This window comes from Phoca vitulina, unplaced genomic scaffold, assembly GCF_004348235.1.
Source record: "Phoca vitulina isolate PV1807 unplaced genomic scaffold, GSC_HSeal_1.0 scaffold9, whole genome shotgun sequence".
Taxonomy (NCBI): domain Eukaryota; kingdom Metazoa; phylum Chordata; class Mammalia; order Carnivora; family Phocidae; genus Phoca; species Phoca vitulina.
In genome coordinates, this window is record NW_022589712.1 from 13026358 (window position 1) to 13157716 (window position 131359).

Genomic DNA, 131359 nt, shown 5'->3' on the forward strand with positions numbered 1-131359 from the left:
GAGTTATGCACCATTATTATCATACTGCAAAATCTAACTATGACTATAAATGTACAATTGCCAGTGAAATTTATAATACCTTTTTGTATTTTTATGCTGTTAATTAGCGTTTTTTTACTTCCACTCAAAGAAGTCCCTTTAGCATTTCTTGTAAGGGAGGTTGGTTTTAATGAACTCCCTCACTTTTTGTTTGTTTAGAAGTCTTTATCCCTCTTCATTCTGAAGGACAAGTTCACAAGGTATAGAATTCTTGATTGATAGTTTCTTTCAATATTTTGAATATGTCATCCCATTCCATGGGGGTTCCCTTGTATATAACTTCTCTCTTTTCTCTTGCTGCTCTTAAAATTCTTTGTCTTTGACTTCTGACAATTTAATTATAATGTGTCTTGGTGTAGTGCTATTTGGGTCCAACCTATTTGGGATCCTTTGGGACTCATGCATCTAGATGTCTGTTTTTTTCACCAGGTTCAGAAAGGTTTTTTCACCATTATTTCTTTAAATATACTTTCTGTCCCTTTCTCTTTCTCTTCTCCTTCTGGAATTCTATAATGCAAATATTTTTTTTTTTATTGTGTTCTATGATTCCCATAGATTTTCTTCATTCCTTTTCATTCTTTTTTATTTTTGCTCTTCTGACTGGATAATTTATAATGTCCTATCATGCAGGTCACTGATTCTTTCTTCTGCATTGTTGTGTCTACTTTTGAAACTCTATCAAATTCTTCAGTTCAGTTATTGAGAATTTCTTTCTTTTTTTATGGTTGCTATTTCCTTCAAACTTCTCATTTTGTTCATGCATTGTTTTCTTAATTTAGTTTACTTGTCTGTGTTTTCTTATAGTTCCCTAAACTTTCCAAAGAGGGTTATTCTGAATTCTTTGTCTCACAGTTCATAGAAATCCATTACTTTTTTTCCTTCAAGTTTTTATTTAAATTCTAGTTAGTTAACATACAGTGTAATATTAGTTTCAGGTGTAAAATTTAGTGATATCCATTTCTTTAGGGCCAGTTATTAGAGTTTTGTCAGTTTCTTTTGGTGGTGTCATATTTACCTGGGTTTTTTTTTTTTTTTTTTTTTGGTGCTTCTTATTTCCTTATGTCAGTATCTGTACATTTGAGTAATGGGGCTCCTTTTCCAGACTTTATAGGTTTGCTTTGGCAGAGGCAGTTTTTTACCAGTTAGCTCAGTTTGGGTCTCTAGGTGTGTCTGCTGGTAATGTCTTTGGGCAGGTGAGACCTGCTATTGTCTATTTTTGGGCAAGGCAACTGTTTGAACTCTGATGATGGAGATGGGGGTGTGCCACTGGTTGGGAACAGTTGCATAGGAGTATAGGCTTGGTTCCTTACCCAAGTGAGGCTATAGGCTATGTCCCCCAGTTGCTTGAATTCTTTGGTCAGGCTTACTAGATGGTTGGGGCTGGGTACTATATTTAATAGTAGCTGAGGCTATAAATTAGCTTTCCAACCCAGGGAGGACAGTAGGCCAGGGCCCAGGCCTATACGGCTTGTTGTTTGGGGAGCTGAACCAGGCCTGAGGGTGCACTGAATTCCCTGGTCAGATGAATCCACCAGTTTTGCTCTGCAGATGAGGGAAGCCACCGGCTGTGCTCTCTGTTCCAGTGCCACTGTATGGAGGGCTGTTAAATGTACTATGCAGCTTTGTGTGTGCTTTTGTCACACAGGCTGAAGGCTGTCTTCAGTGACGAGTAGGGCTATGAATTAGATTCCCTGCCCAAGTGTACTGGAAGCAGCTCTAAAGCCTCTTTGTTTGTTGTCTTAACTCAAGCCAACCTGCACCCTAAGTTCCCTGGCCAAACAGGGCCACTGGCTTTGCTCTGCAAACTGTTGGCTCTGTCTGCCCTACTCTTGACTCAAGCACCCCTGGGCTGCACAGCTTCCAGTTGTTTTTACCAGCTCTTCTGGTTTGATGGGGCCAGGAGACTCTCTCCACAGCTGGTCTCAGCCCCCTTGCCTGGGTGGGAGGGGAGGAGACATTCCAGGCTATCCTCAACTTCCCAAATAGGCTGTCTGGTTGGGAGGGACCAGAAGCTACCGTCAGCCTTGACTATGAATGAATCCCTCTGCTTGCATATAGCACGGAACGCCTCCACATTTTGTACTGGCATGTTGCTCTGGAGATTGGCTCTCTCCACCTGCCCCTTGGCTCCAGTGCCACTGGGCTGCACAGCTTCCAGCACTCGTCATCAGCCCTTTTGTCACATGGGCCTGGAAGGCACTCTCCACAGCAGGTGGGGCTCTGACTCAGTATCTTGCCTGGGTGTGGGCAAAACAGCTCTGGGGCTGCCGAAACTTGTTTTAGGATCCCAAACAGACAGACCTGCACCCCTCAGAGTTCCCTGTCAGAGTGCAGTCCCAACTTGGTTCTATAGGTGAACAAAACCACTGGTTGGGATTACTACTTGGGCACTGCAGGTGTGAACTTGGTCTGCCAAGATCTGTGTGCTGGTTGTTGAAAGCCCCTCCCCATTTCTCCATCACAGTCAGATTTTTGGTGGCTGGGCCCTGCAGATTCCTCTGCAATCCTTATGGTGCTCTTTTAGAGTAGACGCTCCTGCAAAGTGACTCACAATGCTGGGGGAGGCCGGTCATCCCCTTGGGTTCTCTTTTGCCACTGAAGGCACTAGAGGCTCAGAGGGACCCTGCACGTGGTGCAGCCCTGTCCTGGGGGAAGGGCAACATAGTCAACATGTACCTCTTCTCTGATCCTTCTAAGGCATTGTCTTGGTCTTTGAGGTGCAGGGGGCTGCTTTGGCCTCACCCTTATGCTCCAGGATTCTCTCAGTGGTGTCTTGTTCTTGAAAAGATATTACTTGTTCCTCTTGTGAGGGAGAGCAAAGTAAGAAACAACTTATGTCACCATCCTGGTAATATCATTCCAGTCACCCTATTCTTAATAAAGGAAGCCTTCTCATTATTATGCACAGCAGTTTAGCTCTTAATGGTCTCCACCTCTCCTCTCTGACAAGGCTTGGGACACTACCTTTGCAAAATCATAAGGCCTATTAAAGTGGTATTTCCCAGTGAAAGAGCTAGCCAGACAAAAAAGGAATTTTGGCTCAACTCCACAGCAACAGGTACAAACAGCAGGCAGCTTACGTGATAGTTTTTCTTTTTCTGGCTTTCTTCCAGCCAGCAATGGTCCTGTAGTAGAGACCACTGCGCTATGTAGGGTATACTTTATCAACTTTGATGGGAAGTGTTCAGTGGAAGGTCATTTGGGAAAGCTGAATTAGAGTGATTGGCTGCCTCAGAGCAGTGCCCATATAGTCTGGATTTTACAAGCAGAAAAAGTACTATCTTTCATAGAGAGAAAATATGAATATTATTCTTGTCGAATAAAGAATAACAGAGTAGAGAAATTTGGGGGTGCAAATTGCAGAAAAGTAGAGGCCATCCCTTGCCATTCTTGTCTGATCTATCTTAGAGCACTGCATCTGCTCTTACCCCCGCAAACTGGAGTGAAGGCATCAGGTGTCGTTACTTAGGGGCTGCCATTGTAGAGAACTAGGGTGTGCTCCTAGGTCAGACTGTAGTGGGCCTAATAACTGATACTTCGTCTAGGGGCTCCCAGTGTTTCCTGTGGCCTGGCCTCATCATAGGCCTCGTGGTCCTTTCCCTACTTGATGTAGCATCCTGGTGCTAGTACAAATCTTTGAAGAGCTTCCTCGGGTTTCAATCACAAATCTCTTAGATTGGACCTAGATGCACATCTAGATTGAATCTTAGAATGATTGGCTCCTAGAAGTTCCTGAGATCTGTCACTGGCCTAGGAGAGGAGGCAATTATCCTGCAGGTTTTATCTGCATTGTTGTACAAGGCTGCTGCTAGTGTGTATGTGTGTGTGTGTTTAGGGGTGTGTGCAAATATGTTTTGCAGGGCCCCTGCCTATAGAAATAATTTGAATAGCCCAAAGTCAACGTGCTAGCCTAATTCTGGAAGACCTGTGGGCGCAATCACTTACGGGGCTGGCATTATGGAATTTAAGACAATCATGGGAACACAATTAGCCCCACAGAGATGTGTCTCTTCTGGCATCCAGTTGACTCTATGAGCTGGGGAAGGGAAAGTGCCTCAGTTGGGGCCATGGGCACGGGTGACCTGTCATGGTCCCACTGGGAGATCAGCAGGGTCCTGCCCATTTGCCTGAGCCCTAAGGGCATGCTGGGGTGCAGACCATAATCTCTGATGTTTTGGGTTCTGGAAGCTCACAGAAGGGCCAGAGACCTCTGCAGTCCAGGGACACAAAGGAGTTTCATGCCTCCCTAAGGGGCATGGTCAACAGCCACTTGTATTTGGTGCAGGTTCTTCCAGGAGGTAAAAGAGGCAGATTGTTCAGGATGTCTTACAGTTTGCCACTTGCTTGTTACCATGGTAAAATGGTCCCTTGGGAGCAGAGATCGACACGATTGGCTGAAAGAGAAGCTTTCCTTGCTTAGATTTGTAGATGTGTCTGTCTAAGTCTTGATTGTCGGGACTGACAGCTTCTGTGGGGATGCAAGAAGGACAAGTGAGAGAGAGGTCTGCCAGTCTCTTCAGATGATATATCACAGTATTTTAGTGGTGTTGAAAATAAAGTAATTTTAATCATCATAGTTTCTGTTTAAAAAAAGCTGTGCTCTGAAAACCATCTGTCAGTTCATCCTCAAAGTGGAGCGAGAAGAGAAATGTAGCAAAATGAGTGGAAAAGTTAACAATAAAAAAGAGAAAATAAATGAAAGAGAAAGAAAGAATAAGATGTTTAAAAGCTTGCAGGAAAGAGATTAGAATCAGGATGACAATAGAGCTTAAATTTAAAAGAAAAATGGGGGCACCTGAGTGGTGCACTAGGTTAAGCGTGTGACTCTTGGTCTCAACTCAGGTTGTGATCTCAGTGTCGTGATCTCAGGGTCGTGAGATCGAGTCCCTCGTGGAGCCCCAGGTTGGATTCTGCACTGAGCATGGAGTCTGCTTGAGTTTCTCTCTCCCATTCCTTCTGCCCCTCCCCAACCAGAAAAAAAAAATCTTAAATAAAAAATAAAAGAAAAAATGAGATAATTTGGTTAAGCCATTTTTCCTTTCATGAATTTCCTGGACCAAGCAACAACTCCAGACCATCCCCCACATACATCACTGTGTATGTGCTCACAGGGAGGTTATCTTGTGTTTTGCTTCTTTCTCTCCTCCTCTGCCTTAACAAGAGATCTCCTGCTAATTGGCAAAGCTAATGGATTATTTCATGTCCTTTGCTTTTATATATGAGCAAAGATGGATTTTTCTCTCTTGCTTCCCCTGGCATTGCTTTGATGGACTACCATGTAACAGAAGATGCTTGCTTATGGTTCTCAATTGCTAATTAAGTTTGTTACCACACGTATTATGTGCTTTTTGATGTCTGAGACTTCTGCCTCTAGAGTGACCAGCATTTTCTATTTCCTCTTTAGCTCTTGTTCCTGAATTAAGAATAATGCACATTGTTTGCCTCTGTTTATGAACTTTCTATAAATTTGTTTGCTGCTCTGAGCATTTCTTGTCAAATGCCAGTGTTGTAATTTTAAAGGATAACCAGGTTATGAATTAATATGTGGGTTTTTAAAATTTTAGTTCAGAGTTGTCTTGCTCTGTAAAAAAAAAAGAATAAACCTAGGTCATAGTTTATTCCACCTGAAAAACTATCTTTAAATCACACAAAAAATTTGTCTTTTTTTAAAAAAAGTTTTTATTTAAATTCCAGGTAGTTAACATACGGTGTAATATTAGTTTCAGCTGTACAGTATAGTGAATCAGCCCTTTCATATAACACCCGATGCTCATCTAAATTGTCTTCTTTTCAAAAACCTTTAAAACTAGGCATGGTGCTTACTTTGCTACATCATCCCAAAGATTATAAGGTCTAGAGGGGAATAATCAAGGCAGTTACTTTTGGATCAGTTGAACCAATAACTGCCTTTAGTGAATATCTTTCTTTTTTCTTTAAAAAAAAATTATACTAGCAATTGCCTTCTTTATCAATAGAGCATTGGTTGCATGCTGATATTCTTGGTTTATTTTCTGGTTTTAAAACAATATAAGACCAGAGTCCATATTTCTAAATTAACTCGTTTGCTAAACAGTTTTTGAAATATGTTGCTAGAATAAACTTGGATTTTGTTTGACCTAAAACAAAATAGAATGATTCTTCACCGGCATCCTAGTCAGCTTGGGCTTCTATACCAAAATACCATAACTGGGGGCCTTGTCAGCAACACAAATTTATTTTTCATAGTTCTGGAGCCTGGGAGTTCAAGATCATGGGGCCATCATGGCCGGGTTCTGGTAAGAGATCTCTTCTGGGTTGCAGACTGCCCACTCTTCTTGTCTCTTCACATGGTAGAAAGAGAGGGAGCTAATTAGCTCTCTGGTCTTTTAAAGGGCCTTACTCCCATTTATGAGGACTCCACTGTCATGGCCTAATCAGCTCCCACAGGCCCCACCACCAAACACATCACAGGGGGATTAAATTTCAACCTATGAATTTTGGGATGGGGTGGAGAACACAAACATTCAGTCCCTAACAACCAGTATATATTAAGGGATTTATCTTGTTTGAAATTAGCTTTATTATCCATTTGGTAATGAAATGGGTTTTCCACTTTTCAGTTACAGAGCTTATCAGGAATATATTTGATTTCATTTCACAAACTTAAAAAAAGTATTTGTGGCCTCATTGTTTTGGCTGAGTCTCATGCGGTGGCGTGTTAAGGAGTTATTTTTAAAAGAAGATAACCGTCTCAAATGTGACTGAGAAAATTATTCCCTTAAACCCTTAAACTCTGAAACAAGGCACCAGAAATTTCTCTAGGAGAGTAGGTTAGGGAGTTTAATCAACCTTGAAGCATAAAAGCTATTTTATTTGATGAAACCTGTTATCACACTTGCTCACATCCTTTAGTTGTGTGCTAATTCCATCAGGAAGAATAGTTTTCTATAACAAAGCCATTTCCAGGTAATTTCTCCCATTCAAGATGATTGCTACCGCTTGGTGAACATACATTGGGTCTTGCAGGTTTCTCATATATTTCATTTAATTCTCACAAAATCCCTGAGCTGGTTATTACTTCTGTTTAACATTATGTGGTGTCTACCATGCAGGCAAATTAAGCTATTTTAATAAGTTTCCACGTTTAAATAGTGGCAGAATGAAATGTTTGACCCTAATCCCTGCGTGGGTAGTAGTTTTGAAACATGTTATTTTGGTTGTCTACCCAGAAAGTAATTTGGAAACCCTATGTACTCCCTGACACCTTACATTGTCACCTAGAATTTTTATTGTAAGTTTGTTTAAATAGTTGTGAAAGATGTCATTTCTGACATATGATAAATCTTGACAGTAAAGGTTCTATTTCTCTTTAAATATAACCTATGTGTTAGAAATAACACAGAGATTTGGTATGTCACATATACATTTTTTAAAAAGTCATCTTTGGAGTTTTAATTTTACATTGCTCTGTTTTCTTCCCCTGTGGAACTCATATTTTCATTCTACTACTCCATGGGTTTTTATCCAATTATTTAATATGTATATATTTTTTGCTTCAAAAACTTTCATTGATGATTTTATACATTTCAGCAAAAAATACATACTTAAACTGAAATTGATTTAATTTTTTGTGTGACATAATTCTTTAAGCCATATAAGATTTCATTTGGAGTGGGTTATCATTATAATTATTATTAGTACACAATTTAGCAAACAACATGAATATGCTATTTTGACAAATAATGATTAATACAAGAGGTACATACTTTTATTAAGAATGCATCATTTAATGAGATAGATGAGGTTTTTTCCCCTAATTACGGAACTACTTATAGGTGAATAATATTGCTAGAATGACAGAGAGTTCAGAACGAGTTTTAATCCTTTTGTTGGTTTCTATGTATGTGAGCACTTAAAACTGTTTTTCACATAAATGGAAATAAAGCACTTTTGAACCCCTTTCAAGTATATGCCAAATACCTCATGTGATCTATCACAACTACTTTTAATAATTAACAATCAAAATAGATTTTTCTTTAATTTTGTTGAAAGCAAAGAATTAGAAACCTCTTGATTTATGAAAGTTATTTGTTGCCTTGTCATTAAGTTCTTATACATATTTAATTCCTGGGAATTATATAAAAATCCTTTATAAAAAAAATCCTTTATCAAGACATATCAAATAACTACTCCTTCTTCCTTTAACTCTTTACTTATGGGCACCTTGCTTAAACTGATATTCTCAGGGTTAGGAATAAGGCAAAATTATTACTTTCAAAATACTTTTGTCAGCGTCATTATTATTTTTCATTAACTGCTTTCATTGTGTGCTTATAAATATTTTTTATCAAAATCTTGGAGCTACATATTTAGCTTATCAATATATAGATAACAAGTATGCTGTATCATGGTTAGCTCAGCTGGTTCTCATTATCTAAACAATAAGCAAATGTATTTACATTAGTCTCCATGACCACTGTTTCACTTCTTAATTCTTTTGGATTATGGCTATGTGATTTTTATGGAAGAGGAGAGGCAACAGTTGAGCTTAAATTGTTTTGATGATTCTTCTGCCCCAAATTATCTTTGAATCATTTTGGTGAAATTTTCAATTTCATGTATGCTCACTACTTCAAGAAATAAAGTACTGAAAGTCTAAAATTATTAAGTAAACACTCACATAATAGCCTCTACAATGGCACATCCATGCCTACATACCCCCCTTCCCCTTCTTCTTCCCCATCAATACCACTGATTGCATATTGTTTCTACACATTTGCTCTTTGACTCAGAGAAGTCTGACATTGACTATCTCATTTCCATATCCTGCAGATTGGGAAGGAGAATTCTAGAGGGATATTCCTGACAGCACTATTCCCCTAAACAAAAAATTTGGAATTCATAGGTTTTGTTTATGGAAACTCATCTAGAGTTCAGTGTTTTTACTGGTTTGTATTTTTAATTCATTTACTCAACAAATGTCTACTGAATCACCCTGTGTACAAAGACTGGGGATACAGCAGTAAACAAGTGAACAAAGTATGACACAGTACCTGCCCTCAGGTAAGTTATACTATAGTGGGGAGTCAGACATGAAAGAACTAATTGTAACATTAATAATTCAGTACAATTATGAGAACTTCTATGAATAAAAGACAACGTGCTATCAGAGCATACAAAAGGGGATTGATCTCTCATAAGATCTGTGGGAAGAGATGAGTAGTTAAATGTGCATTGAAAAACAATGCTCTGGGCAAGAAAGCAAAGCAGGATCTCAGCTGGGATGTTTCTACAATGGTCCAAGAGAAAGGTGCCTTTGACCACAGTGGTTGCAATGGGTGTAGACAGAGTGAACACACCTAAGAGATTGTTAGGAGGTTAAGGGATACAATATGTACAAGGGAAATATTCCACATGATCAAAGGAAAACTTAATATCTGTGACTAGAGCAGTGTATTGTCAACAAACCCCAATGCTTAGTGGAAAATTAGAGATGAATTTTTTTCTTTTTGTCTTCCATCATCTTCTGTCAGTTCTACTTGTTTTACTATTAGAAAGCTGGCTGAGCAAAGGGATTCAGAATTTCACTGAAATAATAGTTTTCTGATGGAGTGATCTATTCTTTAAAAAAAAAAATCATTTTGACAACTCTTGCCAAAGCTGTGTGCTTCACTTGGATAGCCCTGGGGCATGAAGAAGACTGGGTCATGGCCTCTACCTTTGATATTCTCATTGTCCAACGAGGGAGACCTGTCCACAGCATCATGGTACATAAAATACCAAATGACCATTGAGGGGTTAATTATGAACAATGTCCTGTCGGAGACTTTGGGGGAGTGAGGGGTACCCTGCCATTAAGAGAGAAGGCTGTGGAGTCTGGGCTTGGATTTGGAAACATCGATTTACTGACTTCCTCCTCTAAGTTTCCTACATTGTCTCATCTAAGACATGGGAGTTATAATAGGGGATTATTCATAGGTGGTTCTAATAATCATATGGCATGATACATGAAAATCATCAATTGGCAGAGGATGTAGTAGTGGCTTAATAAATATAACAAATTTAGCTGTTCTATTGTTCTAGGGGAGGGGATTATTAGCCCTCTGAGTCAGGAAAAGTTACACAGCAATGCTTTATATCATATTTAAAGGGTGTATATAGCTGACCTTTATTTTAGTAAGTTTGGGCTAAAGGAATAAATATGTTTTATGACAATAAAATAATTTATTGAATATTTATTACATGTTAGGTACTGCTCTGAGTATTATAGAGATATTTTCTAACTTCATTTTTGTCTGGCCTTAAGAAGGAAATACTATTACTATGCCCATTTCACAGATGAGAGTCCTGAGGTCCCAAAATATCTGTTACTTGCCCACTATTACATAGTAAATTGCTAACCTGAGATTTAAATCCAGTTCAGACCAACCCAGAGCTTTGCTCTTAAGTTTTACAAGTTTACAAGCTTCTTTACTTAAAAGCGCTGCTGAATTCAAACCAGCTTTTACTTAGTATGTATTTGCTCAATCAATAGAAATTAAAAATACATGGGGCGCCTGGGTGGCTCAGTCGTTAAGCGTCTGCCTTCAGCTCAGGTCATGATCCCAGGGTCCTGGGATCGAGCCCCGCATCGGGCTCCCTGCTTGGCGGGAAGCCTGCTTCTCCCTCTCCCACTCCCCCTGCTTGTGTTCCTTCTCTCACTATGTCTCTCTCTGTCAAATAAATAAATAAAATCTTTAAAAAAAAAATTAAAAATACATTGCTATAATGAGTCAATAGAAATATTTATTTTATTTTATAAATAAATACTTATTGTAGGAAATAAATACATAAGGGAATAAACAATACATTATTGGTTATTCCGATTCTCATAGATGATTACTGTACACATTTTGCTGTAAATATCTTCAGACATTTCCCCCCAATGCACTGATGTATGAGATGTATGTATATAAACCTATACTTTTATGATAAAAAATGAATGGGATCACCCTGCACGTTTTTACCTACTTTTTCACTAAGGATATGTTATAAAACTCTGCACGTTTAGTATGGTAGTGTGTAGTATAGTTGATAGAGGATAGTAAAGACTCAGCAAATGTTGGTGGTCACTGATTGTCATCATCATCATCTTGAAAAATCACCCTCCAGCTAGGCTGTAATAATTTGACATTTCAAAAACAGCGCATTCTTTTCAGCACACCTCCACCAAATGTGACTTCTATCACATAATTTTTGTGTGTGTGCTAATCTTGAAGATTAAAAATGGAATCATGTTATTTTATTTTGCACTTATTTTATTGCTAATGAGGTTAAACTTTAGTCATATGTATTTTTATTTTTTGAATTTTTTTCACCTGTTTTTCTATTAGTTTGCTTATTATTTTCTTATTGGTGTGTAAGAACTCTTTATATTATGATTTTTTAAAAAAGTTTTTATTTTAATTCTAGGTAGTTAACATGCAGTGTTATATTAGTTTCAGTTGTAAAATATGTTAATTTAACACTTCCATACATCACCTGGTGCTCATCACCACAAGTGCCCTACTTAATCCCCATCACCTATTTCACCCATCTCCATACTCACTTCCCCTCTGGTGACCACCAGTTTGGTTTCTATAGTTAAGAGTCTGTTGCTTGGTATGCCTCCCTGTCTGTTTTTTTTTCCCCTTTGCTTGTTTGTTTTGTTTATTAAATTCCACATATGAGTGGAATTAGATGGTATTTATCTTTCTCTGACTTATTATTTTGCTTATCATAATACACTCTAGTTCCATCCATGTTGTTGCAAATGGCAAGATGTCATTCTTTTTGATGGCTGGGTGATATTCTGTTGTGTAAACCACATCTTCCTGATTCATTCATGGGCACTTGGGCTGTTTCCATAATTTGGCTATTGTAGATAATGCTGTATAACATTGGGGTGCATGTGTCCCTTTGAATTAGAATTTTTGTATTCTTTGGGTAAATACCTAGTAGTGCAATCGTTGGATCATAGGGTAATTCTATTTTTAACTTTCTGAGGAAATTCCAAACTGTTTTCCAGAGTGGCTACACCACTTTGCATTCCCACCAACAGTGCAAGGGTTCCCCTTTCTCCACATCCTCGCCAACACCTGTTGTTTCTTGTGTTGTTGATTTTAGCCATTCTGACAGGTGTGAGGTGAAGTCTCATTGTAGTTTTGATTTGTATTTCCCTGACGATCAGTGATGTTCAGCAACTTTTCATGCCATCTGTATGTCTACTTTGGAAAAACGTCTATTCATGTCTTCTGCCCATTTTTTAATTGATTCTTATGTATTAAGTATATATTGCAGGTATTTTCACCAACTTGTGATTTGATTTTTACTTAGGCTTTAGTCTATTATTTTATTTATTTATTTATTTATTTATTTTTAAAAAGATTTTATTTATTTATTTGAGAGAGAGTGAGTGAGAGAGAGCGAGAGTGGGGTGAAGGGCAGAGGGAGAAGCAGAGTCCCTGCTGAGCTGGGAGCCCGATGTGGCACTCGATCCCGGGACTTTGGGATTCATGACCTGAGCTGAAGGCTGACATAACTGACTGAGCCACCCAGGCGCCCCTCGTCTATTCTTTTAAATAAATAAAAATAAGCAATTAAATTTATGAGTCATTTTTTTACTGTGGTTTTTCTCTTTGGTATTTTATAAATAAGTGTTTTACTCATACCTACATAATGTGGATATGACATTTTTGACATTAAAAAGGGGGATCCATTCTTTGAGATTTGGGAACCATTGGTATAAGGAATAAAGTCACACAGACCATGGGTCTGTATCTCTGGTGTCACTGAAAGAGATTGAAAGTCTCTCTGTGTTGGGAAGAGTTTCAGTGGCTGGTGGATGTTTAACAAGTTTCTTTGCTTGTCAAATTCTGAAAATTTGAGCTTTTGTTTTCACCTGCTTTTCTTGAAACCACAGAACATCTCGTCTATCAGGTAATCCACTACAAAGTGCAATACATCAAAAGGGGCTCATCTTCATACTAAAGTTGGGACTTCTGAGGCAAAGGGATTAGTTACATTTTTGAAATTGTTTCGTTAATACAATCAGAATAATAGTAATGGATCAAAATATTTCCACATCTTACACTGTGTTGTTCATCATGGAGAGGAAAACAGTTTTGTTTTTCAAAGATATTTGTTTATATGTAACACAATATTAAGTATGTAAATAATGTGCATGTCTTGCTGTGGACTTGAAAGGATACGAACCAATGTGCAGATGAAATTCTGGCTTATTTTATGAACTCAGTTTTAAATGTTGGCTTATTGAATTCTGTGTTAAAAAGCCATTTAATGAATTGCTTTCATTGTGAAATTCATCAATCAAAATAGAAATGCCTTTCCTCCTGTCAAAGAGCTATATGCTTTTATGAACACTTTAATCCCACATTTAACTTAGAATCTTTTTTTCTTTTCTAGCTTTTGTTTCTACCAATTTGACAGTATACATGGCGACTGATGGCAGTGCTCTTGTAAGTACCCTTCGACTTAAATATTCATCGTCAGTTTGATGAATGAGTAAAAAATTTAAAAAGTTGATCTTAAGTTCGGCTAGCTATTTATTGTCCTCCATTTCCTTAGCCACGTTGGAATTAAATGATCCTTTGGTTAGGTTTCGGGGTTTTTTATGCTAGCTATTTGCTTTTAAAGATCAAAAACATAACCATGATTTTAATGTATGGTACGTAATGTATCTCTGTGTTTGAGGTCAACTATGGTATTAGTGCAACCTCTCATGCCACCTCTATGGGAAACATTCTGCCAATTATTATGCTGACGTTGTAGGTTTTTCTAAAAATAATTTTATAGCTATAAATTTGCCTATTTAAGTAAGTCAATTGAGCAAGTGTATTACCTCTATTAGACAAGGACACTTATGATGAAGGGAAAAATAAAAAGTTGATGTAGATAACATGGTATTTCTAATAGGAGGGGCTGTGGGGTAGTGTGGGATTGTATGGTGTGAATCTTTTGGCAAATCTAATGACCTCATGATAGATGAATAGGATAGAGTTTTTAGAGTAGAGCCAAAAGCAGAATCAGAAGTGGGGTGTTGAGAGAATATAGTAGGGGCTTCCTGCCAAATAGGGGACATGGCCAATGGTTTCCTGATGCAAATTAGGAAATGGATGTCAAGGCAGGTTGTAGGAATAGTGATGGAGAAATTGAACTAGATAGCTCCTGGAAGGGACATCTTACTAAAAAGCAGGGCAGCTGATTAATTCTCTGCTTCATTAACAATTTCATTTCCCAGAAATAGAGAAAACAATGAGAGCACTTTGATTCTGATGCTAATTCTAAATGAGGAGGAAAAGCTTGTTAGTGATGAAAATGGTAGAAACTTTGGGAGACAGGACTGCAGAAAACTAAAAATGAAAACACAAATTATAGTCAGTTATGTACCCTGGGAAATTTGCCATCTAAAAATTGCAGAAAAGGAAAATGTGATCCCTTGGACACAAATGGGTAGGTGTTGTTTGAACATGGAAATGTGAATAATCATGATGAAGATAAAGAAGAGGAACAACGAAGAGCATACATGCAGCTGCAATGGGATTCTTGGCCAGGGTTAGACATGAAGGCATATGCATGGGGTGTTAAATGAGGGTCCTGTGGTCAAGGGCAAAAAGAGGTGGCCATCACAGATTTGTAAAAGAGGAACACTAAAGTTTACAGTACCCAACGTTTATAAAATTTTTTTAAAAGATGCGTATGATTATAAGGACATGTGTATGTGTTATATGGAGCAAAGAAATGGAAAGGGAGAATTAGAATGGTTGGATCCTTGAGAAAAGTAATGGAGGGTTTAATTTTTACTCTGTTTTCCTATCCTACTGAAAGAATGTAGTGTTCCAGCTGGAAAGAGTTCATCACATATGTTTAAGAAGAAATGGAAACTAAGATAATAAGAGTGCACCTAAACACTTTAATGAATTCATTCATTCATTCATTCATTCATTCATTCATTCAAACATTCATTTAATGTTCACTGATTACCTCTCCTGACTCTATCATGTATCAGCTATTGTACTACATAGGTCCTGGAAATGGAAATATGATCTGAAACAAGTTCAAATCTCCACATCTTAAGGCAAGTAAAACCATGGCTATTAGAACAGACTGCAGATGCGATCACCAGAGGGCTAACATACCACCCATATAATTTCCAATCAAGTATTGCTGTAATATGTAACCTGCTTCCCCTTGGACAGGGAGCAAGTGGATTCTGTCCTTACTGGTGGGAACTCTGGCTATTTATGGGTTTTTCTCATTTCCTGAGCCATCCTTCACACCTAGACTCAATCAGCTCAGTTCTCCTTGTGTGCCTATTTACCTGTTATTTTTATCTCATAGTCATCAGTGTCTAGATGGTATAGCTAAACATCTCTCTTAAGCATTTCTTCCAGCTGCTTTTCAATGGTTACCCTACTTTATATTTCCATTCAGAAAATTAGTTCAATTTTCTGCTGTCATTTGTTCTCTAAATAAAATGTAGCACAGGAGACCTATTTTTATGCTAGGTAGTTTCAGTAGGCTTGACACATTTGACCTAATCACATCCCGAAATACAATTCATTTCCACTAACCTAACATTTATTGAGCTCTGTGTGCTGAGCACTCTGCTTGCTGCTTATGATGAGGAGCTTACCATCTTCAGGGGGAGGGCAATACTTTAAGGCACTTTTGTTGATCCTGACCTGATAGTTATTGAGGTTGGTACAGTAAATGGTACTAGTAAAACTGCTCAAGAAACTAGATTCTAAGCATTTGAAATTTTATTATGTGTGTGGTAGATGAACATTTTTTTTTTTCCGTTAAGCTGAGTTGTTTGTTATCTGATAGTAGTCTTTTCTCTCCTCTGAAAGAAACAGCAGAATTTTCAGAGCTAAAGCTTCACAGAGCACCAAAGGTATTAACTCACCAAGTTCTGTTGGTTTTACCTTCTTAATATTTCCCCACCTTCCCAGACACGACACTTGCCCTTCCCTCTGCCCGTTGGGCTTCTTGCTTCTGCACCTGCCCCCTCCAACCCACTGGCCATGTGACAGCCAGAGTGAACTTTCTTACATGCAGATCTGATGGTGCTACTTGCCTGCTAACATCTGTTCAGTGGCTTCCCACTGGCTTTTGGATAAACCTTATAGTTTCAAACATAATTTACAAGGCCCGGCACGATGTGACTTCACTACTCTGAATGTGGTTATGTCCCAACGCTCTGGGGTCTGTGCCTTCTGGCTCACACCTGCATCTCTGTATTAGACCCTCCTATGCTCAGATCTTCATCTTTCAGGCTTTTGTTTTTATCAATTCATGGGGTACTTCCCCTGACTCCCCAGTTCTGGGTAATAGCACTTCCATGTGGACTTCCTTGTTCAATTCCCTCTTTTCTGCCTTTGACTGGAAGCTGTGTGAGAGCTTGCTTGCCACTGAATCTCTAGTCCCTGGCAGCAAGTAATTGTGCAATAACTGGTGGTTGAATAAACAAAAGCCATGATTTACCCAACTGCGGCCTGAAAGAAAGAATTAGCATAATCATCTTTAGGATCTAGGTCATAGCCTGTTGGGAAATCTTCAACATAATGATTAGATTTAGTACAATCCCTAAACATCTCTAAGAATCCACTTGTGTAGTCCTTGATATTTATAAGGCTTTCCACATATCACGCTGTGGTGATAACAAAGTATTGTATGCTAAATCAGTATTGCTTAGTTTTTTTTTATGATTAGTTTCTCACTAAAATAAAGAAATAGATGAATAAACACATAAACAAATAACAACTAGCATATATGAATCCTAAAGGCTTAATTAAGAAAGTTATCTGTTCTCAGATTTTAGTAACAACGTTACAACTAAGAAAGGAAAACAGCCTTAACTTAAAGATGACAAGGCTCCGAGGGAATGTGACACACTGTCTCTTTAACCGTCATATGTCATTCTTTTACCTAAAGCTTCTGAGAATTCTTACTTTCAGGGATGGCTCTCGTGGGGAAGCAATGATCAGATTTATCTTTGATAAAAACTTTATGACAGTGATTTCTCAAGAATTATTTTAAATAAAATTAATTTATTAAGTATTAACACATAATAATTATAATAAATGTATATGAATATAAATTAATATTAAATAAAATGTTAAGGGAAAACTTTCCTGAAACAAAAGTCTCTGCATATAAATCATGGTAACTGTGCTCAGTTTTCGTGCTCGATGAGGACAAGCTCATTGAATGTGAAGGGACATTCACTCCTGGCGCTGTGGCTGTATTATCTGCTGTTGCCTGGACTGCCATCTGTGGGATGGCTGGCCTAACAGCAAACTGGTATTTGTTGTGTTTCCTTCACCAGAAAGCTCTGCATCCATTACTTACACATCATGTATTGCCTGGTCGTTGTGTACTGTGTGCGGTGGGCTACCTGGACATGATTGCAGCCCCCATGGGAAGCTGCCTGCTCCTCTAACTCTATGCCCATGGTGTGTGTCTCAGGGATGTGGGGATAATTCAGGGTTGAAGAGAGGAATTTATTTTTCACATTTTTGATCAACTAAAAAGAGCTCACATTTTAGCAGCTTGTTTTTTAGGCTACATGAACATAATGCTATGTTAAAATGGCTTTGCCAACGCTGTTGTGCACAAGCCTGACGTAGAGATCAAAACTGGGAGGCTGTTTAACACATTTGCTGTTCCAAGTAGGACTTCCAGCAGAGCAGTACCCAGCAGCTGTCTGGGGAATAGATTCCTGGGTAGGGTCTTGTTAGCTGCCTCTGGAAAATTTCTGCCCCTCCTACTAGTCCCCCTCTTCTACCCCATGCATTCTTATTTCTTTGGTTTTAGATTCTTAGTATTTGGAGGATATGGTTAAAACAGGATGCTGGAGAAAGCTGCGATAGTTTTTGAGGAAATGGTATTTTAGATAAAAGCAGAGATTTGGTCAACATAAGTTTATTTTACCTACAAGGAAATAGCAAGGGTCAACACTTCAGGTGAATTCAAATTGAGTGTCAATCAATACCAGAAGCTTTTCTCTATGCATGTGCTGCTTTGGGCGAGAAAGGTATTGGAGCAATCTTATGTTGCTTAACTCTGTTGATGTTATTTAGTGGAGGCATTTTTCAGCTCTGAGTAATCAAGCAGTAGATGGCTTTCTGGATATTTGTTAAATCTCCACTTGTGCCAAGGCTACTAGTAAGGCATCATATGAAGTAAAAATTGACATAAGACATGGTTAATGTTTTGGTAAATATTTATTGAGTGCTCCCTATGTGTCAGATATTGGACTAGGTGCTAGATTTTGAAGTCAGGACTTGTTCAAAAACATCAATTCTATCTTAAAGTCTTGGCCAGTCATTGAATCTAAATACAGTTGTAGTCATTCAACTACAGAGCTGATAAAATCCTTGAAAACTTTAAAAAGCAACATGAACAGGGTTAGTGACTGAGTAAACGTTTGAACTAAGGGAAAGGGCCTGTCTGGGATTACTCACAGGTTCTGCGTTGGACCATTGGGTGGGTAGGGTTACCACCATGTATGTACCACACAGATATGTGAACAAATTAATTATAATCCACTTCAGATCATCAGCAAAGTGTTGTGGAATATAGGAGACAGAATAAGCAAAGTAACATAGAATTAAACAATAGAGTTGACTGGCCTGGGTCCCAGTCTTGGCTCTGCTACTTGTTAAGTGTGATCTAAGGAGATGTTACTTAACTATACCAAGATGAAGTTTCTCATTTGTGGAAAGGAAAATAGAACAGTACTTAACATGAAGATTTTTGGGAGATAATATGAATCAAGTATTATAGTGACTACAAATAAATATCACTGCATGAATATAAGATTCTTATAAGAGCTAACTTCTTCTAAAGTCAGAGAAGGCTTCATGGTGGAGGTGGCATTTGACTGGGGTCAGAAAGGATGAGTAAGCCTTAACCAGATGAAAAATGGGGTAGGGAATAAAGTATTCAAAAGTAGGGAGTTGTCAAAGTACTTGACATTTCTGCATAATAGAATAAAGTTTAAGGTACCAGAAAAGGAAATGAATGGATGTCTTGTTGGTATATTAAGGCTACTATGGAAAGGGAATTGCTTGTCATTTGAACTGTGATTTCAAGATAGACTCTTATTAATGAATGACTGGCTTCCATTCAATAATGGTCCTGTGCGTTCACACTTTGATATTCCACTCTGCTGGAAACAGAGGAATGCTAGACAAAGAGAAACATGGAAAACCAAAAAAGCACAGGTAGGTTCAACAATACAGTAATCATCTCTGTGGATCAGAAATGAAAAGCAGCAAGCAAGACTGAAGCTATGGGCCTAATGGGTACCTTGTCTGGAAGCAGGAAGTAGTTTGCCTCCTGGCCCAGGTTAAAGGGGTAAAAAAAATGCTCCACTAAATATGAGGCGAGTCATATTTACTTCCTGATGACAAGTAAATGGGGGCTCTCCCACTTGTGAAAGGGGCTAAAGATGAAAACATTTGTCAAACCACTGCCTGGGGTTATGCAATTAGCTCCCTAAAGGTTAGGGAGGGAGGACACAGGGACATAGCTTCAAAATCAGGAGCAGAACCTAGTCATCAGCTAGATCAGTGACTGGATATGCGATTCTTTATGTTCACCTCAGGACATGATTTAGGGCTGATTCTGCACCCTGTAGAGGCAACCTCCAAACTGATAAAGAGGGAGCCATGGGCACAGTGGAGAGAAGGGGGGGGGTGGGACTACAGCATATCAAGGATGATAAGTATGTCTTAAAAGAGTAAAAAGATAGGTCACATACGAAGACTGACAGACTTACAGCAGCAATTTCATGAACATAATAAATGATAGAAGACAGATGATCAGAATCTTCAAAGTGCCAGGTGAAAATAATTTTATACTCAGCTAAAGTATCATTCTATTTTGCGGGCAAAATGAAGACATTACTATTTACATAAAGATTAAGAATTTGCTACCTACAAACCCCCATTAAAAGGACTATTAAAGGAGGTACCTTAGTAAAAAGAAAAGTGAATCCAACAGACAGACATTTGCTAAAGGAAACACAGGTGATCACAGAAATTGATAACATGTCACTAAATTTAATTGTCCATTGATGAGTAATGATGATAATAATAACATTTTAACAGAAAAGTAAAAGTCTCGACTATCATACCGAGAGAGGGCACTGAAGCAGGAGTTAAAAATGTGCTGAATTACATGTTCTATTCACGATGAATTTAGAAATACTAAATTGAGCAGCAGAGGAATAGCACGTAAAGAAATGGAAGAAAGGGAAAAAATAAAATAAATGTAAACTAAAAATGCAAAATGAAATTACAGTAAATGTTAGTAGATTAAACACCTATCAAGAGGCACATATAATCATATTTTAAAAAATAAAAATCTAGTTATAGGCTGCTTATAAAAGAAACAGCAAAAGTAAAAAAGAAAAGAAACAACAAAAATGAACAAACAAAAAAACATACACACAAAAATGCCACACAGAAAGATTGAAAATAGAAGAACTGAAATACTAACAAAGTTATAGCTCTGGCAACAAAAATAGGAAATATTTGGGAAACAAAATTAGCAACTTTGAGGTTTACATAGAATGCTTACAAAACTTGACTATGTAGTAAGTCACAAATAAATGCTAACACATTTCAAGAAATTGATGTCATAAAGATCATGTTTTCTGAACAAAAGGCAATGAGGTTCAAACTCAAAAAGAAAAAAATTAGTAAAAAGTTCTCATATGTTAGGAAACCTACAAGTGCATTCTAGAGTATCTCACTGGATGGAAAAAAAAATGACTTAGAATTAAAAAACAAGGAGGTATAGGTAGAACTTAGATGTAAATTTATAGCTCTAAATGTATTATTAAAAACAAAGAGTAATAAATGAGGCAAATATTATCTGCAGGAATCAGAAAAACAGAGTAAATATAAAGAAATTTGAAGAAATAGGGATAATAATTCAAGAGCAGAAATTAATGGAATAGTTAAAAAAATAAGTAGAAAGATTTCTGAAATTCTGAAATAAGTCACCAAAATACACTTGAGGTTGCAGAGACCTGAACATTTTATATATTGGAGGAGATTGTAAGTAGGCCCCTTGAAAACAATTTGGGAATATCCAAAAAGTTAAAGAAGCCTCAACTGTATTCATATTCTAACTCATTGAGTATATATTTCTTCCTTCTTTTCTTACTTTTTGATGATTTATTTATTTTTTATTATTTATTATTATTATTATTATTATTATTAATGTTAGCCAACATATGGTACATCATTAGTTTTTGATGTAGTGTTCAATAATTCATTAGTTGCGTATAACACCCAGTGCTCATTACAACACGTGCCCTCCTTAATACCCATCACCCAGTTACCCCATCTCCTCACCCCCCTCCTGTAACCCTCAGTTTGTTTCCTGGAGTCCAGAGTCTCTCATGGTTTATCTCCTTCTCTGATTTCTTCCCATTTAGTTTTCCCTCTCTCTTCCCCTATGGTGCTCTGCGCTATTCCTTATATTCCACATATGAGTGAAACCATATGACAATTGTCTTTCTCTGCTTGACTTATTTCACTCAGCATAATCCCCTCCAGTTCTGTCCATGTTGATGCAAATGGTAGGTATTCATCCTTTCTGATGGCTGAGTAATATTCTATTATATATATGAACCACATCTTCTTTACCCATTCATCTGTTGAAGGACATCTCGGCTCCTTCCATAGTTTGGCTCTTGTGAACATTGCTGCTATGAACTATTTTTTTATTTTTTTAAGATTCATTTGTTTATTTGAGAGAGAGAGAGAGAGCGCAAGCAGGGGCAAGGTCAGAGTGAGAGGGAGAGAGAGAATCTCAAGCAGACTCCCCACTGAGCATGGACCCCATTGTGGGCTTGAACTCATGACCCTGAGATCATGACCTGAGCTGAAATCAAGAGTCAGACACTTAACCCACTGAGACACCCAGGCGCCCCTTAATATTATTTTTAAAGTAATAAAACATAAGTACACTTGCGTTTTCCTACTGATGCCTTCCTTTTACTATTTCCCTGTTATTCACCCCAGGTTACATTGTGATGGTTATCATTCCCACGCAATTTTAGTATTTATAAGCAATATTTAACAATACTGTAAACAATAGCATTAATATAGACATTTAATTTTCAATATAGTGTTTCTGAGATTTTTTTCCATGCAGCTCTAGTTCTGATAGAGCACAGCAATGAATGAGAGTGACAGTATTTATCCACTCACATACCCACACACATTCAGCTTCCCACAGTTGTGCTCTCCCCCCACCGTGTTGCAATTCACAACTGTGTGTGACTTGCGTTGTGCACACAGGCAGGTGTTTCGTTGGGCTGAGAGTGGATCTTTCTTTTCTATATTGGCAGGACTCGATGGTTTAAACCCCCCTTTCTTTTGACTCTCTTCCTCACTTCCACAACAACCCCTCTCCTGATTTTCTTTATCTTTTCATTGGCTATTCTGCTCAGTCTCCTTGATTGTCTGCTCCGTTGCTTCTGTGTAACAAATTGGGCCTCCTTCAGATTCTGACTTCAATTCTTTGTTATTCTACACACATGGGTGATCTTATCCCAGCTCAAGGTTTCTACTCTCTGTGCATGGATGATTCCCAATTTTATATCCTTATTCCAGAATTTCTCCAAATCCCAGACCCTTAAGTGTAATACGTACAGAGCATTTCCACTTGGATGCCTCGGATGTACTACTGAATGTGTATATTTAAAACTATGCTGTCTATATTGCTGTCATTTATTCAATTGTTTAAGCTAGAAACTCCAGGATTTTCCCTGGCATCCCATTCTCCCTCACTTTCTACATTCTCACTTTTTCTCCTCCTCCCCCTCAGGCCCCTCGTCCTTTCTCTGGCTCCTCTCCCTGGCTCCTTCTCTCCCCTCCCTCTTCCCCCCTCACCTTCTCTGCCTTCTTCCTAGGCATCCCTCTTTCATTCCTTCCCCTCATACTCTAGTCCTTGCTTCCCTGTCCTACTCCTTTTTATAACATCAACAACAAACACACAAATATTGTAAGAGGCTACCACTTTGCGAGTTTTATTCTTGAAATAAACATCTGCATGTTACCATTTACTTTTGTGACTTTGGGCAAAATCCTGAATCCATTTGCTTCAATTTGCTTCTTCTTTGAGATGGGGATAAGAATAGCACCTAAGCCACAATAATTGTGAGGATTCAATCCTGGTATTTGGGAAAAGATTCAGGGCAGTGCCTGGCACATGGCAAACGTTATATGTATCTTCTAGCTGTCATTGTTTTCTACTACTGTCTATTATTATTAGAATGTCTATTATCTGTCTCCATTTTTCACTATTGGAGATTTTCTTTTCATATGAATTATTAAGTAATATTTAGGGTGCTTAGTCTTCTGAAAAAAAATAAGCGAGATTTTCATGTATTTTCTCAGGTAAAATTTTAATAATTGAAAGCTTTAGAATTCCCTTTATAAAGTTGAGTTTAATTTTCCAGGAAGGAGAAAAGATCTTTGTGGGGGAAAGTTGTTTGTGGAGAAACGTTCTTAACAGCTCTGTCAGCTGGAATTGACTGTAAAATATTTAGGAATTTTGTGGCTTGGTTAAAGTATCGGTAGTTTGAAATTGACAATGATGTGAGGCTTCACGCCATGGAAACTGGTAAATGCTACAAATCAGGGCCCATTTACTATCATATCACTGTATAATTTTGCTAAAGACCAGAATCATTATGAAGTTTCATGCAATGACAAACCATCTTACTGTGAGTTTTAATATATCATGGGGGTAAATTGTGCCTGCAAGGTTTACCAATTACTATATAGATTAGAAGTCACTGTACTAATTACCCTGTAACTTGGGTGTTAGCATCATCATTCAACATCAAAGGAGGTCCCTTTGTATATTTTGTACTGGTTCCTTTGCTTGTTTATCTGTGTTTTTAAATGATTAGTAACCAAATGAATTTTTGTAACCATTTTGTAAAATAAAAGTGCTGTTTCCCAGTAAAAAGGAAATATATATTTAAAAGAAAAATTTCCCCCATATTTTAGAATCAAGTTAGTGTAAATTCAGAATTTAGAGTAATTCTTCCCTTTTACCCACAACATCCCAATGGGAAGATCTTACTAGGCTCTGGATACTTGTTATGATAATGGGTTGTAATTTCTCTATCGAAAAACTATCTTATAAATTGCTCAACTGGTTGCTTGGCTTTTTTTTTCCTTACCTAGTGAAAAAAACCACATGTAAGATCTTTTTGAAACTGACTAGTTCGTGGGTTCCACTTCCTGTTGTGAGGAGTAAAATGTATCTTAAACTCACTGAAGTTCTCAAGATTGTTTTCATTCTCTCATGTAAACCAATGTAGGTTTCAAATTCATATACATCAAGTGAAACTGAAACTCCCCATAATTTGTTATTTCTATATTATGCACTCTGTTTCTGGTTGCGGGAAACAGTTTGAACAGTTAATGTAGATTTTGTAATAATTTGTCTTAGGAGAAGTATTGTCAGAGGAGGGTGTACTCAATGACTATAAACTCTTTTGCCCTCCTTAAAAAAAGTCTGAATAAAATCCTTTCTCGGTGTTGGGTGCTCACCCTGTTTGAGGTATTGTCCTTCTGCTTGGAGCTCCCACTCTCACCCAGCGAGGCAAACTAGCAAACACCGAGGGCTGGTCTTGGCAAAATTGAGACAAAACCTACAGTTTCATTTGGGCTTTCTCTGGAGCCAGCCCTAAGCTTGGATGGAGAAGCTGGAGAGCTCCCAGTCCCACTGGAGCTCAGAAGGGGGTGAATGGAAGAGATTCACTGGTTCGCAGTGAGGAAAGATGGTCTGAGCGCTGCCTCCCTTCACAGGTTCTACAGTTGTCCTCTTGAGACTTTCCTTTCTTTTGTTCTTAGAGTTGCTCTTTTTGTATGAACTAGTGTGATTCACCTTGTTCATCTGGGGCCAGAATCCTTTGGGAATGCCTCTGTTCCCACGTCTAAATTTATTTACTTTCTTCTTTGCCTTTAGTCCTGGATCTTACCTAAGTTTTAACTGTCCAAATGATAGATGTATTTGGGCTAAAATTTTTGAGTAGGTACTAACCGATTTCCCTGATCTCAGGTAATTGCATAGTAAAAAGACCCCAGGAGACCATTTGAAGAAATGGTGGGAATTTCAGACCAAGATGCAGGCCAGGGTGGGAGAGACTTGGGGAAGTGGAGCTGAGACTAGGACCCTGGCGTCATCATATGCCTAAATTTTAGTCACATGTCATGACTGTAATAACTCTATTCTTACCTAAAATTTAGGGCAGTTACTGCCTTTGTTCTGTCCGTGTCTCACAAGGATGATTGATTCCTTCAGGGATAAAATTTCTTTCTAAAATATGTAAAAAAAAAGTCAGTATGAGATTTCCCAGGAAATATAATTTAAGCCCATTGACTTCATCATCATTGCTGAAGGAAATACAAGCCCTACTTATCCTAAAAATGCTGAAACTTTATTAGTGTGAAGTATTTGCTTATATCTGTAATAATATAATATTATATGACATATAGTCATATAATGTTTTTTAGTTTTTGGAGCATTTTCACATACAATCTTGTTGAATATCTATGAGACCCATAGGATTGGAATTATTAGAAATATCTTGCTTTTACAAATGAGGAAGTGGGTTCTGAGTGGTAAATCAACTTTTCCCTGTGTAATAACAGCTACTAATTATGACAGCAAGGAGTTTATTTCAGGCCTCCGGATTTACAAATCCCATCCTATTACCCCTGTGTCATATTCCCTCTTCACACATATAGGACCATATACAATAGCTGTGTTAGATCAATAGTTAGATATGTAGACTAGTAGCCAAGTGCCTCTACAATAACATTTTTAAATGTTGTAGTATGATTGCATGCCAACTTATGAGACCTGCTCTGCAATTATCACAGTGTTTTCAAATTCTCTACTTGTTAACATATAAGATTAAGTCTTTTAAATCTGAGTAAATTCATCTTAGATATTGTGGAGAAAAAGTGAAACTCCTTTAATCTAAAATGTCTCTCTTTATGCACACACACACACACACACACACACACACAGGGTCATTTGAAAGCATTTTTTTTTTATTATCTATTTTTGCTGATAGTCTGATCTGACACAAATTGTTTAAAATGTATTGTGAAAGATGTGTACTTCAGATATGTTATCTTATGTCTGATTTGAATATTTGAAGAGCTAGTATAAAATAGAAGTTGAAATTAATTTATCTTCTGTAAAACACGTGAGAAATATTCAGAGATGCTTAAAGACAGAATGAGTAATTCAAATCTGGCTGTAGATAAGAATTTCCTGATAAGGAGCGTTGATATTTACTTCGATGTCACCAAAAGAGGTTGTGGAATTTGTTTTTCTGGGATATTTAATTCATGTGGTTTAGGTATCACCCTATGTGGGGGCAGGGCCATGGATTTAATAATCTGATGTGAACCTGTAATATTGTGAGATCACAATTATCTTCCTGGTTTATTGAAATAATTGGTGTTATTTAGAAATTGCAGGAGAAGAAGCAGGATCTGGTTTTTTCCTTCTCTCTCTCTCTCTCATACACACACACACACACACACACACAGAATCAAAGGGGAAATATATCATTTTTAAGAACTTAAGTGCACATCATCCTGTCCTAACTGAAGTGATAGCACGAAAGCTGTCTGTGGTGGAAACAGGAAACATTAGTGATACATGCCGAGTTACGCATCTTTGTATCTTTCTTCAGGTTCAGCTCAATGTATGCCGATTCTAATTAGCACATTTTGTGCCTCAGCGAGTAGCTCCCCTTTAGCTCTGCTTGGGGAGTTTTTTTTTAGCTTCCATCCTGCTCATAAACACTGCCACCCCCTCCCTCCTTCTCTCTTTACAAATGTTACAACACAATCAGAAATTTCCTCTTTTCTTTCCTTCCTGCATTATCAGCAGGTTCCCTTGCGTCAGAAGCAGAGAAAGAAAACTCAAGGTAATTAGATCTCTTTTGTTTCTTTATCCCCTTTTTGTGTGCGTGAGTGAGGGTTTTCTGTCCGATGCCTTCTTTGGGATCAGATTTTTGTCCGTCTTAATGCTAATATCAGAAGGTGGATGGCAGATTAAATTTTTGGTTATTTTTGGATCGATTTTAAGAAATGACGGCATGCTGTTCATTTGGATTAATCCCTCGGGGTATGTCAATAAAGCTCAGAAAAGCCGGCACTGAGTGGGGAAGTGGCTGTGTTTCGGTGGACATTAACCCTTCTCCATCTGTTGCATAAGGACTGCTATTATTTTGGAAGGAGCTGTGTTAGTGCAATGATGTGCCTGTCAGCCTCACCATTTTCATTTATTTCAACTTACTCTTGCTGAATAATATTCTTAGACTAACACTTGCATTCTAGTCTCACTGTTTCTTTGGTCCTATCTTGTACCTCCTAAGCACCAAATGAATGCTTAAAAATAAAATAAAGAAACAAGCCTTTTTTTTTTCTTTTTTTTTTTTTTTTTGCATTTACTGTGCATAAATCTTGGTAAAAAAATCCAACTCCCAAGAGGTAAACAATTAACAGTTACCTTTCACTCTGTCACATACACCAGGGTAATATGTTACCTACCTCTTCATATAATTGTTGCAGGGTTTTTCACGATGAGTCGGAGGAGGATATCCTGTAAAGACCTGGGACATGCTGACTGCCAAGGGTGGCTGTATAAGAAAAAAGAAAAAGGAACTTTCCTGAGCAACAAATGGAAAAAGTTCTGGGTAGTGCTGAAGGGAACGTCGCTATACTGGTACAACAATCAAATGGTGAGTCTACTGTCTTCCTCTCCTTTTCAGCCGCTTGGACAAGGGTGGATTAAAGAGCACTGAGGAGCAGGTGGGCCCTATGGGAAAGTTCATTTTTATTTCTGGGACTTGGAATAGAGCTAATAAACAAATAAGTTCTAGAAACCATTCCTGATCCAAGAGATATGTAGGTTATTCTACTATTATTTTATACAAGAGAAAAATCATCCTGCTTGACTCATCTTTGGTTGGAGAAGCGTGTCCCAATTTATATCCTCGCTGAAGGAGGGTTTCCGTGTCTATTAATGTTACTAGTCCATGACAAATTGTACTCATTTCAGGATTTACATGGACAGCACTTTATCTGGAAACTTTGTGTTATTAAGATTTCTACGAAAAAAGGGCATCAGCTTTAAGACCTGTCGGGGGTGTAAATTGATTCAGTCCACAGAACGTATTTTCCTTTCTCCTTCTTTACTGTGTTCTCCTCTGCCCTTCTTTATCGGGTGGGTTGGTTTTGGACTCACTAACCTGCACTGTGTTGCCGACTGTTGGCTCTTGCACCTTGGCACGCTAAGTGATGGCATTAAAGAGGGATGGATGATCAGACAACATTTGAAAAGAAAGTTGCCTAATTTATCTTTAATCAGCAGTACACTTCTGTGGTCTGCTTCACAGGCTAGTTTTCTGTTGGGAAGGGCTGGAAATAAAGTTATTGTTAGAAGGTTTGCTGATCTTTCCTGGCTGGAAACATTTTGAGGACAACGATGTTGTTGAATAGTGAATGAATAGAGACTTTTCATATAGTAATTCTTTCTACTAACCCCCGGTAGCCAATTGCTGATCTCAGGAGAGCTGGAGTTTCTTTTGGGGTCTAGTGAAGATCAGCAATGGATGTCCTTTAATCAATTAAGGGGAAATTACTTAGGGATTGCCCATAAGCAAGATTTTTTTTTCCACGTGACACCATTCTTCTAAAATGGCTTGTGGATGCCCATCATTCAAGCAGCAGAGCTTTAGAGCATGTAACTTCATAAATGTAATGTAAGTGCTGGGTGTAGTTTGTAGGTAAGATTTTTAGTAGATAAATTTACATTCATTGGCAATTAATAAGAAATTTATGTTACCCATGTGCCCCAAGCCACCTGTCCTATAAAGGTTTGGTAAGACTGGACCCAAATCCAACTCCAGTGCTCTGGAATAAGCATTCTCCCTCCCACCCTCACGCTTCTCTCCCTACAACTCCTCCCCAGTCCCCTGTTCTCAAGCTTATTGCTTTGGTTTCACCCCATGCAAAACGTCGTACAAAATCTTTCACTGAGTTCCATAAAAATATATTTTTTCGAGGCTTCAGTGAGCTTTAACAACTTTATTGAAGATTTGGGAGGGTTGCAAGAAAGAATCACCTTGCAGAGTATGCAATATCCCACTATGTCCCTTCTCTCTTTTCATCTCCCCTTCTGGATACAGTCATCATCTCTTGTCTAAGGTGGAATAGTTTCACCCAATTTAAGGCAACGTGGGACTGGGGTCTCACTTTCTATCCTCAGGAATTGTTCCTAAATGAACACAGCTTTTTTCTTAAGAGGAATTAAGGTCAATATAAATTTCTTCCTCTTGTTTCATATTATTTTAGGCTCTTGCTTTTGGGTAGTTGTGGCAAGTGATAATCTGCATCTTTTATAAAATGAGAGGACTTATTGATACACCTTCTAACACCCTCTGGGAATTTCCAGAGGCTGTTGGAAGGATTGGGTGTTGACGGGGCATGGCACATCGTGGGAAGTAACAAACTCAGATATAAGTATGGCATTAATTTTCTTAAACAAATTATGTTCTGAGTGCTGTCTGTCTTCATAGAATTTAAAGGAAGCCCCCTCTGAACACATGGTTACAGATTCGGCTGATGTGTCTTCGTTGGCTCATTTGGCTAAAACTTCTCTCATAGCAGCAACTTACAGGACAGTTACCTATTTTGGGTCTTAGGAATCAACTGCTTCCATAGGGAGCAGAAGTGTCGGCTGAGATGAGATTTGAAAGAGGAAAAGGAGAGAGCATCAGACACACTCAAGCATCCAGTCCTCACTTGGCCTTCATTCAAATCTATAAAGCAGTATTCAGGTAGCAAATCACGTATTTAAATAGAGTTAGATTAGCAACATTGAAGGGAGAATGAGTTTACTGTTATCTGGCCTTGGAATTACCCTAATAAACTAGTGGTATCTAACAGAAGGACCTTCCAACTCCTCAGCCTATGACTCTGTTATAGAGGAATTCTCTCTCTTTACACACACACATACACACACCCCCACAAGAGTGGGTGTACATGCATACCCTGACATCTTAATTATATGTTTGTTACAGGGGGAAAAAAAGGCTACTCAATGAACACTTAATTAGCAGTCATATTCCTGGTATCTGTGTGAATGTCAACTGTGAAATAAGAGCCAAACACATATCCTCAAGCTAAGAACATTTATTTACTTTCTGCCACCCAAGGAATTCAGATTCAACAAAGTAGCTCCCAAGGCACCTACGCCTAATGAGCAAACTTCTCGTTATTCTCCCTTCCCTAGTCCTTATTTTTTCTTCCATGGCCTGATGCTGGGAGGTAATGGAGCCAATAGCCGCCCAGCAAGAACCACCTCTTATTGAATGCCTACTGTTATGCTAAGGGATATGCTAGGTGCCTTTCACACATGCTCTTTCTTCTCAGAAACACCCTCCGAGGTAGTAATTGTCACCATGTTTTGAAAGTTGGGAAGGCTGAGACTCAGGGAGATTGTGTGCGTAGCCCCAGGTGACACAAGTAGTAAAGTGGGTAAAACAGATCACCTTAAGCCCCTTTGACTCCGCGGCCAGGCTTGTTGCCATATGCCGGCCTGACCCCATGCAGACACCGGGATAAATGACTGTTTCCAGTAGGGTTCTGAGGGAACAGCTCTAGAGATGGAAGCTAGGGCAATTCTTATATGAAAGTAGGACAATCTCATGGGATCCCTTTGCTTGTCTCTATTGCTCTCTGACACTACCTGAGGAGAGGTGTCACCCTCACCATTCTGGACACCTCTCTGTTGAACTGCTACCCAGTGATGGAGGCATGGTGTACCTTCTTCCTTCATGACACTTTATGCTTCAGACAGTCCTACCCGGATTTCCTTGAGAAAGGTCAAGTCCAGACACTCAGCTGCCATTTTCACACCCCGTATTACGTGCTTAGACTGTGTTACAGCACGCAGGAGTGCATGCCAGGTCTTACAAAACCATATTCAAGTTTTACACCCATAAAAATCCAGGCTGGTCACAGTCCTGCATTTGCAATCCGCACAACTGTTTTCCCTTTCCCCTTGGATAAAGTATAAATTTCTTTCCTCGCTTGTGAGAGTCTCCTGACCTGCATCTCTCTTACTGTGCCCCCCTCCCCTTCGCCACTCAACCTTCAACCACAGAATTTTTTTTTTAATTCCTTGTTAGCATCACATATACTGACACTCTCTTTAAACCTTTTCGCACATGCTGTTGCTCTGCTCAGAAAATTGTTTGTCTCCATGCCCAAGTCTTTCTCCCACACAATCCCACTGACCTCCTCAGAAGTCAAATTTTAGCTTAAGTAGCTTTTCTTCTACATGGTCTTACTTTATCCTCTGACCTAATTCAGAGTGCTTCTGCCTATTCCCATAGGCAGCTTATACTTTTCTCAGTTTTATACTCCTCTTTCTCTTTTGCACGTGTTTGTTAGGCTTTCTGTTTTGCATAACTGATAATCTCTGTAGGACAGGACCACAAGTATATTAGTGCGGTGTCTGACGCTTACTAGGCACTCAATTAATATTTGTTGATTTCATATACTATATAAGGTTTAGGAGTCATCAGCATTTACATTACCCCTGGGAATTTGGAGAAATGGGATGGTTAAAGACTGCTTTTGATGGAAAGTAATTTTCCAGTGAAGAGATTTCCACTTGTATTCTTATAAATAGATACAGGAAAAGCACAATTTGAGATTTGCTAGAAGGCCTCCATGATCCTAAGCAGGTCCTGCACATTTGCTCCCATTTGGTGACATTTTAGTAGGGGCTATTTTTCTTAAAGATTATTTCTAACCATGTCTCCCGGCTGTAAACAAGGGTCTGTTGATCAAGATCACCATACTGGGGGCAGAAATGTAGAAAGGGAGGTGGCAGGTTTCCCAGGGAAATCCCCTGCGCTCCAGCACTTCACCTGGATTTCAGGCACAGCTGGAGAAGTTTGGGACCAACTTCTCTCTGGTGAAGGAGGAGCAAAGTTCTGAGTGACTGTTTTCCTTCAGGCGTGCCACTGTAAATTAGTGACAAGATAAGTCCTTAAGATGTTGTTACTTAGTTATTAAAACTATCTTACATTTTTAAGGTTTTAGATTTTCCCAGTTTTGCTATAACTTATTTTTCTTTTATAAGAATTCTTAATTAAAATCTTGCTTCATCTCCTGGGAAATATATTTTGGATTTTATTTATACCCCAGATTATAAAGTAAATGTATATTATGTAACTCATTTAAAATTAGTGAAGTTCTGAAATGTTTCTATTCAGAGAACATTTACTCATCTCAGCGGTGTATTTTCTTACGTTATCCAGTAGCGTGTGTGGACTATTAAAATACATCAAGGGGATGTATACATTATGCTGGTATACAACTTGGAGGCATTGCCTAAACAATTTAGGCTTTAATTAACAAAGCACAGTTTAATATTAGTTACAGAGAATTGATTTAAAATTTTTTCTTTTTTTTGAAGATTTTATTTATTTATTTGACAGAGAGAGACACAGCAAGAGAGGGAACACAGCAGGGGGAGTGGGAGAGGGAGAAGCAGGCTTCCCACCGAGCAGGGAGCCCAATGTGACACGGGGCTTGATCCCAGGACCCTGGGATCATGACCTGAGCCGAAGGCAGGTGCTTAATGACTGAGCCACCCAGGCTCCCTAAAAAATTTTCTTTTTAAGTGAACCCAACATGAAAAGTTTATCATCCATCCACCTACTCATCCACCTATCCACCCACTTACTTATCCTTCTACCAGTATTACTGAGATCTTAAAAATAATTTGGACTAACAGTTGTAGATGCTATTATAGGAATAAAAAATAAGAGACTACATTTCTTCTCTCTGTTAAGAGCTTCTAGACTGGTAGAGGAGAAAGAGCTGTGTAAATGACATAATCAAAGAAAGATTGATGAAAAAAATGGCTCTGAGATTGAGCAGTACAGATGAATTCTGTAAATTCTAGGGTAAGGGGAAATAGTTTGGGCCAAATGTGAGGGAGTTCTGCCACAGTGATTTTTTTTTTTTTTTTAATCTCTGGAAGTTTTTCACTCTCTCTCTTTTTTCCTATCTAGAAGGTATATTTTTCCTTTTTTTTTTTTAAAGAAAATAAAATCATTTTCCAAAGCTGTATGATTTCCTTGGTCAAAGATTTCCTTTCTGAGGTAAACACAGTTTTCACCAATCAGAAAACATTATTTCTATGCATTGCAGTGAATATAGAAAATTTTCAGGGAGAAGGTTCTCTTAAGACCTGCCTTGGAAGACAGATTTTTTTTTTTTCCCCAGGGAAGTAGGGTGGGGGGTTGGGCATTCCAATTAGGGGACTATGTGAACAAAGGAATGAAAATATAAATGAGCTGTGCCAACCCACTGTGTTGGGCATTATATTGAATTCCCATAACCTAGCAAGAGAGAGATTATTATTCCCATTTTTCAAGGGAGTTTACTGAAGCTTAGGGAATTGAAGTAACTTGCTCGAAGTCGAGTAAAGAGTAAATGGCAGAGCTGGGATTAAAAAACAAGATCTGCCAATACCAAGGCCAGGCTCTTTTCCCTGGGCTGCTTGGTGTCCCCACTGAGAGGTGAGCCAGGGCCGGTACATGGGGGCATCAAAGGCACTGTTCAGGAATGCGGATTTGGTCCAGTGGGTAGTGGGGAGCCACTGTCGGTTCTTGAGTCTGAAAATGATCTAATGAAATTAGCAAGTGAAAATATTAACCTAGCAGTGATAAGTGGGATGTATGGAGAATAAAGGAGCTTCCAGAAGGTCAGTTAGTAGATATGACAAAATGCAGACACTGAGACAGGAACTCCTGGCCTGTAGTAGACACAGTGAGAATGTGGGACATGTTTAACAGTAAGAAATGGCAAAGTCTATCGAGTGCTTGGGTATAAGACACAAAACATTTGAGGCTAAAATAAGAATGATTCCAAGTTTTGGAGCCTGGGAGATTGAGAAAATAATATGAAAACTGAGGGAGGAAGAATATGGTTAAAAATGTGAATTTCCTTTAGACTCATTGTCTTTTACTGTTTTGGTCTTTTACTGTTTCTTTTAGTTTTGTACATTCTATCTTTGTATAAAATTACTAGAAACCTGCATCGTTGCCTAGTTAAGTAACTGTTCATTGATTTCATTTGTTCTATTGCATCAACAATTCAAGGGAGGCTCGGGGCCCCTGGGCCTCACATAAAAAAGGTGAATCGACCAACTCTTTATTTCATTTGAACTGATGAGGTTTGAGGTTAATATCTGGTTTAATGCATATTATGCAGACTTTTCCGTTTTTGAGAATCCTGTCTGCCTGCCCAGCTGTGACCTGTTTCCTCCCTCACTGTCTGAGTTCAAGCAATTGGGTCTGTATCATGTTTTGGTCTTTAGCTGCATTTGTGTTTCATGTGAATTTCAGAGGAAGGGATTTTTTTCTTGGAATCAGTTTTATGAGAATCTCTACAGCAACGATCTAATTGGTTTTTAGATTAGGCAGAATTTACTTTTGCAGAAAATGATACTTGAAAGCCAGAATTTCTCTTTTTGTGAGGCAACTCCTCTGAAAGTTTCAGTGAATATAAAGTGTCTTTCTTTCAGATAAGAAAAATAAAGAATGAATTCATTTTTCCTTGGAAAAAGACACTTAAGTCTTCTGCACCTTTCATTAGCAGTCACCTATTAGCATAGATTTTGGAAAAATGTCTGCATGGGTTTACCGTAGATTGGAAAAAATTTCTGAGGAATTTATGAATACTTCAATCAGAGCTGCTTATATTCTTTTTTTCATCTTTTACCCACTACAGTGTAAACACCTGAGGGTATATTCTTTACATGTCTGGTTTAAACTGTGTCACTAGAGCTTAGAGCTAGTAGGTACAGAGTGGGCACCAATATTGTTTGAATGAATTACTTATTATATTGCTTAATCATCAATTAGTTATATAAATCAATTAATCAAAGCATTATTGAACACCTTATGTGTTCCCCCAATTATACCCAAATGAGATGCTTTATTAATAATGGGCGTCTAATTTATTTGAACTTCATTTATTGTGTTAATCAACAACCAACTTCTGAGTGTATCCTGAACAAAATTCCAATATTTAAAAATGTTTCTTCAGAGAAGGCAATTCAGTCTAATTGTGTAAAATTGATAAACTCTCTGCCAACCTATGTTCCTAGAGTTTGTACTGGAAAGGGGAAATTGGAAGGTGTAATACTGACAGTCTACACAGGGCAAAATAGGATGTTTTAGCAGCTGTAAGTGAGCAGTTTACCCCAAGGTGACGACTCATGGCTGAAAAGGATTGTCTAGGGTACGACTCGAAAATCTGAACGTAAGAATAATTGAGGACTTTTTGAATTCTGTTACTTCCCTTGTTAAAATTTCAGGTATGTGGGACTTTGGTTTAATTTACTTATTGTCTCTGATGCTATCTGTCGCTGTGTCCTAACATTTATTTTCCTTGGTAGGTCCCAGAATGGATTTCTAGAATAATGGTCTCCCACTAAAGCTTTATGATCAGCTCAGTCTCTACTTGGGGCAGGCTGTTTTTAATAACTTATTGTTGCTCAACTCATATGATGTGGGAACAATGGCTTGTGTTGCCAGTATGATTCTCCTTTAAAATCTTTCCAAACTTTACCTAATCAATTGTGAAACACCAAGACTATGAAATCCTTTGTTTCTTTTGTCTTGTTCTCAGGAGGCAGTGATATGCTTGGGCACTGCCGATTTGGAAGAGGATACCAGAGTTAATGATGTAGGTTGGGTAGTAAGAGAGGACCATCCTTTAAGCTCACAGCACTGACTGATGTGCTCATGCAGGGGATGCGGCACTGTCCTTCCTCACATGCTTTTGCGGGTGTCTCCACGACTTCTCTCTGTTTTACTTTATCTGTTTTTGGTACAATCCATCTTCTTGCTTGTTGGAAATTTAAGTTAATTTTGAAAATGCTTAAAAATTTTATAAAATAATATGTGTTCATTTAGAAAAATTAGAAAATAAAATTAAGCAAAATAAAAAAAAGAAGACAGCTAAGGAGGCAAACAGAAAGAAATGAATGAAGACCATTTACTTATTTATTTATTTATTTATTTAAATTTATTCTTTTTTTTTTTAAAGATTTTATTTATTTATTTGACAGAGAGATAGCGAGAGCAGGAACACAAGCAGGGGGAGTGGGAGAGGGAGAAGCAGGCTTCCCGCTGAGCAGGGAGCCCTACGTGGGGCTCAATCCCAGGACCCTGGGATCATGACTTGAGCCGAAGGCAGACACTTAACGACTGAGCCACCCAGGAGCCCAGATCATTTATTTATTTAAATGAATCACAATCTTACCACCTTGAGGTGTTCACTGTAAGCATTTTGGTGTATATGTTTCCAATTTTTTTCTATGTTTTCCAAAAATAAAATGATATTATGTGTAATATTGTAACTTGATTTTCTCCCTAAGCAATATATTATCAGTATATTTTCCTGTCAACACATATACATCTACATCATTTCTAGTAGCTGTAATACATATAGTTATAACATAGTTTATCAATCCATAGAATTTAAAATCAGAAATGCCTTTTATTCTAAAACTTCTTAAAATAACCAACAAGTGATAGAATACAGAGGCACACATATACTAACTTAAAAATAAAGTGATACATATTTTTAACTTATATGTATAAATATATGTATGTTTATATAGCCATTAGTATGTGTATAAATATTAATATCTGTATAAATATATTGATATGTGTGTATACATACATGTATGTATGTGTCTGTGTATATAACTTATAAATTCTTTTAAGCAAGCAGCAGGAAGTTGGATTTCACCAGCATGGTATAAGGGAGAAACATCACCTGGATTTTAGTCTTGCAGTTTCTTACAAAGTGGGGTACCCCGAGGTCAGTGATGTAACTCTCTATGGATCCATTTTCTTACAAGTACACTTAGAACAAGAACGATCTTTACGTAATTCAGAGCAACTTTGAGAAGATCAAATGCACCTGAAAACAACAACAACAAAAAAATCAAAGGAATACACAAAGAAAGACAATTTTATATATGCTTAGGTGAAATGTGCTTGCATAATACCGTGATTTGGGGTTGTAAAAGAATTGGACTAAAGGTTTTTAGACACCGGAAATGGTTTCTTTTGGCAAGAATGGCCTATCCTGTGCTGGAGATTCTAAAAAATGCCCCTACTAACCCTGTGCAAAAGTTGATTTAAGCTATAAAACAGAGGAGTGAACTAGAAGGCCCTGGAGGATTCTTCAGCTCGGTAGCTCCTAACCTGGAGGAAGAATTCAGGTAATACATGATTGTGTGGTGAGGCTTGTGTGCACATTTCCCAAGCAATAGAATGACACGAGGCCCATGGGATGAGCTGAACTTTTGGTTACAGCTGAGGATTTTCCTGAGAAGTCATTATTTGCAGATTGATCATCCCTCTGGAGCAAGCTCTTTGAAGGGCCAAGAACCCAGCTGCTTCTACAGAAAAGCTCACTGATGAACTCATCAGTCATTGTGCTGCTGTGTTTGGCCCCCCTTAGAGCGCGTTTCAGGAACATTTCAAAAGGAAACTATGCAGTGGAAATTAAAACAAAAAATGAATATATTTTTTAAAGATTTTATTTATTTATTTGAGAGAGAGAGCGCACACCCGAGAGAGAGAGAGAGAGAGAGAGAGAGAGAGAGCGCGTGCACGCAGGAGTAGGGGGGAGGGGCAGAGGGAGAGGGAGAAGCAGACCCCCGCTGAGCGGGGAGCCCGATGCGGGGCTTGATCCCAGGACCCTGGGATCATGACCTGAGCCGAAGGCAGACACTTAACCGACTGAGCCACCCAGGCGCCCCTAAAACATTGAATATTTTTTAAAGGAGTCAGAATTTAGGAGAACATGTTTGAAACAATGTCTTCAAAAAAGACACACGGAAATAACATGCTATTGTCGAAGATGTCCCTGGATGTGGAATCAGGAAGACAGGTTCTACCCTGATGCTGCAGCTAGTTAACACTTGAAGCAAACCACCTGCTCTCTCTGCGCCTTCTTCCTTTTTTGTTTCACACATATGTGAATAGATGGCTCTCACTTGTGAAAGAGATGGTGCTCATTAACAACACATTAACCAGGATTTTCATACTTTGTCTTTTGAAAATTATTGTGGTAAATTCATTTTCGTTTACTGACAAATAATGAGTTTTGCAGTAGTATCTTTAAAAAATGTTTTAAATTTATTTTTTTTGTTTTTGAAGACTTGTAGTGAAATACACATAACAGGAAATTTCCCATTAATCGTTTTTGAGGATATAATTCAGTGGCAAGAAGTATATTCACATTATTATATGACTGTCTCCAGAACTCTCTTCATTTTACAAAACTAAAACTCTGTACTCAGTAAAGAGTAACTCCCCTTCTCTCCTTTCCTCCATTTCTGACAACCACCATTCTACCTGCTCCGTGAATTTGACTACTCCAGTAGCTTCTATGAGTGGAGTCACACAGGGTTTGCTCTCCTGTGACTGGTTTGTTTCACTCAGCGTAATGTCTGCAAGGTTCATGCATTTGTGGCATGGCTCAGATTTTCCTTTCTTTTTAAGGCTGGAATTCCATTGTATGTGCATACCACGTTTTGTTTATCCATTCATGTCTGTTGATAGACACTTTGGGTTGTGTCCACCTTTCGGCTGTCATGGACATTAGTGTACAAATATCTCTTTGAAATCTTGCTTTCAATTTTTTTTGTTATGTTCCCAGGAGTGGGATTGCTGGGTCATATGATAGTTCTATTTTTAATTTTTTGAGGAACTGACGTACTGTTTGACATAGAGGCTGCACTGTTTTTACATACCCCTCCAATAGTGTACAAGGGTTCCAATTTCTCCACATCCTCAACAACAATTGTTATTTTCTGTTATTTAAATTTTAAAAAATTTTAATTTTATTTATTTTTTAAAGATTTATTTATTTATTTGAGAGAGAGCATGTGAGGGGGAAGGGCAAAGGGAGAGGGAGAGAATCTCAAGCAGACTGCACTGAGCGCGGAGTCTGATCTCACAATCCTGAGATTATGACCTGAACCGAAATCAAGAGTTGGATGCTTAACTGACTGAGTCACTCAGGTGCCCTCTGTTTTTTAAAAAATTTTTTTGATAGTAGCCATTCTAATGATGTTAAGTATTATCTCACTGTAGTTTTGATTTGCATTTCCCTAATGATTCTTAACCTTGACCATGTTTTCATGTGCTTTTTGGCCATTTGTACTTCCTCTTTGGAGAAATATCTTTTCCCATTTTTGTTGGGGTTGAGTCATAGCTTAATGGCCCTTATGAAACTCACGAAAACAGTTTGAAGATATTTGAAAGTTCGTGAAGTATTGGAAGATTTAATATACATTGTATGAAGACAAGATTATGTATTATACTGACTGTGATTTTAAAAGAACCAACCTTATTTTTTTATTTCTCCTAAATTTCTAATTTTGAAAAAAATTGAACCAGATTTTTAATTTTCCTGAATGGTATTCCTTTATTTACTCTTCCCTCACTCTTGCTCTAACCATGGATGGTAGATAACGTTTATTAGATAGCAGGATATGCAGTTATTCTGTAATAATGAGATTTCATCAAATTTTTTCATATTCATTTAAAAACTTTTCTTCCTATGTGGTGCTTTCTCTTCTTTCCTTCCTTCCTTCCTCTTTCTTTCTTCTTTCCTTCCTCCCTTCCTCTCTCTCTCTTTATTTCTTTCCTGCTGAAGACACCAATCCTATGTAGGTGAAAATTATTTCTAGGGTTTTAAAGCTTCTGAAAGGTGAGAGAGGATGTGGACAGAGCCAGATCATGAAGGGCCTTGTGTGCTCAGGATTTTATATTACAGAGAACAGTAACACAAGACTCTTTTATATGGTGAGGTTTCCGTCTTAATTGTTTTTAAAATGATATTTCAGAAGGCAATAACTATTTTCATATGTCAGACTACCAGAAAGTTCACTAGTAACTTAATTTCATTTAAAATGTCATTCCATAAAAAGAGAATGGAAGAATACAGTAAGAATGCTAACTAGGCGACCTGATTTACAAATCATTGAATAGGATGCCAGTCACTTCTTGTTCACCACTGAAATGTGACCTAATATGATAGTGAGGTAGTCATAGCCTTGGGTGGTACTTAGGAGGAAATAATGAAGAGGGATTATGATGCCAAGCAGACGGAACCATGAGTAGAAACATTTCTGCGAGAGAAATGGCATCCTGTTATAGATTTCCCAGAAGCAGACCCTGGGATGAGGATTTGGGTACAAGCAGTGTATTTGGGAAGTGATACCAGAAATACTTGGAAAGGGAATAGGGAAGTGGGACAGGGTGGAAAGTTAGCTGGTAAAACTCTCCTTTGGGGGCAAATTAGGACTGGGGAACGGAAGCCCAGTTCTGCTGGGGAACTCTGAAAGCCTTTAGAAAACACGCACCTCCGAGTTTTCTCCCCAAGGGGCCAGGAGATGGGGCTATTTAAACACCGAGTCCCATCAGTCATGGCTGGAGGGCTCATCCTGAGAGGTGGAATCTGGCAGCCGGAGAAGCCCTCCCACAGAGAGGTGCAGGTGCTGTTGGTGGGGAGTCTGGCCAGCCTGGCCTGGCGGTGAGGAGGGGGGCACGTGGCTGGCTCACCCGCAGCATCTGCTACAAGTGCTCTGTGGTTTGCTTCCTTCAGATGGTTTTCTCTCCTCCTTAGAGCATCCTCCGAACCATCACGATGATCACCTGCAAAGTTACAGTCCATTTTTTATAATTCAGCCTGGGAATGTGTAGGTTTTGTAGGAAATTGAGTCTCAGTGTTTCTTAAACACATCTACCTAATATTTTCTATGTGGAATATCTATTTCTAGGCATTTATAAGAAGAGTCTCTTTACATTAAAATCTCATTATATTCATAAGGTAATGTTACATAAACTCAAATGCAATGAGATTTTAACAAAAACATAACCTAGGTAATATATGAACGATATAGGGAGCTTGCTAGCATTATGGTTATCCAAAGAATTTAAAATATTTTTTAAAAGATTTTATTTATTTATTTATTTATTTATTTATTTATTTATTTATTTATAGCATGAGTGGGGCCAGGAGCAGAGGGAGAGAGAGAATCCCAAGCAGATCTGTGCTATGGAGTCTGTAGCAGGCCTCAATCCCAGGACCCTGAGATCATGACCTGAGCTGAAATCAAGAGTCAGATGCTTAATTGACTGAGCCACCCAGATGCCCCTAAAATATTTTTTACAACGATTAATCTGATGCAAAGAAGACAAGGGAGAACTAAGACATAGAGACAGTTACTCAGAGGGCTCAGCTGACAATGGACAGAATAAAAACTTATTTTACTTCATCTTTCTCTTTCCGGATCATTCTTTGTCTTTTCTATTCCTTTTCCCCATTCTTATCATTGATGCCTGGGAATTAATGTCAATAAAATCTTAATTTTTAAAATAACTTGAACAGTTTTACAGCATGACCTGCCTCCGTGTTAACTCTAGTTAGCCTCGATCTGGTTTTATCTGCCTTTTCATTGTGTGGACCCTGACCCGAGAGGTTACATGCTCTGCTTGAGATCACACAGTCAGGGGCTTGCATTGAAATATTCCGATTCCAAATCTGGGATTCTTCTTCTGTGCATCCATCGAGTGTAGATTCTCTTCTATTTTAGCTCCTGGTTGAGACCGTTCCATCTCATATTTAGAATTAGTTAACCGGTTCCGGATTAGTTAACCGGTTCTGGTCTGAGTTCTGTTTCTTTAACAGTAACCCCATAACATTCCCATTTTATGTTGCCTACCTAGTTTGGTGACGAGATTAAAAACCGATCAGTTTCATGAATTCTGACACTCAGATGTGATTAATTTCCCTCCACTGGCTAAGAAGGTAGTACCTCGATGGCCTATGGTTAGCACTCAGTAAGTGTTAGCTATTATTAGATGTTTCTCAAGTTTGTCATGTTCCTTAACAGGATTTCAGGCTTCGTCACTGCCAGCCCTACTTGCCATATCTAGAAGAGAGGAAGACAATACAAAGGCAAACATCATTTTTTCTTGCTTCCCTTGCAGTGCTTGTCACAGCCCAGTGCTAATAAGCTCAGCTCTCTGCCTGCAGGTCCAGGTAATACTTGCAGAATGTGCATGCGTTTCCTTTTCTGAAAGGAAGAGGAAGATGAGCTGCTTATCGGAACAGAGCAGCGTGGTGGCCTCTAGCGCAAGCAGAGAATGAGGGAGCTTTGGGGTTCCATGCAATTCTTTTATGTGTGTGGGGGGAATGTCAGAAGAAACTACTTAAAACTATCTTAAAAAATACCAATGTTGCTACTAAAAGTCCCTAGCCTATGTTCCAACCACTATGTATAGTCAAAATTCTGGGCTCTAAGGTCTCTTGGAGTAGTCGTTATAATTTGTGTGGGGTGACATCACCATGTTTAGATTCAGTTAGGTTCATTTGTTTCTGTTTGTTTTTAATTTTGGGAATTCCTTCATTTTTTTAGTTTTTTTTTTAAATAAAAATCATCTACCTAATTCCAAAGTCAAAACTGTAACAAATGACGACCAGATAAGTCTTGCTCTCATTTCTATTTCTCTACCCTCTCTTTTCCCTCCTTTTATGTTTGCATTTCCTGCATGGTTTCCTTCTACAGATACAGGCAAGTATGTTTGCGGAGGCATATACTATCTCTTTTTGTACATAAAATTTGCATACTATATCTACCATCCTGTATCTTACTTTTTCTCTTACTCTGTCTGGGAGGTTACTCTATATGTATATTATGTTATTCATTGCATGTGGATGCTGCAGTGTAATCAACAGTCTCCTGATGATACACATTTGATTCTTTTGTTCTTGCAAATAATGTTGCCATGCACATGTTACTACACATATTTATATTTAGGACAGATCCTAGAAGTTGAATTTCTGGGTCAGAGGGTAAATGCAGTTTTGCCAGTTACTGCCCAGTTTTCTTCCATTGGGTTCCATTCTGCACCACCACCAACCATGTATGAAAATGTCTGTTTCTCTTTAGAACTGGAGCTTTCACGATTGTAGGTTCTCTTTTCTTTTCTTCCATATTGGTTTGTATTTTAGAGACTGTAATTCAGATTTTATTAGTGGTCACAAGTCTGTGTGTACTGTGAGGACTTAGTAACAACTGTTCAAGATGACATGAGAAAGGATGGCTCTGCTTAGAGCTTAGATTTTGCCTGTTTCCAGCATGCTGGGGGTTTGAGGGCAGAACTGAGCAACCCATGGGTTTATTTGGAGAAAATGGAGTTTTGCAGCTTCTCCTGATTCTGATATTCACTGGATAACCTCACTTACGTTTATTTCAAGTCATTGCAAGAATGTTAAATCCATATTCACATGTAAACACAAAAACATCTTACAAAGAAACATACATTTTGTTTTCTAAACTATTTTTTTTCCTCCAATTTAAGATTCTATTCATTTAAAGACCTACAGTTTATTTAATATCAGGTTTTGGGGGGAAGTGAAGCACTAAAAATACTTATAGATTCTAAGGTGCCTCCTGATTTCAGAATTATTGAAGTGTAAAAAAATCAGGTTTCTTAGAATCAGAGAACTATGATTCTATTGAGAATAGAGAGATAATTATACTTTTTATTTTTAGCCATGAAATGTATAACAGTTTCCTATATCACACTTCCTTTGTTTCTGGTTTGGTCTTCTTTAACCTACTTACTCTGGAATATATATATCACTCTTATTTTTCTAGGTCTGTCCTTCTACCTTTCTGATATATGTAGATACTTATGAAGTAATTTTGTCTATTTTGAAAGGTATTTGTAGTATGAAAGAGCCAAACATTATCGATGGCAATGGATACTGATGTTTGCATTTAAATATTAAAATTTGGTGTCCCATTTTAATTAATTTTCAAAAATATGCCCGAAGTGTAGCAAATTCTATATAAAATATCTTTGTCTCTAAAATTCCTATAGTCCAAAACTGAAGCCATAATTTAGCTTAAGCCATAGAATATGGGAAATATTAAAACAATTTGTCTAAAGTTTGAACAAATCACATTGAGTCACCAATAGGAGCATCTGAGTCCTCATATTTTACCTTCTTTCAAGTCTTACTGATAGCCAAAGAGGAGGGAGTTCATTATGGATTTCTAGTCCCCAAACTTTCCTTGCATCTTATATTTTTATTTATTTATTTATTTTTAAAAAAGATTTTATTTATTTGACAGAGAGAGAGACAGTGAGAGAGGGAACACAAGCAGGGGGAGTGGGAGAGGGAGAAGCAGGCTTCCCGCGGAGCAGGGAGCCCTATGCAGGGCTCGATCCCAGGACCCTGGGTTCATGACCTGAGGCAAAGGCAGACGCTTAATGACTGAGCCACCCAGGCACTCCTGCATCTTATATTTTTAAAAACAATTTTATTGAAATATATTTGACGTATGGTAAGATTCACCCTATTAAAATTTACAGTTCAATAGTTTTGGGTAAATTTACTGAGTGATGAAGCCATTATAATGAATCAGGTTTAAATAATTTTCATGACATCAATAAAATCCTTCATGCTTATTTACAGTTAATCTTCGTTTCCAAACCTGACTCTAGTCAACCCCACTATTTTACTTTCTGTCTTTAGAGACTTGCCTTTTCTTTACATTTCACATAAAGGAATCGTACAGTAATATGTGGTTTCTTATTTCTGGCTTTCACTCAGCATCACGTTTTCAAGGTTCATCCATCTTTTAGCATGTGTCGATAGTTCACTAGACAATATTCCATTGTATGAGTAGACCACACTATTTATTTACCCATTGATGGATATTTAAATTGTTTCCAGTTTTGGGTTATTATGAATAATGCTGCTGCAAATATTTGCATGCACATCTTTGCATGGGCATAAGCTTTCATTTTTCTCGTGTAGATACCTGGGAGTGGAATTGCAGGGTTGTATGGTAATAATATGTTAATGTGTTTTAAAAATTGCCAAACAGTTTTCCAAAGTGGCTTCTGCATCTCATTTTAGCACTTTCTTTATTGTCAGAGGAAAAGGACAATGTTCCTGTCATTCATTCATTCATTCATAAAACTCCTTTCTTTATTTCACATGTATTGACTGCCTACATTGTCCCAAGTATTAATGATATAACAATAAATGACAAAATCATTTCCTTCAAAGTGCTCAGAGGCTTTTGGAGAAACAGAGAAATAGTCAGATAACTAAATACAGGAAGAGAAGTATAGAAGGAAAGCCTGCCTCTGGGCACAAAGAGGAGGAGACTTATTCTAGGCTTAGAGGAGCAGGGGAAAAGTTTTGGAGAAGGTCACACCTAAGTTGATTTGTGGAGCTACATCTAGGGGAGTGAAATTGGAAGGGCATTATAAATCTCAGAGCAGAAGGGCAACCTGCCCTGTTTATAGTCAGAACCCCTTTACTCTGATCAACTTTATTTTTTTCCATAGCAATTATTGCCTGCAATGGGCTATGTAATTTATGTTGATAAATGTGTTAATATGTTGAGCTATTGTCTGTTTTCCCTCAAGGGTAGAGATCTCTGTCTGTTTGTCCACTAATACACCCCAGATGTCTGACACAGTGCATGACACAAAGAAGGTACATATTAAATATTTGTTGAATAAATGAATGGGTAACACTAAGAGTTTTGATAAAAGTGTGTATTTAATGCTGTTTAATACAGCAACTGAAGATTAGATCCCACTGAGATGAACAAAATCAAAGTTGCTGGGGAAAGTGGATGGATTCATATGTGAGGAAGGAACTTTAAGATTGTTGAACATCATACCAGAAATGGAATAGCATTGTCTCACTTCGGAATTTAAGATAGACTTGGTAAGGCAAGACTTGGTAAGACAAACCAAAGGATGGTTTGATACCTCTGGCAAGAGAACAAGATTTTTTTTTTAAGATTTATTTATTTGAGAGAGAGAGGAGAGAGAGAGAAGCACAAGACTGAGGGGGGGAGGGACAGAGGGAGAGGGAGAGAGAGAATCCCAAGCAGACTCCCAGCTGAGTGTGGAGCCCAATGTGATAACCCTTAGATCATGACCTGAGCTGAAATCAAGAGTTGGACACTTAACTGATTGAGTCACCCAGGCGCCCCAAGAGAACAAGATTTTTTTACATTAGGATACAGAGGAAAAATTGCAGGTACTGATGCAGAACTTTCAAGTAACTTTTCAGAAAGTTAGGAACTATTGAGGAGGAAGGATACATTTGAGAAAAGTTATTTTGGTTAATATAACAAGGAACAAGGGATGTGAGGGGGTAGGAGGAGAAGAAGGAGGAAGAGGAGAAAACTGTCATTCCTTTAGGATTTTCTCAATGTGATTGTCATTTTTAAGGCATTTTTGCAAGTCAAATAGGCAAAGGCAATTTTTGACACAGTGATCTGTGAATTTGAATGCAGCTTCAATGTCTTCAGTACAGTAAAAAATGCCTTTGCTAACGAAGGAAGGATTTACTGAGGAAAAACTAAGGTATCTTTTACTCAAATTCATTTTGGTTCTTAGTTGAAGGACTCTCAGCCGTTTCAGTCGTGCAGAAAAAAATTCCACCGAATGAAGATTTATAATTGATTTATATTTCAGTTTTTGTTGATTGACTTTATATTGTTATCATCTAAGATGGGCTTTTTGTTCTGAAAATAAATTGTCTGCAGAATAATAATGCCATAAATTTGGTGTCAATTCTAATTCAGCTCAAATGGAAGCATAGTTTTTTCTTTGTTTGAATTTTTTGTTTATTTTTGGTTGAGTGAGGGGCCAGGGGGATTGGAGGAAATGAAATTGTGTAATGAAGCAGGCCTTGATCATGAAGGGCCTTACTGCTCTGCTGAGGCACTCAGACTTGGCCCAAGGGCCATTGGGAACTGTGCAGGATTTTAATGAGAGAAATGACATGAAGTGTGTTCAAGGAGTCACGATTTGCTGTGACTGTGATTTGGACACCAAATTGGAAGAAAGGACAAAATTAGAGGAAGATTGAGAGCAGTTTGCCAGACTTCACAGTAAGTGAGGTGAGAATCAGTGGTGAGCTGAAGGAGGTGCGAGGTGGTGCACGGAAGGAATCCCGGGACAGAGGCAGTGCCGATACATCTCCGTGATGACTTACATGCATGCTGAGAAGGGGATGGAAGAATCAAAGATGTCTGCCACATTTCCTTTCTTGACAACAGGATTGAAAGTGGTATCATTCAATGAAGTAGAGAACACAGGAGAAAGAGGAGCAGGCATTTTGTTGAATAAGATAATAAGTTTGGTGTTGATTTGTCACTCTTTGGGAGTGTCTAGTTTGTACAGCTATGACAAAATATCTCCAACTGGTAGCTTAAACAACAGTCATTGATTCCTCATGGTTCTGGAGACTGGGAAGTCTAAGATCAAGGTGCTGACAAACTCTGTCTGGTGAGGGCTTTCTTTCTGGAATGCAGATGGCTGCTTTTTTGCCATAACCTTACTTAGAGGAGAGAGAGAGTTGGGGGGCTCTGGTCTTTTCCTCTTTTTATAAGGGCACTGATCTGATCATGGGGGATTCATCCTCATGACTTCATTTAAAACTAATTACTTCCCAAAGGTTCCCACCTCCAAATACCATTACATTGGGGCTTAGGGCTTCAGAATAGGAATTTGGGGTTCACGGAAACAAATATCAATCTGTAACAGGGAACCTATGGAATACTCATATGAACAGATATGCTAGGCAGCTGGATCTCTGGGACAGGCGCTCAGGATTAAATCCCAGTTTGAGGTATAGATTTTGAATATGTGTGTACGTGGTGATACATGCAGCCATGGTAGTGCATATGGTCCCCTACAGAGAGTATTGGAATGAGAAGAGATTAGGTTTGTGTTTGGAAGTCCGGGGAACACTGACATTTAAGAAACAGGCAAGAGAAGAGGACCTCATGAAAGCAAACAAGGAATAGTTGGAGGAGAAAGGGAGCAGTGGGAATATGTCAAAAAAGCAAGAAATGAGGTATTTCTAGAGGGAGGCCTTGAGCTTTAGTATCAGTAACTAGAGTTCAGTCGAGTGAGGACCAAAAAAGGTAGATGGGACTTAGCAACATGAAACTCATTGGGGTTCATGTAACTACAGCTTCTGTGGGACAGTGGGCATAGAAATGAATGAGGGGAGGAAATAGAAGCAAATGGTGAATATAAGTTGTTTTCTTTCTAACACAATTATGGAAATTTATACCAAAAATATTTTAGCCTGACATAGGTTATGTTTTTTAATTGAGGTGAAATTCACATAAGATTATCCACTTTTTTTTTTTTTTTTTTTTTTTTTTAAAGAGGGAGTGGAAGGAGGGGCAGAGGGAGAGGGAGAGAGAGAATCTTAAGCAGGGGCATGCTGGGCATGGAGCCTGACACAGGGCTTGATCTCACAACCCTGAGATCATGACCTGAGCCAAAATCAAGAGTTGGATGCTCAACTGACTGAGCCACCCGGGCACCCCAAGATTATTCATTTTAAAGTGAGCAATCTTGTGGCATTTGGTACACTCACAATGTTGTGCAAGCACCACCTCTGTCTAGTTCCAAACATTTTCAACATACCAAAAGGAAAACCCGTACCCATTAAACAGTTTCTCCCTAGTCCCCACTTTCTCCAACCCCTGGCAACTACTCATCTGTGTTTTGTCTCTGTGGATTTATCTATTCTGGGTAGTTCACATAAATGGAATCGTATAATGTGTAATGTTTTGTGTCTGGCTTCTCTCACTTTGCTTAATGCTATTGAGGTTTATCCACATTGTAGCATGTATCAGCACTTCATTTGGTTTTATGGCTGAATATTCCATTGTACGGATATGCTACAATTTGTTTATCTATTCCCCTGTTGATGGGACTGTTTCTACCTTTTGGCTATTGTGAGTAATATTTCTGTGGACATGCACAGTCATATATTTATTTGAGGACCTGCTTTTGCTTCTTCTGGGTATATATCTAGGAGTAGACTTGCCAGAGCTGAACAGTTTTTCAAAACTATACTTTTATAAATGCTGATAAGAATCCACGGGAAGCATTGTGCATTATAGAAAAAGTTGATTTACACCGTCTATGTTCTTTAAGTACTTTACATTCTTTTTGAGATAGATTGGTGAAATGATGAGTAAACAGTTCATCAAGAAATAGATGAGTTGAATGAAAAAAATATATATATACATCATTTTTAAAGAGGGAAGTTCCCTTTAGAATTGAGTTTTGAGCCTTATAAGAAAAAAGTATTTCAAATGAAGAGTGTGGATAGATTAACTCATATAGGAGAGGGAAGATGGGACAGGCATAGGTTTGAATGCTTCATTTTAATTTTTCTGAAGAAAGAGTAGGGGTTGCACTCTGGTTGGAGATAGGGAAAGAGTTGGCCGTCCCTAAGCTGTGTCATGTTACTTCTCATGGAAAGATTCTGGAGGACTTAGCAGGAGAATATTAATGTCTCTCATAAAATATGTATCTGGATAAGTTCTATGCTGATTCAGGGAGGTATCTTTTGATTCTCTTTCATTTCATTATATGATCTCTATTCAATGTATATGATCTCTATAAACTTACTGCTAGGATTGACTCATTTATTCATATCTATTGTATGTATTTTTCTCAGGCAGAGAAGGCTGATGGATTTGTCAACCTGCCCGATTTCACTGTGGAGAGAGCATCTGAATGCAAGAAAAAGCAGTAAGTTGTTTTCCACAAAACCCTGAGCCAGAATCACATCCCTTCATAATTTTAGTTTCTCGAGTGATATGGTAACTTGGAAGTTAGTGAAGGTAACACCCAAATGTCTGAGAATTTTGAACTTTATGGGTTGGCATCCTAAACAACAGCGTAAGCTTTTAACCTCTTGTTTTCTGGAATTTCATTTTGTGGAACAGATGGATTATAAAACCCTGTGGAGCCTTGGCATGGCATATTTTTGACAACCGTGTCTGAGATGGAACGAAAAACAAGCTCCCATCCACGAGTGGCTGGGAGATCAGATGTCAAGATATTTTCTTGGTGAAGAGGATGACTAGTTCAATAGGACTCCCCAGAGCTGCAGATGTGATAGCAAAACCAGTTTCTTTTTCTTAGTTTATAACATTATTATCCTTGAAATAGAATTCCCCGAGAGATGTTGGACTTTGGGATTATACCCTGATATAATTTAAATCCAAAAGATTTGAGAACAGACAGGAACCAAAAAAAGTCATCAGCGTATGGTGTCCATTTTACTGAGAAGGGAGTAGCCCAGAGAGTCTGAGCTTGCCTAGAACTCGCAGGAGAGCCTCGCTGGTCAGCCAGCCGTATTCCCATTCACCTGCTCTTGCCGTGATAGCATCCAGCCACAGTTGGAAGATGTGCCCTCTTCACCTTTTTCTTGTTGTTGTTGTTCTTCTACCTCTGACATCCTTTTCTGTTTTATCAGAAAGACATTTATTTCCCTACTGACCTATGTTACCAATAGTGGCAATTGACTAGGTTTTTCTAAGAAAATGAATAAATGGTATTAGTTTTAAGTCTCTGCCACTCTAGTGTTGCTGCATGTATCCAGTGATACATAAGCTTGTGTTGATTTTCGTGGTTTTGACCAAACTGGTTATTTACCAAAATGCTGGCCTGTGCTGCAGGACTTTTGGTCTAATGATAAAGGGGAAACATTTCAGTGTTTGCTAATTTTCAGTGTTTTCTACTTTTCTATTAAACTGAGAATAAATATATTTTTCCTCTACTCATAGGGGGAGGCTTGGATATAATTTTTGATGTGTTGTCACACTGTGGAAGTTCTATGCTTGATTATTTTCCTACACATAGCATTCTTGTATGTATTTGACTGAATTTGAATAAATATTTTGCTTTATTGATCTGAGTATTTAACGGACACCTCTAAGACCGTAAACTTTAATTTATTGTCTCTTTCTAGCAAAGCAGTGAGCAAATGAAAATACAAGAATATGCCCATATGTTTTAAATAGAAACTATCCACTAGCCAAGACTCAGTCCTTTTCTGGATGTCTCAACATGATAAATTAATTCTCTGCTCTCTACATGAAGTAGAGATTAGGCAATGGGTATTTAATGTAACTAAATTATTTTTTGTAAATTTACAAAGAAAGCAGATGAATTTACCACACATATATTTGATTTACTTTCAAACCCATTGACAACAACACTAATTTCTAATTTTTAATGTGTCTGTGTTTTTTCCCCTTCAAGTGCTTTTAAGATCAGCCATCCACAGATCAAGATCTTTTATTTTGCAGCTGAGAATGCACAGGAAATGAGTGTGTAAGTAGAGAAAATTGCTAAATCTAATCTTTTTGGGAATAGATTACTTTGGTCAGGTGTTTGAATTTTAAGCATATGTTCATATCAATTCTTGTTAAAGCATTCTTGCTTTCTTCTTCACTATTTGGAAGCATTTTGGAGAACTACATATATCAAAATGGCTATTTTAGGAAGAAGTAATAAGATTCCTCCGAGGGAACCACTAAGTTGAGAAAGGAAAGAATAGAAGTCATTATAAGAAAATGTTACAGCGAGAATCAGCATCACAGGGAGAAAGGCCTGAAAGTACTGTGACCAATCTCACAGCTTTTAGACTTCTACATGAAAAATATCTGTAGGATTTCTTATGTGCTGTGTAATTATCATGATGATCCCTGTGTTTATCATTAATCCATGTTCTATCCTGAAAATTTTGCAAAACGTCCTTGCTGAGAGTACATCTCACATAAAATTTTATATCCCTAACTCCACTTCCTGTTTTTTTTTTTTTTTTCTGTTTAAATAAATGGAATAAATGCATAGAACACTACCTGTCCCACTCCATCCCCTGCTGGTTTAGATTATAGTGTGATCACAATGGCTCTTAATTGAATGAGGCTATATATATATATATTTCAGGCGCTTGAGACATCAGAGGACCTTCTATTTAACTTAAGCCCTATTCCCAGATTTCTCAGTGTTCCTCATTACCTTCACATAACTAATAAAAATGTGTCAGTGGAATACCTACTAGGTGCCCCACTGTGGCAGATCCTGGGCAATAGAAATAAAAGACTTTTATTTACTTAAATGAAGAGAGGAGTTGTTTCTACCCTCTTTCTGATTTTAGCTTTCTCCCCTTGGCTTTCTCAAGTGCCTGAGAAAAAGAAGAGCAGATGCCCCCAGAGAAGATAAAAGCCTTCACAAAACTCTTTTATTTCTCTTTTTATTTGTGTTGGTAACTAAATCCTATTGATTAGCAAGCCGTTGGTATGTCGGTGGTGTGTGAAAGGCTTTTTTACACACCAGTTTTACCCAGCAGTACTTGGAGCCCCGCCATAGTGAGGGTCAGGCTGGAGCTGAGCCACCGATTAATCCCTGGTGGTTCTTTCTGGCATTCTCTGGTGGTGTTAATAAACACCAAAGTGGAATTTCTTTGGGCCTCCAAGTTAACTTCTCTCTTCTCCCACAAGATGATGCAGATGACATTTAAAGATTTGTTCTGAGTGGCACCTGAAGACCTCCCTTTCTTACTGAGGTGGCCAGTTTAAGCCAGTAAATAATGTGTCTGGGTATTTCTTTATGAGATGCAGAGAATCTGGGAAGGAGGGACTGGCGTGTCGAGAGATGTGTCCTGTTTTAGAAGTTCACTTCCTTGGGAAACTGCATTTTTGGGTAGTGACATTTCTCTCAAGGACGATGAAGGGAAAGGTAATTACGTTTAATAGAAACGCTGTGTGTTCTGCAGGGACCCTCAATTTACAAGTACAGGGGTAAGTAATTAAGGGTAATGGAAGAGTTGCTGTCTAAACAAAGACTGGTTGGTAGCTGCCTTTCTCAGACCGCGTTTGTGGGAAGAACCTTCTTGTTTTGTATATCAATTTCTTAACACTTGTGCTCCTCCAACACATCGAGTTAATATACAACAAACTCCCAAGAAACATCTGTCATCTTCTTTTATGTAAATATAAGTCTTTTTGTGCATCCATCTATTTAGCCACAAATAGAAATTTTTCTACTGCCTTAATGTTTTTTAAAAAAAGTTCTTAGCAAAAGGGGTACTCTAAGCCAGTGGATTCCAGGAAGGAAATAGTCAAACAAGATTCTAAACAATCACGTTTTCCACAGCAAGTAACTAATGGTGGCAATTAAAAGGATATGAGTTTTAGGTAAGAGCTGGGAGGAATGATTTCTTTATTGTCAATACTGTTTTGTTTTGCTATATTTCTGTATTTCCGTGTTCTGGAAAGGAACTTAGAAATGCCTTTTCTTGTTTCAAGCATTCTCAGTTCAAAAATATTTTTTGTCTTGATATGTTAAAAAATTTGTCTATTTTACTTTTAGATTTTTTTTGGGGGGAAGGGTCAGTATACAGTTAGGAAATCAGGTATAAACTAAGAATAGCTTATTTTGGTATTTTAAAAGTGAACCGTTAAATTCACTGTGCTTTGATCAGTTTTTAAAACTGTACATTAAAATGTTTCTTTTAGTTTTTTTTTTTTTTTAAAGATTTTATTTATTTTTTTGACAGAGAGAGACATAGCGAGAGCAGGAACACAAGCAGGGGGAGTGGGAGAGGGAGAAGCAGGCTTCCCGCCGAGCAGGGAGCCCGATGTGGGACTCGATCCCAGGACCCTGGGATCATGACCTGAGCCGAAGGCAGACGCTTAACGACTGAGCCACCCAGGCGCCCAAAATGTTTCTTTTAGTTTAATGATACACAAAACATATTCTTGTAGAAGATTCTATAATACAGAAGTAGGTAAAGTAAAAACCTTTCCATCCACCCAACTTCACCCTCCAATTCAGCTTCTCTCTTTAGGATTAACTACTTTTTTTTAAAGTTTTTATTTATTTATTTGAGAAAGAGAGAGAGAGAACACACAGGGGCAGAAGGAGGGGCAGAGGGAGAGGGAGGAGCAGACCCCCCTACTGAGCAGGGAGCCAGACATGGGGCTCGATCCCAGGACCCCGGGATCATGACCTGGGCCGAAGGCAGACATTTAACCGACTGAGCCACCCAGGCGTCCCAAGATTAACTACTTTTAACAGTATGACTGACATTCATCCTTTTTGATGGTTTTCATTGCATATTGATTCATGCACATACACAAATACATAGTTTTGAAAGTACATTGAATCAGGCCAATCATATTGTTCTGTACTTGCTTTTTTCACTTAACAGTATGTTAGGATTTTCCCAGGCCATCAGAAGGCTTCCTATCCCAGTCTTTTTATTATAAGCTTCGTAATAACATTGATTGTACTGATGAAATTAGTGGTATACTTTATCCATTTTCCTGCTAATGGATGATTATATCGTATCAGTGTTTTTATCTTTTTGCCATTGCAAATCTTATTGAATTAACATTCTTCCACATTTATTTGTGGTTTGTAGGATAGACATTTATAATTAGGGGTGGATATTTAAATTTAGACTAGTATCATCAAATTGCCTTTTTTAAAATTGGCTGTATCAATTTTGATGTTCAACTGAGCAGAGGATGAGAATGTTTCCTCCTAAATCCTAGAAATCAGTGGTATTTTAGGTTTTGCCAATCTAGTGGTGAATATTTTCCTGTGTTTGTATATGCATTTCCCAAAACACTATGGAGGCTGATAAATTTTTTCTATTTTTTTATAAGCCATTTATATATATATTTTTGTGATTTCCTGTTTTGTTTGTTTGTTTGTTTTTGGGTTGTTTATTATTCTATCGGGTCTTGATGAACGCTTTCTGGTTCCTATGGTGGGATCTGGGCCCATGTATTGGTCTGGTTTTAAGTGGCTATTAAGGAGCTCATACTTGTCATGATGCTAAAGGGGCTTCTTAAAATGCCTTTTTTTAAAAAAAGATTTTATTTATTGTTTATTATTTATTATTTATTTATGATGCAATTGTCATAATTCTATAGTTGGTCTAAACATTTCCAGAAACAGCATAAGTTTGTGGTGTTGAAACCTAAAACCACTTATTTATTTATTTAGAGAGAGTGTGCAAGTGGGGGAAGGGGCAGAGGGCCAGGGAGGGGGAGAGAGAGAGAGAGAGAGAGAGAGAGGAGCAGACTCCCTGCTGAGCATGGAGCCCCTGAGATCATGACCTGAGCTGAAATCAAGAGTTGGACGCTCAACGGACTGAGCCACACAGGCACCCCTGAGGGGATTCTTAAATGAGGCTGAAGCTCATCTTTCTTCTTATAGAGAGCCCTATTTGTTTTTAAAAATGAAATTTATATATTTCCTGTTAATAAAAAATAAATATGGCAAGACCATGGCAGGTTGAGGGTTGGGTAAGGATTCCTAATTTGTTGACAGTTGAAGACTCGGGAATACGCGATAATTATGTGGTAGGGGAGCAGTGTGCTGGATAGTTCACGAGGCAATACAGGACTAGAAGAAATGGAGAGCATAAGTGAGTTAATAAGTGCATAGCATTCTTATTTTATTGGTATTGGTTGACTTAGGCCACTATTGAATGCACTGGTTTCTCAAAAAAAATAAAAGTGAGCATATAATATGGAATACTTTTTAAAAATATAGAAAATTGGAAAGAAGTGGGAAATAAATCAGATTATTACCACCCCAAAATAATATTTTCCCTTTAAATAAAAGGTTATATAGCTAGGAACATATGAAATAGATGCATTTTGTGTCTTTTACGAATTTGTGTGATGAAATATGTTCCTGACTAACCCCTTGAGAAGGAACTCCAATGGCCTTAGGTCATGAGCCAAGTTTGAGTTCCTTAAGGTGTGTCTAGTTCTATTTTTATCATTGATGTTTAGTTGAAAATCATTGCCAATAAGATAGTAAATTGATAAGAAGATAGGACACTGTCATTTTTTACCTAACATAAAATTCTTCAAGGAATTAAACATTTCCCCTGTCAAACTCTGAGATCTTCTATTGATTAATATAAAAATCCTGTCTTAAAAATGGATCATGTTCTCTTCATTTTTTTTGTGAAATAAAATTACATTTTAAGAATTATAGAGATGGGATGTTAATGTTAAGTAAGATGACTAAATTCAATGATAGAGGTTTGATTGCTAAAAATTTGCTAAAAATTTGAAATGCACAACTACAAAAATATATTTGTTCATATATTTAGAATATTTAATGTAGTTGCCCACCTTAGCAAGCTGGATAATGGACCACCTTGTTTCTTGTCTTACAAAGAATATCCCAAGGAAGGAAAGTATTGTGAAACAAGTGGTTTTAGGTTTCAATACCACAAACTCACACTGTTTCTGGAAAAGTTTAGACCAACTATGGAATTATGACAATTGCATTATAAAGTCTGGCACAAGACCTTACTTCAGGGTCTAGGGGAAGTTGGATAGGAGATGACCAATCTCTTTAGCTAAGCATTTATCTTCTATTTGAATTTTAGGTGGTTAAACAAGCTTGGGATAGCTGTAATCCATCATGATTCTGCTACGAAGGATGAAGGTATGTTCTATTTTAAATTTATGAAAATTTAGCAAGAATATTAGGATGAGATAGGATGGAAATACGATGTCAAGTTCTATGCATAGTCTTGTCTAATGAAACATACTTTGGCATTTAAGATTATCTGGAAATATGTAGAAGCAGACATATTCACACAGACTCACCAACATGGAATAGAGCTTCCCATGCTGGCTAAGAATGCTTTTTACACTTCACCCACACACTAGCAGCTGTAGGCTTCACTGACATCTCAAACAACTGCCAGTGTAAATGTTTTATTGTCCCACTCACTGAATCTTACTCAGAGACATGATCTCGTTATGATCTAGACAGATAACTTTCATCCCACCGTTTCCTCTCTGATATTTTAATATCTCCACCGGGTGTATGCTGAGGCTAATTACTCTAAGTTTGTGCTCGGAAACTGAATGTCAAATTGGGACACAGGCCATATTTTTAGCTCAGTCTGTAGTTCTCTGGGTTCAAAAGCTACAGGAGTCAAAATCTTCTTAAAGATGCAATTACTCCTGAATACGGAGAAGAAGAAGGCTTTAGGTTCGGGGTCACAGAGTTGATACTATTTCTGAAGTACTCAGGCCATATAAAACTTGGGAATTGGAAGGTGGGGAGTTACATCTTTTGATAGCAAAAATTGTAAAAGCTGAAATTGAGAAATAGAAAAGTGAAATCAGTGTCCTGACCATCTCCTCGGTCCTCTTTGCCGCAACATCAATACCCATTGTATATTTGAAGTGCATTTATAGATTGTGAGGAAAAAAATCACTATACAAAAATCTTCTCCCTATCCTGGTATTTAAAGCCTTCCATGATATGGCCTTAAGCAAACTTTCAGCTTCATTTTTTTTTTTTTAACCACATCCCTTAGGGGACTCTGTATAATTGGCTCAGCCTGCACCCTCGACTTGTTCCTCTCATTACTCTGTGCACGCTGTTGATGGTTTACTTATCCTGCCATTTCCAGCTCCTCATGGCTCCTATGATCAAAATTAATCACTACTGATTTTATGATCCCTTAGTATATGATTCACACCTCTTTTGAGGAATGATTTTATTTTCCCTGAGCTATGGTTAGTCCTCTTCCTAAGTATTAGACACTCAGGAGGGCGGAAACCCTAATATCGCTATCATTTTTTTTCTGCTCTTATGTAATGCCCTTGCACCAGGTAGCTCAGTAGATGAGTCCTTTCTGAATCGGATTGGAATTGCAATAGCCAGATGGAGCAAAACCTCTGCTCATGCATTATGGAATGAGTGATGACAGTGTTGAAACATTAAGCATTTTCGTTTTTGTATAGAATGCTACAGTGAGAGTGAACAGGAGGACCCCGAAATAGCTGTGGAGACACCACCCCCTCCTTACTCTGCAGAGACTTTCTCTCCTTTGGTACGTACTGACCTCAGTAGTCTATTGGTCATGATCAAGTGCGTGGACATCGTTCCTTCCAGTGGCATAGAATCTACTTTGGCCAATAAATTTTTTAGAACGGGCTAAATTAAGGTACCTGCCAAGGAGCAAGTGCAGTTCTCAGATTTTGAGTCTTCTCCATGGCAACCCCCTGGTATGACAAACTTGGTGTATTTGTGTGTGACCCACAGATGTATCATGCTGTCAGGACTTACGGTAATGCAGAGGGCTTCTAGGTGGTAGGCCAGGGCTTGCAGAGATTTGTTTTATAATGTTTATTTATACCCTACTGGTCTTCAGAAAGAATTGAAAGTGCTTGTCCTGGGCGCAGGCATTATAATGATGCAAAATGAACATAAAGGGGCTGAAGACAATAGATGAAGAGAAAATTAGAGTCTGAAAGGTATCAGGAAGCCAGGAGTGGGGTTACAGCATTCAATCTGCACGTGGAATAATTCTTCTGTATATTCACTAGAGAGAAGTCCAAGTTTAATATCAGCTTTGGAAGCATCCAACGTAAGTTCAGGTTATCAATGGATGTTAAGACTGTGGCATGTTGCTTTGTATTTAGATGCTTGTTGGCATTATGGTGATGTCCCCTAGAAGGATTCAAGCAAGAATTTTCGGGAAAGCTTATTTATGGTTCTTCTACCTACCATGTGCCAGGACTTATGTAGGTGCTTTAAATATATAACCATTTACTGCCCCCGCCCCCAAATAACCCTGAAAACTAGTATTATTTAATCTGCATTTCACTGATTACTAATGAGCATCTCTTCGTATTTATTGGCCGTTTGGATTTTGTTTTGTCTAATGTCTGTTAAGTCTTTAGCACATTTTTAGCTGTCTTACTATGATTATTTTGTATTTATAAAGTTTCTTTATTCTATCCGTTAGCTCTTTGTCAGGTAAAAGTGAGGCGCATTTCCTTTTCTGTTTCATGGCTTTTACTTTTTTAGACAGTTTCATGGTTTCTTTTTGTAGACAGTTGTTCTTGGTTTCAATGTGGCAGATTCATCCATCACTTCTGTTGTGGTTAGTGCCTTTGTTTCTGATTTTAAAAATTGTTTCCTATAGCTAGGTCATGGGAAGGTAGATATGGCTGTCCTCATTTCATGATTTAGGAAACTGAAGTTCAGAGGTAGAATGGGCTGGCTACATGTGCAGTGAACGGAGCACCTCAGAAGGTAACCCAGTGTGTCTCACTCTATTGTACGTGTTCTTTCCACCCCACTACAGTACTTGTCCATCCACGGACCCAAGTGATGAGAGGTTCTGATAGGTTACAGCAGCTCCTTCACCTACTGAACCTCCTGTGCCAGAATTTTCTATTTGTGTGATGAAGTTTGCACCTTTATTTCTGTTTTGCCAGTTTCTGGATTTAGGGTATTAAATAGCATTTAAGTGATGACCTCTACTATTGTCACCTGTCAGTGGAGAATCGTGGTCCCTTTTCTAGTTTACTTAGCTAGCAACCAAGACCAGAAATAAGTATTTGTTGACTGAGTATTTTTATCAAAATCTCTATGCAATAGGACTAGTCTATTAAATTAAGCAACATATAAATAAAATTAAACTTTGAATATAGTAAAATTTAGACTGTTTTTTGAACTAGACTTACAATATATCCTATCTGAATGTATTCATAACTTGCCCTTAATGTAGACTTAATTCTCTTTTAAAATCAGTTTCTGAATTTAGAAAAGACTAAACAGACATGCATTGGTTTAATAGAGAAGCATATATTTTTGTTTAATTTCTCTGTTTCTGTCTCTCTTTGTCTCTGTCTCTCTTCCCTCTCTCTTTCTGTTTCTGTCTCTCTGTCTCCATCTCTGTCTATCTCTGTCTTTTCTTCTTTTCTGTTTCTCCTATTTTAACCTGTGACACATAATGATTTGGTCAGTCCTCCATCCTTCTCTTCCTGAAATTCTCTCTCCCTCCTACTGTTCCCCGCCCCCCCGCCATGACTCTTAGATGATTTATTTTAGTTCTAAAATACTGTGATTTTTAGTTTTCTAGGGGCAACTAGTATCACAGGTTACTAAGAGCATTGTCAGGTATCTAGAACTCTACTTGAAAGTAACAGCAACCAAATTGTCTTTTTAGATGAGGGATCATGGCTCAATTGCATTATACCATGACAGTGTTTCCTGATGTTACAGTAGAAGCTCATGGAATGCTTGTTTCAAAACAAACAAACAAAGGGATGCATATGAGACCAGTAAGTTAGGTCATTGAAGTAGGAGGATTCTTTAAAAATTTCTGAGTCATTAATCAAATGTTATTTTTTTAAAGTTCTAAGTTGAGCATTTTTCTGGAAGGCCACTAAGGCTAACTTTTTTTTTTTTCTGAAGAAATACATTGGAAATAGATACATGTTGAACAGTTAGATTTTATTTTCCTTAGAAACAGAATATGTTCCTCCTGCTCACATATTGTCCAGGCAGATTTTGTTTTTGTTTCCTCTTGTTTCTTAAAAACAGACATGCAAGACACTTGGTTAAAATAACATTTGAGCTTGTTATTGAAACAGATGATAATTGAAGAACTCATGGTGACTTTTATCCAGAGAATGAATCAACTTATTGTTTTGGCTCAATCTGGCATAGGCTAGCTGTGACTGAGCTATATAAGCCTAGGTGAAAAATTTTTTCTCTAAGTTCTTGCTTTAAAAAAATATTTGGGGGAGCCTTCTCCCTCTCCATCTGCCCCTGCTTGTGTTCCCTCTCTCACTGTGTCTCTCTCTGTCAAATAAATAAATAAAACCTTTAAAAAATTTTTTTTGGGTAATGAACTTTCATTTTGGAATGATGACTCAAAAATATAAAACAATGCTATTCTAGAAAATTATCTCCCCAAAATTAGAATCTGGAATTAAAAATGTAATTCAATGTCCAGTCATTCTAATGGCTGCAAACTGTAAGACTTCAGCAGCAGACCAGTTTGGACCTCTGCTTCTAGTGAGTGGCACCACCTTCCATGAGAGAATAAAGAACACTTCAGGGTCTTCTCTGAGGGAACAAGAGGTTTCTGTTTATGTTGCTTCTTCTTGAGAAGACTTCACAGGCTGGAGAGTGGAAAGGACATCCATTGATTCACAGAGAAATTAGAAATGGGGACCTTTCGACAGGCTTACTAAAAAGGCTTAAAATAGAGGGGACCCTGTAGATTTCACTTGGGAAGTTTCTCCGTAGAAATCAGTATCTATGATTCCTTGAAATCCATTATTCCTTGAAACCCACAAAAGAGCAAAAAAGGATCTGACTTCATTCACATTTCAAACTCAGTAAGTTCCAAAGTGATTTAAGAGCTTAACCATCATTAAAAATTGGTTACACATGTTTGTTCTCTAAGTTTAATTATGAACAAGCATTGTCTGGTACCTCGATCTATGTTTATATATTTATTCATTCATTTAACTAATTTTGTTGAGAGCCACTGTTCTAAATATTTGGGACACATGAGTAAATAAAGACAATGATTTATTTCTTCATGGAGTCAAACTTTTAGTTGAGAGAGACTATAATATAGTCTCTATAATATAATATATAATTATATTTATATAATTATATATTATTATAACATATAATTATAATTATAATATATAATATAATATAGTCTCTGTAATATAATAAATAATCAACATACTAGGTAAATTATCTGCTATGTAGTAGAAATAGAATACGGTGAATATGGGGAGATGGAGTGCTGGAGGTGGGATTGTGACTGTGAACAGAGTAGCCAGGAGAGGCCTGAGTGAGAGGTCTGAGCAAAACTTTTGAAAGGTGGTGTGAGAGACAGTCAGGTGGATGTTGGGGAAGGAGTTTTCTAAGCAAAGGGAACAGTTAGAGACAAGATCTCCTTGGTGTGTAGGTTGCAGTGCAAGGAGGTCAGTGTGGCTGAAGCAGGGTGAGTTAAGATGAGAATAGCAGGAAATGAGCTTGGAGGGTAGTGGTGGCCATACCATGTAGAGCCCCAGGGCCCCACAGGGACTTTGATATTTTGAGTTACTTAAGGAGGCTTTGGGAGTTTTGAGCAGAGGAGTGATGTGATCAGTTTCCCTCTTAAAAAGACCACTCAGGCTACTGTGTGGGAGAGACCCTCGGAGGTGGAGGGGGGTAGGATAGAAGCAAAGAAATCAAAGGGAGGGTTGCAGTGATCTGGTGTGGGAGGTGGTGGTGATGCAGGTCAGAGCATAACTAAAAAATGGAATGGGCAGATTTTTGAACTTGGTTGGAAGGTAGACCACCCAGTGTGTGGATCAGATAGGAGAGAAACTGAGAAGGTAAGTACTTATAAGCTGCAGCTTCAGACATTATCTTAACATGGTCGTCCCCATATTTTGATGCTTTTTAAAAGTACAATTCCTTTTATATCTAAATGATGAAAAATATCCTCTAAAGCCAACCAAAGGAGCCGTAAATAAAAATAAACACTGTAGACCATGGCCCCTTGGCCAGTGGCAGAGGAGGAAGTAAAAAATGAAACACAGAAAGGGGTAAAATCAGTTTTAGAAATTCAAATTAATTTTGGTAGGACGAATCTCACACAGCTGTTTACTAAAGTCACTTGATCTTTTGATACGTGTACATATAACAGAAATGCTCACAAGTGAGATAATTGTATGAAAAATTATCAGTCACTACAAATACAAGCTAGGTAAAGGTAGAAGGAAAATTCATCCTTGCGGGAATTGTCACAAGCTCTATGGTTGAACATTTAACTGATTTCAAGACCACTTCTTTTTTTTTTTTTAAGATTTATTTTTTTGAGAGAGAGAGAGAGAGAGAGAGGGAGAATGAGTTCCCTAGTGGGGGGAGGAGCAGAGGGAGAGGGAGAGAAGCAGAGTCCCTGCTGAGCATGGAGCCCGATGCAGGGCTCGATCTCACAACCCTGAGATCACAGTCTGAGCCGAAATCAGGAGTTGGCTGCTTATCTGACTGAGCCACTCAGGTGCGCCTCATTTCAAGACTTCTAAAATTAGCATTTACGTCTTTGTCCTTTGCTTCAGCAGTTTATTTCAGACTCCTCCTCAGGCAGTCCATCACAAGGCATGGGGCTGTCCCCAACCCCTCATGCCTTCCATTCCCGTTCCCACTGCCGCCGTCCCAGTTGGGGCCTACAATCGCTCTTGCCCAAGTCATAGAAACAGCAGGTATTTTTCTTTCTCTGTCTCTAATATCTCTCTCCTCTTAAAAAACCACATTCAGATTTGTCATCCCAAAGCTCAGTTCTGATGGTATTGATTCACCTGCACAAAACCTTCCAGTGACTCCTCGTTGCTTATCAAGTTACTTCTCGACTTATTAGTGTGGTATTTAAGGCCCTTGGGTTTACTTCCAGCTGTCATTACGGTCTTGTTGCTGATTTCTCCTTTCTCAGCAGCCCAGTAAACTGCCTGCTGTCTCCCCAAAGCTTTCCAGACTTTTCTGCTCTTGCACTTGCATTGATAAAGTTTCTCCACTGGTAGGAGCCGCATGCTCCCACCCTAGTTCCGCCATCTCCGGGTTAAATGTGACTTCCCTCACTAAAGCTTCCCTGGTCCTCTAAATCAGGATAATCCTGCCCTCTTCTGAACTCTTCTGAACTCTTTATGTTCCTATTTTTGTGGGGCGGGGTGGGAGGAACATTTTTCATATTATCATTTGCCTTGAATTACAGATTTTGTGTTTCTGGCTTATTTCTCTAGTTATGCAATTCTTTTTTTTTTTAAGATTTATTTATTTATTTTGGAGAGAGAGCACACATGCAAGCAAGGAGAGAGGCAGAGGGAGAGGGAGAGAGAGAATCTCAAACAGATTGCCCTCTGAGTGTGGAGCCCGATGAGGGCCTCGATCCCAGGACCCTGAGATCATGACCTGAGCTGAAACCAAGAGTCGGCCACCCAGGCGCCCCTCTAATTATTAAATTCTTAAAGTCAGAGGCAGTGTCCAATATCTTTTTTCTTATCCACAACATTTATGACTGTGCCTACCACAATTTGAAATGAAATAAATCTTTATTTAATGGACTGGTAAATGGGCAAGTGGGTAATTGTAACTTCATCCACGTTTTCTGCTGATTTCTTGCTCTACTGTTATTTCCCCATGTAAATTAGAACATAACTACTTTACATTTGTCTAGTACTTTCACGTGGCTTTGAGGAACATGATTTCATTTTATTTTGACAAAAGTTCTGCATTTTACAAACGAGGAAGTCAAAGAGAAATAAATATAACTATCACAAATATCCTTTGCAAGCTTAACTTCACCTTTTACTAAGAATATTCTTTCATGTTATCCCATTTGCTCCTCTTGATAAATATGAGTCAGTCAGGCAGGCAGCTAATACCTTTTTTGTGTATCGACCATGTGTCAGGTCCTGTTGCAGATAAGAGAGAGCTGAATTGAAATAGACACTATCTTTTCCCCAGAGCAGGCTAAGTTCTAAGTTGAGGAAGAGGCACAATAAATTTGTAATTCAAACAAATAGTCTCAAGTGCTGATAAATGCTGTGAAGAAGATAAACAGGGGTAATGTGCTAGGGAGTGGCTGGGGTTGAGGGTGGGGAGGATATTCTTTGTGACGGTCAGGGAAGAGGCTGCTGATACTTGAATTGACACCAAAATGGCGAGAAGGAAGTGCCACCCAGAAATCCACAGAGAGAACGTTTCTGGCAGAAAGAACCTGTGCTCAAGGGATGGAAAGAAGGCCGCTGTGACTGGAAAGGAGAGGGAGGGGGAGGTGGAGGGAGATGTAGCTGGCGGGGCAGATAGGGGTCCACGTAGGCCTTCTCAGCTATAATGAGGACTGTGGCTATTTTTCTACTTGTGATGGGCAGTTATTAGAGGATTTTCAGCAGGGGAATATTGTAATCTATTTTATGTTTTAGAAATACTCTAGGGGCGCCTGGGTGGCTCAGTCTGTTAAGGGTGTGCCTTCGGCTCAGGTCATGATCCCAGGGTCCTGAGATCGAGTCCCACATCGGGCTCCCTGCTCAGAGGGGAATCTGCTTCTCCCTCTCTCTTTGCCCCTCCCCCTTGCTCGTGCTTGCCCCCGCTCCCTCTCTCTCTCTCTCAAATAAATAAATAAAATCTTAAAAAAGGAAGAAGACCTGTAGTTATTGTTTGGAAGATGGACTAGGGTAGGGAGGGGATGGGTAATGGTGGCAGGAAGAAGTCAAAGGAATAGGACTTAGAGCTAAAGTGACTTCTTCAAGGTCACTTGGATACAAGGGATTGGAGGGAGGAGCAGGTCCTCTGCCACTTCATTGCCCAGGGTCATGCAGAAGGCCGGGTCAGATGGGGGTGTGTGCTCTACAAGGTATCTGGGTTTTTAGAGGAATGCATCTACTAGCATATGGTAGAAATATAGACATTACTTCCTAGGGTTTAGCAGCAATTGACTGGTTTGAATGTGGTCAATAAAAGAGAAGAAAAGCCATATGGGTACGTTCCTTTTTTTTTTTTTCTCGTTTGGTTTTGTTATGTTTAGTCTTAAGTTATTCCTGTATTTTCTTTTTCTTTTTTTTAAAATATGCCTTGACCAATGTTGCTTAACATTTATATGCTGATTCACTTCTTCCTAATTCCAGAATGTTGGTGGCTATCTTAAACTGTTTTTCTCTATGTCAAATTTGTGTTTTTGAACAATTCAAAGAAAAAGATTTTAGAGCTAATCAGCATTTGAACTAAGCTTCTTTGATAAATACAATATCTTATGTAAGTGTTGAATCACTAAATTCTACACCTGAAACTAATGTTACACTGTATGTTAATTAACTGGAATTCAAATAAAAAAATATACATTAAATGGGAAAAGTATATTCACTTTGGCAGCACATATATGAAAATTGGAATGATACAGAGAAGATTAGCATGGCCCCTGCACAAGGATGACACCCAAATCCGTGAAGAAAATGGGAAAAATCAATATTGATTTTTTAACTTAATCATATAGTCTCTTCATTAAAACTTAGATCTTTAAAATGTCTTTAAATTTTCTCACTAAAAAGTAAAATCTTTAAAACCCAAATGTTCTGAAATGAATGAACCACCATGCAATTATTAACCTCTAATAGATAAAATAATAATTTTGTTTGCAATCATGAGAACATTTTGTGGGAGTATTTGCATTATAATCAGTGACAGTCACTCCTAGATCCTGGGGTTAGGATAAATCATTTGTAGCAATTCTACAAAGAATTTTGGGGCGTTCCTCCATAAAAGACTGAACTACTCTGGGCTGTTTTTCTTCTAGACCATTTGGTATTGGCATTAATTTATTACCAACTGTATGTCAGGTACAGATGTAAAAAAATAGACAGGCAAAAATAATAGTTAAAAACAGCCTGTTCTCAAGTAGCTCACCAAAAAAAAATGAACAAGTCTGTCAGCAATTATAGTATTAGTTGACAAATAAAGTGATATTCCACCTGCTATGATAGAAGGAAGCCTGGGAACACCACGCGGAGGTACCCACCTGGCCTTGAGCCCACTGCCGGCTTCCTGGAGGAGGCGGTCCTTGAACTGATGCTGAGGGATGGGCTTGTGTTAGTCCAGGAGAGACCGTCACTTCTTTCTACCTTCATTAGATTTGCAGCGAGAAGTTTTGTGAGTGTATTACATGGATGGTCATAGAAGGCACTGAGCTAAATGTTCTCTGTTTGTGGCTGTTGGTAGCTACACAGTGGTAGAAATAATGACCTGTGATTTAGCACCACAGTATCTATAAAGAGTGTTTCCATATTCAGCCCTCTGAGATGGCACTCCAAGATCACTTTGATTCCTGTTTTGCTAATCTCTCTTCTAATAAAAGCTCCCTCTGGCCTGATACACATCATCTTTTTTCTCATTTTCTCTTTCCGTCTCTCTAGTCCTTCCTTGTTTTTTCTTGCTCACTCTTTTTCCATTTAAAAATCAAATTTCTAAATGTTACACGGCACAAGAGTAGAGACGATGGATTGAAAACATTTCAGTTGTGTTTGAGTGGTACCTCCAAAGGGAATATACTTCACAGAAATTTCTGATGCTCAATGAAAATGTCTTTCCTTGGCCCATTAAGCAGAGTTTTGAGGTCCAAAAAGGCTTATGGGAAAAGTGCTACAGCAGCTATGTGGACAGGCTTTTGCTCAAATAGCCCATTTTGCTAATCAAATTACAGAAATATCAACAGGAGCAACAGGAAAACCTTGTACTTGGTCTCTTTTCGGAAAAGGAATCTGGCCCCACCAAAGCCAAGTTTTACTAAAATAGCTAACAATGGGGGAACGTGTCAGGACTATGTCTGAACGGTATTTTTGTTGATATTTATTTCGTAGATCATTCTGATGACTGGTAAATAAGTCTTAGCATTTATTTGGACAGCTTGGGGGCTGTGCATTATCTCCTCTGGATAACTAAGGTTTCATTTAGTGAATTACAGATCCTTAATCTCTTAGTTGTTAAATGATCTGAATGATTTAAGGCAACTGATTTGTAAGCCATTGACACATTCCTGAATGGAAAGTTTTCATGTCTGTACAAATATATTATTAATAAGGTGTATGTGATGAGCTAGTATCTTAACTGGATATTTTATTTTATTTTTTAATTTTTTTTAAAGATTTTTATTTCAGAGAGAGAGAGGGAGAGAGAGAGCACAAGCAGGGGGAGCAGGAGAGAGAAAAGCAGGCTCCCCACTGAGCAGGGAGCTCGATGCGGGGCTCGATCCCAGGACCCCAGGATCATGACCTGAGCTGAAGGCAGACACTTAACCGACTGAGCCACCCAGGTGTCTCAGTCTAAGCCAGATATCCTTAACTGGATATCTTAATGTCATATTCCTAAAAAATGGATTTACTGATTATTTGACAGTGCATGTCTAGTATTCAGCAAATTGAGCATACATTGGGTAAATACTGGCTTTTCCCATCAGAACTCAGAGTTTAGAACCTGCAAAATTCTTGGGAACATACTGGATGGAAACAAAATCAACCATTCTGAGTTAGTTGCAATGATTCTGAGGTTTTGGGGAGAAAATCCTAGTTTGCTCTTTGGCTTCTTCCCACTAACAATTTCCTTACTACCACTTCTTTGGAGTTTTGAATGCTTGAAATTGATGAACCTGAACCATAAAATGCCTTTTCTGTCTCATCTGCCATTGGAGATATAAGGTGACCCAGAGAGCACTGTTGTCTCTGTTGTCTCGATTTTTGGATTTTATTGACAAATAAAATTAAAAATGAAGGAACAACATATACTTGCCAAATTTTTATTTTGCTATGTAGGACATTAAAAAATACTTTAAAAAGACAAAAACTAACATCTATCACCCTTTTCCAGAAAAAGGAATATATTTTACCATCAAAATGAAATAAGGATAAAATCTTGGAATAAATGAAGTCCTTTCTGAGAGAAGGTGATTGGTGATGTTGCATTGATGTTTTGTCCATGGGGAGATGAACATTTTGCCAAGAACTCTTATTCACTCTTGCATTGTATGTTAGGAACTGCTTTCAGAAGATCCTGTATCATCAACCTACTTCTCATAGTCTGGGTGCAATTTTTGGTTTCTCTTTAATAAATTAAGAGCTTGCAAATGGATTCTTTTTTGGTCAAAGTTTATTAAAGGTTTTATTTTTTATTTTTTTTAAAGATTTTATTTATTTATTTGGTAGAGAGAGCGAGAGAGCACAAGCAGGGGGAACAGTAGAGGGAGAGGGAGAAAGAAGCAGGCTCCCTCTGAGCAGGGAGCCCGATGCGGGGCTCGATCCCAGGACCCTGGGATCATGACCTGAGCCGAAGGCAGACGCTTAACCGTCTGAGCCACCCAGGCGCCCAAAGTTTATAAAGGTTTTAAGTTATTAAAGAGCTAATGAGCTAACATGATTTCACCTATGTAGTTATGAGCTATTGGTAGGTGTGTGCTAAGGAATATGTAAATGATAGTGGAGAACTTAAATATATGTACTTTGTGCACATCTGTAGTCTCCACTCAGTTAATATTTTGCTTCCTGTCCGGCTTCAGCTTTTGTTTTCTTTCTCTTAATTACCTTTTCTCAAGAGTTTTTGCTCAATCAGTGAGAATTCAGTAATCAATTACAATCTCTTTTTTTGCTCAAAGTATCCTTTAGTATTTCAAAGAATCCCCCAAAGGGGCATTTTACATTTCTAGGGAGCATTGAAGAATAGGGTAAAATCATGTTACGGAGATCTTTCAGATCCTAAAACAGCGAATTTAAAGTTATACAAATTGGTTTTGGACAATGGCATCATAGTTCTTGTCATGTGAATATAAATATCATACATTTTTCTTCTGATTCTTTAGACTAGTTTAGGTTTCTTTAGTATCTTCTTTAATAAGACATTACAGCACACAACTGAGTCCCCAGCATGGCAGTTAAACATGGGGACGTAGATCCATAAGAAGTAGAATGGAATTTAAATTTAAATATAATCTTAACTGCATCTCTTGTGGCAACTAATGGAAATACGGAATACAAACAGGCCAATTCTCTCTCAGTGTATTTTATCAAGTCTTCGTAACAGTTTTATAATGAACTTTCCTGTGATATGTTAAAGAATCTTCAAATTAAATAATGAGGAAGCTTAAGAATTATTACTTTCCCCTTATAGCAAATTTAACTCAAGCAGAATAAAAAGGGATTGTACTAATAATCCTCACATGAAGTGTGAGAATTAAGGTCTTACGCAAGGGCCAAGGCAGCTCTTCCCCCATCACTGAGATACAAAGTTAAATACGGTGTCTTCAGCTGTTTGGGAAAAAAAGGGTTAAATACAGGAACAAAACGCTAATTTTATTCTGAATTACAGTTGGTAAAACAAATGAAAAAAAATGAACCCAAAACTTGTGAATGGTTTAAAAAATGATTTGTTACTAATAATTTGTTTCTGAAACACACAAACAATGAATCATGGAACACTATATCTAAAACTAATGATGTAATGTATGGGGATTAACATAACAATAAAAAAATAAAAAAAAAAGAATAAAAAAAGCAAAAATGGAAAGTAGAGAATGCCAGTTTAATCATGATTTATTTTATTCTTTTTTTTGGTTTTATTTGTGAAACAGGCTGGACAGCAGGCATCTTTCTCTTCACCCAAATCCTGTTCTTCCTCTTCCTCGGAAAGTACAATAAAGACACACAGCAGTTTGGCCTCCTTATCTAGAGAGAGACAGTCCTGGATCGACATGGTGAATAGTTCCGCCGCTGCTGACGATGAGGGACAGTCTATGACATTTGCTGTGCATGTTCACTCGCCTGCACCCTCAGAGGCAAACAGTTGCAGGGCTCTGGACAACAGCTTCGCCACATCAGAAAGTGGATTTTTGAACTCTCTGTCTAGTGATGACACTTCTTCACTGAATAGCAACCTGGACCATCTTATTGTCCCAGACAAGCCCACTGGATCAAAGATGGCAGACAGAGGTAAACCAAGAAGTTATTTACTCTTTTCTAGAGAATGAATATTTGTTCATGGATATAGAACTCTTAATTTGTTAAGAGAATGTTGAAAGGCATGGATGATGATTCAATAATTAAGCAATCAGGTGGGGCTAAGCCCAAGGGCTGCTTCTGTAGGGGAGTTTGTATGTGGAAGACTCCAGCTTCAAGACCATTAATTACCCATGTAAGTGTCACTGGCCACATGCTTATAGTGATGAGACATGTAATTTTCCACCGATCTGAGGAAAAGCTTGACTCCTTTTTGGTCCCATCCTACGTCCTAGAGCTTGTGGTGATTAGATCAAGGTTTTGTAGATTGATATCTTGTGGTTCCAAACAAACGGAGAGCAACCACCTTCCCTGGGCCACAACCACAGAAAACGTCTGGCTCCTCGTTAGTTGGCTCCTGAAGGTGTCTGTGGTTAACGGGGAGACAGACAATTTGCATGCACTTTGGGAGGCAGCACTAGAACTTTTAAACACAAAGGAAGCAGTGTATGCTTTTGAAAACAACAACAACAAAATATTTTAAATCTTAGCAAAGGAAACAGTTAATGGAGTATAGAAATTAATAATGTGAACTTTCTTTTTTTTTTTTTAAAGATTTTATTTATTTATTTGACAGAGAGAGACACAGCGAGAGAGAGAGCACAAGCAGGGGGAGTGGGAGAGGGAGAAGCAGGCTTCCCGCCGAGCAGGGAGCCCGATGCGGGGCTCGATCCCAGGACCCTGGGATCATGACCTGAGCTGAAGGCAGACGCTTAACGACTGAGCCACCCAGGCGCCCCCAATAATGTGAACTTTCTTAATACTCTGTGATAATTGGTCTTTATCATTTTGTTCAGACCAACTTTTTTTTTATTATTAGTTTTCAGTCATGATGTGTCTTTTTGGATGGTCTGTACCTTATTTACTCAGCTGTAAAAACAAGCTTACCTGATATAAGATACCGAGCAACAAGAGAATGCTGAGTTTGGTTTGTATTTTTTCAGTGTACTTTTGAAAGAAAGTTGACGGGTGAAATTCTCACGATACCTTGCCAGAGTGGCCCGAGGACACAGACGACTTCTGTCCCCTCTCCCCTAGCCTAATCGGAAAGTTTATTTAAGTCCTCAAATTTTCAGATATACCTTATTAATTTAATATTTGGTATCAGGGTAATTTAAGTCAAGGATCACGACTGTAGTCCCAGTTGTGTGTGTGTATACAGTATTTTGAACTATGCAAATTTGAGTGCTCAGGCTGGGAACTCATTCTCTAAGTCACCACGATCGTCACCACTCCTTGTGGCCTTACCTGAAGATGCTTCACACAGTTGAGTTACCTGCCTGGCAACTGATGGCATTTTTGTTTAATACCTCTACTTTACATTTAAAAGAGTGGAGTGAAAAATGTCATTGGTGAAATAACCTATGTCTAGAGGTGAAGGAGGTGCAATAGGGAGGAGAGTGGGAACAGCACCAGTGAGGAATACAGGGGGCCACAGGGGGACTCTGATGGGTGGAAAACAGGAGACGTGAGCTGGCCTCAGGTTTGAGAGGTGCTGTCACGTAGAAGAACTGTTGGGCGTAATCTCTGTCTCCTTGGAAGTACAAAACTAATGCAGATGGTAAAGCTAGAAGCGCAAGCAAAAAGGAGGTAGTTTTAGATTCAGCATAAGAAACTTCTTTTAACATTGAAAATGGTTCAAAATTGAATGGGTTTCTTGGAAAATAATGCATTCCTTGTCACTGGAGGTGTTTCTTCATTCTGAGACAATTGTTTTCATGGAGTATTAATTGCATATTGCATATTGATCACAATCTTTATTCTTCTTTAAAAATATGTCGTTTATTTATTTATTTTATTTTAGAGTGAAAGAGACAGAGACAGAAACTGAGAGAGCACGAGCAGGGGGAGGGGGAGGGGCAGACGCAGAGGGAGAGGGAGGACTTGGTGCTGAGCGTGGAGCGCGACCTGGGGCTTGATGCAGGGCTCCATCTCACCACTCTGAGATCATGACCTGAGCCAACACCAAAGTGGCAGACGCTCAACCTACTGAGCCACCCAGGTGCCCCACAATCTTTGTTCTTACAGAGACACACTGAAGAGAGCACTTAAATATCTTGAGCTGGACCGCCTCTATCTTGATACTTGGAAGAGCCTTCCAGATACATGGCTGCTTGAACTAAAGAAAATCATGAAAAGTACCACATCTATAATTTTCCCGTAAAAAACTCTTACTTTAATCATTGGGCCATAAGTAGAACTAAAAAGTGTCATGTGCACGCGCGGGTGTGTGTGTGCGCGCGTGCAAACACACTACCCCAGGATGAGGATGGCTTTAAAAGCAAAACAGAGAATAAAATTCCATTTGCATTCTTTCCCGAGAGATGACCCTGCAGATGGAGTTTTTCTTTAGGACGAATAAGCTGCGAGTCATGGGAATATGTATGTACCTCTTGTCCATGTCCACATGTCATTCTGGGGATGCATGAGCTGCAGAGCTGGCTGGGGGACCAACGTCTCTTTCAATCTAAGGAAGAAGATACCTAGTATTTTAAAATTTTGAGTTAAGTGCAGGGTGACCAACAAAATCTCTATGCTTCTTTCAACAGTTTGACATGAAGGTATTCCTCTCAGTGGAAAAGAAGGAAGAGAAAATAAAAGTATTTTTCCCTCACTGATGTGTTGGCAGTTGCCATATGTTACAAAATTTTTGCTGATGATTTTCTCCTGCTGCTGGGGATTTGGTTAAATTCCCAGAAGAGTTAAACCACATAAAGTCATTGCTATGGAAACAGCAACCAGGTCTTTTCTTGTGTTTGCAATGATTTGCTGTTGAGTAATCAGACTGCGTATTATGCATTTTTTTACATGTGTATGTTTGTGTATTGGAGAACAAGGTAGCTTTTCATTTCTGTGACTGCTAAAAATTATTTTTTAGCTGCCAATTAAAAAAAGAAAAGCTCTGATATTCTTGTGTCTGAAATATTGTTCAGGGTGTTTTTATGACAGGGATTGAAGTGTCGACATGGTTCAAGACAGGAGTTAGGATTTTAGGTTAAGTCCCAGTCTCAGGATGCATTTGCTAGAGAAAGAGGCTTTTCTCCTAGAAAAGATTCTTAGAGGTTAATAACTGAGTCCTGAAACAAGTAGGCAGCATGCGTTACAGCCTTCTTTCTATTTCAACAATGAGAGAAATGTTTTGCAGTTATGCAGTTAAAATTGTGGTTGCTAGAATTTTATACTGAATTTAAATAGCCTTTTAGACATTTCTTCTCTGCCGCATAAGCTAATAATAAAAAAATGCGGCAGGGTGTTAATTGCATCCCATTGCCTTTCCACACTGGGAGTTCCAGAGTTCCATAGCTCTCTAGATTCTTCACTGAGTCTTTCCTCAAAGCACAGTGGGAAAAGAGGTGATGGGAATAGTGGAATATTCATCTCAGGTCAATTTTACCTTATACTGTTTCCTTCTTCTGTGAGAGGTTATTTGGTCTGTTACTTATGCCTAGATGATAATGACTCCCATGTATGTCTCTATTTACATTACGCTGACAATGTGGAGACAATTTCATTTTTGCTTACTCCATGAATGGAGTGACCATACCCTGGATGCTAGAAAGCTGAAAAACCACTAGTGAGACTAATACTCTATGTAAATAAGCAGTCAAGTACAAGTCCAGTCAGAATCAATCTAGGAATCATGTTGAATAAAAAGAGTTGTTAATGAGGAAATAAGCATACTGGAATATGCATGACATCTTAAGACATAAGATGTGACATAAATGAGCCAGATTTTAAGAGTTAGCAAATATTACCAAAAATTGTACATAATCTGAGTACAAACAGGATAGATGCTATATTATTTTAGCTAGCTAATTCAGATGCTGCTGTAGGAATTATGCAGCATGTCTCTTTAGGAAGCAAGAAGATAAAAAAAAAAAATGTTGAATACTGAAGTCCATTCAATTTAATCTTGTTTTTTTGAGTACCTAACATGTACTCATATACTCAGTCCTAACAAGAAGATACAGATGAACAAGATACAACTTCTGGACTAAAAAATTTTAAGATCTTAATGGGGGGAGTGGGAGGAGGACTCATTTAACAAAAGCAAGCAGAGTAAAGTAAGTGCTACAGAAAGATAGAAGGTACTCGAGGTATTTAAAGGCGAGCAGGAACTCAAAATATGGAAGATCACATCTAAGTAATCTGTGATCCAAGTGGGAGGATCTGCACACAGAGAGGGGAGCTGTGGAAAGGAGGGATGGAAAAGAAATTTGAGTGATGTTGAATGCTGGGTTAGTTGTTAGTTTATTTCAGTAGATAATGGATGACCATTTTTAATCAGGGTACTCGTATAATTGATGATATACTTTTTTTTTAAATTATTGATCATAATTTGTTTTAAAGTCATGAAAAGCCAGCAAGAGTCAGGCTGGACAAATACCTGAGATATGCTATATTTTAGAAAAATTATGTTGCTCTAGAATGTGGGGTAGAAGCATATAAGGGGACAAAGGAAATCAGAAGAGTTAGGAAACTTTTGTGGTAGCTGGGGTGGCGGTGGATAGAGGAAGCAAAAGAGAGACTGGAGGGCTTCCATAGCACGCCTATCAAGGTGAGGACTGATCTTAGTCTTTGTACCTCTATTACTTAATTTAGTCCCTAGAAGGTTTCCCAGGGTTCCTATTTTTTGAACTATAATTTGAGAAGGGATCTCAAAATAGAAGTAAATATTTACTATCGGGAAAATCCTTAATCTATAATTGTTGACCTCAGTGGCATTGCTCTGAAGCATAGATGATCCACTACCTTCTTTATCTGCTCCATACCCAGTGGCTAACGATCCCTAGAAGATGTCGTGAAATAATACTGATTAGGTTACCTGCAAATTTGTGCAATGTAACTAGTCCATTTTATTTATGATTATAAGCATCTAAGTTATTTTTTAGTGAATATTCATTACCTGATGTGATTAAAGAGATTCTTTCCCCAGTGACTTGTATTGCAACATTTACAGTATCAAAATTCATATATATAGGCTTATTTCTGCAATCTCTGTAGTCTTTTATTGACGTTTTATCATCTATTTTGTCAGTATAGTAGATTCTACGTTTATAACATGCTTTATTATTCAGTAGAACATTACTCTCTTTGGCACTATCTTCAGGTAAATTTTTGGATTTGATTTTCAAGTTTAATTTTAAAAATCACATTTGGATTTTGATTAAAATTTTCTTGAATTTGTCTAGATTAATTTGGTGAGAACTGCTATCTTTAAAGCATTGAGTCATTTCATCTATGAACATGGTATATTTCTCCTTCAGTTCTCATTTTATGATTTTAAGTACAGTTTTCTTCTTATAAGTGTAGCATATATCTTATTAAGTTTGTTCTTACACCTTTTATAATTTTTCTTGCATTTGTGAATGGAATCTTTTAATTCCATTATATTTTATGATTATTATTGCTGATGTGAAAATAGAAGGCTTTTTTTTTTCCACATTTGTCTTATACTAGTCACCCTACCTTATAGTTGGAATTTGTTTTGTTTCTAGATAAGCTATCCTAGCTTTATGTAATGGCCATTTTAGCTTGTCCTCTCTAATATTTATGCTTAATTTCTTTTTCTTACTTGTGTGATCAGAATTTGCCTGAAGTTTATTTGCTCTTTTACTCTAAAAAATAGTCTTTGGCATTATTGGTTGCACATTATTTTATTATCCAGTTAATAAAATTCTGCTTTATCTTTATGAATTCTTTCATTTTATTTAGAATTATTTTGTTGGACTTTTGCTAGCTCCTTAAATTAATTGCCTAGTTGATTCACTTTCATATCTTTTTCCTAGTAAATATGTGCAGGTTCTGCATACCTCTTTGACTAGGACTTGCAGTTTGTGTTATGTAATACTTTCACTGCTGGCCATTTGCAAACAGTAAGGTTTAAGAGTAATTTAACTTTTAATTTCTTCTGTAACCAAACCTAGTTTTAGAAGAATGCTTTTAAATTTCAAAATGAATGCTCACTTCAGCAGCACATGCTGAAAATTGAAACGATACAGAGATTAGCATGGTCCCCACACAGGGATAACATACAAATTCATGAAGCGTTCCATATTTTTGTTAACTGGAATTAAAATGAAAACTTAAACACACACACAATATTTAAAAATATTTCAAAGTGAATATGTTTTCAGCTGTCTGCATGGGATTCACAAAAGGTCAGTGACAAAAGGTCAATGACATACTTTAAGGAACCATGATCTTTATAGAAAAAGATTGTAAGTTTCTTCATTGACAACAGCTATGGCAATCTCTCTTAGCAGTATGGTTACACAAAACTGAAGGTGACTTCCCCTTGTGATCTACAAGTCTTCTCGAGAACAGACTTCTACAGTGTACACCATTTGTTCTGGGAAGATTCCTGTGTAGTTTTTTGAAATGCTTCTATCCTCATGGTCTCAGATTCATTTTTTTTGTCTTTATAATTATATTCCTGGCCCTTTTTGACTATTCTGGAGTTGTTTCTCTATTCATCAAGAGCAAGGAACTGTGAAGATACCCGCACATGTCTGAATTTGTAGCTAGAAAGGACAATTCGAAGGTCAGTTTTCCAGGGAGACCCTTCTCATCAGGATAATGTCTTAAGCCTTTGAGGTCTATTCCTGCACTATCCTTTTGTTGTTAAGTTCTAATTTCTCTCCCTACAATGTTATGCTGTCCTAAATAAAGCCAAAGCAAATAAGGTTCTATCTTCCTCAAACTACACAACTATAGTAAGCAGAAGATTGAAAAATAATTTTTTTAGTAGACTTTTGTCTTTCTTGAAGTAATTTTAGGTTCAGAGCAAAATTGAGAGAAGGTACAGAGATTTCCCATCTGTCTCCATCCCTATACATGCATAGTCTCCTCCATTAGCAACATTCCCTCCACCAGAGTAGGATATTGTTACAACTGATGAACCTACACTGACACATCATTATCAGCCAAAGTTCATAGTTTACATTAGGGTTCCCTCTTGGTTGTGTATTCTGTGGGTTTGAACAAATGCATAATGACATGTATCCATCATTATGGTATCATATCGAGTATTTTCACTGCCATAAAAATCCTCTGTACCCCACCTATTCAGCCTGCCCTCCCCCTTACCCCATTGGCAGTCACTGACCTTTTTACTATCTTCATAGTTTTGCCTTTTCAGAATGTCATATAATGTAATCTGCAAACAAAGGCAGTTTTATTTCTTCCTTCCCAATCTGTATACCTTCTTTTTCCTTTTTTTGTTGCATTAGCTAGTATTTTCAGTACAGTGTTGAAAAGGAGTGGTGAGAGGACCTCCTTGCCTTGTTACCGATCTTAGTGGGAAAGCTTCAAGTTACTCACCATTTATGAAGTTGGCTGTAGGATTTGTAGATCTTTTGCATCAAGTTGAGAAGGTTCTCTCCTATTCCTGTTTACTGAGAGTTTTTATCATAAATGGGCCATAGATTTTTCAAGTGCTTTTTCTGTATCTATTGATAGGATCATGTGATTTTTTTTTTCTTCTTTAGTCTGTTGATGTAATGGATTACATTAATTAATTTTTGGATATTGAATCAGCCTCACATGCCTGGGATAAATCCCACTTGCTTGTGGTATATAATTTTTTTATACATTGTTGGATTCAATTTGCTAATATTTTGTTGAGGACTTTTATATCTATGTTCATTGAGACATGTTGGTCTATAGTTTTCTTTTCTTGTAATGTATTTGGTTTTGGTAGTAGAGCAATTCTGGCGTCATAGAATGAGTGAGGAAGTGTTTCCTCTGCTTCTGTCTTCTGAAAGAAATTGTAGATAATTGGTATAATTTCTTTCTTAAATGTTTGATAGAATTCACCAATGAATCCATCTGGGCCTAGTGCTTTCTGTTTTGGAAGGTTATTAATGTTTCAACTTTTTAAATAGAGATAGACCTGTTCGTATTATCTATTTCTTCTCATGTTAGTTATGACAGATTGTGTCTTTCAAGGAACTGGTCCATTTCAGCTAGGTTATCTAATAATATTTCTTCATTATCCTTTTGGTGTCCAGTGGGATCTATAGTGATGTCCCCCTTTTTCATTTCTGGTGTTAGTAAATTGTGTCCTCTTTTTTTTCTTAACTAGTTAAATAATACATATTTTTACTTTTGGCCTATCTAGATACTTGGAATTTAATAAGTATAATTTACTTATTGAATTTTTAATACTCTGATTCCAAAATTAGCTCATTGTGCTTATTTGATAGAAGGATAGGTGAAGGGGATAATAATGAGATAAAGAATGAACATTTTGACCAAATAATGAATGTTTAGCAAATATTTATTGAGAATCTACTATCTTCCTGGCACAATTGGCATTTGGAGATACGTGAGTGAATAATAACAGAGGCAACAGCCCTCTTGCATAGAATTTACAATCTGGTGTATATATTATGTCAGGGTAGGGAGACAATTAGGTAAATATAAGAATAGGATGATTTCTGGTAGTGAATAAGTTCTATACAGGAAATAAGGTAGGAGTATATAATAATGGGGGGTTGGAGGAAGGATCTTGATTTAGATGACTGGTTGGGGAGGACCTCCCAGGAAAAGGTGATCTGAGAGCCAAATGGCACAAAGCAACCTACACATGAAAACATTAGTTGGCAAAGTGTCCCAGTCAGAGAGAAAATAAGATGCAAGGGCTCTAGGACTAGAATAAGTTTTGCAGTTCAGGAAACAGAAAGAAATCCAGTGTGGCTAGTATAGAGTGGGCAGGGGAAGCTCAGGAAGGGATTGGAGAAGTGGGTAGTAGCTGGCTTATGTGGCAACTAGTGGGTCCCGTAAGGTGTTTGGATTTTGTTCTAAGTGCAACGGGATGATCTTGGAAGCTGGGGAATGTTATGGTGTGCCTTATGTTTTAAAAAGATTACTTCACTATATGGAAAATGGGTGTTAGGAATCTGTAGTAGACCACGTATCTAGTTGTTGAAATATGTCAACAGTGAAATGATGGGTGCTTGGACTAAGTTGATAGCAGTGGAGTGGGTCAGGGGGCAAAAAAATATACATATGGGATATATCATACACATAAAATGTAAGCGTATAAATATTATAAAAGATTCTTGCCTATTTAGTCTATCCCTAGTCTCTAAAAACACTGCCTTAGCACACAGTGAACATTCAAAGAATATTTGATGGATGAATTGAGTAAATGAATAGATCAGATGTGCAAGGGAAAGAGAGGAATCAAGGATGAGTTATAAGTTTTCCAGCACATTCAGTCTCTTGTATTACAAAATATAATTGCAACTCTTAGGGATTGGTATCATTTCCTGGGAAAAGGTTTGCTAGTAGGGATTTAATGCCATAATTAAATACATAACTCTAAATATGTACACTGTGGATTTCCTATAAGGCAAAACGAAGGATGTTTTACAAGTAATTATAGATCCCACCAGACTATAATCATTGAGATAAGGAAAAGAGAGTGTCATCTTAAAAAGGTAAGAGCATTTATCTGCTCCAAACCTTTGTTTTCTGCTTAGTGAAATAGGTTAACTTCTTCCTTTCTCTTGCCTCCCCTTCCCGCCTTCTGCATCTTCCATTTTTATATTTTGTGCTCATTTGTCTCCATCATGGACCCACATGGTAGATGGACTCAGCAGTTTATGGAGCCAAGGTTGACATATTTATCTACAGTACACTGGATTTGGATCCTTGAATTTAGGCAATTTTCTGGCTATTTTCCCCTTTTAAATTCGCACTCAACCTCTACCTTGCAAGTATATTTTAAAAAGAAAAAAAAATCTAAGGAAATGCCTTTTTTTGTGTGTTTGCTAATGTTTTTTGTTTTCTTAGGATGTGAGCAGATACAGAAATTTTATGTCTACATTAAATATTTCACCTAATCCTAGGTGCTCATGTGATTGGACTAATACATTTTAAAAACAAATGGAATATTTGTTTTAAGAATGTAGAGCTGCTTATCAGATACTTGGACCACGGACTCAACCTAAGATTATTTCTAAAAATCACTGCCATAAGATACAATAATAATAAAAAAGAACAACATTAAAGATTGCCCAATAGACTAGGTTTGTTCTTATTAATAAAAGCAATAATATGGTAGAAGAGTATTGAGTCAGCTTCCTTAATAGAAACATCAAATACCCAGGAGAAGAAAAGTATATGATTCTGGTGGAGAAGGTAAATCTAATACAAAAAAATGAGGGAAATCAAAATGAAACTACTCTCTCTCAGACTTGAAAGAGTACAAGTACTGGCTTTGTACTTGGATGCTTTGTCTTGCTCAATCTGATTTCGAATAGAATTTATTTTACCGGCCATCTTTTTTTTTTTTTTTTTTTTTTTGGTTTTAATCCCCTCTTTCCCAGCTAGTATTCTTCGAACGTTTTATTCTCCATTTCTAAGCTCTTCTATCTTTGCTTTACACAGAGCCCAACCTACCATGACCATGACTCAGGTTCTGCTCCTGATTGGAACTAGATTATCCCCAGGTGCCCAGTACAAATGCCAAGCAGAGAATCTGATTATCCAGCCTGTCTCCTAGGTTGCTGGCCAGCTTATGAATTTCCTGGTCTGGTGCCCTACGGCCCTGTGAGAACGGAGTTTGCCATGTAAAACCTGGCTACTTCATAAACAGAGGCTCTGGGTGGGGATTTTTCCCTTGGAAGACAGAAGAGTGGGAACAGGGCTCTGAGCCTTGGTCTGTCTGGTCCACGTGGCTATCATCTCAATCACTGTCTATTGCTTGATTTGAAGTTTTTCTTCATTGGGCTTTATTCAAAAGACAGTTCATCAAATATATTTATAGTATAGCATAGTGTTTGAGGCTGTGGGTTTTGAGTCATAACCTATGTCTGTCTCCTTGTGGGTTTGGTCAAAGTTTTTAATGTTCCAACAGTCTCTCCCTTCTATCAGGGCAAATGACACTTTTTTCATAGGGTTGTTTCAAAGATAATGAGGTCATGTTGGTACAGTAGTTAATATGGTACCTTTTACATCCTAAAAGCTCAATACCTAATGGCTGTCTCTACCAGCAGCAAGAACAGACTGTCTCTCAAAATTCTGCCATGGGAATGTTCTTGATCAGTAGTATCCTTATTGTTAAAATGAATTATCCAGATTTGTCTTAGTTACATGATTCAAATTTGTCTGTCAGTATCATTCTAAGTCTTGCTTAGAATTGCTATGTTGGAGAGTCGTCAGAATCACTAATTAGAGGAAGCCTGTTAAAGTTTTTGAATCTCTTGGCATCAGGTGTTCTATTAAATAACATTTGCAAAGTCTTAATAGCTACACATAATGTCGAAATGGCTATGTAGTTATCTTTTTGCGATAAGTGCCTTCCGTGGTCTTTTCCTTTCTCAAATACTTGGAACGTCCCACATAAAGCAGGGAATACTGTTTTCTACGTAAACCTCCCCAAGTATTTCATGTTTGGGAGCTAACCTTGTCTTCCTTGGGACATTATGTAGACTTTTTCAGTCTCAAACAGGGTTCCTTTCAAATTCTGATATGAAATATGGCCTGTGAATTTCCTTCGGCACTTATGTTCTAAATAGAAAATAAAAACCACATTCTAGAAAGCACAAGGAAATACCAAAAATAAGATAGTGGGGGAGGCAAAGTTGAAAATACTGCATTTAAAGAGATAATCTGCATACAGTGTTCTCGACAGCCAAATTCTGGGCCTACGGGAGCATGCCTGCCCTGTCAGAGGCAGACAATAGGGTGGGTTACGTGGGAGGATGGCAAGGAAGCAACACATTCATCTGGCATAATCTTGGAAAAGAGTGAACTTCTAACCATTAGTTAAAATGTTGTTTTGCCTCATTTGCTAAAGTCACCAAAAAAGATCCTATTAAAAATTCAGTTTGTTTCTTGAGTCTGTCTCTGCATTACATTGACCTAAGTTTAAAGAAAGTTTACTAGTTGGACTCCTGAGACATCCTGAGCTAGCCTAACAGGTGTAAAGGGTCACAGAGAAAGTAGGTGCTGCTTTATGGATGAGTCTCTACTTTTTAATTGTAACTCCAGGCCCTTTCTCTTCCAGTGAGTTGCAGCTGGTATTGCATGACAAATCGGACAGGCTAGTCTTGCTATATGAAGCATGGTCCATGGGCCAGCGGTTCCAGTATCTCCTAAGAGCTTGTTAATAATTTAGAAGCTCAGAGCCATCCTAGACTGGCTGAGTCAGATTCTGCATTTTAATAGGAGCCCTGGGTTATTGTTCGCCTATTAAAATTTGAGAAGACTGGTCTACAAACGCATGGGCCTGCATGGTATGGAATTGAACTTCTATTCCTAATTCCATCACTGATTTACATTTTAGGAAGATCACTTACTGTTTTTCAAGAATCTCCATTTTTTCTCCTCCATAAAATAAAAATAGTTTTCATCTTCCTTGGCAAAGCCTTGGGAACTAGTTGAGGTAGTTTGTAAAGTGCGTTATGTGGTGGAGGGAGTGAAAGTCCTGTTATTTTATGCAAGAAGACTGAGACTCTTGAGAAGAAGGCTAGCAATTGCATTGGAAACACTTGACTGTCAGACAGAATTCATTTCTTCTGCTGGAGAAGACAAGGGAGGCGGAAATGATGAACTTGGCTTCTCTTTCTAGTGCGAGACAGACCAGCGGTCTTTACTGGCAATCTTTTTTTTCCTTGCTCCTTCCACAATCTGGTAAAATACAATAAATAACCTAGTGCTTCCTAATATGATATTATAATGTAGAACAATATTTACATAAAAACATGAAAAGGAGATTTTAAAACATTACTTTATGCAGAAGCCCCATAAAGGCACGGGGTTAACACACCACCACTACCCTCTCTGGAGGGTTTGGGAAGACTCTCACCTGTGCTCTGGGGTCAGGTGTAAGTTGTATTTTGCTGTGTGCTTTTGTTGTCCTATGAATTCTGTTTATCATCTGCTTTCATTGTTATTGGATGTTCATTTTATGGCCCCGTGAAGACCTAAGCACCAGCCGTTAACAGCAGTAAAAATAATACAAAGCTCCTAGTTGGGTCATGGACATGGTTGGATCACAGGTATGTCCCCTGAGTATTTAGCAGTATATTGTACATCTCTCAGATTATGACACAAAAAAACCAATAGGGATATTTTCTTGACTCCTAACATCACCATTTATTATTTTATTGTCCTTATGTTTATGGGCAATTCTGGAATCCTGTTATTAGAGGTCAGACGTATGTATAGTTTTTCAGTTTCAGGTTTCCCCTGAGAAGGGATGGATGGCTAGAGGCAAGAACACAGCAAGAACATTTTCCTTTCAGGTTTCCCTCCATTTCCCTAACAGCTTTAACCTTATCTGAGCATACTTGCTCCTTCCCATTATCTCCAGTTTCTAAATGAATTCAAATAGAAAGTGTTTTTTGAACATTATTTGGTCATATTTTAGGTGAATTCTGCATTAACGTTCAGTAATCCCAACAGGTCCACTTTACCTCTGTGTTAATTTCAAAGTTCCACTATTTCTTGGGGGACTGGAAGATCAAGTTACACATGCAACACACACACACACACACACACACATACACACACACACACAGCACACATACATACCACACACACCACACATGCATACCACATGCAAACACACCACACTACACACAACACATACCACACACACATACCTCATACTACATACACCCCACACTACACACACACTACACAACACACACACATAGACACCACACACACATAGACACACACACACACATAGACACACACATTCTCATGATTAATGCCCCGAATTTAAGTCAGGGAAAGGAATGTGTATGGGGGAGGAAGATAATTTCTGATATTTTTAACAGCTCCATTTTACATTCTTACCAGCAATGTATAAGGGTTCCAATTTCTCCATATCTTTGCCTACACTTACTACTTTAGCCATCCTGATTGGTGCAAAGTAGTATCTCATTGTGGTTTTGATTTGTATTTATCTAATGACTAATGATGTTGAGCATCTTTTCATGTTGAGAAAAACTCACTTTTGATATGTGTACACAGTCTGAGCCAAAAAGTCTAATTGTGTTCAAATGCAGTTTTGAATATCTCCTCCTTTTTGGAGTCTGCTTTGGTTGAGAGCAAAGGGGTTTACTGACCAATACTTTAAGTTAGTCATAAAGTTAGTTCAATATCTTCGCCCTCTATTTTATGAAAAAATATTGGGAACACCCGTGGTAGCTTTCTGGCAGTAGAAAAGGAAAAATTAATTATTGCTTAAAGATTTCTATTCTTACTAGAGTAAACTGTAAAGTAAGTCAAGTTTACTTGATTTTGACGCTCTTATATTAATATTGTATGCTTTTCTCTCCCCTTTAGAGAGGTCCATTTTTTTCAGTTCTTCCTAATGCCATACTTTTTAGATGGCCCTCTATCAAGCTTGTTCTCAGGATAAGAGGTGAAATACATAGACACTAAAAAGTACATGGTGGAAAAAGAAATCTCGCTATGCATCTTTATTAAAATTATTTTCAGGGAATGAAGGAAGAAAGGACCAAAGTTCTGGGTGGGATATTAAAGTGATATCGAGAGATGAAGATTTTTCTTTGGGTAACCTATATCATTTGGGGTCCTTTCAATTGTATGTGACTGAAATCTACAATGAGAGTAGTTTAACAAAGGCAACATATTGGCTCCCACTAGCTGCAAGGTCTCCAACAGAATCACCAAGATCCATGTTTCAGCTGTATCTTGTAGATTGGCTCCATTCTTATGATTCTTGGGGTGATCCCTGGAAGCTTCTAGCTCACATCATCAAATGATTAGGAAAAAAGAGAGATTGGTTCCCTGATACCCCAACCAAAGTCTCAGAACTGAGTCTTCCTGGCCCCAGTTAGCCTGACCTGAGACACATGCTCATCCCTGAATCAATGACTGTAGCCAGCATGGTGGAACTTCCATTAGCTTAGCCTAGTTCACGTGGTCCCCTCTGGATTCTGTGTGATGTCACTTCACTGGAAGCATTTGGGCTGAGGCTAGCAAGTTGTGGTTAAGAAGTGGGGGTGGAAATATATGACAGCATGAGGAATGATCATTATTTCCTCAAAGCCACAAAGACCACATGGGGATTCCTTCTCTGAAAGGGCAGTTCTAAGAAGGACATTAAAAACTCATCAGAGGCAATGGTTCTCAAGCTTTAGGTTATGTATTAGTTTGCTAGGGTTTGTTTGTCCCACCACTGTATTTTAGAAGCAGATAACTTGTTTCACAGGTTTACAGATGGAGAGGAATTTTGCCATAGGATGAATCATTCTCTGAGTCTCACCGATACCACATTTAGATGATATTTGGATTAGATTTTGGATTTAGAATTGATGTTGCAATGGGTTAAGACTCTTAGAGTTGTTGGGATGGGGTGAATGAATTTTACATGAGAGAAGGGCATGAATTTGGAGGGAGCTAGATGGTGTATTATTATGGGTTCAATTGTGTCATTCCAAAATTCGCATGTTGAAACCCTAGTTCCGAAGTACCTTAGAATGTGACCTTATTAGAAATGAGGTTGTTGCAGATGTAATTAGTTAAGAGATGTCAGGAAGGTGAGCCCCTAATCCAATACAACTGGTATCCTTATAAAAGAGGGAAATTTGGACACAGAGACATACAAGGAAAACACCCCATGAAGATTGGAGTTTTGCTGCCACAAACCAAGGAACTACCAAAATCTAGGAGAGAGGCCGGGAACAGGTTCTTCCCTAGTGCCTTCAAAGGGAACATGGCCCTGTCCTAACAAAATACCATAAACTAGTGGCTTTGACAACAAAAATTCATTGTCTCACAGTTCTGGAAGTTAGAAGCGTGAGATCAAGGTGTCAGCAGGGCTTGTGTTAGGATCACAGCGTCTAATGATCTCAACTTGATTTTAACTGGGTTTATTGTTATTGCTTTTTTTTATTTTAATAGAAGAAACAAAATTATCTGAAGATGATGAAATGGAGAAACTCTACAAATCGTTAGAACAAGCTAGTCTCTCTCCTCTTGGGGACCGTCGACCTTCAACCAAAAAGGAGTTGAGAAAATCCTTTGTTAAGCGATGTAAGAATCCATCCATAAATGAGAAACTTCACAAAATCCGAACCTTGAATAGCACATTGAAGGTAAAAAAATTTCAGATTGTGGATGAACTCTGTGAATATGGGGCAAGGCTGTTTCTGCAGAGAGATTCATGCTCACCAGTGTGTTTGTATGGGTGGAGGGAGGGCAGTAAAACCAAATATAATCATCTGTAGGGTCAGATGACCTTTGGCATCCTTAAAGCACTGGCTCATTCACACAGTAGCACCCATTGCACTTTCCTACAATAGGCCTTGATTTTTACATTCACTTTGGTATAAAAGTTCAAATGCTAAACTCCTAGACCCTTTACCTAGCACAGTAGATGATAATGAGGGCTTAAGATAGTCAGTTTGTGAGAATAAACAGTAAAATTAAATAAGATCTTGGAATTTCACCTGAGTCATTAAAGAGTGCCATTCTTCTCCTACTACATCCAGAAGAAAATCTTTAGATTTCAGATAGAGCCAAGACTTCGTGATTCTCAGCCCCAGGCTCTGGAGCCAGGAAACACCATGAGAGATGGGCAATGGGAAGTGTCCCGTAGATTGTAAGGCCAGCAGATGTTTTCACAATGGGAATGGGGGACAGGGTACAAAACGTACTGAGGCTATTTTCAGGGCCTCCTGAACTAAAATGGTTCTTCATAACAAAAGCAACTTGATTTCACATGTAGACTGTAGCATGAACAAGAGGGGCCCAGGATACTTTGTAAAATAGTCCCAAATTAGCAGAAAATTTATAGATTCTGAAAAGCCTTGATAGATTCTGCAGTTTAATTTTGATTTGTGTATGTTCTTTTGCATCAAGAATTTGAGTCTCTTTCCAGGAAGAAATACCAGCAATCAAAGGACAAGGCTACAAAGAAATGGCTGAGTGACTCTTAGTCAGATGTCCCTGTTAGTCCGTAGAATAGCTAAGCACTCTCAAAAGGCTGCAAAAATGAGGCTGAAAAAGAAAAGGCACAGGAGTATTTTAATTATACGAAGAAAACCAAAATGTAAAGAAATTCTCCAATGTTGAATGATGAAAGACATCAGTAGCACTCCTGTAAAAGCCAAATATATTATATTCCATGATATGTATGAAGTTGATAAATACGTTTAGTCATTCAATGTAATATACCATAGTATGTTGGGATTTTTCTATCTTATTTGTAATAACTGATGTAAGTGAATACATTTTTCATTAGACAAATATTTCCTGAATCTTACTATGTCCCAGACTCTATTTTTGGGCATTGGGAGCATTGAGTGCACCCCACCGGATGGTGGAAATAGAGAGGAAAACAGAATGCAGTGTGTTGAGAGGTGTAGCTGATACAAGCTTGGGTGCTTTGGTAGCCTGGAGGAGGGACATGGCTGCTTGTCTGAGGCCACTGGGGACAAAGTCATGGAAGTGCTGACAACTGGCCCATGAGTAAGAGATGAAGAATATTGGGGTGAGAAGAAAGGACTTTCATGGAGGAGGAACTGGTCTAAGATGAATGTGTCAGGGGAGGATACATTGCAGCCCACGTTGGGAGAAACAAGGAACAGGATAAGGAGAGGATGGGCAGTTCAGGCCATTTCTAGAAGGAGAAAGACTACTGTTTTAGCTTTCCACAGAATAGCAACTCAAAACTCTATAGACTGTTACAACACCATGCCCTGACCTGGCCACTGGGAGGCCAGGTTTGCACAAAGAATTTTGGTTCTCTGTGACCTCCTGTTCTCTGTGCACTATGGCCATGGAATTTATGAATTCAGCAGCCTTTTGCTTTTCTCCCCATATATTAGTTGTCTATTGTGAGGTAACAAAATACCCCCAAAATTAGCAACTACAAACAATGAACACTTGTTCACTGTGTCTGTGGATCAGGAATCTCTTGATGTGGTTTGGCTGGATGCTTCTCCAGGTCTCCCACAGGCTGCAGTCCTGGCATCAGTTGGGCCCGCATTCATTCCTCTACTGGGGAAGGTGTGCTTCCAGGCTGTGTCATTGACTGGTTGGTAGGATTCAGTTCATTGCAGGTTGTTGGACTGAGGTCCCAGTTTTTCTCCCAGTTCCTTGTCCTGTGGATATACGGTAGCTTCTCCGATGGAAGTTGGCTTTCCTCAGAGTGAGTAAGACAGCAACAGGGAGTGAACAAGATGGATCAGACCTGTCTCAGGAGCAACACCACATTACAATTACAATGTCCTATGCATTAGGAGCAAGACACTGGGTCAGCCCACGTTCAAGGAGGGGAATTACATAAAGGCGGGAATGCTGGGGAGCAGGGAGCATCAGGGGCCATTTGGGGGCTGTCGACCACACCCATCTGAAGATCTGCTGTCTCTGTGCATTCCTGGAAAGAAGCCCTCTCCACAGACCCCTTAGAACTCACAAAAGTGTGATGCTGGGCCTGGTGGAAACATAATCCATGTTATGTGGTCCTATGAACCTCATCACAAGGTAGGAAGACACACTGACGTGGAAATTGGCCTTCCTGGAAAGATAAAGCACATCAACCTATTCACTGGAGAAAGATAATTTGGTACATGTTTGTTTATTCATGTCAAAAGGCTATAAGAATTATTTTAACTATCTGTAATTGAATCAAATTTGATAATAATTATCTTTAAAATTCAGAGTAGTCAGGATAGTGGTTGCCTTTGAGGGGGAGGGAAGAGATTCCTGGGAGGGACCACAGTACAGCTTCTGAGATGCTGGGTAGGAGTTCCCTCTAACCTCAGTGGGGTTACACAGATGTGTCCATCTCGTTGTAATTCATCAAGCACAAACCTTTTTATATGTGTGTTTTTGTCTACGTATATTACGTTGCGATATGTTTATTTAAAGAAATCAAAACTGTAGTGTGAACAAGGAAAGACAACATAGTTTCATGCAGAGACAATGAAACTGTTTTAACAATAATGTTTATATTCCTGATAGGTACATTTCATAAAGAAAGAAAAATCCCTACCCTGGGATTGTATTGGAACAAATTCTCTTTATGGAAACTCTAGGAAGTCGAGCAAACCATCATGTCATACCCTAAATGTAGATCTTTAGGAATTTCTGATAATTTGACATCCATTGACTTTTGGCTAAGCCTGTCTTTTTTAAAAAATGAATAATTAGGGGCACCTGGGTGGCTCAGTTGGCTAAGCATCTGCCTTCAGCTCAGGTCATGGTCCCAGAATCCTGGGATAGAGCCCCAATCAGACTCCTTGCTCAGCAGAGAGCCTGCTTCTCCCTCTCCTGCTCCCCCTGCTTGTGCGTGCTCTATCACCTTCTCTCTCTCTGTCAAATAAATAGATAAAATCTTTAAAAAATAATAAAATGAATAATTAATGGATCCAACTGAAACTTGCTCTCAGGGTTATTGTGGTCTGTGTTAAAAGAGGAACGAACCCTCCTTTCCCCAACTTCTGTGGTAGAACACATTTTTGAGTCAAGTCATGTACTATTTGGAGTGAAAAAGGAAAGTAGAGCATTGTCTCTCTCATGGTATTTTCTGGAGGCCGTGCCAAACCTTGCCTAACAGAAGGCAAGGAGGATGTTGTAAATGTAGTTCAAAGCATCCGGTGAGGCTCCTGTACCACAAGGGAGAGGCGGGCCCGTGCGCCATGCTGCTGGCTGGGGTGCTGCTCTGGTTAGCACTACAGACCTTTTTGTTGTTTCCACTAATTTCCTTCCTCTCTAGTCTTCTCTATAGTTATTTCTTTTATCCATAAAACACAGGCTTGAGCTAAATGGTAAGAAATTTGAATTGTTTAGTTTAGAATATGTTTAACCATATGAAAAGTGTTAGCCCAAAGTTGAAGAGAACTTTTCCTAAAATCTTTGATCAGATTTAGAGGGGTGGTTAATTCATTTTGCCTTAAGAAAATCGGTTCTTTAAATTTTGTTTATCTGCAAAGATCTTATTTAATACTTCAATAAAATATTAGGATCTCTCTCTGAAGCAGATGTCAAAAATTTTTTTTGTGTGGAATCAATTATAGTTTTAATAATTAAAAAAATATTTATTTGAGAGAGAGCAGAAAGCACAAGGGGGGCGGGGGGAGAGAGGCAGAGGGGGAGGGAGAAGCAGGCTCCCCGCTGAGCAGGGAGCCCGATGCGGGGGGCTCAATCCCAGGACCCTGAGATCATGCAGGCAGACCCTTAACCGACTAAGCCACCCAGGCGCCCCTTAATAATTTTTATTAAGTTTTTTATTTTCATTCCAGTATAATTAACATACAGTGTTATATTAGTTTCAGGTGTATAATATAGTGATTCAACACTTCCATACATTACTCAGTGCTCATCATGGTAAGTGTGCTCTTTATCCCCTCACCTGGTTCATCCCAGATGTCAAAATTTCTTAAGAACAAAGTAAAACTCCTTAAACAGCTTCATATGAATAGCACTATGGTGATATCAAAGGATGAAAGCTTATTTTTGGGGGAAAAGATTGTTATTTGAAGTGCAGATGTTCAGAACTCAAAGGGAAGAAAGAAAATTCTCTTGGCCTTGCTTGATTTTCTACAAGCAATCTTTTCTAGTTACCCACTTACTTAACCTGCCTTCCCTCTGCTTCTGGTTCTTGGTCAACCTGCTTGTTATCACTCTTTGGCTACTTTCACACTGCACATTTTTTCTTTCCTTCCTGGAATCCAAATACATATTTAAACCTCCATCTATCACCATATTCTTGTTCTCTTGATTCAAAATTGTAAATCTTACCACTCAGATTACTATGTGTATGTAGTAAAAAAAAAAGTAAAATAAGTAGAAAAAAAGAAAGAAAAGAAAAAAGAAAATGTAACAAAATGCCTCAAGTAAAACATAAGTTAAAGCTAATTGTAAAGAACAAATAATACATTTCTTTGTGCCAATGTTTGTGATCATCTAAGACCAGATCCCTCATTTGGGTAGAATAAATGCTACCAATTCTAGAATCCCTAAAACTATATACAAATGTATAGATATAAATATCTATCTATATATTTATGTATAAACAAATGTGACAGATTTAATAAATAATATGTATATAAAACACACACATACATATAAACCTTTTTCTGGTTTGCGGAAAGGATTTCTTCAGGCTTTAAATAGGATTCATGATATAAAAGAGATTTAAGAACAAACATAATTGTTCATTCACATTTTATTTCATATATTCATTTTTAAAAAAGATTTTATTTATTTATTTGACACGGAGAGAGAGAGCACAAGCAGGGGAAGTAGCCGGCAGAGGGAGAGGGAGAAGCAGGCTTCTCGCTGAGCAGGGAATGCGATGCGGGGCTCCATCCTAGGACCTTGAGATCATGACCTGAGCTGAAGGCAGTTGCTTAATGACTGAGCCACCCAGGCGCCCCATCATACATTCATTTTTTTCCAACAAATATTTAGTGAATGTCTAGCATATCACGTGGGGATAATAGCAGTGGGCGTATCAGACAAAAATGCCTGCCGTTAAGAAGCTTACATTTAGGTACAAGAAGAAATTAACTAACTAACTAACTAACTAACTAACTAAATTTTATAGTATGCTAAGTGATGATAGATTTGATAGGGAATAGAAGGAGGATGAGGAATGCTGATGGATTGATTTTTAACTAGGAGAGGCATGAAAAGGCTCTTTGAAAGGTAGAATTTGAGTAAAATCTGAGAAAGGAAGGGAAGTGAGTCTTGAGGTGATCCAAGGCAGAATGTTACAGGCAGAAAGAACAAAATTGCAAGTGCCTTGGGGTGGGAATATGCCTAGTAGGCTTAAGGAAGAGCAAGGAGGTCGTGTGGCTGGAGTGTTGCAGGAGAATGGGGCATGGGGAGAATAGCAGTGGGTCAGAGGGCAATGAGAGATTATAACATAAGGTGCCTTATTGCCATTGCTAATACTTTAGCTTCTACCCAGTGAGATAGGAAGCGTTTGGAAGGTTCTGAACAGAAGTGTGCCATAGTTTGACATATTTTGAAGGTAGAACTTGGGATTTGCTGGTGCATTGGCAGTGAGAGCAGGAGTCAAGTGTGACACTCCAGTGTTTGGCCTGAGCTGCTGGAAAGGTGGAGTTGCCATTAGGTGCTTTGTAAAAGGCCATGATAGGAACAGGTTTCAGTGTGTATTGGAATTTGTAGTGGGTGAGGCATGCAGAGAATAATAGGAACTTAGTTTTGAAGATTTTTATTTATCTGAGAGGGAGAAAGAGACAGGGCCTGTGCCCGTGTGGGGGTGTGGGGCAGATGGGGAGGGAGAGTGAGAGAGAATCTGGAGCAGACAAACCCTGCACTGAGAAGGGAGCCCCATGCAGAGCTCGATCCCATGACCTGAGATCATGACCTGAGCCAAAACCAAGAGTCGATCGCTTAACTGACTGAGCCATCCAGGTGCCCCCAATAGGAGCTTAGTTTTGGGCATGTTATATTGAGATGCCTAGTATGTGTCCAGGTGGAGCTGCTAAAGAGGAAGTTTAGACAAGCAAGTATGAAGTTCAGGGGAGAGATAAGGCTTGCAATATAAATTTGTGACCCGTAGTATATAGGGAGATTGGGAGACATGAGATTACATGAAATTAGCAAGAACACAGATATACATAGAAGAGAGAAGATGCTAAAGGCTGGGTTCTGGAGATCTCCAATGTTAAGCGACTGGGCCAGAATGAGGAATCAACAGTGGAGATTAAGAATAAGTGGCCATTCTAGGATGAGAAAAATCAAGAAAATGTGCCACAGAAATGACATGATGAAAGTGTTCAAGAAGGAGTAGTCAACAGTTTTAGATGCTGTTGATAAATAAGTTGAAGACAGATAGTTATTGGATTCAGCAATATGGAGGTCATCAATGGTCTTAACAAGAGCAGTTTTGGTTGAATCTTGATGGGAGTGGGTCTGTGAGAGAATGGGCATGGTGGGGGTGTGGGGAGGAATATTGGAGACAAGGAGAAAAGTGGAGCATTCCCTGGAGCAGAGATTTGGGGTTTAGAGAGGGCTTTGAAGATGGGAGAGGTGATAGCACATATAATGATCAAATGGAGGTGGGACATTAATGAGTCACAGGAAAGAGGGGAGTATTGTGGGAGTGAATTTCTTGAGTATGAGAGAGTGGGTGCTAATGCACAAATGGAGAGATTGTCCTTTGCTGGGAGCACAGAGATTTCATCCAAAAGAACAGGAAGGAAGACTGGGATATACCTGTGTTGATGTAGGTAGTAGGCAATAAGAACTTGGGGGAAGTGTTCTCTGATTGTTTCCATTTCCTCAAAAAAAAAAAAAAAACATTAGCAAACTCATCAGCTCTAAGGGAGGTTGGGCGCGCAGGTTTGAGTAGAGATGAAAACTTTTGAAATAGTAATTTGGGAGATTGGGAGAGAAGAGAGGTGGGAAAATATGACTACTGGGTGGTAGCAAAAGCCACTTAATGGCAGTGGTCATGAATTTGAACTGCAACCAGTGAGCCTGGTTGTGAATTTTTAGCTACACACATGCTGGCCTGAGGACAGACTAAAAGATTGGTTTAGTAATAAACATGTATTGAATGTCTCCCTGGCACGCGGCCTTGTGTTAGGTGTAAGGAATACAGGGATGAATAAAATGTTTTCTGTCACCTTCCTTAAGAAGCTTTAGAATTGGGGGCATGACAGATCCATTAACATTGAAGTATAACATGGTAAGTTCTAAGCATTGGAAAGCATGAGAGCATAAAAAAAGCTTCTCAGTCCAGTTGAGGGGTTCAGAGATTTTCTGGAGAACATGATGCCTGAAATGAGTATAGATTTATGAGGTATAGTAAAATCCGGTAAAGAAAGATTGGCAAGTGTTCCATGTGAAAGTAACACTAGGAGGTAGATTTCACCAGAAAAAGATACGGAAGGTCTTCCATGTGGCACAGTATCACAGCGTGTGGACTGATGTTGTAGGGGGAAATGCACACCACCACGGTTTGAGCAGGAAGTGAGAAGGAAGTGGAGGTCAGCAGGTAGAGCTCATATCCATACAACCTCGGACATGAAGGGGAGCCATTATGAGGCCTCGGCATTTTAGGTGATGCCCTGCACTGCCTTGCGGATGGCGGATGTAAAGTGAGGATTGGGGCAGGGACACATCAAGTGTGATGAACTGCACTTCATACCCCAAGTTAGGATTGCGGTCAGAGGGATGGAGGAAACGATAGATTTGAGAGAAAATTGTCAGGACTGAATGTGGAGGCTGTTAACACCTCATTTTTAGCCCATTCCTTGACTACAGAACATTCCCCTAACCTGAGCCAGACATTTCAGAAATGTGTGTTATTGGTTACGGAGGACGCAGGGTAAAATACTACGAATAGATCTGTTTGCTCATTTAGCATCATTGGAACACATACTGTTTTGATGGAAGGTTAGTAGTCTTTGAATAAAAAGATAGCCTATATATTTATTCGGTATATGTTAATTAAATACATGTGTGTGAGTTATTAAAACAGAGGACAATTTAATAAAATAAAAATATATTTTGTATTATCTGATGTCTTAGGGAGAGTACTATGTCTCAATTTTACTTAGTGAAGTTTGGGTGGTCAATGAAATGATGATACAATTATAAGTTTTAGAAGTAATAAGGCTCACCCTGAGATAGAAATATTACTGAGGTGTGGAATAAGGATTGATCAGGGAAGAGCCACATGGAAGAACCTGGCTATATGTCTAGTTCTTCCACCAGCCTTTGTGTAGGATACTTACCTTCTATTTGGCAAATATATGCAAATGGTTGTCCTGCCATATCTCTTAGGCTTGGTTAGGGATTAGAATATTAGTGTGTAAAAACACTTTGCTAATTTTATGATGAATGTATATGTGTATTCGTAAAAGCGCCAGAGGGTTTATTGAAATTAAGGTACTCACTATATCTCACCGCCTTCCCCCGCCTTTTTTTTTTTCCTACTGGGGCAGTGTAAAGAACACGACCTGGCCATGATTAACCAGTTGCTGGATGATCCGAAGCTGACAGCCAGGAAATACAGGGAGTGGAAGGTGATGAACACCCTGCTGATCCAGGATATCTATCAGCAGCAGCGGGCCCCCACGTCTGCCCATGAAGGCACTCCCGAGGGACTCGAGAAACCACCTTCCTCTGCCTGTGTTGAAAATTCTATTTGAGAACAAGCCAGCATTCTCTCCCCTGATCTCTTACCCCAAGTGACTCTTCAAGAAGTTGCAAGAACTTTCCTTCAAAGGAAAACTGAAACCAGTTCCTTAAACATTGCCTCTCTCTCCAAAGATGCAACTGAAGTGAGGACCCACTCTGATGGCAGCAGGACTCCTCATTCTGGTTGGAGTGCTTTCATTGAGACTGGAGGAATTGAGTTCAGTTGAACAAACATCGTGTTCCTACTCGGAGCTCTCGGTTATGCTAGGCTTTAAGTGGGATGTGAGAAGTGTATGTTCCTTGCTCTCAAGAGAACCACGGTGTTCTACGGACAAAGATCACATTTTACCAGGGATAATTATTCATAGAAGTGTTCTGTTTTCCAAAAGAAGAATGTACATATTCCCCTGGGTTGGGTAGTTGAATTCTTCAAATCATTGCTTGGAGTGGAGGAACATGTTTTACAACAGAAACTGGAATGGGACAAATGTGGTTTTGTGGAACCCAAATCTCTTGCCTTTGGTCTGGAATGGTGGTGCCTTTTCCACGAGCTGAGAAATACTTCATGGTGATTGGTGTGTGGGAGAGCCTAAGGGGGAGGCGTGTTCTATTGAACACCCTCTCAAAGGACAGCTTGATGTTTCCACACTTGACCCAGGGGCAGGGCGGGGGGAGGGTGAGGGATCTGATTAAAGTTTCCTTTCCACAGAACAGCTAAAGAAATCTATCTTATTACTCGTAGAGACCTCTACTCCCTCCTAGCTTTTCTAAACCACTGCAGGAGATAGAAATAAGTCCAGCAAGGAATGTTTGCTGCTTTGTCCCTGGGAGTGGTGCCTATTCCCATACAGTGTCAACTTACATCCTGTCTCCCCGGGATCAAGATTGACAAGATAATCCTGGTGTCTGAATGGGTTTGATATCTTTACTCCAAAAAAACCCAACAAAAACAACAGAAGAGTTAAAATATGATTGTTTTATTTTTGTATGTTTGTGTCACTTTGTGTCCTATGTGAAGAGCTATCTATAATATGTTTGTTATTTAAGTATATTTATAGAAGATCAAATTACTAGTGTTTTAAAAGATGGTAAAGTAATTACATGTTTTGCTCAATATATATTCTCCAAGTATATACTTTTTTGCTTGAGAAAATAGGAGTACTGTTGATTCACTGGAGTTATTATGTTGCACTATAATGTATGAGGAATGCTCAGGATATCTTGTGGGATAAATGTGGAGGCATGCATTATTAATTGTTCACTTTCTGGCTTCTCTTTTCCTTTCTCCCTCTCTCTTTCTCTGCCTCTTTCTCAACCCAGAGTGCTCAGAATTCTGTCACTCTCTTAACCAGAAAAGGACTTTCACCTTAGGTTATTTCTTCTAGTAAATAAACTTTTTAAGCTTCCTGCCATTTATGCCCACAAACCCTAAACCAAATGAAACACAACTAATATAGTCTTTTGTCTAAGGTCTAATAGAAATTTTGGGGTCTGCTGTTAAAGAGAACTCATTTTATTAGAGACATAATATGAAAATCTTCCCTTACTAATCACCATGAATATTTTTTCATCCTACGAATAACCACAACTCACCAAAAACCCATTTTGCCCTTACCCCTAGCTAATTGTCAGCCCAATATGGTGTGTTTCAGAGAGTTAACATATGGCTTGACATTCAAATGGAAATAACCCTCCGAATTTTATTTGCAGACCAAATGGAAAGAGTCCTTGAAGGTTTCCCCAAGCTTTACTCAGAAGTGTTAATACTTTGTAAACAAAAACAACCTCAGTGTTAAGAAAGAAAAACAACAGGAAACAAGTCAGAGTACTAGAAGCTTATGTAAAATAAGAAGGCATGCCTAGCCAATCTTTAGGAGCACCTGCTCCCAATGCTGGGGGAAGGATCCAGGCTACATAGGAGCTTGGGGGGGGGGGGGCGGCGGTCCTGGCTTGCGGTGAATTTACTGTTGGCTCGGGCGGCGCTGGAGAGAAGTAACCATGTAGGACCTCAGATGAGACCCTGAAATTCCTGTTTGGAGAGGCTAGTGCTTTCATCTCTTTTCTTTGGGAGTTATTGATTATTTCTACAATTAGCAGCTGTTAGAAGGTTCATTGTTTAGGAGTCACGATGTAAAGAAAATGTTGAGGGAAGGAGAATTGCTAATGGAGGAGATAATCGTTGGGCACAGTTCTCTTCCACCTTCTTTCCCTTGGCTGGAGATACCAACCTAGAAACTTCAAAACAGTCTTTTTAAATTGAAGTGCTCAGAAGCTTTTGGCCAGGCTTGGGGACACATGTCAGTGCTTTGCTTGGGCTTCTCATTAAGGCACACATAACTGACCACTGAGTGTAAATTCCTTTAGGAGAGCTCAAACTTAAAGGCAAAATGGGTCCATGAGATTATTGAATCGAGCCTTTCAGTTACTTTTCAAAGTCGTCAGTCTAGAAGCTCTGCCTCTGTGAAAACACTTACTCCCCAGATGAAAGTCAGACCTAACTGCCCAGTCTTGCACCCCCTCTTCTAGACCAAGCTTGCCTGCTTGTCAGGGTTTTCCCCTCTGTAAACGCTTTCCCTCTGCATTACCTTGTGTTAGCAAGTAGGGGGCTGCCTCTGTGAGGTCCCAGCTTCAGCCGTGGCCACTGAGAGGAAGTGGGGGTGGGGGGCAGTAGGAAATGATAGGCAGAGTGGGTGACACTTTCCATTCTACTCAATTTAGGAATAACCCTGCCATTTTTCTGGTGCAAAGGATATTGGGAAAACTGGATTACTTCCAGTTTATTCCTGGGAATGGGGGCATCTCTGAAATGGATTTCGGGTAGTTTCATGGGGTCTAAGGGGTGATTCTTTTACCCACTCCTGTAGACATAGGGTCTGAGGGCTGTGGAATGACCCAGAACCACGGCTGCTCAGGAAGCAGAGGATCTGAGCATAATCAGGTCCAACCCTCTGGCACCGGCTGTGGATTAGGATCCGGCTGGGACTCGTCTTCGGGGTTGCAGGGAGGACCCCTTCTCTCTGGTTAGCTTGTAGACCCAGACTAGTGCCTGATGGGATACTTCCGTGGCTGGCATATTGCGGCACACACCAAAATGAATGGTCGCACACTTGATAGGCATATACTGCTTTTAATAATCCTTAGTTCTGGCACAATCTTAGCGTAGCATCAAAGACCCGGGAAGAGTCATAACGTATACCACGGCAAAGACTCCAGGAAGCCTAAGAGAGATTGTGTTTGCAGTCAGATTTCAATGTGAAACCCAAGCCTTATATTTATGTAGCACTTTGTAGTTTGCAGATCTGTGTGTTCAGGCTCCCCCGTTCCCTCCCCAGTGGTTTTTGCAGGGATGATGGTGGATTCTCATTCCTCCTTTTTCAATGGGGAGGAAATAAGCTCCTCTCGCCCCTCTCTCTCTCCCCTTTACCTTGCGCAGTCACTGTTGGGCCCCAGCCCTGTGAGGTGCGGGGTGTGTGCATTGCACTGGACCGGGCACACCTGTGGGGTTTTTTGTGAAGCCAGCCACTGGAAACCTGAGGGGGCCTCTTGTTTTCCTCAGGGCTGAAGAGTGACGGTCCCTCCTGCGGCCATTGGTTCCTGGGTTGACTGGATTGCGGTGTGACCTAGTCACTCTGCTTCCTTTCCTTCCTTCTTGAAATTTCACTGCTTGTTTTAGGTGCTGTGAAATCCTAGGAGGAAAGAGGCAGTTAAAGAAATGGAATTCATTTATTTTCTTTTAAAAGCATGTCAGGAGATGTCAGAGAGCCTAGGGACTAGGAGTTAGGCCCTCCCCCTTCCTCTCCCAATTTCTTGTCCTGTAATTATGTAGCTTCCTCAGACTTAAAATGATGAACAATATCATAGAATTGAAACAGATAAAAAGAAAATACACATTAAGTCTTTTGAGGAGAGGTACTAGACAAATTCCAGCCATATGTAAACTCATGGATACAGACCTCTTTTAAGATACTCTCCTTGAAAGATAATATTTTGATATATAGCCACATGGAAGATTTAAGTGAGGAATTTAGGTGCAGAGGATTCCTATCCCAAACAAGCCAATATAATAAAAATAACCAATAACTTCTGGTTAGTTTTAGAAGACCTCTCTTCTTCAGTCTAATAAAATATGATATTTGAGATTTCCCAGTTTATTTTCCTTCTAATTTTTTTGTGTGCTTACCTCACAAGAGAAATCGAGTCCTAGAAATGTCAGGTGACTGCCCTGCTAGGGTTTTGTAATGTGTAATTAAAAAGGAAAGCCCCTGAAACTAGATTTTAACAACCCATATGAAATGAGTGAAGGCAGAGGAATAATTTTAACCTTCACAGAAAGCCGCCTCTCTCTGTGAGCAAGATGCCAAACAGCTCCATGTTTTTCTACATTGTGAGACAGGAAGCGATTTCCTTGCTTCCTCTGCACGTTTTTCCTCTTCCCCATACTACCACAGACCACAGAAAACATGAAAAATAGTTCTACATTTCAAATGTTCTTCCATATCTCTTCCCGTGAGACTTAATGGCTCTATATTGATATTTCTTTATGTTGAGTCCAAAGGGGAAGCATGCTCCGTGGAGACATTTAGCATCCCATAATAAACACCAGGAGTTGTAATCACCATAGACTTTCATGTCCTTGCATGATGGGGATGTGACTTTTAGCACTGCATGGTGTTTGGGGCAAGATGACAATGTGGAAATTCTCTCTTCAATCTCATTGTGCTTTCATTCTCTGTCACCTATCCTCTTTGAACAGGAAAAAGAGGCATGGCTCATTTCTTCTGCTTTATGTTTTTTAGATTGACTTGTAAGATACAAATAAAAACAAGAGAAAATATATCTAGTAAAATGACATGAAAAAAATGGAAATCTACTACTGGTATTTGTTTTCTGCCCTGCTGTGTTGCCTCTTCCAAGAACAAACTCGCTGGGAAGGGTTTGATGGCTGGGCTTTTATCTTCTACAAAGGTTGTGGTGCCCTCTGGTGGCCATCATAAGAATAACTGACTCGATGATTTTATTTTTAAATGCAGCCTTTAATTATGTTGGGAAATCTATCTCAATAATAACTGATGTGCTCTTCTCCAGTGGTCCTCAGCTTACAGGCTTGTTAGGAAAAAGATATACTTTTCAAAACTGTTGGTCCACAAAACTTGACTTGCACGTTGCATACCCCTTATCATTACGAGACACCCTTTTGTTTAGAGAATTTAAAAATTTGCAGATCATAAAAATTAAGACCTGTGGCACATATGTTCCTTAAAATGCATAAGCTGTTTCTGTGTGAAAAATGAACAGAGAAAATATTGAAATAGCATAATAAATTGCTTTATTTTGGACCACTGATGGGAAGAAGTTAGACTGCATTTTTTTTTTTTTTTTTAAGAGAGAGACACAGGGAGAGAGGGAACACAAACAGGGGGAGTGGGAGAGGGAGAAGCAGGCTTCCCACTGAGCTGGGAGCCCGATGTGGGGCTCGATCCCAGGACCCTGGGGATCATGACCTGAGCCCAAGGCCTGACGACTGAGCCACCCAGGCGCCCCAGCCTGCATTTGAACTTGATTCACAAATCCTTGATTGCTGTCTACACAAACAAATAAGGGTTTTGTTTTTTTTTTCTCACTCTCTCTCAGTTATCACTTCACATGTTGAGCCCTCCCCTCTTTTTTCCCTCCATCCAGCCACGACCTATTGTGTCTGGGCTCCCACACAGAAGCAGGAAACATTATTCTAGACCAAAGGGATCAGCAAAAGGCATAGGTACACTGTGTTCCTGATTTCTAAACAACCTTGTATTAGTTTTCTATTGCTGCTGTAACAAGTTACTACAAATTTAGCAGCTTCGAAGAATGTGTTTTCTTATAGTTCTGGAGGTTGGAAGTCTGACAATGTCTTTCTTGGGCCAAAATCAAGGTGTTGGCAGGATTATGTTCCTTCTGGAGGCTCCAGGGGAGAATACATTTCCTTCCCTCTCCAGGTCACCCATATTCTTTGCTTCTTGGCTCCCTTCCTCGGTCTTCAAAATCGGCAATATTGTATCTCTGTGTACCCTTCTTTCCAGCCACACCTTCTTTCAAGGACTCTGGTCATTACATTGGGCCCATTTGATTAATCCAGGACACTCTCTCTGTTTTTATGTCAGCTAATTAGCAACCTGACTTCAACCTGCAACCTTAATTCCCCCTTGCCCTTAATGGCCCTTTGTGGCATGTACACAGTTTCCAGTGATTAGGAGATGGACGTTGTTCTGCCTAGTGCAAACCTCCATTTCGAATATCTTTTTTTTTTTTTAAGATTTTATTTATTACGTCGTCCCCCCGAACCATCAATTTCTCCGAGAAATTCTAGGATTTCCAAGTTTTAACCCCAAGCATGAAAGTTCTTTGTCTTACTCTGTGACTTGAATTTGATTTCATCAAAATATGTTCACCATAAGAAAGGTAATTCCATCTTTCTGAGAAAACGAAGTCTTAGCACATGTACACAGGTGTAACAAGTATATTATTTTAGTAATCAGATCAGGTTTTAATAATCCTGCATTTAAAGACAAAGCCTTACAAAGTCACTTTCAAGGATCAAGTATCATAAAGCAAAGGATGATTTAGGATTCATATTCTTAGGTTTGTGAGCTGCCCTGTGCTGTGTCAGACTGACCGAGGGTGTGGCCAGGTCACAGGATAAAGAGACTCTTGTGAGTGTGGGTTGATGTTCCAATGTACTGATAAGCATAGAATTTGCAGACGTGCTGGCCTTTGTAAATCTGAACATTATCTTTTCTCTTAAACAAACAAACAAACCAACAAACAAACTTGTATTTGTAGGTAATCCCATGATGCTGGTTAGTTTTTCTAGCCACATTTTTTTAGGAAGTCATAAACACTCTACCAACACTGAAGTCTATACTCAGTATGTCTTGGCAGTTCTGTCCAGAGCAGGATGTGTAGGGAAGGGACAAAATTCCCAGGCAAACAGGGTGCCTGGATGGTTAGCTAGTTATTATCCTAGTGCCCAAGGCTATTGTTGCGGACGCTGTGGATGCCTTCCCAGAACCCTTCACCTGGCCAGAGCTTTCATTCCCCAGTTGCTGTGAGGTTTTGTAGCTAACAGCATCCCTCATTTCCAGAAAACTGTCCTCAGCTAAATGAGAGAAGCCAGGAGGTTCTGTTCCCCATCCCCAACCAGGGTGCCCATGACCAGTGACTAGTTGAGGTCAGATGGCAACACTTTGCAGTTATCAGCAAGGTAGTCAGAATTACTGTAATGGGAAGCAAGTTCAGAGTGATAGCCTGGGACTGGTGCTGACAGTAAGGATCTTTGAAGATTATTAACAGAAAATGGTTTTCCTAGAGACAAGATATATGGGATGTCAACAATAGACATTACATATATTTTCAAGGGAAATTGGATACAGGGTATAACTTGTTGCTGATTCCCAGGAACCACCCCCAAATATTATGGCACTATGTTAGAGTAGGGTAGGGGCATATACAAGTCAAGGTACAAATGGCCCATACCCATTGGTTTCTGAATGTATAATTGGAATGGCAATACTTAGTGGCTGGAAGAACTCTCATGTTGGTTCTTTGACCAGTAATAGCTATTGTACTAAGAGAGGCCAAATAAAAGTCCAAGAAGCTACCTCCTTTAGGAAAAATAGTAAATAAAAACCAATATCACATCCAAGGGGAATGACATAGATTAGTGCCACCCTAAAAGACTTTAAGAATACAAGAGTAGTGGTCCCAACTCATACCAATTTTCCAGTTTGACTCCTGACAAACCAAGATGGATCATGACAAATTATAGTGGAGTCTTGCAAACTTAACCAAACTATAACCACAATTGTAGCTGCTATGTTGGACATGGTGTCTTTACTAGAGCAGATTACAACCTCAAGTACATGGGCTTTGGCTAGGTAGGTGCTTTCTTTTCAATACTCATCATGAAGGAGGATCAGAGGCATTTCACATTTATATGTGATGGATGACCATACACATTTATGGTCTTGCCCCAAGTCTATATTAATTCTGCTGCTATGTGTCACAAAATAGTCAGAAGTTGAGGCATTTTCCTCCTTTATCTGACAATGAACCATTTAAACAAGACATCACATCAGTCCACTATATTGATAATACCATGTAATAAACAATGAGAACTTGATGAACAAGAAGTGGCAAGTGCACTGGAGGCTGTGATTAGACACAAGAACACCAGAGAGTGAGAGATAAACCTACAAAGATTCAAGGGCCTGCCAAATATGTGAAAGATTTAGGGGTCCAATGGCCTGGGAAAAGCTAGGACAGCTCATTCAAAGTAGAGGACTAGTTACTGTATCTTGTACTTCTACCAGTAAGAAAGAAGCATTATGCTTGGTGGGCCTGTTCCAGTTTTTAAGGACTCAGCAGATCCCATGGTAATAGAGATATATACAATACAGAAAGAAATAAAGTGGAATCTGACAATCTCCAATCTGAGAGTCATTGGACCAAGCCCATGCCATTTACAACAGAGAAAGAGTCACTATTAAAAAAATAGCTCCTGGACATAGCTCTGGGAGATACTGACTATGGTAGAGTCCAACCATGGAGTATCAGCTAACTTTGCAGCCAGAAGTAAACATTTAGAGATGGGTACTAATAGACGTATAGGTACTAATAGACTAATAGACACCACTAATAGTGGTGCAGAAGTAATTCATTGTGAAATGGAAGTGGCACATCCAAGACTGGGCTTAAGCAGCTCCAGAGAGCGTTGAAAATACCATGAACAAGTGACACCTAAGCCACTTCCCACTATTGCATCATTACCTCTCATTCAGTTCACACATTTGACCTCATGGGGGAGTTCTCTGTCAGATAGAGGAGGAAACTTAGGTCACTACTGGGTTGGGTTGATCCGTGAATTCAAACCAGAAATGACCGTTACTGCTCCACAGCTTCACCTATGGGCGACTCTAAAAGCCACTGGTGAGTGGAAAACCTCTCAGGAGTCTGAGCTTCCAGCAATGCACCCCATGTCATCCACTTTGTGTGGAGAGAGCCGTGGCCCAAGGAACATCAAGGACAAAGACATCTAGGGGAGAGACTTGAGAATCTACCCATAAGAGCGGGCATAATATGTGAAGATCTGATCTTTGCATGGAATGTTAATACTCATCAAAGAGCATCCATTTCAGAAGAAGCACAAAGCAACCAAGTGGACAGCATGAGTCAGCCAACTGATGTCTACTAGCCTCTGTCATTGACCACTCCAGGGCTTGTGCAATGAGCTCACAAACAGAGAAACCATGGTGACAGAGATGGAGGCTAACCATGGGCCCCAGACCATGCATTTTGTCATCAAGCTGAAAGCTACTTCTGCTGAACATCTAGCCCACTAGTAACAAAAACCAATGCTGAGTCCCAAGAAGGTACCATGATTTGAGGAAACCAAGCAGATACTTGTCGGCAAGTTGATTAGATTTGACCTCCTCTACCTGGAAAAAGGCCGTGTTTCACTCTAACTAGGATTGACGAGTATCCACAAAGGGATTTGCCTTTCTATAGTTCCTCAGCCAACACTACCATTCAAGGGCTCACAGAATGTCTAATCTATGTATGGGGTCCCACATAACATCACTGTTGTGGACTGAATGTTGGTGCCCCTTCACAATATGTTGAAATCTAATCCGCAACGTTGTGATACAAGGAGGTGGCATCTTTGGGAAGTAATTAAGTCATGAAGATGGATAGCACTCATGAGTGAGATTAGTGCTCTTCTAAGAGTCCAGAGGGATAGCTCCCTCTCTTTTCACTCTGTGATGATGAAACAAGAAGTTAGGAGTCTGTAGCCAGGAAGAGGGCTCTCACCTGAACCCATGCTCAATCCCTGAGCTCTAACTTTCAGCATCCAGAACTGTGGGAAATTTCTGTTGTTTGTAAGCCTCCCAGTTTATGGCCTTTTGTTAGAAACCAATTTTGGCAGTACATATATTTACAATTTTTATATCCTCTTGATGGATTGACCCTTTATCATTATATACTGATGTTTGTCTCTTTTGACAATTTTTAACTTAAAATCGATTTTGTCTGATATAAATATAGCCACCCATGCTTTCTTTTAGTTACCATTTGTGTGGAATATCTTTTTTCATCCCTTCACTTCCAACTGTGTAGCTAAAGCTATATCCTTAGAGCCAAAGTGAATCTCTTGTAGATATCATAATTTGGACCCAATTTTTTCCCACTAGCTACTCTGTCTTTAGACTGGACAATTTAATCCATTTATATTTATAGTAATGATAAGTAAGCAAACTAGGAAATAGTCTCTTCTATTTTCTGGAAGAGATTGTGTAGAATTGTTGTTAATTATTCCTTAAAAGTTTGGTAGAATTCTTTAGTGAAACTATCTGGGCTTGGACATATCTTTTTTTGGGAATTTTTAAATAACAAATTCTATTTCCTTAATACAGGGCATACAAATTATTTCATATTGGACAAGTTGTGATAGTTTATGATTTTTAAGGAATTGGTCCATTTCATCTATGTTGCCAAATTTATTTGTTTTGAGTTGTTTATAATATTTCATTATCTTTTGATGTCTGCAAGGTCTGTACTGATAACTCCTGTTTTATTCCTGATGTTGATAATTTACATCCTCTCTTTTTTTCTTTGCTAGCCTTGCTAGACATTTGTCAATTTTATGGATCTTTTCACAGATACTTTTTAATTTTATTAACTTTTCCTACTGTTTTTCTGTTTTCAATATTAGTTGTATTTTATCGGAAAAATAGGAAAAAAGTACATTTATTCAATTTTCCTGGAAATGGAAACAGCTGATGAATGCTTACTAATAGGTCATCAGGCCCTCCCAAACTCAAGTGCAATTCATTTACCTCTTCAAAAGATGCACTGCCTTTTCCAGTGGTTTATACAAGTGAAGACAGTTTTTTTTTTTTTTTTCATTCTTATTAATCTTTACCTCCTGTCCTGGGGAAGAATAAATTCATTGACAGATGTGTATCACAGACAATAATTATAAAAAGTGCAGAAGAAGAAGAGAGAACTGTGTGCTGGAGTGGTCAAGGAGGGCTTCATAGGGGAGGTGAAGTTTGAGATGGATTTTGAGATATAGATGGAGAAAGAGGAAGAGAGGAACTAGGAATGCTAGTCTGAGACACAAAGGGGCAGCATGAAGTCAGAAAAATACAAGATGTATTAATGAAACAAGCAATTTAGCTTCCTGTAGAAAAGTAATCAAAATAAATATTAACTTCTTTTATTGAACATGTATTATACCTATGCATTTATATGCATGTGTGTATGTATATATTAAGGACCAGGTGTTCTGCTATGTTAGAAATGAGACTCTGTTACTCTGGTTGGAGGTTCTCTATTCTAGGCAGAGTAAGTTTAGGGAATCTAAAACTACTATCTAATTGAACAGAACTTAAAGAGACGTGAAAAAGAACTAGTCCACAATTGGGGTTGAGATAAGGTCACACCTAGTTAATGGATTGCGGGACCACCAGATGAGACTGGACTAAAGAGCAAGAGGAGTAACAGGGCCTGTGGAACTGTAAAAATAGAAGTTTGGCAGAGAGGGCTGAAGGTTGGAAGGGACAGATTGCTTTCTGAAACTACTATTATGCAGATACAAAAGCCAGATAAAGTCAGGAGAAAAAAACCAGACCCTCATAAATATAGATCTGAAAATTCTTAAAATAATAAAGTTCAGCAATATATAAAAAGAAATATGTGCTATGACCAAGTGGAGCTTATTTTAGGGATGCAAGGCTGATACAATATTTAAAATCAGTCAACAAATCTACCATATCAACAAGCTAAAGAAGAATCACATGATTATATTAATTGATATAGCATAACTTGATAAAGCATATCTACCAAAAACCTATAGCTAACATTATACTTAATGGTAAACGACTGAATCCTTTTCCTCCAAGATTGGGAAAAAGACAAAGATGTTCGCTCTCACCACTCTTATTCATCATAATGCTGGAAGTTCTAGCCAGTACAATAAGACAAAGGAGTGAAATAAAAAGTCATACAGATCACAAAGGGAAAGAAGAATACAGCTTCCCCTGTTTGCAGATGCTATGATTGTCTATGTAAAACGTCCCAAGAAATCTTAAAAAAGAAAAGCCAAAAAAGCAAACAGAAGCCTCCTGGAACTAATAAGGGAGTTCAGCAAAATCATGGGACTCAGAGTAAATGGACACACACACAAAATCCTTTGTATTTCCATATACTTACAATGGACACATGGATACTAAAATTAAAAATAGAATACCATCTATAATCACTCAAAAAAATGAAATATTTAGGTGTTAATCTGACAAAAATGTATGGGACTTATATGCTATAAACTACAAAACATTGAAGAAAGAAATCAAAGAAATCTAAATAACTGGAGAGACATACCTTGTTCACAAGTTAGAAGTCTCAACACAGTAAAGATGTCAATTCTCCCCAAATTAATAGACAGATTTAATGATATTCCTATCAAAGTCCAAGCAAGGGGAGAGATGTCAGCAAGACAGTGGAATAGGAGTTTCCAGCACTTGTCCCCTCAAAGAAACATCAATTTAAGCAACTATCCCCACTTGAAAATATCTTCATGAGAGATAAGGAATCCAGGTGAGAAATTATAGAACTTGGGTGTAGCACAGAAATAGACCAATACTAGATACTGTAGAAGCACGAATGAATAAATGACCTATTCATGGTCCCAGATTCCAGGTTCAGAGTGAGTGAGGGTTAGGCTATTTTCATTTTTCTCTGCAATTCAAGTGCCCAAGTGCCCTGGGAAAGAGGAATCCATGGCACTAGAGGTGCCATGGGTCTACATGGGAACTTGGTCAGGAGAGGTGCAGGACAAAGCAGCAATGGAGGCTTGCAGACTGGGAATGCTGGAATTCTAGCCTTGTCTGAAGTTCTGTGTGCCAGGGCTGCCAGAAATTCCATCATGCCCACCCCCGGCAAAACTTCTAAGGGAATAAGAGAAGGAATTAATGGAAAGGGCTGGACTTTCAGCCATGATGGACCTGCAGCAGGTAGGCTGAGGCTTAGGGGTAGGGCTGACCATTAGAATATTTATCCTTACCAGCTGGTGAAAGCTGGGACAAACTGGTAACTTCTGACACTAATGCATGTTGCCTACATATTTTGTGTAAGGCAGTGTAATTTATATACACAATCTCTTTCATGTGAGGTAGGTTTTATCCTTTTGATAAATGAGGAAACTACACTAAAGCTCAGAGTGGTAAATGCTTTGCCCAAAATTGTGCATCCAGTAAGAGCCGGAAGTGGATTAGGTTCCATTCCAGTTTGGCTTTGGCTCCATTACTGAGGCTCTGGGACTGTGCATGGGTCGTTTGTTCGTTCTTGCTTCTACAGTGTCTAGTACTGGCCTATAATTGGAATGTGGCAAATAATGATTGATTTGACTCCATTGCAAGAGCATCTGAGTTGTTGGGTGTGACAACATGGAAGCAGTCCACAGGAGGTTTGCAGGAATGGTGGCCTCTCTCAGAAGATAACTAAAGGGTGGTGAGTGTAGAGATGGCGCCCCTGTGGGTTGAGCCATTAAATCTATGTTTAATAGTCTCTCGGAGCTTTCTGGGGCTGCGTGTGATTCCTGGAAGGCACATCTGTAAGCAGGTCTTCATCAATAAATGGCTGAACTTTATATTATTTTAAGGTTGATGATGCAATAAATCATAGGTCTGGGAAGAGAGAGAGAGAGAGCTTGAAAGTTGGAGTTCTGAAAATCTTACTTCCTTCGGGGAGGATAAAAGCTGTGTTTCTTTTGTTGTGATAATGACGGACTGTTAGTGTTTGTCTGCCTGAATCCTGCTCACTGAATAAATGCTGGTAATTGCTAATTGCTTTGAGAAGAAAACTGACTCATCCAGAGAATGACTTGCATATCAATGTTTCAGGCCTCCTGTCAGCACAGAGGGAATGCAAACGGGGTATGTATCACAACTGGACTCTGCACACGTGCTTCCTCATCTTCCTGTGGGGTAGCCGATTCAAGTGTGAGATACCATCATGGGGAAATTTAAAATGTGAGTAGTGGGATATCATGCTCCTTGTTTCTGGCCATTTTGGTCTGCAGATCATGTCTTTCATATACGGTGGAGAAAATGAAGAGCATTTGATTACATTTCTAGCAAGCCAGGCGATAGGGGCTGATGTGAGTGGCCACCCACACTTGCCTGGGTCTTTAAGTGTTTTTCACCCTGATTGCTTCTGTGAAAATATATTAGCCAGCTGCAGCCATAGTGACACTCTTCCTTTCCTTAAGGACAATTTTATATTAAAAAGGGTATCCCAGTGACCCCCATGTCTGGGGCTCTTTCTGACATGCCAGTGACCAGATCGGAGGGAGTGATCACGGTCAGAGTGAACGGGAACATGGGGCCACTCAAAGGCACTGCTGTTGATTGCTGTCCCTTCCACTGCGGTTGTTAAACTATGTGTATTTTCTGGTTTGTGGTTTGCTGCAGGTTGAAAGAACATTTAAAGATAAGAGATTGTAAGGGGAGAACTCAAGGAGTCTGAGATGCACCATAAAGGGAAACCATGCTTAAGTCCCCAGAGGATTGCTTCTGCCCTCTCCAACAAATGGTACACACCTGATCCTATTCCCATCTTTTCTGCTGGATTCCTACACCTGTCAGCATAAAATAAGCAAATCTTTTAGAATCTCTAAAAGTAAGAAAGAGAGTTTTATTAGAGCCCAAATTAGGACAGCTGCCCAGAAAACATGCTCTTTACAGGGAAGAAGGTGTGCTGGAGAATGAACAGTATTTACAGGGTTATATACTTTTTACATCTTGTAAAAGCTCAAAAGATTATGGATTATAGATTAGCATATAGGCAGGAATCATGAGTTTCATCTCAAAGGAATGCAGGAGTAGGAGCATTGATTGATATCTCAAGGACAAGATAGTTTTTCTTTAGGCTACTCATTCACAAATGAATGTGTGGTGGGCTCTAAATCAGGCTTTTGGTTTGAACAAAGTTTATACACAGTCATGTTGACTTAGAAAGAAATCTACACTGGCTTCCCTTGTATATCAGGCCTTTAGAGAGTTTTTCTCTCATCATAGCTGGTTTACAGGTGAGGGATCATCATCAATTTCTTGTTTTGTTTTGTTTTACTCTGGGATCTGAGCCCCATGAAGACGAAGACTATGTCTTTCTATCTCTCTTTTTCTAGCACTTAGCATTGTTCCCAATGAAAATTTGGAAGAGGTGAATACACATGTTGTTCATGAATTCCAGGGCCCTTTGGCAGACACATGAGTCTCAGCATTGACCTCTGGGTCTTCAGTGCTAAAAAGCAAAATTCAACTGGGTAAACATCTTATTGGCTTTATTCAGCAATTATGAATCAGGCAGTGTCCAACATAGCAGATGGAAAGGTGCTTGGAAGATTTTATAGGCAGTAGGGAGCAGGAACAAGGAAGTGGTATTAGGCAAAATGGCAGGTTGTTGAATTGCAGGTGACTTTCCTTATGGGTGAGGGCAAGGGTCCATCAGGAATAAATTCTAACAGTGCTGGCCAGGAGATTCCTGATTGGTTGAAGATTCCATTTCTGGGAATGGTGAAACTGTAAGTAAGTTAAGGCTCCTTTGGTGATATGTGGCTTAGCATAAACAACTCTATTTTGGGTCTGTTACCTTGTTTTTAACAAGATCCTTCCTTTTCTTGTGTGAATCCCTCCTGTGAATCTCTTTACCTCCAATGTCCCTCATTATCCTACCCACTGATCTTCATTCTATACTTCCTTCCTTCAGCTTACATACTTCATCTCACTTACTTTTCCAGGCTAACTTGGCTGGAATAGTTTTTCTTTCTCTCACTCACATGGCACATAAAACATGTATTGTATTATTTGACTGATGACTGAATCTGTGCCATTATCTGTTTTATGTATAAAGACCATACACTTCCATTTGGATCTGTAAGATAATTGTAATAAGAGTGTCAACAGGGGCGCCTGGGTGGCTCAGTCGTTAAGCGTCTGCCTTCGGCTCAGGTCATGATCCCAGGGTCCTGGGATCGAGCCCCGCATCGGGCTCCCTGCTCAGTGGAAAGCCTGCTTCTCCCTCTCCCACTCCCCCTGCTTGTGTTCTCTCTCTCGCTGTGTCTCTCTCTGTCAGATAAAAAAAAAAAATTTAAAAAAAAAAAAAAAAAAAAAAAAAAAAAGAGTGTCAACAAACCGGAATCTTCTCTTTTGAATTTCCAATAACCTCCTCTACTCTAGGTAGAGAGCACATGCTGTTTAATTTCTGTTTAACTTCCTCTGTCCAAATTATAGAAATAAGATATTTTGCCATTAGAAAAGAAAATTCCTGGCATCAAGAACTGAGTATATAAAGGTTTATTTCTTTATTTAACCATAAAATAATTTGTTGATCTTGCATAAGTAATGCCATGGAAAATAAGCATATTCAGAGATAACAGATACATTTTTAAATAGTAAATATATTCCTGCTATCCTTTCTTTTAATTGGTGTACATAGCTATAATCTTCTCCTTACCATAAGCTCACCTCTAACTTTATTTTTCTAATTATGGACTTTTATTTATATTTCATTTGCATGTCACCTATATGCTTGGGGAATAATTTTTGAAAGAAGTAGTATAATGTGGAAGTTAAGAGCATAGTTTTGAAATAACTTACTACCTGGGTTATATGGAGAATATAATCTCTCAGTCTTGATATCTACATTTGTAAAATGGGATGCTAGTAGTACTACTCTGTAAGGATATTGTGCAGATTAAATGTGACTATAATTGTAAAGCACTTAGTAGAAAAACTGTAGATAGTTTGGGCTTGAGGAATGTTCACAATATCCTTTTACATCTTCATTGCCAGTAACAGGATTATGAAGTGAGTGTTCTTCAAAGGCACTTTACATTCCCAACTAGTGGTGGGACTAGGTATGGGCAGCTAACTATACTCTGCTTGCTTCATTCATTAGCCTTTCCATGGCAAGTGAACAGGTTGGAATCCTTCAAAGTCTAGCTCCATCCATATCATATAGGTAGATCATGGAAAACACCTGCTGGTTTCCATTGCATTCTCCATGTATTTGAACTTAAGGAGCTATAAATTTTTGTCATGCCTGCATTTCACATTGTGGCTTGGTGACTGGTTACTGGGATGTGGGGCCATTGAGGGAGGAAGGCTCAGAAAAGGGGCCGAGGGGCTAAAATTTAGGTGGGACATGAAGTCCCTTAGTCAATGCAGAGAGGGAATATAAGGTGGGCATGAGGGATATAAGTGAGCTTAGCCTGCAGAACCACTTGGCTGTATCTAGCTTTAGTTTCTACATTATTCCATGGAAATTTGATATCACTGTTTCACTAGAAGAGTCAAGGAGAGCTGAATATCATAAATTCCCATAAGGATTTCCTCTCAATTCTTCTCTCCTGTACCTTAGGCAGAGTATTGAATCTTATATTAACTATATAGCTTCAGAATGGGGCTCTGGTGCAGTCAGGAATGGGAAGAGTGAGGGAGTGGTAACAGAGGTGAAGAAGTAGCAGGCCTGGAAGACAGCACTAGTGACAGGTTGTGACACAGGTAGGATTGAGCACATGATCCTTTTTATATGGCTTCTTACTTTATGAAAGCCCCAAACCAACAAATTCTTTCAGCCATCCATGTGACCAACCAGGCCTCCCTAAGATATGTCTTAGGCTTTCTGGATGGGCAGAGCTGAATTATGTCTTTATAGGACCTAAACACTCAAAAAGTGATGGTTCACCTACTTTGCATATACAAATCAAAATAGTGAAAAATACTCAATATTGAAAAAAAGAGAAGTCCAAAGAGGTTTTGAAATTTTCTATTATGATTACATTGGTGATTCTTTAGGTAATATCCAGTATCAAATTCTTTCAACTTTCTTTCTAGCTTGGTGTTTTTAGTATATGTCTGCTTTGATTTTCCTCTAAGAAAGGGCTGATCTAGTTTCAGTGGGAGATCCTGAGCATAGCTGCCAGCATTGGGTTGTGCTGGGAAAATTGTAAAAGGAGGCCCCCTACTGCTCATCATTGGGAGCCTCTGTGTCTCCTTGATGAGGCTGAGAGGCTCTAGAGGCCTGGATGAGAGACCCAGGTATCTCAGAGAGTTTGGGCACTGTGGCTGGTTCAGCCTTTCTGTGCTTACATGGAGCCTGTCACTAGGGAGAGGATAAAATTGAAAAAAGAACTAAAGACCCCCCACACCCTCCCCCCAGATCTCGACAGAGATTAAGTCCAACAATATTCCTTAGGATGCGTACACAGACTTAGTAAGGGAAGACATCTATTGTCATAGACTTTTAGTTATTCTGGTCTAGTTTGCTTTTACAAAAGAGAGCTCCAAGTAATCCATGATACCCACAATGAACAAAGCTTTGTCAGGATGCGGACTATAGATCTGACCTACAGAAATGGTCCAAGTCTCAGTTGGCCACCAGACTGCTCTGAAAACCCCATGACTGCATAGGAAATGGGCGGGAAACAAAGAAGGACTCTGAGATCTTCTCTTCTCAACATGAAATCTAATTTAAATAGACAGTTCCTGTCATCTATTTTTGATAAGTGGGCTAACTACGATTCCCATTTCCTCTTCTCGAATAACGTTTTTCTTTGACTCTTGTCCTAAAAATGCATACGAATTTTTAAATAAGCTGCTCAGTCAGCCAGTTTCTGGAAGAGAACTGTCTGTACTTTTGTAAGACTGTCTGATTGCTCCTGCAGTCTGGATCAGAAGTTGGAATGAAAGGAGTCTGAGTCATGGATGAAGATCTTTTAACAAGTTGCTGTTTTATGTGTGTTTTATTGTACATAGTGTGGTTTCTGTATGTGTTATGTGTCCAGCACTTTTAGTGCTGAGTGTGTTCCTTGCCTCTGTCTGGGGGTTCGAGGAAGGGGGAGTGAGAATGCAGGGGGTAGGGTGGGTCATTTGGGTACAACTCCAGTACAGAGACATTGTATCTGCTCTCATCACCTTGATATCCCAGGGAACTACACGTCTTTCCTGCAGACATGAACTGGCTCAAAGAGGATGACACTCTCCTGATTCTCAAAACAAGGCTTGGACTGAATGTTGGTGCATTGGAAAAGAGCACACTGCTGGCTGTGTTTACTCTAACATGTGGGGAAGCCTCTCCCCACCCCAGGTCTAAGCATGAAACAACTTCTCTTCTTTGAGGTTCCAGGGGGAATAATCCATTACCCAGCACCTGGATATAAACATAACTCTACTTTTAAGGCAGGTATCTGGGAATTTAGGTGGTTGGAGTTGGGCATGGATGCTGCTTCCTAGTGATCTTTCAAAAATACAAATCTAATTATTTGACTTTCCTGCTTAAAGATCTCTGATGGCTCCCCACTGTCCACTGAATAAAGTATACATTCCTTAAATAACATTCAAAGTCCTTTAAAACGGTTTCAGCCAAACTTAAAGCTGCTTCCATTGTTCAGCTCTCAAACCTTATGCCCCAGGCACAGGTCGTTCTCAGCAGGCAATACTTTGTATTAATCAAAATCTCTTTGGCCTTTTCTGTAGAAATCAACAAGCTGATTCTATTTTCTATATGGAAAAGTAAAGGGCCAAGAATAGCAAAGTCAATCTTGAGGGCAAAGAACAAAGTTAGAGGCCTTATGCTATTAGACAATCAAAACTCCTTGTAAAATTTCTGTATCTAAAACAATGTCAATAGACCAATGGAGCAGATTAAAGAGAAACAGACCCAGATATATAAGGTTACCTGAATTATAGCATAGGTATACTACAAAGCAGAGGGGATCCCGTTGTTTCGATAAATGGTGGTTGGTTAGTTGAATGTCCATATGGAAAAGTCTTTGTAATTTCATACACATAAATAATTGCATATTATGAAAGGATTATGGACTGCAAAAGGTAAAAGATTCTAGAAAAAACATGGGAGAATATCGTCTTCATTTTGTAGTCAGCAAAGATGTCTCAAACAAGATGTAAAAACAACTATCATTGATAGAGTGTATTACAGTCTAGAACTTTCATTCATTTAAATATGCCTGTGAAAGAGTAAAAGGTCAAGACATAAAGTGGGAAAAGATACTTTCATGAATATATCCAATAAAAAACTTGTACTCACAGAATGTAAAGAACTACAAGTCAACAGAAAATGACATAAAACCCCTGAAGCAATAGGCAAAAAAACTTATATAGGCATTTCAAAAAAGAGAATTTGCAGATGTCAATGAGGATATGATAAGATGCTCAACATAATTATTATCAAAGAAATGCAACTTAAGCATCTAATAAGATATTATTGTATACCACCAAGATGGCTAAAATCATTTAAAAATGACAAGATGAAATATTAGCAAGGATGTGTAGCACTGAAAGTCTCTCACACACTGCTGGAGGGAGGGTAATTTAATGAAGTCAATTTAGAAAACCATTTGGTGTTATTTACTAAGCAATTCCATTTTCAGGTATGTACCCAAAAGAAATTGATATATATGTGCACCAGAAAACAGAGACATATAAGCATTGTTTATGACAGCCTAAGACTAGAAATTACCCAACTGTCCATTAATAGCAGACTGGATGAATAAATTGTGGTATGTTCATGGGAAGTATGAAGATTCTGGATGTCATGGGAAGGCATTAGACTTTAATAGTTAGGTGCTGGACCACCAGTCAGAGGTTTTGAGCAGAAGAACAAAGCTGTGCTTCAGGACGTTCATCTGATAATGCTAGGCAGAGAAAACATTCGCATGTATTGGGATTTGGACTTAGGTTTTTCTTTTCAAAGGCTCACATTTATAACTTTTTAAAATATGTAATCTGCAGTTATCCAATATTATTTTCAAAAAGCTTTTTCTTAAGAAAAATTAAAAAAAAAATAAAAAGTTTTTTCTTACCATAAAGTGTTTTCTTGTGGAGACAGCTTCCCTATTCAAAAACCATACCTAACAACTTAAAGCATGCTTTAAAATTTACCCTACTGAATTTCTGGTTTCTTGCAAAGAATTTCACTGCTTAAGATATCAAATTCATTTTTGAAAAGTAGACTACAAGTGAAGGTACCTACATTTATTTTCAACAATGGACTTTATAGCAGAGGATTTTTTTTCTTTATACAGTTGGATTGGCAATTCTAATTGAAGGAGTCATCATTGTCAAGGTTTAGGGACCTTTAGTTTTAAAAATACAAACAATTGATGAGAAAAAGCCCGCTTATTTTAATCATTTTAAAGTACTTATTCAATATAGAAAACCAGAAAGACTCCACCAAAAAACTGCTAGGACTGATAAATGAAGTCGCAGGATATAAAATCAATGTGCAGAAATCTGTTGCATTTCTATACAACAATAATGAATCAATAGAAAGAGAAATTAAGAAAACAATCCCATTCACAATTGCACCAATAATAATAATATATCTAGGAATAAACTTAGCCAAAGAGGTGAAAGACCTGTACTCTGAAAACTATAAAATCCTGATGAAAGAAATTGAAGATGACACAAAGAAATGAAAAGACATTCCATGTTCATGGATTAGAAAAACAAATATTGTTAAAGCTTATACTACCCAAGCACTGCACAGATTTAATGCAATCCCTATGAAAATACCAACAGCATTTTTCACAGAGCTAGAAAAAGCAATCCTGATATTTGTATGGGACCACAAAAAAAGCAACCTTGAAAAAGAAAAGCAAATCTGGATGCATCACGATTCTGGACTTCAAGTTATATTGCAAAACTGTAGTGATCAAGACAGTATGGTACTGGCACAAAAGTAGACACATAGATCAATAGAACAGAATAGAAAACCCAGAAATGAACCCACAAATATATGGTTAATTAATCTTTGACAAAGCAGGAAAAAATATCCAGTGGGAAAAAGGCAGTTTCTTCAATAAACTGGACAGTAACATGTAAAAAAAGGAAACTGGACCACTTTCTTACACCAAATGCAAAAATAAATTCAAAATGGATTAAAGACTTAAATGTAAGACTTAAAAACATAAAAACCCTAGGGGAGAACATAGGCAGCAACCTCTTTGACATAGGCCATAGCAATTTCTTGCTAGATATATCTCTGGAGGCAAGGGAAAAAAAGGAAAAACAAACTATTGGGAGTTCATTAAAAAAAAAAAAAAAAGCTTCTGCACAGTGAAGGAAACAATGAAACAATCAACAAAACTTTTTTTTCTTTTTTTTTGAATTTTTCTTTTTTCTTTTTCCCTTTTCAACCAACATCTTATCAATCCCTTTTAAAAAAATCTTTTTTATTTTTCATTTTTAGAGTCATATTCTTTCCCTTCATAGTAGTTAACCTTATTTTTGGTGTATATATAAGTTGTTCTCTCTTTAAAATTTTGGGATACAGTTTCTTCTAACAGACCAAAATATACCCTAAATCTCTAGTGTATGGTTTTGTTCTAGTCTCCTGCCTGATCACATTCTCCCCCCTCCTTTTTTTAAATTCCTCTTCTTTCTTTTTTCAACCAACTTCTTATCTTATCAATTCCTTTTATAAAATCTTTTATAATTTTCATCTTTACAGTCATATTCCATCCCTTCATCATATTTACCCTTATTTTTGTACATATATAAGTTTTTCTTTCTTTAAAATTTTGGGAGGCACTTTCTTCTAACAGACAAAATACACCCAAAATCTAGTGTGTGGCACTGATCTATGCACCAGCCTGATTGTATTTGATCATATTCTTTTTTTTTTATCTTTTTCTTTTTTTTTTCTTTCTTTCCCTTTGTTTCCCCCCAGTTTCAGGTCTCTTCTGATTTGTTTAGTGTACATTTTTCTAGGATCGTTGTTACCCTGTTAGCATTTTTGTTCTCTCATTCATCTATTCTCCTCTGGACAAAATGACAAGACGGAAAAAATCACCTCAAAAAAAAAGAACAAGAGGCAGTAGGAACTGCCAGAGACCTAATCAATAAAAACATTAGTAAGATGTCGGAACTAGAGTTCAGAATGACAATTATAAAGATACTAGCTGGGCTTGAAAGAAGCATGGAAGATATTACATAAACCCTTTCTGGAGAAATAGAACTAAAATCTAACCAAGTCAAAATCAAAAAGGCTATTGATGAGGTGCAATAAAAAATGGAGGCTCTAACTGCTAGGATAAATGAGGCAGAAGAGAGATAGCGATATAGAAGACCAAATGATGGAAAATAAAGAAGCTGAGAAAAAGAGAGATAAACAACTACTGGATCATGAGGGCAGAATTTGAGAGATAAGTGACAGCATAAGATGAAACAATATTAGAATAATTGGGATCCTAGAAGAAGAAGAAAGAGAGAGAGGGGCAGAAGGTATATTGGAGCAAATAATAGCAGAGAACTTCCTTAATTTGGGGAAGGAAACAGACATCAAATTCCAGGAGGCACAGAGAACGCCCCTCAAAATCAGTAAAAATTGGTCAACACCCCGACATCTAATAGTAAAACTTACGAGTCTCAGAGACAAAGAGAAAATCCTGAAAGCAGCTTGGGATAAGAGATCTGTAACCTACAATGGTAGAAACATTAGATTGGCAACAGACCTATACACAGAGACCTGGCAGGCCAGAAAGGACTGGCATGATATATTCAGAGCACTAAATGAGAAAAATATGCAGGCAAGAATACTATATCCAACTAGGCTGTCACTGAAAATAGAAGGAGAGTTAAAAAGCTTCCAGGACAAACAAAAACTAAAGGAATTTGGAAACACGAAACCAGCCCTACAAGAAATATTGAAAGGGGTCCTCTAAGCAAAGAGAGAACCTAAAAGTAACACAAACGAGAAAGGAACACAGACAATATACAGTAACAGTCACCCTCAGGCAATACAATGGCACTAAATTCATATCTTTCAATAGTTACCCTGAATGTAAATGGGCTAAATGCACCAATCAAAAGACACAGGGCATCAGACTGGATAAAAAAAGAAGACCCATTGATATGCTGTCTGCAAGAGACTCATTTTAGACCCAAAACACCTCCAGATTGAAAGTGAGGGGGTGCAAAATAATTTCCCATGCTAATGGACACCAAAAGAAAGCTGGGGTGGCAATCCTTATATCAGACAAATTAGATTTTAAACCAAAGACTATGATAAGAGATGGGGAAGGACATTATATCCTACTTAAAGGGTCTATCCAACAAGAAGATCTAACAACTGTAAATATCTATGCCCCTAACATGGGAGCAGCCAATTATATAAGCCAATTAATAGCAAAAGCAAAGAAACACATCAACAACAATACAATAATAGTAGGGGACTTTAACACCCCTCACCGAAATGGACAGATCATCTAAGCAAAAGATCAACAAGGAAATAAAGACTTTAAATGACACACTGGACCAAATGGACCTCACAGATATATTCAGAACATTCCATCCCAAAGCAACAGAATACACATCTTCTCTAGTGCCCGTGGAACATTCTCCAGAATAGATCACATCCTAGGTCACAAATCAGGTCTCAACCGGTACCAAAAGATTGGGATCATTCCCTGCCTATTTTCAGACCACAATGCTTTGAAACTAGAACTCAATCACAAGAGGAAAGTTGGAAAGAACTCAAATACATGGAGGCTAAAGAGCATCCTACTAAAGAATGAATGGGTCAACCAGGAAATTAAAGAAGAATTAAAAAAATTCATGGAAACCAATGAAAATGAAAACACAACTGTTCAAAATCTTTGGGATGCAGCAAAGGTGGTCTAAGAGGACAGTATATAGCAATACAAGCCTTTCTCAAGAAACAAGAAAGGTCTCAAATACACAACCTAAACCTACACCTAAAGGAGCTGGAGAAAGAACAGCCAATAAAGCCTAAACCCAGCAGGAGAAGAGAAATAATAAAAAATCAGAGCAGAAATCAATGAAATAGAAACCAAAAGAACAGTAGAACAGATCAACAAAACTAGAAGCTGGTTCTTTGAAAGAATTAATAAGATTGATAAACCCCTGGCCAGACTTATCAAAAAGAAAAGAGAAATGACCCAAATAAATAAAATCATGAATGAAAGAGGAGAGATCACAACCAACACCAAAGAAATACAATTATAAAAACATATTATGAGCAACTATATGCCAGCAAATTAGATAATCTGGAAGAAATGGATGCATTCCTAGAGATGTATCAACTACCAAAACTGAACCAGGAAGAAATAGAAAACCTAAACAGACCTATAACCGCTAAGGAAATTGAAGCAGTCATCAAAAATCTCCCAAAAACAAGAGCCCAGGGCCAGATGGCTTCCCAGGGGAATTCTACCAAACGTTTAAAGAAGAATTAATACCTATTCTTCTGAAACTGTTCCAGAAAATAGAAATGGAAGGAAAACTTCCAAACTCGTTTTATGAGGCCACCATTACTTTGATCCCCAAACCAGACAAAGACCCCATCAAAAAGGAGAATTACAGACCAATATCCCTGATGAACATGGATGCAAAAATTCTCACCAAAATACTAGCCAATAGGATCCAACAGTACGTTAAAAGGATTATTCACGTGGGATTTATCCCTGGGCTGCAAGGTTGGTTCAACATCTGCAAATCTATCAACATGATACACTACATTAATAAAAGAAAGAACAAGAACCATATGATCCTCTCAATAAATGCAGAAAAAGCATTTGACAAAGTACAGCATCCTTTCTTGATCAAAACTCTTCAGAGTATAGGGATAGAGGGTACATACCTCAATATCATAAAATCCATCTATGAAAAACCCACAGTGAATATCATTCTCAATGGGGAAAAACTGAGAGCTTTCCCCCTAAGGTCAGGAATGCAGCAGGGATGTCCACGATCACCACTGCTATTCAACGTAGTATTAGAAGTCCTAGCCACAGCAATCAGACAACAAAAAGAAATAAAAGGTATCCGAATAGGCAAAGAAGAAGTCAAACTCTCCCTCTCTGCAGATGATATGATACTTTATGTGGAAAACCCAAAAGACTCCACCCCAAAACTGCTAGAACTCATACAGGAATTCAGTAAAGTGGCAGGATATAAAATCAATGCACAGAAGTCAGTGGCATTCCCATACACCAACAACAAGTCAGAAGAAAGAGAAATTAAGGAGTCGATCCCATTTACAATTGCACCCAAAACCATCAGATACCTAGGAATAAATCTAACCAAAGAGGCAAAGGATCTGTACTCAGAAAACTATAAAATACTCATGAAAGAAACTGAGGAAGACACAAAGAAATGGAAAAACGTTCCATGCTCATGGATTGGAAAAACAAATATTGTGAAGATGTCAATGCCACCTAGAGCAATCTACACATTTAATGCAATCCCTATCAAAATACCATCAAATTTTTTCAAAGAAATGGAAGAAATAATCCTAAAATTTGTATGGAACCAGAAAAGACCCCGAATAGCCAGAGGAATGTTGAAAAAGAAAAGCAAAGCTGGTGGCATCACAATTCCGGACTTCCAGCTCTACTACAAAGCTGTCATCATCAAGACAGTATGGTACTGGCACAAAAACAGACACATAGATCAGTGGAACAGAATAGAGAGCCCAGAAATGGACCCTCAACTCTATGGTAAACTCATCTTCGACAAAGCAGGAAAGAATGTCCAATGGAAAAAAAGACAGTCTCTTCACCAAATGGTGTTGGGAAAATTGACAGCCACATGCAGAAGAATGAAACTGGACCATTTCCTTATACCACACACAAAAAATAGACTCCAAATGGCTGAAAGACCTAAATGTGAGACAGCAGTCCATCAAAATCCTAAAGGAGAACACAGGCAGCAACCTCTTCGACCTCAGCCACAGCAACTTCTTCATAGAAACATCACCAAAGGCAAGGGAAACAAGGGCAAAAATGAACTATTGGGACTTCATCAAGATAGAAAGCTTTTGCACAGCAAAAGAAACAGTCAACAAAACCAAAAGACAACCGACAGAATGGGAGAAGACATTTGCAAATAACATATCAGATAAAGGGCTAGTATCCAAAATCTATAAAGAACTTATCAAACTCAACACCCAAAGAACAAATGATCCAATCAAGAAATGGGCAGAAGACATGAACAGACATTTTTCCAGAGAAGACATCCAAATGGCCAACAGACACATGAAAAAGTGCTCAACATCGCTCAGCATCAGGGAAATCCAAATCAAAACCTCATTGAGATACCACCTCACACCAGTCAGAATGGCTAAAATTAACAAGTCAGGAAACGACAGATGTTGGCGGGGATGCAGAGAAAGGGGAACCCTCCTACACTGTTGGTGGGAATGCAAGCTGGTACAGCCACTCTGGAAAACAGTATGGAGGTTCCTCAAAAAGTTGAAAATAGAGCTACCATACGATCCAGCAATTGCACTACTGGGTATTTACCCCAAAGATACAAATGTAGGGACCCGAAGGGGTACGTGCACCCCGATGGTTATAGCAGCAATATCCACAATAGCCAAACTATTGGAAACTATGGAAAGAGCCAAGATGTCTATCGACAGATGAATGGATAAAGAAGATGTAAAGTGTATATACATATACATATATATGTACACACACACACACACACACACACACACACACACACACACACACTGGAATATTATGCAGCCATCAAAAGGAATGAAATCCTGCCATTTGCAACAACGTGGATGGAACTGGAGGGTTTTATGCTGAGCAAAATAAGTCAATCAGAGAAAGACATGTATCATATGATCTCACTATTATGAGGAATTCTTAATCTCAGGAAACAAACTGAGGGTTGCTGGAGCAGTGGGGGGTGGGAGGGATGGGGTGGCTGGGTGATAGAAATTGGGGAGGGTATGTGCTATGGTGAGCACTGTGAATTGTGTAAGACTGTTGAATCACAGACCTGTACCTCTGAAACAAATAATACATTATATGTTAAAAAGAAGAAGAAGATAATAGGAAGGGAAAAACAAGGGGGGGAATTGGAGGGGGAGAGGAACCATGAGAGACTATGGACTCTGAGAAACAAACTGAAGGTTCTAGAGGGGAGGGGGTTGGGGGGTAGGGTTAGCCTGGTGATGCCTTTTAAAGAGGGCACGTATTGAATGGAGCACTGGGTGTTATATGCAAACAATGAATCATGGAACACTACATCAAAAACTAATGAAGTAATGTATGGTGATTAACATAACATAATAAAATAAAATAAAAAAAACTAAAAAAAGGAAGTGGTACATACACACACACCAGAATTTTTTTTTATTTTAAAAGTTTTTTTATTGTAGTGAAACCAGGGATGTGAAAAATGAATTGTCCCTCTGTTATGTAGGCGTCTGGGTATGCAATAATTGATCAACACCCCTAAAAGTGTGACTTGAGACAACAAAGCATATAAAAAAATGCTATAGTTCTAAAAAAGTTTAAATACATATGTATATATTTATATTTATACACATATATTTCAGAATTCAAGCAACACAATGGAATATTATTCAGCCATATAAAAGAATGAATTCCTACGATTTGCAATGCCATGGATGGAGCTAGAGAGTTTTATGCTAAGTAAAATAAGTCAGAGAAAGACAAATATTGTATGATTTCACTCATATGTGGAATTTAAGAAACAAACAAACAAACAAAAACCAAGCAAAGAGAAAAAAAAAACAGAGAGGCAAACCAAGAAACAGACTCTTGACTACAGAGAACAAACTGATGGGGTGCTATATGGAAGTGCTGAATCACTATACTGTACACCTGAAACTGATATTACACTGTGTGTTAACCAACTGGAATTTAAATAAAAACTTAAAAAAATAAAGTACTTATCAAAGTCATCTGTTAGTCAATTCTTGGGCTCCTTATCTACATTAACATTCACTTGGAGAATATTCTTTTTAAACAGGTAAGTTATCATGTGCAAATGAGAAAGACAAGAGGAAAATCTATATATCACTATCAGATTTTCTTTATTAGACATATATATCATTGTACATTACATGCAAGAAAATCACAATATAGCCCCAAATGATTATGTATTCTGACACAACAAGAGTAATACAGTCAAAAGCTTATATTTTTATGTACAGCGATCTTCAACTGTTAAATAGGAATAAGGTAAAAATAATTTACTGATGTGCTCACTGTTTGATGTACAAGTCAACATTTTGACCTGCACTGAGACCACTGTGATCTGGCAGTTCATTCTTTTAAAAACTGAAGCTGACCATCCTCTCCTACCTGGAAATATGCATAAAGTGCAAAATGATAGCTTCGTCTTTACTGCAAGTGAAAATATTAATTTTTCTACAATTAAAAAGACATTACGAGGGGACCAACACATTAATTAAAACCAAAAACACACACATACAAAAAAAAAACTAAAGAAAAACTACCAGACCATCAACATGAAAACAATGTCATATAATTTTAAACATTCCTCTTTGGTGTTACCCCAGTCAACCATATACAGTTGATCCTTGAACAAGGCGGCAGTTGGGGGCACTGACTACCCTGACCACCAGCTTAAAATCTGCATAAACCTTCTGACTCCTCAAAAGCTTAACTACTAATAGCCTAATGTTGACTGGAAGCCTTTCAGCCAGCATAAACAATTAATACATATTTTGTATGTTATACATATTATGTACAGTATTCTTACAATAAAGGTAGCTAGAGAAAAGAAAATGTTATTAGAAAATCATAAGGAGGAGAAAATACATTTACAGGACACTGTATTTATCAAAAAACCCCCACTTATAAGTGGACCCGTACAGTTCAAATCCATGTTGTTCAAGGGTCAACTGAATTCATTTGTCTCTGTTTTCCTGGAAGGGCCATATGGGTGAAATACACTACCTAGGTAAGGGCAGATATGGGGAAGTTCTTAAAAATGAACAGGAAGCATTTTGTGCCCACTGTTAAACCTATGGACTTACACTGATACTGTTTTTCTGAAGATGTAGTTATGTTTTCATTTACTTCGCTAGAAAATCTGTAAAACATGAACTATTCTAGACTTTTCTTTTTATGCTACCAGTTGGCATTTGTAAAATCAGCTTTTTGGATATTTGCTGCATAGAAGCTGAATCCATATGTAGAGCAGCAGATCTGTTTCTCTCCTTTCATCCCCAACACGTTCAAGGAAAAGGATTGATTCTGCTTTTCTCTCAGACCCCTGAATGGAGCCACCAGAACAAAATCAATGCGAAGAGAGTTGATTGCTTACTTTAGGTTTGACTTCACACTATAGAAAAAGGAAGCAATAATTCTGCTGCCATTTCTATTGCTAGGGAAAAAGTAGTTTGTGAATAGTGTGGGCATGAATCTGTATAAAAATATTTGTACTAAATCAACCACAGAGAATCTCATTTCATAAAACATTTTAAAAATAATATTTTGATTTTTCCTATGGAAACATGGGTGTCTTTTTAAATTAAGTGTTTTTAGTTGCCTGAATTTCAAATATAATTAAAATCATGCAGCAAACTACTCCTTTCTAATGGAAATTATCTTTGGAAAACAAAAATGTGTCCATGTTACAAACAGTTTAATGACAAGTGACAGAGCACCTAATGCTTAGATTCACACTTTAAAAAAACTCATCTATTTGCTATATTAGATAGAACAGATTTTTGAATTTCTTTTTTTTAAAGCTCCACTTGCAATTTCTTTTTCATTTAACAGAACAAAATAAAAGCAACAAGTTCACTTGTTTTAAGTTTCCAGAATTATTATAAAGTAGATGAAAAATTCAGAAAATGTATTGCCAAGAGAAGGATGTGTTAGTGGAAACTGGCATTTCATTTTTAAATTCCCATTAAATTAATGGGAGTTTATATTTTTATATTCATATAGTAGAAATTTTTATGGTGGGAGTATTAAATTATAAATTGTAGCATTGAGTTTTATGGATTCAGGATTTATGACCATTCAAACTTTTCAGTGAAATTAATGGTTTAAGTGAGATAAAGCATAATTTGAAGTTCAAATTAAGATTTAAATAGAGAATGTATAGTTTAAAGCATTTTCTAATTTTCGTTTTATTTCTTGAGTATAAATGTAAAAAAGCTTGCAAGTAATTTATTGATTCAGGACCTTCCAAATAAGGAGCTAAGTTCTTGATAAATTTTATTCCATTGATTGCTTTCTACTTTGATTACAATTACCATATAATTTCCAAGGCTCCATTTTGCTATGTGTATGTGTCCATGATAGTTATTTTCAAATATACTATATAATGCAAAGTACCTGATTGATAACAGAAACTTCAGCCAAACCAGACATTTCAAGAATCATAGAGTCTTCTGATCTTCAAGAGGCTGCAGAGCTATTCCTAGCCAGTTTGGAAGGTCACGTGTTTGTCAGGCCATGAACTAAATATGTTTGAGAATATGTATAGAACTTTTTTCAAGTGAATGTAGATGTTCTTATGAAATGAAATAGACATCTAAAAGTCTTACTGACATTTTAGTTTTTCCATTATGGATTTTCTCAAACAGTGGGCACTCAAACTCAAATTTTTTTTGTATGTGGGAATCACCAGTATCATAAAATGTTGACAAGAGCTTCTTAGACTACAAAATATTACAAAATACAGTTAGAGGTCAAAATTATTCTCTTTCAATGTAACACAGTCAAAATGACTTAGTTTATAGATCCAATCTAATATTAATTTCCTACTATTTACAAAGACGTCTGTGCACTGTGCAAAACCAGAGCCAGAGGAAAGACTTCTGGCTTTTACATTCATGCCAGAAGCAGCATGGCTGGTACCTATCAGTTACCATTCAGTGGATTCCCCTCTCCTCTCCCTCATCTCTGCGTGAAGTATAGGGTGGCTTTCTCCCCATAGTGTCTTTAATTGCTCAGTGTCCAGCTGTCTCTAAGTGAGCAACAACCAGCAAGATCACTTCAATGGTCTTCAGGATCAATAAGAAAACAAACCAAACTGATCTCCCAATTTCCTACTGGAAGCTTCATCCTTGTTATGAGAAAATGATACTTTAAAAGAGATGCTTATATTTTTATGTGCCCATCCATTCTATGGGCCAAGCTACAGCCTGGTGCAAGTAACTTCAATGGGCTATCCCTGCTTCTAGATTTGACTGGAATTATATTTATTGTAGTGAACATTACTTACAATAAATGGATCACCCGCCATTATTAAGAATTGTATTATACATTTGGTTTATGCATTTAGTTATGATAAGATTTAGTTCATTCTTAGAAAAGGAAGGATTTCATAATAAAAGTGAAAAAGAAATTGTTTAATCAATATTAAATCCACCTCCCATCCCCAGTAAATGGATGAAATTTATTAAAACAAACAAAAATCATGGGGCAGTTTTTGATGGAAACACAAGTTTTTTTTATTGTTGTTATTTTTCCCCCCCATCCGTGTAGAAGTTATGTGATTGAGTCATAGGCAACAAGGGGATCCTAAGAACTACTTGCCAGGTTCTATGATTTGCAATACTGAGTTTATAAATCTTGAAAATAACCTGATGCTATTTGGACCTAATTTATATAGATGTAGTAGATTGCATGGAAGGTACCTAGCTGGGTAGGAGGCCTATTGGTTTTCTCCATTCTCTTGAGAAATAAGGGCCATGAATTTCCATAAGGCAAATGAGTTTTGAGTTAATACAGCAATGATCAGTAGCAGCTTCCCACTGAGTCAGAGTGCTGGTGAGCCTGGGGGCAGATGGGAACAAATTGTCTCACAGCCAAAGAGTAACAGGAAGGCCTTGTTATTTTTCTGTTTTTTGAATGGACTCCTGCAGAGGCCAGAGCAGGCAATAGGAAGCAGGTTTGCCACCTGCAGAGATGCAGGAAAAGAATCAGCTGATAGGTTTCTTGTGCTAGTCAGGATATGAGAGATGGAATTCTGATTGGTTCTAAAGTCAAAATGATATAGAGAAGAGGGACATTATTTTATGAAATGGGGAATGTAGGTGGCCCCAGCATGACGTCAAGCCATGAGCAAAGATATGTCTCAATTTTCCACTTTATTCTGGCAACGATGACCTCCTACACTGGTCATTACAAAGGGAAATTCACTGAGTAGAGAAAATTGAGGAACATGCATATGTATGATGACAAATATCCCAGGGTGAAGTCAAAATTCTTGAACAGCAACAAAAAATAAACCAACAACAATAATGAATCTCCAAACCAACCAACTAACCACGCAGCCAACAAACAAAAAAACCTCAAAGAGGTGGCAAATAAGGAATAGGCATTCTGAAACATCTGACTGACCATTTTATCCAAATTTACTTTATAAATGGGAACTCTTCTCTTTTTAAAGTCTCTGGTAGTCAGATTCCTTAGGCAGTAATGTCCACTGATTTTAGAGCATGATATCTTGACCATGGCAAGAAAAAAGTCAGATGTACTAATCTGCCAGGAAAACTGTGGAAATTAATACTACATTTCAGTGTTATGCTGGATAATGGAAATTTCATGCAAATTGCATTGTCTTATTTAGAGAAAGTAAAAACCAGTGGGATCCACAGGTTAACCTCTGATTAGAGACCTTTTGAGGGCATAATAAAGACCGTATGCTTGTAACTGGCCCTTCCCAACTCAGAATGGGAATATCTCTGGGAACCAAAACTATGGAGGCACTTGCAGACTGTGAGTCACCAACTGACCTGTAGGCTTGGTTGTTTTGATGTCATAGCAGTTCAGGGTGGTGACGTTATGGTTATGACCAGAAGTGGAATGTGAAAAGTATCTCTGCATCCCAGAAGCCCATCTCTGAGGGAACTAGAGAAAGGAGAGCCGATGAGACATACAAATTTAGCAAATATCATGTAGTGTTGGGACATTGCTTCCCTCCTCAAAATGGGGAAAAATAATTATTGTTTTTCTCAGTGATTCATCTGCTTCGCCCTCCACTATGGATGGTAAAATCTCAGTCATCAGGTCACACAAATGTGATTTCCTCTCCCTTTTCTCCGGGAATCATTAATTAAAACAGTTTTACTACTGTGCTTATATTAACGAAGCTCACTCATGTTGTTCAATGAATGTGACTGTGTTCAATTTTATCCACACTCTCAGAAACCTAGTGTCCCCGCTATTCCCTCCCCTTCTCTTCTCTTCTCTTCCTCTGTTTGTATCACTTATTTTTTCATTTCCATTTGGCATTTTGTAACCCTGTGTATTCATTAAAAACTTTCTAGCTTTAGTGGGTAATGCTAATTGAATAAAACATTTATGTATTGGAAGGAAAACAACAGAAATTTCTTTTAAGAGAATCGGAAGTAGGGGCGCCCAGGTGGCTCAGTCGTTAAGCGTCTGCCTTCAGCTCAGGTCATGATCCCAGGGTCCTGGGATCGAGCCCTGCATCGGGCTCCCTGCTCCGCGGGAAGCCTGCTTCTCCCTCCCCCACTCCCCCTGCTTGTGTTCCCTCTCTCGCTGTGTCTTTCTCTATCAGATAAATAAATAAAATCTTATATAAAAAAAAAAAAAGAGAGAATCGGAAGTAAATACGATATCCTGTTCTCAAGATTTAGGTTCTTTCAAAAATCAAGTAGCAAAGTAAGAAGAAGGAAGTTGTAGGTAATGTTAAAGCACATCTTTTCCTGGAGGATTTTTTTGTTGCTAAACATGCCTATTACAGGGCATATGATAATACTAAGATGAATTTTCCTTACTGTCTCCAAAAAGACCTCTGTGTTCTTTCTCTGAAACCATAAGACAAATATACATTTATTCTGTATAGGCTATGCAAACATTGCGAACAATGTGACACTATCAGTTGGAACTTAAGCAATAAACTTTTTTTTCAGTTGCCCTGGTTTGGATTTCATGGCCATAATTGTAGGGGGAGAAGCAAACTATGTTTGACTCATGAGATAGCTCTGAATGACAGCAAATCATTGAGGTGTGCAATCACTGAGATGTATAGAGGCAAATTCAGTTCCTGCAAAAATTGTATCTCCCCTCATGACATATATTTAATATTACCATTCTTTCAAAATCAAAACTGAAGACACATCATCTGAAAAATCGAAGCATATCTATGCTTGCATTGAAACATTTGGGGCTGTTATGATTAATTTCAGGCAATTTTTATACTACTTAGGATTGCTTTATGTTCTTTCTACAAGTATGTAGAGGTTTTTACTGAAACACAAAGCTATAAAACTTGCTTGCATTCAAGTGTGGTTTCTGTAGGTCCTGTTTCTGGTCTAATATATTCTAAAGAACTGTTTCAACTTTGAATAGTTCACTACCTGCTCTACAAAATGCACACTTTTTAAAAACAATGTCTTTGTATAAAGAATAGTAATGCCAACCAGCTCCTCTGAGCAGTAGTGAAGTATGAGGCTAAATAATTCTGATGGTAGAATGATAAAAATGAGTAAACTCTCTTCTTCCTCCCTTAACGTTTATGGTTCCACTTGATTCTCAGTTCATTTTTTTCCCAAATAAATAGCAAAATGTTTGCACTATTTCAGACCTGGTAGTACAGTCTACGAATATCTTAATCTATTGTCATTGAGTTTTATTTTGTCTTCAGGCAGATGGGGCACTCTTTTGGATGTGAATGGATCAGAGACTTAACTAAGTTTCTGGAGGTTGGGAGAGAAGGAAGGAGTTCACCCCTTGTACCACACGAAATCACAGGGCTATTTTTTCTAGGTGTGGGGTCAGGGGCATGGGGATGTTAGTGCTGTAAGCACTGGTTTCCAGGTGGGTTGGCTATGAAATGCAAACCTAAACCCCTCTCAAAGAGCAGAGGAAGCAGTAATTTCCTCTGTAACT

At 38.4% G+C, this 131359-nt stretch overlaps 1 protein-coding gene, 1 non-coding gene and 1 pseudogene across 6 annotated transcripts; all 3 read left to right on the top strand.

Annotated features, from left to right (window-relative positions):
- Nucleotides 1–13475: 13475 nt before the first annotated feature.
- Nucleotides 13476–100978, top strand: IPCEF1 (interaction protein for cytohesin exchange factors 1). 5 transcript variants are annotated; one of them, XM_032407615.1, is made up of 10 exons: nt 13476–13514; nt 27007–27046; nt 27693–27862; nt 49776–49849; nt 51368–51439; nt 56532–56590; nt 57907–57995; nt 70071–70428; nt 86389–86582; nt 95418–100978. In XM_032407615.1, the coding sequence occupies exons 1-10, from the start codon at nt 13491–13493 to the stop codon at nt 95622–95624; spliced, it is 1287 nt and encodes a 428-aa protein (XP_032263506.1). In that variant the 5' UTR covers nt 13476–13490; the 3' UTR covers nt 95625–100978. The 5 variants fall into 5 exon arrangements, with proteins under 5 accessions (XP_032263506.1, XP_032263507.1, XP_032263505.1 ...); XM_032407616.1 differs by lacking the exon at nt 13476–13514 and adding an exon at nt 26396–26425; XM_032407614.1 differs by lacking the exon at nt 13476–13514 and having other exon boundaries at nt 26687–27046.
- Nucleotides 65816–65938, top strand: LOC116634852 (annotated as a pseudogene).
- Nucleotides 76455–76556, top strand: LOC116634798. The gene has a single exon (XR_004300040.1). It is a non-coding gene; the product is annotated as a U6 spliceosomal RNA (small nuclear RNA).
- Nucleotides 100979–131359: the final 30381 nt, after the last annotated feature.

Bases quoted from the DNA above. Each gene is read 5' to 3' on its own strand.
- IPCEF1 (XM_032407614.1), top strand. From the start codon at position 26,776: ATGCCGAGTTACGCATCTTTGTATCTTTCTTCAGGTTCAGCTCAATGT. The intron at 57,996-70,070 runs GTACGTACTGAC...TTTGTGAAACAG, and splicing joins CAGAGACTTTCTCTCCTTTG to GCTGGACAGCAGGCATCTTT. The intron at 86,583-95,417 runs GTAAAAAAATTT...CTACTGGGGCAG, and splicing joins CCTTGAATAGCACATTGAAG to TGTAAAGAACACGACCTGGC.